Source organism: Schistocerca nitens, chromosome 1 (genome assembly GCF_023898315.1).
Source record: "Schistocerca nitens isolate TAMUIC-IGC-003100 chromosome 1, iqSchNite1.1, whole genome shotgun sequence".
Classification (NCBI taxonomy): Eukaryota; Metazoa; Arthropoda; class Insecta; order Orthoptera; family Acrididae; genus Schistocerca; species Schistocerca nitens.
In genome coordinates, this window is record NC_064614.1 from 1,245,236,521 (window position 1) to 1,245,380,699 (window position 144,179).

At 40.3% G+C, this 144,179-nt stretch overlaps 1 protein-coding gene across 1 annotated transcript; it reads left to right on the forward strand.

Moving 5' to 3' along the window:
- The first annotated feature begins 34,355 nt into the window (after window positions 1–34,355).
- LOC126201874 (probable hydroxyacid-oxoacid transhydrogenase, mitochondrial) lies at window positions 34,356–96,563 on the forward strand. Its single transcript, XM_049936819.1, has 10 exons — window positions 34,356–34,503; window positions 43,812–43,926; window positions 62,292–62,500; window positions 62,575–62,771; window positions 62,909–63,077; window positions 65,589–65,756; window positions 72,391–72,549; window positions 76,090–76,241; window positions 91,632–91,753; window positions 96,060–96,563. The coding sequence occupies exons 1-10, from the start codon at window positions 34,451–34,453 to the stop codon at window positions 96,141–96,143; spliced, it is 1,428 nt and encodes a 475-aa protein (XP_049792776.1). The 5' UTR covers window positions 34,356–34,450; the 3' UTR covers window positions 96,144–96,563.
- Window positions 96,564–144,179: the final 47,616 nt, after the last annotated feature.

Genomic DNA, 144,179 nt, shown 5'->3' on the forward strand with positions numbered 1-144,179 from the left:
TCTTTTGTTCTTTGTTATTTATATTGCGACATCCCCACGAAGAAATGCTCTGTCATATACGGTAGTAACTTAATCACTCTTTAACTATCTAGTAAATGGTTCACTCTAATTGTATGTCTTTTGTATTTCTTTTTCATTCGTAGTACAAGTATGTTGTCAGTATATGAGCGCACCTGCAGCTTGGGGGGTTCACTTATATCTACACAATGTTTGTAAATATTTATTCTGCATCGCAATGCATCTCAAGTCGAAAATCGTGGTGTGACAAAGAATCATGGTCTAGCTACACATGGTCCAGGGAATGTTCCTGTAACACCTCCACCTATGAACCTTCACTGGCTTGGAAACTAGGTAATGGTAAAGAAAATAAATTGTATCAAAAATTCAAAAAAGGCGACTAGTTACATGTTACACCCAAATAAATCGTCAATAGAAACAGATACCCGTAACACTAATTTGCATGTCCGTGAACGTATGCAGGAATTCAGTACTGCGCTTTCATGCTGGTGCTAAGATATCTTGCTCCCGGAGGTTTCAACCAGTTTGTTGCAGTGTGTGACGGTGAGTATTTATCGGCGAGGCGTGCCCACCTGCCTCGGCTAGCGTGACTCGCACTGACCGGGTCAAAAGATGTCGACCATGACACCGATAATGTCTCCGTCTTGCCGTCACAGTCAACGTTGTAATCGTACGATACTGGAGAACGGCTGGTCGATAGGGGACAAAGTAGGATTTGCGGTTTGTGATATCGACAATCCTCCTACTGTGTCCCTACTGCAGGCCTCGCGGGGTGGGATAGAAGTCTACTCTCTAAGTTGTATAATACATATTGCCGTCTGACAAATACCTCTCTCATCTGTCAAAAGACGTATTGGAATAGAAATAGTTCATTTTCATGTAGCTCTTAATACATCACATTTTAGCCTTCTGTGCCATACATGGTTTATGAGAATACGGACCCTCATCTCAGACGATTGATTAACTAGAGTGAACACCCTTTTGGCGTTATGTAAAATGTAGTAAGTTCAAATGGCTCTGAGCACTATGAGACTTAACTTCTGAGGTCATCAGTTCACTAGAACTTAGAACTATTTAAACCTAAATAACCCAAGGACGCGACACACATCCATGCCCGAGGCAGGATTCGAACCTGCGACCGTAGCGGTCGCGCGGTTCCAGACTGTAGCGCCTAGAACCGCTCGCCTAGAACCGCTCGGCCACTCCGGCCGGCCGTAGTAAGTCCTTCCCAGTTTTACTGCGCAGAGTGTTCCAATAGCTGCCATTAATGTTTCGAATTTCTTTTTGACTTTTGGTCCATATAACGTTAGAGTCGCCCTATTCGGTAATTATCGTCCTCGTCTTTAAAAGGACTTACACTAAATTTGTAAGATGAAGTCTTAAGAGCAAACGTATTCAGAGGACGAGCTAGAGTAGGCAACAGGCACTGATATGTGATGAAACATATATCATATGAAACGAATATTAAAACAATACAGGCCATGAAGGCACAAGGTATGTAACTATATATTAAATCACGTTCAAATTTATGTAGTAAAATTGCTATTCGATGTGAATTCAATGATTACAGTAACAACTTGCACATTATTCTCAAAGCAAATTTCTGTAATGTTCTGCAGGAACTGGATATGTAATAAACTCAAATGCTGCATGGCTTTTTTCCCCCACAACTGCACACTAGCTGCGAGAGAACAACGGTTTAAATCTCCGACCGACTCATTGCCACAACCACAAAATGTTGCTGCACTGACATTGATTGTATACAGGTGAAACGCCAGATAACCATGTCCAACAGTCAACCTATAAATCGTGCTTATGGTTCGTATTGACAAATCTCTATCTTGAAACCAGACAGCAGTTGCGATGGTAGGTTGTATCTCTGCGTTGTGCCTTCTCGCAAAACTGTCTGACTGCGGTTTCTACATACTCTAAACCCTCTCTTGTTATAATAATAACGAAATAATTATTCCCTTTCTTGGACCACTGCCTGTCTTCCAGATCTTCACTACAGACATCGAGTCAGTTACCAACACTGCTGTTAGTCGAATTCTTCTAACAAACTTCAGTGTCTCTGTCATCGTAATGTTTTCGACTGTATATATAGAAGATTCTCGAGGAGGCTAGAACAACTTTTCTGATGACATCGCTGAAGACCAAAGACATATCCTACATGACTCTCAGCTTTCATTTTCGATACATCTTTGTAAACTGGAATATAGTTTGGAAACTTAATTTTCAGAATAAGCGAATAATTGGATACAACAAAGATATCTTGAAAACATCCTCTGTTATTATATAAGTCGAGGCTCGAAGCGTTACTGCAGAGTAATCACTTTCTCGCATTGGAGCAAAGTTACACAGGACAGTTGATTCCAACAGGTGATTCCACGCCATGTAACTATGGTAGCTTTCCCGTACTTCTCTTTTTCTAAGTTCGCATGTAAATGTCAGTATTTTGATGTGAAATGGGTGGTCAATAATCGATAATCTGGAAAGGAAATATTTATCATATAGCCGTATTTTTAAACTGTATGGTCGTGCGGTAGCGTTCTCGCTTCCCACGCCCGGGTTCCCGGGTTCGATTCCCGGCGGGGTCAGGGATTTTCTCCGCCTCGTGATGGCTGGGTGTTGTGTGCTGTCCTTAGGTTAGTTAGGTTTAAGTAGTTCTAAGTTCTAGGGGACTTATGACCACAGCAGTTGAGTCCCATAGTGCTCAGAGCCATTTGAACCATTTTTTTTTTTTTTAAACTGTATGATTTCCTTAGCTATTGTACGAGGGTTGGAACTTGAATAATGGCAACTATTTATTTACAGCTCGTACAAAATAGATATATGTTTCAAAGTTTTACTGACCTTCAAAGTAGTCACCAGCGTTGTGTATAGCCTGTTGCCAGCGGTATGGAAATGTCATCATTCCTGTCCCTACTGTTCATTTTTGGGACACAACCTACGACCAGTTTAGAGACAGAAGTGATGACACTTTCTGCAGCACCTGACGATCTTTTTGCAGGACAATGCTCAAGCACATACAGTGCTAGCTGTTACTGATTTGTTTCACTGATGCGGCTGCTAAGTGCTATACCACCTACTGCACTCCGCTGATTTAAGCCCTCGTGAGTTCAAGTCGATTTCTAAACTGAAGGAAACACTTCACGGCATTCGCTTCAGAACTGCTACAAAAATCGTCGGCCAATAGACCGCGCCGTTCGAACTGTCAACACAACTTGCACTGCTATGAGTACCCTACGACTTCCACGTCGCTGGCAACAGATTACACACAACGCTGGTGACTACTTTAAAGGTCAGAAAAGCTTTGAAACATATCTATTTTGTACGAGCCGTAAATAAATAGTTCCCACCATTAAAGTTCCAACCCTCGTATGAGTAGTGCGTTGGTAATTGTGGTCCTTGTTGCACTGAGACATATATATCTACATTAAAATTATGCAAATGCAAAACAGTGCACGTAATTTGTAGCCGAGCACGAGCACAACGAATTAACATCACTGCTTAATCGGCAATTAGCGTAATTGAAGTATAAACTGTGTATGATGACCCAGCTTCAGAGGACTTTAATCTAGAGCCATCCATCATCCAGCCATTCATCGATCATGCACGTCGTTACTTTCACCCCAGCTCGGCCGTCCTGGAGGGAACTGCCAAGTACGGTAAAGACCTGGAGATCCAACATGCGCACACCTTGACTGTCAATTCCGAACACGTTAGCCCTCTCCTTCTAGGAGCTACACATTTCCCGGATGCTTTTCCTAAGAGGCCCGAATGAGGAAATAAAAAGTCTTGATGACATGTACAAGAACTGACAGTAACTATAAGCGACACAAAAAACAGGACATCAAACGTTATCGATGCAATTATTGCAGAGTTAATTAAGTACAAGGGAACGCAATTTCATTTTAGATTCTACGTCTTCGCATAAGAGTTGGAAGGTAAAGAAAAGAGGAAGGAAGTAAAACTAAATTACTGAACAAGAAAGGCCACAAGACTATTTGTAGTAACTATGGAGCAACCCACTTCTCACGTATTACAAACTACGTACATGCCAGAATTATAAACAAGTGTTTCGGATCAGTAGCTGACTTTCTTATTAGTGATAAACAAGTGAGTATTAGAAACGACGTTCAACTACTGTTGACATTTTTACTTGACGACAGTTGATTGAAAGACAAAGACAGTTTAACCAATAAATACATTTACTTTTTGCAGATAGATCGAGATTCTCTGATGAACGCTCGTCAGTCTATATGCGGAGAGCGAAATCAGATCGCGTACAGACACATCAACTGTCAAAATTTTAACAGTAAATTCCCGAAGCGTTCCTAACAAAGTACCTGAATTTACTGCCTTCCAGGAACGCTATCGAGCTTTAAATTCGGAACTGAGAGTTGGATGAAACTCAAAACAGAAAGCTCTGAAATATTCTGAGAGGCACAGAACGTATGTCGAAAAGAAATATTAAACTCTGTAGGAGGGGGGAGTGTTCATTGCAGTCGACAAATATTATGTCTCTAGAAATCGAAACCGAGTCCGATTTTGAAGTTACATAGACACGAGTAACCGGTCTATGTGAACTCGAGTTAATCATCGGATGTTTTTATCGGACACTCGATTTAGCTGTAACAATTGTAGACTCATTCAAAGAAAGTCTGCACTCAGTAGCGTGGAAATACACCCATCATGCAGTATTAGTTGCTGACGACTTTAACCTCTCAAGTACAGACTGGGACGTCTACGGATTCATTGCAAGCGGTACCGACAGTCTTGGGAATTAGTTCTGAACACGTTTTCCGAAAACGGTCTTGAGCAGCTAGTTCGACGATCCACACGCAATGGAAATATTTTAGACCTTTTAGCTACAAACAGGTCTTACGTTATCAGCAGACTCAGTGTAGAGACAGGGACTATTTGTCATGATATAATCATGACAAATACTAGACCAGATAAACAGTTGTTAGCACCCCACTTAGACAATGAGTGGTCATCACTTAGTTCCAATATGATGGACGTACTGGAATTATCGACAGAGTTTAACTGATTGAAAACTGCAGTCCGGAGAAGCATGTGACGAGTAAGCGGATTAAGCACGGAAAAGACCCACCTTGGTTTAATAACGGAAGTCGGAAAATCCTGAAGTAGCGGAGACTGTTGCAATTAACGGTTCAAATAAGAACGTGAAAACGTCGACAGTCAAAAATTAGTGGAAATTAATGCCTCTGTCGAAAGATCTACGTGCGAAGCATGCAGCTTCCAGCGCCATACCTCACTGAAAGAGACTGCCGAGAAGCTGGGAAAATTCTGGTTCTACGTAAAATCACTTAGCATGCCAAGCTTCTATCCAGTTACTCGTTGACCAGCCTGGTGTGGGTAGAATATAAGGAAGATGGATTCTGAAGGCATACTTAAAAATAAAGAAGTACAAATGAAAAGGAAAAGGAGGTCCTGTAACACCGAAAAGAAAAGAAACCTTAACTGGTAGCAAACGCAGTAAAATGTAAAGTGATGAGGAAATTAAAGAAAGAAGAAGATGAAGAAGAAGTCGAAGAAGACGGACTGGAAAAGTACACTATAAGACAAAAAAAAAGTCGCACCGCGCAAGAGTTGTGCAATTTGGTGACAAACTGGTATTCATACAGCTATCGACGGAAAATTCAAAATTGTTAACTTTGGCTGCCGATGGATGCCGATGCAGCGCAAAAATGTTCAAATGTGTGTGAAATTTTATGAGACTTAACTGCTAAGGTCATCAGTCCCTAAGCTTACACACTACTTGACCTAAATTATCATAAGGACAAACACACACACCCATGCCCGAGGGAGGACTCGAACCTCCGCCGGGACCAGCCGGATGCAGCGCAGTTTTACCGCGTAGCTGGCAACGATACAAGGGACACGTCGATACAAGGTCATAAAATCTTTGCGAATCTCATTCCGTGTTCTCAGTGGGATAATAACTATGCCTCGCAGACAGGCGCGTGAACAATATACGCAGGTATCAGCATTTGAGAGAGGACGTGTAGCTGAGCTCTGAGAAGTCGGTTGGAGTAATCGGCGCATCGCTCGACATTTGGAAAGGAGCGATGCCACTATTCAACGGTGTCGGCAGGAATGGGTAAACCAACGCCGAGCACAGCGTCAAGAAGGAACGGTCGACTTAGAGAGATGACAGATTGTGAGGACTGAACAATCGTCAGAGAGGTACTCGGAGTACCGAATTCATCATTATCATCGGTCCGACGCTTCAGTGGCCACAATGACCATTAACAGGAAGCTCACAGAAAGGGGGCTGAGCTCACGGCACCCCTTGCGCCAACTACCATTGACATCTGGACACCAACAAGCACGTCTCCAGTGGTATCGCGCTCATTCCGCCTAGAATCTCATTGACTGGAGTACAGTTGCCTTCAGTGATGAGTCCCGCTTCGAACTGAACCCCGATGACCACCGAAGCCGCTCTGGAGGCGCCGCGAACAGCGGTCACCTGCCATGCAGCCATACAGCCATACACTCCGACAACCAGGAGCGATGGTCTGGGACATTTCACTTCATAGCAGGATCCCTTTGCTCGTCACCCGCGGTACCCTCACAACACAGAAGTGCTTCGAAGATATTCTACACCCGGTTTTGTTGTCCTTCATTGCAAGCCATCCTTGGCTTTTATTTCAGCAAGATAACGCCCGCCCGCAAACGACGAGAGTTTCTGCTTCTTGTGTTTGAGATTCCCAAACCGCACCTTGGCCAACAAAGTCGCCGGATGTCTCCCCGATTGGGAATGTTTGGAGCATTGTAGCCACGGCCCTCTGACCAGCTCGGGATTTTGACCATCTAACACACAAGTTCGTCAGAATTTGGCACGATATCCCTCAAGAGGGAATCCAACAAATCTATCAATCAGTGCCAATCCGAGTAACTGCTTGCGTAATGGCCGTAGGTGGGCCAAAGCGTTATTAACTTGCTCAGTTTCTGAAGCTTTTTTCCTTGAACGAATCATCCAAATTTTATGCAACTGTAATCATTTGTTTGGGTATACACGTACATCACAGCTACCGATTTTCGTTCCATTCGGATAACTCCCTCGTGGTGAGTCGGTTTCTTATTTCTTACACTGATTTGCGACAGTACACGATAGTCTATTACACTAATGGCCATTAAAATTGCTACACCAAGTAGAAATGCAGATGATAAATGGGTATTCATTGGACAAATATATTATACTAGAACTGACATGTGATTACATTTTCACGCAGTTTGGGCGCATAGATCCTGAGAAATCAGTACCCAGAACAGCCACCTCTGGCCGCAATAATGGCCTTGATACGCCTGGGCATTGAGTCAAACAGAGCTTGGACGGCGTGTACAGGTACAGCTGCCCATGCAGCTTCAACAGGATACCACAGTTCATCAAGAGTAGTGACTGGTGTATTGTGACGAGCCAGTTGCTCGGCCACCATTGAACTGATGTTTTCAATTGGTGAGAGATCTGGAGAATGTGCTGGCCAGGGCAGCAGTCGAACATAATCCCAATCCAGAAAGGCCCGTACAGGACCTGCAACATGCGGTCCTGCTGAAATGTAGGGTTTCGCAGGGATCGAATGAAGGGTAGAGCCACGGGTCGTAACACATCTGAAATGTAACGTCCACTGTTCAAAGTGCCATTAATGCGAACAAGAGGTGACCGAGACGTGTAACCAATGGCGCCCCATACCATCACGCCGGGTGATACGCCAGTATGGCGATGACGAATATACGCTTCCACTGTGCGTTCACCGCGAAGTCGCCAAACACGGATGCGACCATCATGATGCTGTAAACAGAACCTAGATTCATCCGAAAAAATGACGTTTTGCCATTCGTGCACCCAGGTTCGTCGTTGAGTACATCATCGCAGGCGCTCCTGTCTGTGATGCAGCGGCAAGGGTAACCGCAGCCGTGGTCTCCGAGCTGATAGTCCATGCTGCTGCAAACGTCGTCGAACTGTTCGTGCAGATGGTTGTTGTCTTGCAAACGTCCCTATCTGTTGACTCGGGGATCGAGACGTGGCTGCACGATCCGTTACAGCCATGCGGATAAGATGGCTGTCATCTCGACTGCTAGTGATACGAGGCCGTTAGGATCCAGCTCGGCGTTCAGTATTACGCTCCTGAACCTACCGATTCGATATTCTGCTAACAGTCATAGGATCTCGACCAACGCAAGCAGCAATGTCGCGATACGGTAAACCGCAATCGAGATAAGCTACAATCCGACCTTTATCAAAGTCGGAAACGTGATGATACGCATTTCTCCTCCTTACACGAGGCATCACAACAACGTTTCACCAGGCAACGCCGGTCAACTGCTGTTTGTGTATGAGAAATCGATTGGAAACTTTCCTCATGTCAGCACGTTGTAGGTGTCGCCACCGGCGCCAACCTTGCGTGAATGCTCTGAAAAGCTACTCATTTGCACATCACATCTTCTTCCTGTCGGTAAAATTTCGCGTCTGTAGCACGTCATCTTCGTGATATAGCAATTCTAATGGCCAGTAGTGTAAATTGGAAATTTGTGGCAAGGTCTTATGGGACCAAACTGCTGAGGTCATCGGTTCCTAAGCCTACACACTACTTAATCTAACAAACTAACCTACGCTATGGACAGCACACACACCGATGCCCAACGGAGGACTCCAAAGTTCGATAGCGGGAGCCGCACGGGACGTAGTAAAACTCAGTCGAAGTTCATTGGTGCAAATCTCAAAAGCAGAAGGAATTCCACCACCAGTGTTTCTGGTGACAGTATCCAGGCACGGAGGCATTAAGTTCCTTTCCCACACAGTACTCCTTTTTAAAAGCGTGCCTAACTGCTATGTCGCCCGCCAAGAGGGCATAATGTAAACTCTCCCATGTCGTGATAATATGAGGCTATGCCGATCTCTTTACGTTTTTCTTGACACTAGCAGATTTCATTCCTTTCGTTTATTTCCACCTCTACGTTCTTCAGTAGCAGCATCAGTATTACACCGAATTAATACACCATCTCTATTTGAACTGTATATTACAGCGCGATTCCAAGTAATTTTATCTGTTTGGTTCCATATATATATATATATATATATATATATATATATATATATATATATATATCTGTGTGCGTGTAGGGCGAGTATATATATATATATATATATATATATATATATATATATATATATATATATATATATATATTACACTCGCCCTACATACACTTCGAACAAGACTTGAAAAGACTTGAACAGAGTTATCTCTCTACACAAAAAGAAGAAGGGTTAAATGTCCAATCGCTGACGATGCTATTAGCGATGGGAAACAACTCGAATTTGATGAAGTAAATCATCAAAGCAGATATTCCAGTATTTGTAAAAGCTGATTGCGGGAAAGACCAGGAAACCTAAATGTCGATGGAAGAACGAGGAACCGAACCGCTGTCGTAGAGGTAGATGAAAGTCGAGAGTGCCAACAAGCGCCGGCCGAAGTGGCCGTGCAGTTAAAGGCGCTGCAGTCTGGAACCGCAAGACCGCTACGGTCGCAGGTTCGAATCCTGCCTCGGGCATGGATGTTTGTGATGTCCTTAGGTTAGTTAGGTTTAACTAGTTCTAAGTTCTAGGGGACTAATGACCTCAGCAGTTGAGTCCCATAGTGCTCAGAGCCATTTTGCCAACAAGCGCGCCATACCTATCCGGTTTAGCTCTTTACAGCCAACGCTGAAACAGAGTAGCTTGTTTCGAATAATTACTCTCATTCTACGGTACATTAAACATTTCATATCAGAACCATAATACCTGCACAATCATGTGTCATTTACTTTCGTTCAGAGACATGGGGCAGTAAGTAAAACGGTGGAATGAAGGAGTGGAGCACAGACCACTGTTAGACCAAAGGGATATTCAGACTAGATTGAGAAAGGAGATTGGATACATATTAGAAGAACGATAGCACCGCTTTCAACAACAACAGCAAAGAGCCCCATGGTCTCATCTTCACTCTTAGAATGGCCAATCACAATTTCTAGAGGAAAACAAGTCTTTTCACGCTTCATTTTTGGACCCAAAGCAGACACTCCACAGATTCCCAGAAGGTGTTCTCTGGGGCTCAATAATAAATGTGGAATTGACCAGGCTCTATTTAGGTCCACCACGAGTCTCTAAGGAAACTCGAAGACCGACTAGCTTAAGTCCCTTGTTTTTTTGTAACATGCCCTGGCATGACGATTAAGGAATGTAATAGCGAATTAAAAATTCTGTCCATTGAATAGAAAAAATACATTCGGTTGAAGGAGATCAGTAATTGGCTTATTATGAACTTCTGTTTACTTGAGAGACCGTCGAATTCTGTGATACAATCATTACTCGTTTCAGCCTGCAATAGCCATCTTCAGATCCCACAGTGAGAAAAAAAGGAGAGAAGTCTATATTAAAATCTTAAAACTTGGAAAAAAATCTTTTGACAACTCTGCTTAAAAATTAAGTAACATACAATTAAAATATGTGGCTCACGCCAGTTGATAAAGGTTGATATTTAGTGAACAAAACATTCATTACATGCATCGTTAAACCAGCCTTAATAACGAAAATGAAAGAATTATATAACCAAGTACTCTTTGCTTACCTTCTCTTTGTGCTAGGTGAGTGTTCCTGTGACTTCATTTCTTTCGATGCCAAACCATAAGGTACACCGCCTGACTGCCTGATAAAAAGTGAAGCACTTACGGTGGAAACTGAGGAGATTTAGTTGTAGGATAGCCCAGTGGATAGCCTCTCAAAAACAAAACGCAATTCAAGCATGAAAACAGGAAGAATGTGTACTGAACTGTGAAAAAAGAAGGAAAATGGAAACAGTGAACGGCCGTAGCTACAGATGTGCAACAGCGAGCGAACTTCAGGAACAGCGGGGTCGTGTTTGTGTGGTAGCCTAACGGTGTTGGACTGTATAGGCCGTGTCCTACGTGAGCGACACAAGCAAGCGACAGCGAGCGACTTCTGGGTACGCGACGCTCCAGCGACAAGCAGCAGTATCGGGTGAAAAGCTTGGGTGTCCTGCGTGCGAGCGACCATGTCGTGCTACAAGATGGTTGTGAGCCAACCAGCCGTTTCTATAAAACGGCGTCCCTAACCTGTAGAACACTGTAGCTGGAGAGTAAGGCTTCAGAATTAGGTACACCTAAGAAAGTAAAGTGAAAAGGAATGCTGTGCATGAAATTTACAAATGGAGGAATCTCTATGGAGAATTTCATAAATATCATCGACTACGAAGATCACCAGACAAATTCTTCAAGTTCACATGAATGAGCAGAGGATATTCGACTATCTCATCAATAAATTAAACACGAATGATTTTTAACATAATTAAGAACTTTTAACAGCCAATAAATGCGGAGGAATGACTACTACATTACTATGCTAAATACAGGCATAAGTACACAGATTAGTATCAGTGAACAAAAGCTGACTGTGGTGTAGGGGTAGTGTATGCGGTTCGTAATTACGCAGGAAAAGGTCCTGGTTTCGACTCCAGGCCATTTTTATGGTTTTTAGTGACTCAGTTACTGTGTACTAACTTTTATGTATACTGTTTACACTGCATCACTAAGTATATTTTAAGGTCTTGCCAATGTACTCAATTTCGTGCAGCACTGTAACTATGAGGAATAACCTATCCCAGTACATCACACACATTTAATTCCTAATAAATTACAATGAACCATGAAATTTTACAGATATTTGATGTTGTGAACGTAATTCATCAGCAGTTAGTATTAAGGCCAAGCGTTTCAATTACTCTAAATAGTCTGTAAAAGTAAAGCTTACAAAATTTTTGAAAAGAAAGTCAAACGTTTTGTGTAATGATTTGTCTAAAAGTATGAAATAAAAAATATTAGGGAAACATTTGGTGCACCTCATTTTATGTTAATGATTTCGAGCATCATACAAAGACATGTAGTACGTTTCTCTGATCTGCTTATTTCTTTCACACAAATCATTTCATAAAATATTTGACTGATTTCTTTCATTTTTTAATTTCAAGTTTTATTCAGAAAGCACGATGTTACTGTCTCCTCATTTGCTTTCCTAACATACTTGATTCGAAGAAAACCTTTTTGGTATTTAAACACCGCACCAATGTATCTTTTTATGTGCAAAATAACTAAGTCTTGAACAGATGAGATTTTTGACATTTCATTTACATGGCTTGGCAGCAGCTTTTCATGAAATATTTCAATTTTTCTTCAGCTTATTAATTAAGTTTTAGTTGATTATCCTGATTACTTTCAAGCAGTTAAATATTTTCATGCCAAATTAGACCTCATGCTGGTCACTTTGATACCCCGTTTTCCTGTTTCTCTCCCTTTGTTTGGCTATGAAGATTTGGACAAAAACTCATGGTGAGGGAGTCTTGTTTTCTCTCTGCTCACCCATTTACAGAAAGGTATCGAGTGTTAATCATATAAAAAAATAGTCCTTTCTGCGTGCTGTCATTTCCAAAATTAGTCTTTTCGCTATCTTGAACCTTTTATGATATACGACGCTTTTTACGACCACTTGATTCCCGAAGCGCAGGAAAGGTTCGGACGCGCTGCGACCGACCCGTCCGCGGATATTTACAACCAGTATCTCAAGAATGAAAAGAGATATCATTCCGGTTTCAACTTTAAATAGAATTTAGATATATTATTTACATTTCATACGCAATAATGAACGGCCTTAAATGAACTACACTGTAAGTCTACACAACATGATTTTACCTCTGCAAATTCTTAAAAATTTCGTGCAGCCATGTGCTCAATTTCGTGCAGCACTGTAACTATGAGGAATAACGAAAATAAATTCAGACCTTTATAGTTTGAAGATATCAAGCTATAGGTTGCGGAAGAATCAAATTTTTTCACTGAATAGTTTTCTTAAAATCGGATGTTAAGTAATTCATAGCTGCCGTCGCGTCCGCTCTACTGCTTTGCTGAGAAGACACATGGCTGTCGCTCTCTGTTGCGCGTGCTGCAGCAACAAGATTCAAACACGTTTGAATTCAAACGTCGCCAGTTGCAGCGAGAGGCAGTCAGCGACACAGATGTCGCGTACGTAGGACACTTCCGTAACTACACCTGCGGTTGTGTTTCGTCGTCTGAAGCTGTCGCGCGCTGTCGCTCGCTTCTGTCGCTCACATAGGACATGGCCGCAGTGTACTGGCGAGGCATTCGTCTACATCGACGACAGTTCGCGGTCCCATCGTGCACATCTTGTGAATGACTTCCTTCAGGATAACGACATCGCTCGACTAGAGTGGCCAGCATGTTCTCCAGACATGAACCCTATCGATCATGCTTGGGATAGATTGCAAAGGGCTGTTTATGGATGACGTGACCCACCAACCCCTCTGAAGGATCCACGCTGAATCGCTGTTGAGGAGTGGGATAATCTGGACCTACAGTGCCTTGATGAACTTGTGGATAGTATGCCACGATGAATACAGGCATGCATCAATGCAAGAGGACATGCTGCTGGATATTATAGGTATCGGTGTGTACAGCAATCGAGACCACAACCTTGAAGGTCTCGCTGTATGACATGCAATGTGTGGTTTTCATGAGCAATAAAAAGGGCGGAAATGATGTTTACATTGATCTCTATTCCAGTTTTCTGTACAGGTTCTGGAACTCTCCAAACCGAGGTGATACAAAATTTTTTTGATGTGTGTACATCTGTATTAGATAAATCCATGTACAGGGTGAACCAGAAACCCACTGTCAGACTTATAGACCAAAAGAAGAAAAACAATGTGTAGTAAACATAGGCTCTAAAATACGTATCTTAAGAGCTATGAAAACGTGTTCACTAGAAGAGATGTTTTTCACAGTAGCGATTATGAACAAGTACTCATAGATCTTTAAGTGTGCACTTTATAGCTCATGTGTACTGGAACTCTTTTCTTGTTTTGGTCCATGATACCACCTCTTAAAACATAGAGGGCAGAGAGCTTGCTGCTCTTAGCTATTAAGATATGCATTTTGTAGTCCATGTTCAGCAGACTTTTTTTTTATTATTTCGGTCCATACCACCACCTCTGAAAGTTTGTCGGTGGATTTTTGTTTCACCCTGTATAACGAGTAGTTAACTGACTCCAGTGCATCAGAACGTGTGTGAAACGTCCCAGGTGAAATTAATGTTCGTTGCTGTTAATTACGTGAATGTAGTAGCAAATGACGAAAATTTGCCAGTTAAAGGAATTTGTGACACAAACATTAATGCATTGGTTAACAGAGAAAACACTAAAATGTAAATAAAACTAATGTATGAAACGGCATCCTTTTCTTACTTTGAGACGATCTTACCAGAAGCCACAATGCAAATGGTTTTAAGGGGCTCCGGAACGCCCTATACTTGCAATGTTAAAATAACGCTTATAAATTACATCTTTCCGCACAAAGTATTTGAGGTAGGAAGTTGAAATTTTTACAGATTATTTATTGGAATATGGGCTACAACTCATCACAGGGATTTTACAAAATTTTAGTTCAGTTATTAAAGATGATTTTTTTTCAATTGTAATGAAAATTCACAACATTTTTTTGCAATTTTTTATTTATATATTTAAAAATATACAGTTTTTTGGAAAAAGGCTGTGTTAAATTATGCAGAAGGTACTGTGTAACATTTACTGAAAGTTTGAAACAAATATGTTTGGAAGATCCTTAGAAAACATGTAATTAGTATGAGAAAATAAAAGTTTTGGGAATCGAGCGACAAAGATTGGATTAACTTTTTAGTGCATTCCAGGTCCATAGGATGGATTATCTTCATCCTCTGCAAACTCCTCCTCCAGCTTCCTCTTGTTCCTCCTCCTGTTTACTCTTGCTTGTATTTCTGGACTCTTTACAGCCCTGTCTGCAGCCCGAAGGCGTTCCTTGTCTAAAGCAAGCATCGCTCGTACCATGTTAGAACCTACCTTCATTCCCATATTTCTAAATACCTTGCACCTTACAATGTTGCCATCATTGAAAGTCGCAACAGCATCATACACACCAAAGTGAAGTGTTTCTATTCCAACAAATACAGTCTTGGGGATTCTCGACCATATAACACTATTTACACTTTCATTGGGGTTTTGAGTTTTTCCGTGAATACACTTTTTCAACAGTTCAGGTGCTGCTAAGTCTCTGAAAATAGGTTTTATCACCTCCATTATTGCATGAGGCAGACTATGCTTATGAGTGTACACTTCACCAGTTAGCAATCCTTTGTTATATTTACACCAACTGTCTTCTTCTTTGGGACACAAGCTATGTTGGGGATTTTCATCGTCTTTATTGTTTACAGTAATAACACATACCTTTGGCTTTCCAACATTTCTCCTTTTCTTAAAAGCCTTCAGAGGATTTCTAATAACTTTACTTTTACTCATTATTATACTTCAACAAAACAGAGACTCAAGAAACAGAATTAATTACGAATATTTTGGAGATAACGACAGAGTAAATAAACATGAAACAATTGACAATCACACCAGCGATATATATTGAACCATCACAGGTTAGCCACAACACATACATTATCTCACATCACTAAAATGTTCCTGATGAACACGGACGTTAATAATAACACCATTTGACAGCTGTTTAACAGCGCCACAGTGGGTCATGCCCATGTAGAACACATTTCAAAAAAAATTTAAAAATAGTTGTAGTCTTCGGAATTGAATAAATTATATATCTATTAAAAGGTAATAGTCTGCAGATTCAGAAAACGCAAAAAAGTAAAAATTGAACTTTTCATGATTTTGAGCCTTTCCGGAGCCCCTTAAGCTACCTATGTAACGACTCTTATTACGGACAATGAGTGCTACATCTCCTAGGGACAACTAGGAGGAACCATAGTGATATGTAGTACGTACTCGAAACAAGCAGTCGCCAGCTCGGGGTCTAGTACGAGTATCCAAGCACCAGCTGTCTGTCTGATGTCTTTTCCATAGTCTCTACTGGCGTTAGTTCGCTCTACGGCTAAAGTTGTGCACACATGTATTGCTGAACGCGGAGATAGCTTGCACTCTGCCGAACGAAACCAAAATAATCGGAATACCGATGGCGAAGAGGAAAATTAGAGAAAGAAAAAAAGGAGGCAAGACGTCAGCCGCGTTTACTGGCTTTGCTTTCCTGAAATAGACCAACATATTTATCTTATTACGAGTGGAGTTACGCGTTCTACCGTATCTAACATTCACCAAGGTTTGGCTATGTAGGGTATTAACTGCCGATATGTCCAGCGCACATTGACTGGTAAATAAAAGACGGCAAGAATGGAAACTGGTAGACTGTCACAAATCGATATTTTCGGCAAATCACAACCGCTGTGGGTGAGACCTGGCGTTGCCAATAACACCTGAGGCAAGAACGCAGATCACGGCTGTTTGCGCCACATCTGTTTGTATGCTCGAATGTTCAAATGTATGTGTGAATTCCTAAGGGACCAAACTGCTGAGGTCATCGGTTCCTAGACTTACACACTACTTAAACTAACTTATGCTAAGAACAGCACACATACCCATGCTCGAGGGAGGACTCGAACCTCCGGCGGGAGGGGCAGCGCCTTCCGTGACGGCGCCTCAAACCGCGCGGCTACTCCGCGCCGCTGTTTGATTGGGAGATCCTATTCCATGGCCTGCGAGGTCACCTGACCTGAATCGCCTTGATTATTTTCTTTGGGGATATCTAAAGTCACTTATGTATGGGACTCCAGAGAATACGGAGATGGAATTAGTTGCCAGACTTGTAGCTGTCTGCGATGTGATTTGAAACACACTAGGGAACTCTTAAGCATGCGGATGCGTCAGAATCTTGTTCGCCGATGTCGTGCTTGCAAAGAGATTGATGGCAGTCAGTTTCAGCACGTTTTGTAAGATACAGTACAAATGTCCGAAAGAACAGAGACCATCTTCATATATTTAAGGCTAACTGGCCATTGACCTTCTTCTTCTGTGCTGGATGCACACCCATTGCCCGTCCGCAGCTCGTGGTCGTGCGGTAGCGTTCTCGCTTCCCGCGCCCGGGTTCCCGGGTTCGATTCCCGGCGGGGTCAGGGATTTTTCTCTGCCTCGTGATGACTGGGTGTTGTGTGATGTCCTTAGGTTAGTTAGGTTTAAGTAGTTCTAAGTTCTAGGGGACTGATGACCATAGATGTTAAGTCCCATAGTGCTCAGAGCCATTTGAACCCATTGCCCGAACTCTTATGGGACTCAGTAAGATTGTCTGCCGCGAGTAACTACGAATGTAGTGTGTGGACATTAAGTTGGGACTGTGGATCTCACGGGGAGCGTGCAAGGGATAAATCCCTGCAGTCGCACTACCGTCTGTGCCCTCGGTGGCTCAGATGGATCGCCAGCACGGTAGCTCAGCGTGTTCGGTCAGAGGGCTGTGTGCTCTCTGTAATTAAAAAAAAAAAAAAAAAACTGAGTTAAGGAATGAACGATCAGCTTGAATGGATGTCTTGTGACGTCCGCCCAGAACAAACGCAGCGAACAATACCGAACAAAATAAAAAAAAAGAAAGAAAAGAAAAAGATGGATAGAGAGTCTGCCATGAAAGCAGGAGATCCCGGGTTCGATTCCAAGTCTGGGCACGTATTTTCAAACTGTCCCCGTTGATGTATATCAACGCCTGTCGACAGCGTAGGGTCTTGATTTAATTATCATTTCACTGTACAAATGGTTCGTTCATTGTGTCAATGATGGTATTTGCAGTTAACTGTAACTAATGTAAGTAAACAAGGACACAGTACTGTAATTTTATTGCAATTATCTCCTTAAACTGGCTTCTCCGACCCCAAGTTGTTAAATTTTTGCACGTTCTTACGGAAACAGGACTCATTATGTAAAAGCATGTAAATTTTGAACAGGTGACCTAGGTCAAGGAGACAGGGGCAGAAACATATCTGTGCACTGCTGGTCGTTTACTGTATTGTTTCCTTTAATTACGTTTCATTTATTTGCGGACAGGTGCATTGGTACAGTATAACCTTTTACAGTGACAGACATATGTAGAAGACCTCTGCTAACAAGGGAACCTCCCCATCGCACCCCCCTCAGATTTAGTTATAAGTTGGCACAGTGGATAGGCCTTGAAAAACTGAACACAGATCAATCGAGAAAACAGGAAGAAGTTGTGTGGAACTATGAAAAAATAAGCAAAATATACAAACCGAGTAGTCTATTTGCAAGATAAGCATCATCAAGGATAAATTGAGCTCAGGAGCGCCGTGGTTCCGTGTTCAGCGTGAGAAGCTGCGGAACAAGAGGTCCTAGGTTCAAGTCCCCTTTCTAGCAAAAAGTTTAATTTTTTATTTTCAGAAAAACCGAGTTCAGGCACTCACACATAATCAACTTCGCTCTCCAAAATTCCAGGACATGTTCAGATTTGCTTGGACATAGGCAGGATTTGACGGTCTACACAAGGAAAAATTTGAAAGATATGTTTTGACAGAGCACAGGGGAAAGTGAGCGACTGCGAAACTGTTGGATTCATTTGTTGCAGTTTATGTGACAAACTCTTTATGTTTTCATCACTTTTTGGGAGTAATTATCACATCCACAAGAAAACCTAAATCGGGCAACGTAGAAGAATGTTTTTACCCATTCGCCAAGTGTACAAGTTAGGTGGGTCGACAACATATTCCTGTCATGTAACGCACATGCCGTCACCAGTGTCGTATAGAATATATCAGACGTGTTTTCCTGTGGAGGAATCGGTTGACCTATGACCTTGCGATCAAATGTTTTCGGTTCCCATTGGAGAGGCACGTCCTTTCGTCTACTAATCGCACGGTTTTGCGGTGCGGTCGCAAAACACAGACACTAAACTTATTACAGTAAACAGAGACGTCAATGAACGAATGGACAGAACATAACTTTGCCAAAATAAAGAAAAACGTTTCGCTGGCGGCGAGACTTGAACCAAGGACCTCTCGTTCAGCAGCTGCTCACGCTAACCACGGGACCACGGCGCTCCTGAGCTGAGATTATCCTTGATGTTGCCTATCTTCGCATGGACTAATCAGTTTGTATATTTTGCTTATTTTTTCATAGTTCCACACAACTTCTTCCTGTTTTTTCGATTGATGTGTGTTCAGTTTTTCAAGGCCTACCCACTGTGCCAACTTATAACTAAATCTGAGGGGGGTGCGATGGGGAGGTTCCCTTGTAAGAATGTGGAGGTAACTACACAACTTAAGCAACACGAAGTGAGCGAGACGACAGGAAAACAAACGTCCCGCGACCTTTGACAAAGCAGTAAACAAGGACTGCGCATTGTTCTCCTGTGTGGGGCCAAGTTCAAGATGTGTGATGCCCGCTTGTGTTTGTCGCCGTTACTGTATCGCGTTAGTACAGTCCCGTTAAGAAGTGGAAACTCGCCTTTGAATCGACTAGATTGCAACTCACCATGACGATGGCCCGACTTTCACTGACTGTTATTATAAATGCGTGCGCCCGTTCAAGATTTCACAGTCGACTCACTTTCTCTGTATGGCTGAATGTGCGAAAATTCTAGCAGTACAGCAAATATCTCCCGCTGTATTTATCATACATCGACAGCACATATTTTAAGGTGGGTCTGAATACGTGTGATGAAATGGGACTTGTTCAAATCTAGATTAGTTTACCTTCTGTAAAGCACTGCTTGACTTACGTTGAAATATCTGAAGTTACACGACATCTAGGTGAGCTACATCTGTTGCAGAGGGAGATAATTTAAGCCTCTCCGTGTCTTCAGATGTTGGGAGAGCTGGGGCTGGTGTGATTCATTTGATATCCCTCGTGCTGCGAAAAGTATTCCAGCCGTAGATAGTGGAGGCAATGAAATCGACATTGTAGAATGCATATTGACACAGTATGTTAGCTTGGGACAGACGCTTAAGTGCGGTAGACAGTTGCACCTCCAGCCGTCGATCTTTTTATACAGTAGCTCACTTAACAACCGCAAAAAATAAAAATAAAAATAAAATGAAAAAAGGTTCAAATGGCTCTAAGCACTATGGGACTTAACATCTCAGGTCAGCAGTCCCCTAGAACTTAGAACTACTTAAACCTAACTAACCTAAGGACATCACACACGTCCATGCCCGAGGCAGGATTCGAACCTGCGACCGTAGCAGTCGCGCGGTTCCGGACTGAAGCGCCTAGAACCGCTCGGCCACCGCGGCCGGCACTAATTTATTACGCACTAACAATTGTGGTTCACAGGAAATTTAAAAGAAGTCTAAGCTCAGGTGGGACTCTGGAAAAATCTGAAGAACCACCACTGGATCAGTGTGGGGAACTGAGAGATTCGAACCATGTCGGAGTATACTACCTGGGATATGAACCCTACACGGTTTTAAGCATCGCAGCGGAAACACCACGAAATGCAAGAGTCGACATTCGATCAATGTAACAACCAGTGGTGTGAATGAACACCAGAACAAATTGTGGAATACGAAGGTACTTAATAGTAGCCGCCAACAAATGAAACTTTGTTGTCAGTTTCCCTGCAACAGCCACCACGAAGAGTTTGTAGAATGTGCACTGTGCAATAGGTAAGTCAGAAACAGCACAGAGTACGAATCGAGTTGATCGAATGAACATAAAACTAAGGAAGAGTGTAAAATGGAGAAAAATGTGTCTTCGTGAAATTCAAGAAAGAAAATTCAAACCAAGATCTCATTGGAACGAAAAGTAGAAGCCCGATCAGTAAACAAGAAGTACAGGAGATGCTGCGATATCAGAACGGACCTAGCGAAGAACATACTAACGCGGAAAGGAAAAAAAAAAAGAAGAAGAAAACATGAGAAAAAAGCTACAGATAGAACAGAAAACGACGAAGGAAAGCCACTGAAAGGAATACGGGTGTAAGTGGTGTACGCGACGGGGACTGTAGTTATGAACATTAATTGCGTATGGGTTCAGCAGAAGATTCCTGTGAATTTGTCTGGCTGTCCTGCACCCATTCTCGGCAACAGGGGCGACCTTCATTCACTCCGAGACAAATGGGACGCTTGCGTCATTCGATAAAAGGCTACTGTAGTGTAGCCTGTTGTGTTGCATAATCCATACAAATGTATCAGATACCTTATCGGTTCGAGTGGCATTGTCGCTGCGATGTAATTGCTTTTAGATTCCACGGTCTGGATATCTCCCACTTCTTCAAGCGGGAGGCTATCAAGAGCTAAGGCTGTGATACGATCATCCGTTAAACTGCTTTCACAGCAATATCTGTATTCCACAAGCTACCTTTCGTTGTGTGGTGGAGGATACTTCGAGTACTACTGTCAGTCACAAATGGTGCATTAAGTTTCCGTGAGAACTCGAAAATCGAACGTTACCCTCACATACATGTCACGTGATTTATGTACTTCAAAACGTTTGTTATCCTTCCGGCAGGCGCACCTATTGTTGCCACACCAGCAGGCGGGTGTTATAAGATTTACGACATTTTCGAATAAAAACAAGCATGCGCTGAACTAACTATTATATTCATTGAAGAAAGCAGTTCACGTTCACTATTTTCAACATTTGTAACAAAGTTTTTGTTCGTTTACTTCTTTTAATAAAATTTCAGCCAGTTGTTCTGACATACGTTCACTTTCATAACACCTTTCACAACAACTTTTTTCTTAGTGTGCTGTTTACAAGGAAAGTTATTACATCCAACACGTTTAATTGATATGGATGAAACTTTTTTATGTCCACGAAGAAAACACGTCCCGCGTTTTCATGTCGGAGTTTCAGGGTGCTGATCTTCGGAAGTCGATGCTTCTGTACGAATCCGCATAAGAAATACAGTGACATCGGCTGGCAACGATATGAATTGAGCTCTAGATGCGTGTTGTTACTTGTTCGAAAAACATTCTGCTCTGCTTATGCTTCTGTGAAGTTATCTCCAGGCTTTCGAAGAAAAACAATATTCGTGAATTAATTCCAGCAAAATTAAAAAAATAAAAAACTTAGCTAATGCCATCTCCTTGTAATTTTTGAGACTAACAGACACGCAGTTTATCTACATCAACTCCACCTTTTGTCGCAGTGTAGTCAGTTATCATTTCAGTTTTTTTTGTTTCTTCATCAATTGTTACCGTGTCATGCATAGTAGACAAAAGTATGACACAACGCTTTTGACGAGGAACGTATGAAACTAAGGAATCCAAACATTGCACTTCCAATTTCTCTTGTTTTGTTTGGGAGAAATTCTGGAGGAATTTCACGTTCGTTCCTCCTCATTGTACCAATGCAAGGTATTTTTCTTCAGCAACAAATATTCAGAAAGAAGGCAGGTTGCGTTCTAATTCTTAGTTGTAAGGTTCCTTTTAGAGTTTTCGTAGGCACATCAAGTCTTTTCACTATATCCTCAGGAGCATTAGACGACAGTTGCATGCCGCAGTAAATCTCCAGGTTATTGCAATAAAATGTTTTTGCATAATATAGTGCAAACATTTTTATCCAATATTTAGCTGGTTTGTTGGGTACGTACTAAATCCATCCACAGCTGCCTCTGAAAGGGCGAAGCATTTCATCCATTGTGGTAAATTCACTCAGGCTGTAAGAACTTCGACGGTCAGCAACAAAAGCGTCGAATACTGTACTAATTGCAACCAACTTATCAGTTTTTTTTTTCCTATCCTTCCTCGTTTCTATGTCATCAATCCGCATGCAGCGTAGAAGAAACAGAATCTTGTTGTAACTCACTGCAGCCCCAAGCAGCTGCATTTCTGTTACATCTGCCACCCATAGTTGCAGTATATTAGCATGATGGCCTTTTCTTCTTCCAATCAAAACAAGAATCCCAAACACAGCCTTCATTTTGTGTCTTGATGTCACTTCATTATGTATTTCGCGTGATAATTGGTGTGTGTCTCGCTGTCTATTTATACAGGCTGATTAACGAAGATATGCAAATATTTTAATATGTTATTCTACAAGTAAAACTAAAGAAAAACATAAACATAGGTCCGCAAATGTTTAGTTACGAAGTTATGGCTAATAAAAGATTTTTCCTGAAATTTAGCAACTTCGCTATTATGAATCCATCGCAAAACTGTACGAGGTTAAAGTAAAGCACGATTTCCATTTATTTTGTTTTTACTGGTCTGGTGAATCTAATAAAACATGTCCCAGACGTCTACCTAAAGTAGTTTTCCAGAACATCCAGAGAAGCAAAGATTATTATGTAAGTAAATTTGTTTAGTTCCCATTTAAGAATGTAGAAACGTTTATGTCATTGTTGGCAACCGTTAGTGAGTTGTTTCAGTCGTTCCCTAACTTCGAAACGAGTTAGTTTTCTGTAATGTTCAGTGAAAGTCAATACACGTGAGGCACTACTTGCTCGCATTATGAATGCAATAGACGAAATTACGAACAACCCTGTGAAACTGAAACGAGCAACAAAATCTGTTCATACGCGTGCAGCTAAATGCATTGAACTCGGTGGAGACATTTTTGAACATTTATTGTGAATGTTTTGTGAAATTGTATGTACACTGTACAACTTCCTTAACACTGAGCTTTGTTTTTTACGGTTTAATATGAATTCATGTTTGCTATGGTATTAATAAAAGCAGATTATCTGACACATTCATACAGTTTCAGTTAATGTTATTACCAACAGTTTTCAAAAATTAAACTCTCTACAACTTCTGCTGAAAACTTTGTGCAGTTGTCTGGAAGTTAAAAAACAAATTGGGCCAAGTAGTTAATAAATTAAAAATTTTACGAAATTACCTCTTCGCTTCTCTGGATGTTCTGGGACATGTTTTATTAGATTCACCAGATCAATAACAACAAAATAAATGGAAATCGTGCTTTACTTTATCCTCGTATAGTTTTGCGATGGCTTCATATTAGCGAAGTTGACAAATTTCAGCCGGCCTGAATGGCCGTGCGGTTCTAGGCGCTACAGTCTGCAACCGAGCGACTGCTACCGTCGCAGGTTCGAATCCTGCCTCGGACATGGATGTGTGTGATGTCCTTAGGTTAGTTAGGTTTGATTAGTTCTAAGTTCTAGGCGACTGATGACCTCAGAAGTTAAGTCGGATAGTGCTCAGAGCCATTTGAACCATTTGATAAATTTCAGGCAAAATCTTTTATTAGCCGTAGCTCCGTCACTAAACATTTGCGGACCTATGTTTGTACGAACTTATTTCTTTAGTTTTACGTGTAGAATAACATACTAAAATATTTGCATATCTTCGTGAATCACCCTGTATAGTATTTGTATAGTTTACGATTTCATCAATAATATCAAGACTGATTACTTTAAGAAAAGCGCTAACTTCATCAGTTATATCCATCGCATTTCTCTTTGGACACGGTAGAATTTTCACAATTTTTTCTCTTGGTTTTCTCGTGGTTTACTTTTTGACAGTTCCTAGATTCTGTCCCGACCGTTGACTGTCTGCTTAGTATTATTTAAGACCTGTACTGTAACTAACCTTGTAAGTATCTGCATTTCAGTTGCCTTCTCTGTATGGGTTACAAATACCAATAACTGAGAAAAAAATCCGTGACCTCGCCCAGTTCGTTTGAGTACTGAACGAACGTTAGATTTACACTTCATCTGTCGATGCTCCAAAGGCTGTATTTTCTCACTTACTGCGTGTTAATGTAGTACATCGGCACATCTGGCTGAGAAGCATGTAGCCTGGCTAAACACACGGCTCCTTCTCGGGTGCTAATCTGATACTGGAAGTCGACAGCTGGTACAGTTTGTCTTTTTGTTGTTTTGCTGCTGTGCTCTTCAGTCCGTTGTCTGCTTTGATGCAGCTCTCTACGCTAATGTGCCCTGCGCGAGCCTCCTCATCTCTCCATAACTACTCCAATCTGCGTCTATTTGAACCTGCTCTATAATTTTTATCTCCTACACTTCCCTTCATCACCAAACTGACAAATCCTTGATGCCTCAGGACGTGACCTATCAACCGATTCCTTCTCTCATAGGCAGGTTGTTCCATTAAGTTATTCCTCATTTCGATTCAGTGCTTCTCATTAGCTATTCTATCCACTGATCTCATTTTCAACATTTTTTGTAGCAGGAAATTTCAGAAGTTTTTATTCACTTTTTGTCTGAACGGTTTATGTTTCACGTTTCACTTCCGAACAAAACCATGCCACAGACTAATGCCTTCAGAAAAGATTTCTTGATCTTTTATTTCTAATGCAAGTTTTCTTTTTATACCCTTTCTATTTCAGCCATTCTCAGTTCTTTTGTACGGTCCGCAAATGCGTAAATCCGCTGGTATAAGCGGTTTTGACAAAGGACGCTTTGTTATGGCACTGCGGCTGGAAACGAGGATCTCTGAAACGGCAAAGCTGGTCGCCTGTCGGCATACTACTGTAGTGAACAGCTATCGGAAGTGGTTGGAGGATGGTCAAAAATGTGTTGGCCATATGGTATTGGACCATCACGTCTTATCAGAAAACGTAGGGGTTGAAGGATCCCCCACTGTGTAATCCAGGATAGGCTGCGATCTGTGGCAGATGTGACGTCAGAGTACAGTGCTGGAGCGGGCACAAGTGTTTCGGAGCACACCGTTCAAAGGCCAGTGTTGAACGTGGAGCTCCACATCACTCGACCCATACGCTTTCCTGTGTTCACTCAACGACATCGTCAATAATGACTGCAGTGGGGATGGCATCACTGAGTTTTCACCGTGTATCAATAAAAAGGTGTCGCCTGTCGGATGATTCGCATTTCTTGTTACGCCAGGCCGATGGTTAAGGCCTTACACGCCGTCATCCAGGTGAATGGCTGCACGAAACAGGCACCACGCCACAAATGCAGGCTAGTGAGGCTAGAAATATGCTATGGTGTGCATTGAGCTGGACTCCTATGGGATCTATGGCGGTAACCGAAGGTATCTTCAGCAGTGAACCACGTGAACATTATTGCGGATCACCTGCATCGTTTCATGCTTGGAGCGTCCCCCTACGGCGATGATATCTTTCAGCAGGTTAACTATTCGTGTTGCAAGATCAGAATCGTCCTACATCTACATCTACATCCATACTCCGCAAGCCACCTGACGGTGTGTGGCGGAGGGTACCCTGAGTACCTCTATCGGCTCTCTCTTCTATTCCAGTCTCGTATTGTTCGTGAAAAGAAGGATTGTCTGTATGCTTCTGTGTGGGCTCTAATCTCTCTGATTTTATCCTCATGGTCTCTTCGCGAGATATACGTCGGAGGGAGCAATATACTGCTGGACTCTTCGGTGAACGTATGTTCTCGAAATTTTAACAAAAGCCCGTACCGAGCTACTGAGCGTCTCTCCTGCAGAGTCTTCCACTGGAGTTTATCTATCATCTCCGTAACGCTTTCGCGATTACTAAATGATCCTGTAGCGAAGCGCGCTGCTCTCCGTTGGATCTTCTCTATCTCTTCTATCAACCCTATCTGGTACGGATCCCACACCGCTGAGCAGTATTCAAGCAGTGGGCGAACAAGCGTACTGTAACCTACTTCCTTTGTTTTCGGATTGCATTTCCTTAGGATTCTTCCAATGAATCTCAGTCTGGCATCTGCTTTACCGACGATCAACTTTATATGATCATTCCATTTTAAATCACTCCTAAATGCGAACTCCCAGATAATTTATGGAATTAACTGCTTCCAATTGCTAACCTGCTATTTTGTAGCTAAATGATAAGGGATCTATCTTTCTATGTATTCGCAGCACATTACACTTGTCTACATTGAGATTCAATTGCCATTCCCTGCACCATGCGTCAATTCGCTGCAGATCCTCCTGCATTTCAGTACAATTTTCCATTGTTACAACCTCTCGATACACCACAGCATCATCTGCAAAAAGCCTCAGTGAACTTCCGATGTCATCCACCAGGTCATTTATGTATATTGTGAACAGCAACGGTCCCATGACACTCCCCTTTGGCACACCTGAAATCACTCTTACTTCGGAAGATTTCTCTCCATTGAGAATGACATGCTGCGTTCTGTTATCAAGGAACTCCTCAATCCAATCACACAATTGGTCTGATAGTCCATATGCTCTTACTTTGTTCATTAAACGAATGTGGGGAACTGTATCGAACGCCTTGTGGAAGTCAAGAAACACGGCATCTACCTGTGAACCCGTGTCTATGGCCCTCTGAGTCTCGTGGACGAATAGCGCGAGCTGGGTTTCACACGACCGTCTTTTTCGAAACCCATGCTGATTCCTACAGAGTAGATTTATAGTCTCCAGGAAAGTCATTATACTCGAACATAATACGTGTTCCAAAATTCTACAAATGATCGACGTTAGAGATATAGGTCTATAGTTCTGCACATCTGTTCGACGTCCCTTCTTGAAAACGGGGATGACCTGTGCCCTTTTCCAATCCTTTGGAAGCTACGCTCTTTTAGAGAGCTAAATTCTTCGAAAACTTTTAGTATCTTATTTAGTAATCTATTCCCTTCAGCATCTCCCGATTTAAATCGACTACATTGATTACCATTATTTTACATTTCTTGATTTTCAACTTATAGTCTCTTTTTAAGACTTATTTTTTTACTGTTAACAACAGTCTTCATCACGATTTATTTAGCAAGGTGACCGGTTTCGACCACTGCTGTGGTCATCTTCAGACCATTGAGTAGGAACCTCTTTCTGTTGGAGAATCACTACTGTGATTCACTACTGTGATTCTCCAACAGAAAGAGGTTCCTACTCAATGGTCTGAAGATGACCACAGCAATGGTCGAAACCGGTCACCTTGATAAATAAATCGTGATCAAGACTGTTTTTAATAGTAAATATTTGTAACACATTGATCACTGCCACTCCCATAATGTATTCAAAAGTAATCTTTTTAAGACACTCTCCATTCCGTTCAGCTGCTCTTCCAAGTTCCTTACCTAATCGGGCAGATTACAGCAAACATCAAAGTTCTTATTTCGGCTCACTGAGCTTTAATTCCCTTCTCTAAATTTCTCCATGGTTTCCTTCACAGCTTGGTCAGTGCACAGACTGAATAACATCAGGGAGAGGCTACAGCTCTGTCTCATTCGCTTCTAGATCACTGCTTCCCTTTCGTGTCACTTGACTCTTACATCGCCGGCCGCTGGTAGCCGATCGGTTCTAGGCGCTTCAGTCTGGAACCGCGCGACCGCTATGGTCGCAGGTTCGAATCCTGCCTCGGGCGGGCATGGATGTGTGTGATGTCCTTTGGTTAGTTAGGTTTAAGTAGTTCTAAGTTCTAGGGGACTGATGACCTGAGATGTTAAGTCCCATAGTGCTCATAGCCATTTGACTCTTACATCTACAGTCAGGTTTCTGTAAAAGTTGTTAGTAGCTACTGGCCCGTTAATACTTGCACCTGACACTTACATTAAAAATGCCACGGCTAGCTTTCTTTTCGTATAATATATTAACCAAGGAGGCAGAATATCGCATCTAATTTCATTACTGGAGGTTTCGGCTTGTTCCTCCAAAATTGCCTTTATTGTACAGTTAGGTTAGACAAGCAAGCACAAACAATAAAAATGGCGTTTAGTAATATGATACATTGGTGTGGTCTCAACTTCACACGAAAGTTAAATGAGATTTATCAGTACACTAAACTGAATAATGATAGGGGGTAGCTGGGGCAACAAAAGGATGAGTCAATTAGGAAACAAATATAGCATTTGTACACTCGTTCGTATCGCAATAAATTGAAATAAACACTACATTACAACCACCAGTACCACCACAAAACCCGCTGCCTACTCAGCACAGAGAATATTTACTAGGAGAAATACAGCATGCCCTGAACAACACGTGCTCGCACATGCCGCTTTACATACAACCATAAAAACCTTGATAAAATCTACAGAAATTTAGTGGCGTGCACAAATGATCCACGAACACTGAAGGCACAGGTACGTCGCAGAATTAATGAAGGGACGGAGTGAATTCTAGAACATCAAAAATAATTTGGTCATGTAACTATTCATTCCACTCTGCAGACTGAGATCTATCCATTGATTAGTAAGCAACTGCTACACGTTCTACCTGGAACACGTGTGGTCGAGAACTCCCACGCTCACACAATGAAAAATCATGAGTACACGAAAGATGAATTTAATATCAGTTCGGAATATACGCTTGTTACGGCTAACACTCGCACACTGAAGGTTCGTATATTAACTGAAACTAACAAGCAATAGATTTAAATCATACCGGTGTGCACTACTTTCAAGTTCCGAAAGCACATGAATAATCTAATTCAGCCTCGTGCCTCTCACAGTTACACTTAATAAATTTATCGTACACATCAATAAAAATTCAGGTGTACTATCTCTTAGGGAAAATAGAGTCTCTTTGTGCTACCCCACACTCGAAATATTCACTACCAAAAATTCAAGAATAATGTTAAATCCTCACACGAAATTACGGCTACGATAACCGCCTGAGGAACAATAAATTGGCCTGAATGATATTAAGGAAGAAGCACCGAAAGAAATCACTTCTGAAGTCGAAAGCGCTCTTAAACAAGCAAAAACCAAAAAGCCCCTGCGAGGGGGGAAATATAACAGATGAAAAGCTGAAACTAGGTGGAAGTTACCTGCAGGAAACTGTGAGAATACCTCATCAACAAATACATCAATTCTAGAAGAATACCAGAAAAATGGAAAAATTCTTAACTGGCTCTTCAAAAAGAGTAACAATAAAAACTGAACTATCGTCCAGTTAGTTTCTTATCACATCTTTACAAACTCCTGACTAAAACTGTAACAAACCGCCTCAGAAGAGACCTGGATTTTCGTCAATCTATTGAGCAGCCGGAATTTCAAAAAGGTTTTTCGACTACAAGTCACATCCAGACCATTCGCATTCTTCTTGAGAGGAACTGTTTATAACATCAGGATTCATCTGACATTATAGATTATCTAAAAGTTTTCGACTCGGTAGAGATTTGGACAATCATGAAGCCGCTTGAAAACGCCAGGCTAAAATGAAGCTACATTAAGCCCCTGAAAAACATGCAACAGGCAACAATAACAGTTAGAGTAAATAAAGACTTTGTAACCAGTAAGATCCCGATCGGAAGAGGCAAAGGTTCTCTGAAACAGTTCATCCTTGCATTGTAAAATTCATTTAAATCACTAGGCTGGAATAACAGAAGAATAAAATCAGTGGCTTACGTCTGAACCATCTGTCCTGTACCGATGATTTGTGGTCGTAAGTGAACATTTGGAACAACTAAAGAGTATGATTCAAGAACAAAAACTTGTATCTGCGAAGATTGGCTTGCAAATAAACATGAATAAAACAAAAATACTAAGCCCAGGGAATCAGCCATTTACTGTTGGAAACCAGTCTATAGAAACTGTTAATGAATACTTCTACCACAAAATACTAGGGAAAAACAATCAAAATGCAGAAATTACTCGCAGAATAAGACAGCTTGCCAACATTCCAGAAACTTAGATTTATCCTGACCAACAAGGAAGTCCCAAATAACCTGAATGCTAAGGCCCGTAATATGTGCATACTACCAGTTACAACACATGGTCTGGAAAGTATGACTCTAAGTGCTCGTAAACTAACAGAGCACCTGACGAGTCATTGAGAAGCAGAAGCTAGGAGTCAGCCTGAGGGCTAGGATTCGATTAGAGGACATTAGATGGCGAACAGAGGTAACAGACGTCCTAGAGAGAATTGCAAGACTGAAGTGGCAATGGTTCAGACGGTAGCTCGACAAGATTACAGCATTTGGACGGCTACAATTGTTCAATGGATACCATGGGCCACAAGAGAGGCACTGGAAGACCCCAAAAGAGATGTCTTGATGACGTGTAGCTGGTGGCTAGAACACGATGATATCAAGTGGCCCAAAATCGAAGACATGTGGAAGAGGCTTATATCTGACAATGCATTGAGATAGAATGAAGAATTATGAATTACCTCGAAAAGAACGGTCTATTGACACGCAGTCAACACGGATTCAGAAAACATCATTCTTGTGAAACACAACTAGCTCTTTACTTACACGAAGTGTGGAGTGCTATCGACAAGGGATTTCAGATTGATCCCGTATTTCCAGATTTTCAGAATGCCTTTAACACCGTACCTCACAAGCAGCTTGTGATCAAACTGGGTCTTTTGGAATATCATCTCAGTTATGCGACTGGATTCGTGATCTCCTGTCAGCGGGGTCACAGTTCTTAGTAACTGACGGAAAGTCATCGAGAAAAACCAAAGTGATTTCTGGCGTTCCCAAAGGCCCTCTGCTGTTCCTTATCTTTACAAACGATTTAGGGACAATCTGAGGAGCCGTCTTTAATTGTTTGCAGATGATGCTGTCGTTTATCTTAGTAGTGGTAGTAGTAGCTTTATTCATCCGTGCCCGCATCTCGTGGTCGTGCGATAGCGTTCTCGCTTCCCACGCCCGGGTTCCCGGGTTCGATTCCCGGCGGGGTCAGGGATTTTCTCTGCCTCGTGATGGCTGGGTGTTGTGTGCTGTCCTTAGGTTAGTTAGGTTTAAGTAGTTCTAAGTTCTAGGGGACTGATGACCATAGATGTTAAGTCCCATAGTGCTCAGAGCCATTTGAACCTTTTTTTTATTCATCCGTAGATCTCTTTTTCCAAGGATATGTATGACATGTCAAAGTAAAGTCATCAGAAGATCAAAACAAATTGCAAAAAGATTTAGAAAAGATATCTGTATGGTGCGAAAATTGGCAATCGACCCTACATACCGAGAAGTGTGAGGTCACCCTCAGGAGTGCTAAAAGGAATCCGTTAAACGTCGGTTACACGATAAATCAGTCGCATCTGAAGGGCGTAAATTCAACTAATTACCTAGGAGTTACAATTACGAACAACTTAAACTGGAAAGAACACAAAGAAAATGTTAAGGGAGGGCAAACCAGAGACTGCGCTGTATTGGCAGAACACTTAGAAAATGCTACAGATAATATACTAAAGAGACTGTCTACACTATTCTTGTCCTTCCTCTTTTGGAGTACTGCTGCGCGGTGAGGGGTCCTTACCATATACGGTTAACGGAGTACAATGAGAAAGTTCAAAAAAAGTGCAGCACGTTTTGTATTATCGAGTAGTAGGGAAGAGACTGTGAAGGACATGACACAGGATTTGAGGTGGACATCATCAAAACAAAGACGTTTCTCGTTGTGGCTGGACCTTCTCACGAAATTTCAATCACTAACTTTCTCCTCCGAATATGAAAATATTTTGTAGACGCCCACCTACACAGGAGAAACTATCGTCATAATAAAATAAGGGAAATCTGAGGTCGCACGGAAAGATATAACTTTTCGTGTTTTTTCCGCGCGCTGTTCGAGTGTGTAATAATAGAGAATTATTGTGAAGGTGGTTCGATGAACCATCTACCAGGCACTTAAGTGTGATTTGCATAGTATCCATGTTTACTTAGGTGTAGATGCAGATGATGATGAAGAAGAAGAAGTATGAAGTGTAAACTTATCGATCAGCTTCTTAAAGGCTCTGTAATTGGGAACGGTTGCCCCACGTAGGCAAACGCTTGTCGTTGATACGGGGTACACGGCAAGAACCTGCGGTGGAGAGGCCTATCAACAAGTACAAGAGCCAGAGCTAGCAGTAGACGAATGAAATTACTCTGTCAAAGTTTTCCACACCGACAGGAACTTAAGCGGCTGGAGACATTCTGCTGGCGGGATAAATCACCGGTGTCACTTTTCCCACCCATTCACATAATTCTCGTCATCTCTCTCTATACAACCGTTTCCTTCGCAACAAATTCCATGTGGCTGCGGGTCATGTTTTCTTCTGGGGCGGACGATGATTGTTTACTGTTCCGCGAATATTCGCTATTTTCCTTCTGCGAAACGGATTCTTTGTTTTCTCCTGGGTTGTTGTGCTGACGGAACTCAAGTGTCCGTCGTATAGCTGTAACCTGTGAGCTACTTCCACTTGTTCAGTGTGAAATTCACTAACTCTCAAGGAGTAACTCAAAGGAGTAATGCCGGTACACACACATTTATGAACACACATAGATGCACGTCGTCACTTATCTATTCCCACTTTACCCGTCCGTCTAAATTTCTCCTTTTTTTCTCTCTTTATTTTTCTCTTTTTTACTCTTAAGCGCCAAGAGGCATCTTGTTCTTTGAGACCCTGGGGCATTGCCACGGTCGCCACAGTTGATGGGCGTCCGCAGAAATTTTCGCGGGAAGAGGTAGGATTCTAAAACTGCCACTTTTGTTATAACTGATTGATTGGGTCCGAAAAACATTATCATCCCACAAGAACTAAACCTGAGAAGGAGTACCGTACGTCAGAAGAAGTACCGCACATAAAACGTACTGTATCTCAAACGGTTGATAGTTATCCCTTAAGTATGTTGCACTAGGAACCTTCCCGTCTTGGTGTTGTAGAGGTCTCTCTGCAACTCGGTAATGGCTGTAAGAGGAAGTGACATAAAAAATTAAGGACACAGTTTCGGTACGGTGCTGTTAACGTTCGCAACCATTTATGCTGTCGGAAAAAAATACTGATTGCTACAGTCACTCTTCTCTCTCCTCGCTCTCGGCAATATTAAATCTGCAGTTTATTAGGGCCGCGGACGTTGCTACAAATTTGCAAGAATTCTGTAATGAATTAAAAATCTGTGCCCAGATTCCTGTAGAGGACCGAACACTGTGGCCTCCAAGCTCAGGTAGTGCTCTGGACAGATTTCAGTATCGTAGAAGCTTTTCGGCTGAAAGCTTTATCTGATGTGTTGTAGAGTCGGCTGCATCCGTAAGTCCTAATATCATCCAGCCACGTTTCTCTCTTAAGTTACTCACACTTATAACAAGTTTTAGAGCTGACAGGTAAAAGAGCGTTAGTTTTTAACAAGAGCCTTATCTTAATTTCCGTGGGCAGGCCTGTTACTGACATTTACTGATTTTTCGTCAACTTGCCTCGTAATAACTTGGTATGTGTGGGAAATACGTCGCCGTCGCAGTGCAGCCAAACATTGTACCATCAGCCACAGCTGAGAGCTTTAACCTCATTACAAATTCTTGCTATTATTAGTCTTGACATGGCAACGCAAGTGATGTGACCCTCACTGATGGCTTGTTGATCCAACGGTGAAAAGCTCGCAACTTCTGCGCAGCGAAACTGCATGTTAACTTACACTGTTCTGACGTTAGTGTGTAAAGTTTATGTCGTTTACTTCATCACTGAACATCAAACGAATAAGCATATGTTTCCTCAATTGTGTGTTATGCACGGTTGGTTACAAGACTAGTCCGTGATAGGGGGGCACTGAACTGAGCAGGTTGGACAGCCTGCCACGCCCGTAGCACTATCGTCAACAAGTCGTCTAGCCTTCAAAACAACCTTGGCACTTGGCAGTGCGTGAGTGAGCGCGTGGCATAGTGGACGCTTGTTGGACGCTACCACCAAAGTTACGAAACTATGGCGCCTAGAAGACAGGTGTTGGACTTAATGCGTGTCATCTCGAGTGCTTCGTGAGTATTATTTGAACTTTATGTTCCCACTAAAGCTCTCAGGTTACGAAAAATAAGCAGCTGAAGGAACAATCTGTGACTGCCAGATTGCGAGTAAAGCAACACTCAACTCTATAGAACAACAGGTTTCGCTATGCTTGCAACATTTTTACTAATAGTGGGGTAATGTTTTTGTATTTCATATCGTCACTTTTTTGCCATTTGGTTAGAAGCAGACCACTGGTGGCCACAAATAAACACGTATGAAAGAGGGTTTTTTTTCGTTTTTTCGTAAATAAAAGCTGCGGTTTCATAACCTCACAGTTTTTTTAAGCGGAATTAAGTGCTATAGGCCTACGCTCATTTTACCGAGCATCACAGTTTCGACTTGCAGCGTTTGCAATTGATCTTATGTCCACACATGAAAGCTGTAAACTGTGTTTATGACGGGAAATCGGTTGACATGAAATTCGCTATATATTGCGCCAGAAAATGTAGTAAGTAATGTAGTTAGCTGTGCAATTCTGTTGATAACTTCTCCTGTGCGCGCTGTCGTTCAGTTATTTGTAACTTTCACCAGAAAATAACTAAGGACAGAATAAAGTATTGGTACGTTTCTTAAGTGTGCGGTGTTTGACTGCAAGAATGATTGGTACTAAAATTACTAGTGGAAGTTTCAACCAGTAGAGGAAGCGTTAGAAACACTGTATTGTGTGCATGGGGTTAGAGACACCTCTAATTTATGAACTCTGCAGTTGCACACTGCTAAAATTCTCCTATTGCATTTGTATTCCCACGCCTTATATTTGCACACAAATACTAAACACAAAGGGTCATTGCTGAAGAAAGCAACAACTAGTTTCAACAGTTTTCTTTTAATTTACCTTTTCATGTTGTGTTTGAGTGTTAAGTGGCATAAACCAACAAAGTATGACTACTACTGACCTAATCACTATGACTGTCTTGGAATAACAATAGGAAACAAGGCAGATGCTTTTAAAGAAGTCATTGTTCTTCCAATATACAGCTACTTTTGATATCAAATACGTACACTAACAGGTTATATAACTTAAAGGCAAGCACTGTCAGGGATTTATATACTGGAAACATTAAAAATGTTTGATATTAGTATTAGTGTTTACCAGAATTTACATGCCAGAGTCTAAATATTCAGATGTATTCGTGTAATATTTAGATTCTGGGTACTTGAGGTTTTCAGTTTCCTATCTGACACCTCTTGGGCATTTGTCAAAGATTTATAAATCAGTAGGTAAAAACTCTCTCTCCTGAGTTCTAGACAGGGCCCACAAGGAATTTATTTTACACTACTCTTATCGTGGTTCTGGAGTTCCAAGATTTTCAGTTGTGGACTTTATATGATTTTTTGCAAGATTCCCCCCTTGATCTCTACTGCTGGAGCCTGTAGGTAGCTATTTTTTTGTTTAGAAGTGCATAGTAGGGTTTTTTAAAAATCAAAAGAAAAACTTACATGAGGAAGTGGCAAAAATTACAAGGAAACAGAATGGCGGGTCAGTGTTTATAGTCAGGAAATTGAGTACTGCTAATATACACTAATAAAATTATAAAAATAGCTACCCTAGCCTTCAGAACTATTAGTTCCTTCCTCACAGAGGAGAAAAGCATTAAACAGAGAAGGTTGGGAGGGACCTACCTGATTTTTGCCCTCACAGTAGGAGTCACACATTCTGGTGTCTTGAGTGATGAGTCTTTCCTTCCAAATCGTCCTTAATCCCTCCCTCTCTCCTCTCTTATGACGGAACTATTTGCACCAAAAGTTTTTCTTGCCTTTGTGTCTGTCAACTGTACTTGGAATTTCACCTCCTTGAAGGTAAATACTAGCCAACTACTCTCTCTCTCTCTCTCTCTCTCTCTCTCTCTCTCTCTCTCTCTCCCTCTCCCCCCTTGTAATTTTACAATATGAATTTTCTATGATTAGGCACTACATGGTTTTCTAAGCACCAGTTTAAGCATGTTCCAGTGTTATCCTGGCGGAGTCTGCTGTGAATGTGTTCAGGTCTTTATTAGCAGGCCACACCTTGTATCATCAGCAAACGGCTGTCTGGATAGTCAGTGCTAAAATATTGAGAACAGAAGTGGACCTGATACATTACATTGATGAACACCTGTGTGTGTGTGTGTGTGTGTGTGTGTGTGTGTGTGTGTGTGTGTGTGTGTGTTTCTTGTGTAACAATTGTTATATTTAAAAAGTTATAATCAGCAGATATTTGAATTATTTCACCCTCTTTTCCAGGTAAGAATGGAACCACTTTTTTGTTTTCCTTTCAGACCTAGTGTTTCTAGCTTGTTTGGAAAAAAATTTACAGCCAACTATGTCAAAAATCATGGACAAGTCTAAGAACATGCTTGTAACACAATCATCCTTGTCAAGAACTTTGGGTGGTATTCTTATGAACTGGCTAATGTCAGATGTTTTACTTCTTCCACTGGGAAAAACACTGTGCTTCTTTAAAAAGGTTGAATTTATCCATGTAACTTATTAGTCTATTTTTCATAATCAATTCAGGTATTCTGATAATGCAGACAGTGGTAAAACTGGACTGTTGTTTTCAGTACTCTCCTTATTACCTTCCTTTAGTAAGGGCATAGCTCGTTTGTGCTTTATGTACTCAGGAAAATACATGGACATAAATGATGAATTCATTATATTTGTTAATGGGACTGTATGCTGTATATGCACAGCTTCAGAAGAGAACCTGGAACTTAATTTACACTTGCTGATGTCTTATTTTTTTTTAATTTCTGTATTATCTTCCCAACTTAAAATTCTTGTGGGAAATTTAGCGAGAGACAGCCTCAGATTGCAATAAAAAAGACTCCCAGGTGGATATAAAGCCACAGACACTTCATTTTAACAAGCATGAAAGAATTCATACTAAAGTTCACCAATGCAGCAGGAGTAAGAATAATTAAATACAAAAATTAGATCTTATTGATCAATACTGCATTCTGAATCATTGTTTCTTAGGGTATGTGACAAAGATACAAAATTTTGAAGTAAATATGTCTGGTGTTTACCAAAATCACTGCCGAGCATAAATAGTACAATTGACAAGTACAGACAGAGCACTATGAGGACAACTGTCGTTAACCACTAAGTACCGGGTGTGAGTCGTGCTTCGGTAGCTCAGTTCGTGGAGCACTTGCCCGCGAAAGGCAAAGGTCCCGAGTTTGAGTCTCGGTCGGGCACACAGTTTTAATCTGCCAGGAAGTTTCATATCAGCGCACACTCCGCTGTAGAGTGAAAATCTCATTCTGAGTACTAAGATTAGTAAACAGCAGTTACGAAGTTCTGATGCCCTGAGTCCATGGGGGCCAGTGGGAGGCTCGTTGCTGTGAAGGTGCGATGTCGAAGTTGCTATGGTAGCTGGAACTACTGGCTGCTTGGACACTGCAATGAATAAATCCTCATTTGGCTCATGCGACCTTAACTGATTGCATAACAGCCAGGCTGCCTCATAAGTACATGCCCGGCAGATAGATATTGGCTTGGCACTCAGTGGGCACGTAATTAGCAGATGTGAAGTAACACTTGTGATAGTAGTGCTGTTGACAGCGATACTTGCACAGGTGTCGGTGAAGCTGGTGTTTCTCGTGGTGAATCTAGCACTATGGAAGATGTCATGAAATGAAATGCATGTGTTGCATATGGGCACAAAGGGTTTGACAAATAGGATGGACTGGCAGTAAGTCCTGTAGTATTGTGGAAGACACCTATGAGTGTTGACCGTGCACATGAGCATGAAAATTATTGTGTGAAACATAATAGGCATTTAGTTGGGCCTTTAATTGGACATACAATAAGATATCATGTTACAACCTGGGTTGCTAAGTTGTAGGGTTTTACAGCCTGTAGGTGTGGAATAGCTCAGTAAATAGGCACATTGTTGAGGCCACAGAGTGGTGCTCCAGCCATGTGATAAAGGCTGGCCATGGTTCCATTCCCTCACTGTATGCTTGAGATGGTGGTGGAAGCATCATCCTTGTGAGGGGTCCAGATGGGACAACTTTTTGAGAAGAATCACCTTCTTTTATTAAGCTGCTGCATGGAAAGTGGTAGCTGCATTAATAATTGCTATTGCTATTTCACTGTGCTAGAATGAGAAAACAAGATTAGTGTCACTGGCAATGGCACTGCCAATTATGATTGTAGCAATGAATAACAATAACAGTGTTATTGAGTGTTGAGTATTGTTATTGTTATTCATAATGTGTCTGAGCTGTGGTTGCCCTCCACTGAAAGTTGTTTATATCAATTCTCCCAGTTATGTAAAGTGTTGGAAAGTGTCTGTAAATGCACTTGCTACATTGGAAATCGTCAAACTCAGTCTTTCATTTTACACCTTGTTGCAGTTACAATTGGTTGAAATTGCATAGCATTTTAGTCTCATTGCCAGAACTGTAGTGACCTTGTATGGACTCATAATGCAAGATAAGATTTCCATATAAATATAAACCCAGACTCACATTATTTTAGCAAGCATGAAAGAATTGTCACATTAAAGTCCACTGATGCAGCAAGAGGAAAAAATAACTGAATACAAAGAATAGACTTCATGATCAGTAATTGATACTGAATAATTGTTTCTTAGTTTGTGATGAAGATACAAACTCTTTAAGTAATTATGTCTGGTTCTGACTAATCACTGCTGAGTGAAATACTACTATTATAAGTCCAGAAGGACCACTTGGAGGGCAGCTGTCCTTGACCACAATCACTATAGTCAACAAACACTGGCAGATAAGAAGTTCTGGTGCCCACAGTCTGTGGAGCCCAATGCCAGAGAGACTGAGGTTCATTCTAGATGGTTGGCAGCCCACTGTGGCCATGGAGGCCTGATGTCAAACTACGTATGGCAGCTGCCACTGCTAGCTGCTTGGATGCTGTGTGGAGGATATCCTTCTTCGGCTCAGCAAATTGAACCGACTGTATAGCAGCCGGGCACTATTGTAAATACATGCCCAGTGAAAGGATATGGACTCGGTGGGCAAGTGACTTGTGGATATGAAGTAGTGAGCATGACTGCAGCACTGGTGACTGTAATAATAACAGTGACGAAACTGGTGCCTGTAGTGGTGAATCTAGTGCCGCATGTTTTCAGAGCGGGTGCAAGTGGTTCTCTTGACAACAAACCAGTGTGTTGAATTTCCTAAGGTGGTATAACCAGTGAGCTAGAGCGACGGCAAACTGCCAGACACAACTGTATTAGTGGTAGCTATTATTTCAGGTGAAAGGCTGGGGATATAGCAGGAAACAACATAACTGTGCTTGCTGCACCTGTCATTGTGGGTGCTGTGTGTGTTTCAGCAAGGTTTTGTTGCAAGTTCTTCTCAATATCAGAGAAACAGTCACTTACAAAGTTTTCCATTCAGCCTAAGACTGATGGTGAAATTTTTGATATCCTAATAGCAGTGTTTACCATTTGTGTTTTGCTAAAAGTACATAAATATTGAGTAAGTCATTACTAATTTCACTCTCATGACTTGTATTACTATTCATGTCTCCACATACTAGTAAGTTAGTTTTGGAGGTGGAGGCTCTTCCCAGGATTCAAAGTAATTTGTCGAAGAAAGTGGACACATTAACACTAGGTGAGTGGTACACATACGGGATGGTTAATTTCTAATGGATGACTAGCTTTGTTAATTCAGTGGCTGGCAATTCAAAATGTTTGTATGTACTAATTCCTATCAGATCTTCTCTACCTTTAAAATGTACACCACATATTAATGCATACTCTCCACCCCCCCCCCCCCCCCTCCCACCATTTAAGGTAGTTCTACCGTAGCAACTTGCACTTACATATAATAGTACTGTATAAGGTATTTAATTTTCTGTCAACCAGTTCTCTGTAATACTTACCACTGTACTGTTTATAGACTGGAATTCAGCTTAAAACTGGTGTACTATCTTTTTAATAGACTGCACACTTTAATGAGGAATAGATAATTCTGAGCAAATTTGTGTGGTGCTCATGCACTCTGTGGTACATTCTACCTTTCATGAACACACTGAAGAAATACTGAAATTTGTTGAGAAACTTTAAAGGGGAGAGAGCGTGTTGTCATGATTATCCTGAAAAGGTGTAGTATTACTACCTACTAAGACTCGTACTTGGCCATATGTGGGCCCACACCCAGCTGCTATATTTTTATAAATGAATTCTGCCAATCTCCCCATTTCAGTCTAGTTGGGGTGCAGACTATACCTAGTGTAGCCTCATCTCCTGATAATTGTTATTGGCACCAGTGCAATGTGTGTCCGGTCAGTAGTCCTCAGCCCAAACTCCAGCTATGTGGTTGATCATGTTGCTGGAACAGCTCAAATGTGCTCACATGGGTGCTACCAGTTAGGGAAGCTATCACTTATGTCACCAACTAGATGTGTGCCCTGTTCCTATTATACAATCAGCTTACCTTTCATGAACTTCTTATGGAAAGGCCCTAAATTTTCAGACACTTGATTCAGACAGCACTCAACTTGAAATTGCTGATGATCTGATACTTCTCCACTAGCTTCTCCTGCAATTGAATGCTGCCTAGCACCAAAACCTTTTTTTTTTCTGATATTAGTCTTATTCCTAGCCTTCCTATTCACAAGCAGAGATTGTTGAACATTCCCTACTTCTACACCATCTTGAGGCTCGTCTCTCCTGAACTGTGGTAGCTGGAACCCTTTACTGGTACACACAAGAAAACTGTCAGGCTGCATCCTCCTCCTGTTAGCCTTACTACCAACTGCCTTTTCCCTAACCACTCCACTCACCACTCCCTTTATTCATCTTAGCTATGTCTCTCCTACCTTGATTGAGCTGTTTCTGAATGGCACAGATCTTCCTTTCCTGCTCCTCTATTAACCTGTTTCTGCTGCATTTTTTGCAGTTCTAAGGCAGGTTCTTAGTGACATCTCCAGAGTTCCCCCAACCGCATTTGCCCCAGTGAAACCATTTGCCACATTTCCCACAATGCATCCTAGGACTTACTTTCCTATGGCAACCCCCATTGTCACATAAAATATCTATAGCATAGGAAAAAAATCATAAATATGTGAAACTAAAAGAATATTCTGAGGTGTATTATGTTTAATTCACTATAAAAGAATGCAACCTCCAATAACATGTTGTTCACTATGAGAGTGAGTTCAGTAATATGAGACGTATTTACAAAAACAAAATGTAAGACAGAAGTCATACTAAACAGAAACTCAAAACATCAGATATTTTGTAAATGCAACACCAGAGTGAAAAATTTTCACTTGTTTGAGAAATTTCTGTGGAAAGAGCAATGTCACTATTACTCCATGCTTCGCTGAAATTATTAAAAATGTAATTAACTTCCTCAGATGTAAATTTCTTATGGAAATCACAGGGGGATATTTTCAGTCTGCTATTGTTAGCATCCCTTCAGGAGGGTGTGGGCAGTGGAGGGAGTTTCAGCAAGACACTGACGGGTGTAGCCAGAATAAACTTTAACAGCTAAAGATGAGCATATTTTTAAAGTTGGTGCTTTATTGCTTTTGCCCACTGTTAAGGTGGAAACACTAATGCAGGGAGATATTTCAGTGCATTTCAATTGTGATATTGCTTTTTTACAGAAAATAATAAGTAAATTATACAGAGTTTTTGTTTGTTATTTACATCTACAGCTACATTTGTACTCTGCAAACCACCATGAGGTGCATGACAGATGGTAAATCCCATTGTACCAGTTATTAGGGTTTCTTCCTTATCCATTCACATATGGAATGTGGGAAGAATGATTTTTGAATGCCTCTGTGTGTGCAGCAATTATTCTGATCTTATCTTCATAATACCTATATGAGTGATATGTGAGGGGTTGTAGTATATTCCTAGAGTAATGAGTTAAAGCCAATTCTTGGAACTTTATTAATACACTTTCTCAGGATAGTTTGCCTCTCTTCAAGAGTCTGCCATTTTAGTTCCTTCAGTACCTCTGTGACATTCTCAAACGGATTAAACAAACCAGTGACCATTCGTGCTGCCCTTCTCTGTATATGTTCAATGTCCCACATTAGTCCTATATGGTGTAAATGAGTTAAGACCACATCAGATGTAAAGTACACCCATGAACCTGCAACCTCAGTGATCTCAAAATAAGCAGCCTACATCCACGGGAGTTGTGGATTTACGGATTCTACATTATTAATGGGGAGGGGGGGGGGGGGCACTTGTGTGAATGAATGGCATTTCAAAGAAACATAGGCAGATCACACAGCAGTAGTTCACAAGCACAGTCTTGTAATTGTTGGTCTATGCAGGCACCACTGAGTTGATCTATGCAGGCGCTACTGATTGCAATAGATTTGGACTTCATTTTTAACTTGACAACTTCTCTTTGCTCCATTCACTACTGATATAGATGAATAATCTTTATTCTTTCCACTTTTTAATGATTTGAAGTGTATACTTACATGACTTCATCCAGTATGTATCTTACATACAAGTTAGTAAATAAAAATAGAAAATCCCACTACAGATTTTTTATTTATATACTGGGATTGTCAGATTGCCACTGAAAATTAAAAATCTGAGGAGAAAGTATGAGCATCTGTTGGATACCAACTAAAAGAATCAGTCAAAATGTGCAATTGAATAATACTTCTGAAAAGTGAAGAAACACAAAGTATCCTGTTTTGCAGGTGCTTATGTTTGCCAATGTCATCATCTATCTACTGCACTGCCCATTTTTTCCTAAGGATCAATGTTACAACAACTTACACTGTAAAATTTCAGCAATGTTTGCTTCCTCAAATGTTTTTTGTTTAGAGCTGGACTTATCGTACCTTGTATTCTGTTCAATCTCTCAGTATCTACATCTTCAATCATAGAAATGTACAAACAGAAAAGGTAAACTTGGCAACAAGTTTAGTGGGTTTGTTATCAACAGCCAATTGTTTGCTGACTTCCAATGGGCCAGAAAAAAATTCTCAGCAAGCATTGAACATTATACTTTTCAGTTACTCTTTTATGGTTAATCAGAGTTTACTGTACTGTACCTTTAATGTCTGAAATAGTTATTACTACTTGATAACCAGTTGACACGTGCACCGAGATAAAATTTTGTAACTGTTCAACTTGTCATCAGAATGTGATTCAAAAAGTTCTACATCTCTCTCTCACGAACTTCTTACTGAATGTTCTACATTCTATATCTGCTAACTTCTAAACATCCTTGAATGTAATATAACTCTTAAGTAGTCTGCCACAATTTTGCCTAAAAGCTGCAAAATAGCTCTCATTTTCTTACAACTTTTAACTTTTTTCTTTCAGGTGTAGGTGTCCTGCTCATTCACACACTGCTGGCCCAGTGAATGTTGTGTCAGCTTCATGTGTACAGCATTCTCACACAAGCACATCACAGAATGAAAAGGAATACGCATTTGAGGTATGGCTACAGATTTCCTGGTCCGATATAAGAGAAGGCCTTACGGCCCTAATCAGGTCAGGCTAAATAACCAATGTTGTTGTTGTTGTTGTCTTCAGTCCTGAGACTGGTTTGACGCAGCTCTCCATGCTACTCTATCCTGTGCAAGCTTCTTCATCTCCCAGTACCTACTGCAACCTACATCCTTCTGAATCTGCTTAGTGTATTGATCTCTTGGTCTCCCTCTACGATTTTTACCCTCCACGCTGCCCTCCAATGTAAAATTTGTGATCCCTTGATGCCTCAAAACATGTCCTACTAACCGATCCCTTCTTCTAGTCAAGTTGTGCCACAAACTTCTCTTCTCCCCAATCCTATTCAATACCTCCTCATTAGTTACGTGATCTACCCACCTTATCTTCAGCATTCTTCTGTAGCACCACATTTCGAAAGCTTCTATTCTCTTCTTGTCCAAACTGGTTATCGTCCATGTTTCACTTCCATACATGGCTACACTCCATACAAATACTTTCAGAAACGACTTCCTGACACTTAAATCTATACTTGATATTAACAAATTTCTCTTCTTCAGAAAAGATTTCCTTGCCATTGCCAGTCTACATTTTATATCCTCTCTACTTCGACCATCATCAGTTATTTTACTCCCTAAATAGCAAAACTCCTTTACTACTTTAAGTGTCTCATTTCCTAATCTAATTCCCTCAGCATCACCCGATTTAATTTGACTACATTCCATTATCCTCGTTTTGCTTTTGTTGATGTTCATCTTATATCCTCCTTTCAAGACACTGTCCATTCCGTTCAACTGCTCTTCCAAGTCCTTTGCTGTCTCTGACAGAATTACAATGTCATCGGCGAACCTCAAAGTTTTTACTTCTTCTCCATGAATTTTAATACCTACTCCGAATTTTTCTTTTGTTTCCTTTACTGCTTGCTCAATATACAGATTGAACAACATCGGGGAGAGGCTACAACCCTGTCTCACTCCTTTCCCAACCACTGCTTCCCTTTCATGCCCCTTGACTCTTATAACTGCCATCTGGTTTCTGTACAAATTGTAAATAGCCTTTCGCTCCCTGTATTTTACCCCTGCCACCTTCAGAATTTGAAAGAGAGTATTCCAGTTAACATTGTCAAAAGCTTTCTCTAAGTCTACAAATGCTAGAAACGTAGGTTTGCCTTTTCTTAATCTTTCTTCTAAGATAAGTCGTAAGGTTAGTATTGCCTCACGTGTTCCAACATTTCTACGGAATCCAAACTGATCTTCCCCGAGGTTCGCTTCTACCAGTTTTTCCATTCGTCTGTAAAGAATTCGCGTTAGTATTTTGCAGCTGTGACTTATTAAACTGATAGTTCGGTAATTTTCACATCTGTCAACACCTGCTTTCTTTGGTATTGGAATTATTATATTCTTCTTGAAATCTGTGGGTATTTCGCCTGTCTCATACATCTTGCTCACCAGATGGTAGAGTTTTGTCATGACTGGCTCTCCCAAGACCATCAGTAGTTCTAATGGAATGTTGTCTACTCCCGGGGCCTTGTTTCGACTCAGGTCTTTCAGTGCCCTGTTAAACTCTTCACGCAGTATCATATCTCCCACTTCATCTTCATCTACATCCTCTTACATTTCCATAATATTGCCCTGAAGTACATCGCCCTTGTATAGACCCTCTATGTACTCCTTCCACCTTTCTGCTTTCCGTTCTTTGCTTAGAACTGGGTTTCCATCTGAGCTCTTGATATTCATACAAGTGGCTCTCCTGTACGCAGTATCTATCTTACCCCTGGTGAGACAAGCCTCTACATCCTTACATTTGTCCTCTAGCCATCCCTGCTTAGCCATTTTGCACTTTCTGTCGATCTCATTTTTGAGACGTTTGTATTCCCTTTTGCCTGATTCATTTACTGCATTTTTATATTTTCTCCTTTCATCAATTAAATTCAATATTTCTTCTGTTACCCAAGGATTTCTATTAGCCCTCGTCTTTTTACCTACTTGATCCTCTGCTGCCTTCACTACTTCATCCCTCAGAGCTACCCATTCTTCTTCTACTGTATTTATTTCCCCTATTCCTGTCAATTGTTCCCTTATGCTCTCCCTGAAACTCTCTACAACCTCTGGTTCTTTCAGTTTATCCAGGTCCCATCTCCTTAAATTCCCACCTTTTTGCAGTTTCTTCAGTTTCAATCTGCAGTTCATAACCAATAGATTGTGGTCAGAATCCACATCTGCCCCTGGAAATGTTTTACAATTTAAAACCTGGTTCCTAAATCTCTGTCTTACCATTATATAATCTATCTGATACCTATTAGTATCTCCAGGATTCTTCCAGGTATACAACCTTCTTTTATGATTCTTGAACCAAGTGTTAGCTATGATTAATTTATGCTCTGTGCAAAATTCTACAAGGCGGCTTCCTCTTTCATTTCTTCCCCCCAGTCCATATTCACCTAATATGTTTCCTTCTCTCCCTTTTCCTACTGACGAATTCCAGTCACCCATGACTATTAAATTTTCGTCTCCCTTCACTACCTGAATAATTTCTTTTATCTCGTCATACATTTCATCAATTTCTTCATCATCTGCAGAGCTAGTTGGCATATAAACTTGTACTACTGTAGTAGGCATGGGCTTTGTGTCTATCTTGGCCACAATAATGCGTTCACTATGCTGTTTGTAGTAGCTAACCCGCTCTCCTATTTTTTTATTCATTATTAATCCTACTCCTGCATTACCCCTATTTGATTTTGTATTTATAACCCTGTAATCACCTGACCAAAAGTCTTGTTCCTCCTGCCACCGAACTTCACTAATTCCCACTATATCTAACTTTAACCTATCCATTTCCCTTTTTAAATTTTCTAACCTACCTGCCCGATTAAGGGATCTGACATTCCACACTCCGATCCATAGAATGCCAGTTTTCTTTCTCCTGATAACGACGTCCTCTTGAGTAGTCCCCGCCCGGAGATCCGAATGGGGGACTATTTTACCTCCGGAATATTTTACCCAAGAGGACGCCATCATCATTTAATCATACAGTAAAGCTGCATGCTCTCGGGAAAAATTACGGCTGTAGTTTCCCCTTGCTTTCAGCCGTTCGCAGTACCAGCACAGCAAGGCCGTTTTGGTTAATGTTACAAGGCCAGATCAGTCAATCATCCAGACTGTTGCCCCTGCAACTACTGAAAAGGCTGCTGCCCCTCTTCAGGAACCATATGTTTGTCTGGCCTCTCAACAGATACCCCTCCGTTGTGGTTGCACCTACGGTACGGCCATCTGTATCGCTGAGGCACGCAAGCCTCCCCACCAACGGCAAGGTCCATGGTTCATGGGGGAAGAAATAACCAATAAATAAAATAAATAAATAAAATAGATAGATAGATAGATAGAAATAGCAAGAAAGCACTTCTGAAAAAGAAAGGAAAAAGTTGTTCACATTGAATATAAATTTAAATTGGAAATATTTTCTGAAGGATTTCATCTGGAGTGTAGTCTATTATCGAAATGAAATATAGATGATACAAATTACAGGCAAGAAGAGAATGCAAGCTTTTGAAATGTGGTGCTACAGAGGAATACAGAAAATTTTATACGAATGTCCAGTTAATACAGTGATTCTGTACTGTTACTTCTTGTTCACATAGCGATTACAATCTATCCTAATGCCTACAAACCATCAGAGGAAGTAGTAACATAGCTTGTAATGAATTAAGTGATTTTATGCTGGATGATTCCCTTTTAGCTAAAAAAATGTACACTAAATTGCATCCGTGAACAGAGGCATTAACAATAAAAAATGTAATAAATGAAACATGTGAATAATTTGAACTGCAGGAAATACAGTCTAGGGTCAGCAGTGTTCGAATCTTGTACATTAACAAATGTTTAAATTAGCTCATGTTGACTGTTTTTGTATACTGTCATGTGGATAGTAAGAAAAGAAATGAAATCTCAATAATTGTAACAATAGATGAGAGAACAATGAACTTAATTTATTACTCTTTTTTGTGATTGATTTTATCTTGTAAAGAAGAGAATTGTGATCCCCAAACATTCTGGATCATCTGCTGAGTGATCTAAAATACCTATTAGATTGGAAAAGTAAATTTCCTATTTTTGTGATTTTTTTTTTATCATTTTAAAAATTCTGGTTATATTATGATATTTTTCGTGATATTGTGTCATTAATCCATTATCCTGTCTTCTATATGTTTTACATCCTTGTTTCCTTGGGAATGGGTTCACTGCTGCCATCAGAAAGTCACCTGTATTGTCGATTTATTCTTTAGTATTATTGTTTCCTCGTATATTGAATTATCACTTACTGCTTTCTTATTTTACATGTTTGCTATCTCACTTGCTACTCCCTGTGCTTCAGTTGTAAGTGTTGAACTCATTATCAAAACATAATTGTAAGTTGTGCATTCCACTTTAAGATACTTGATACTAGATACCTAATGTTCACCATACTGTATGTTCATTGTCATCTGTATTCTCTCTCTCTTTCACTTACAACTTCTTCGATTTTTGGTTTGTGCTCTTTCACATAATCCACCCACTGTTTAAGAAACAAAGAATGTGTGTGTGTGTGTGTGTGTGTGTGTGTGTGTGTGTGTGTGTGTGTGTGTGTGTTGCTACTCACTGTTGATTTAAAGTAGCAATTATTAATGAATGTACTTGACATTATAGAAACCCAGAAAAAGTTGGTTTGACAGTGTAATTACAGAAATTTATCACATGAAAGCACAAACTTTTAAACACAATTGTTACTCTACTGTCAGTACAAGGCAAAGTGTCTCAACTGTATGAGCCACAACAAAATTACTGAACATTTAAAATAATCATCTCCAAAATATGCTTTACTTGATATTTTAAACATTTTTTGGCTGTACACTCAGCAAACGTAATGCAAATATATAAAATGTAACAGTCAGCGAACCAGTTGCACACAACTTTAAAAAAATCACATTAATCAGGTTTCGATAACTCTAAGACCATCTTCAACAGAAGGGTAAAAATTACCTATAAAATTATATAGAAAACTGTACTTATATGAACTCACATGACAACTTTTAAATTTGCATCAATAGTGGTATCATCAAATGACATGATTTTGTTCCATGAGTCAAGAATATAGGTCATAATAACAAAGACAGACAGTTATCAGAGTAATATAATCATAGTTGCAAGTGGTGGCACAAGTTAACTGCTGTAGCTTGCTAAGACCAGCACATACACAGCACAAGAGGCATCAGACTAAATGGCATGTAAGCTGACACTGCCATGAGATGGACAAAAGATTGGTAGCACTATCCAGTAACAAAGCAGCAGACTTATAAACATCTGCGATTAGAGCAAAATTACGTAGCTGTAGGTATACATTAGTGCCATATAGTACCCAGTTAATAGGCAAAATGGAAGTTCAAAAATAGTAAATTAACCTTATGGAAGGTAGTTTTAAAATAAAAGCTTAAAATAAAGGCTTACAATGACAGTCAAATAAGGAAAACCGACAATTGTGATGCTACTGTGAGGAAAAATTCCAAAAATTAACCAGTTCTAAGTTACGGCTCTAAACCTTGAAAGAAGATTTTGTTAAACAACTGCAGTTGTTTATTAAGAATAAAACTGTCTTTATACGACAGGTGTTTGAAAATTTCCAGCTCTTCTAGGATATTGAGTCGGAGATCTTTTTTTCTCAGACTGTAGGATACTGACATCTTACACTTCCATGGATTTATGGCCTGTGATTAACAAGCAATCAGCAATGGATGAATTGCGAATATTAGTAACTTTTTTTCCTAGAAGATGTTGTCTAGATCTTACAGGTATAGCTATCCCTGTCTGTCCTATGAAATAGGCCAGACAAGAGTCACAGGTGATTTTATGAACTCCTGACTTGTGAATGAGACTATGTTGAATCCAGACTGTGAATAAAATTATTTTTTAGAGAATTGTTGGTGGAAAAAGCTACTTTGCAATCTTATTTGTTTTGCAGAAGACATTGTATTATGTAAGAGACAGGTCCAAGAAATGATATAGAAATAAAATTTTTAATTTCAGTTATTAGTGGAAACACCCAGAGTGGTGATACTGTTCTTCATTTTATTATGAAAAATGTTACTTACTATGTTGGGTTCATAGCCATTATTAACTGCAACAGTTTTGATCAGATTTATTTCTGCTTCAAGATGTTAATCGGATAAGGGAATAGAAATAGCTCTAAGACCAGGTGAATGAAAAAAGGCTTCTTTTTAGACTGGGGGTTTATTGAAGTAAAAGGTGCTATTTGATCAGTGGAAGTTTCTTTGTGGAAGATATTAAAGGAAATTTTATCATCTACTATTGTCGGAGTAAGGTCTAAGTAGTGTAATTGCTGGAATTTGTTTTCAAGCTTGCAGGTGGCAGTAATTTTTTCATGAAGTTCATTGAAGATTTTGAATAGGTGATCAGTCCCATTGTTTGGTCCTCTATAAATAATCAGAATATTGTCAACATATCTAGAATATGATATAATGCCTAAGGCAACAGCTGAAAAATAAAAAAAAAAAAATTTTTTTTTTCCTTGTAGGGAATTCATAAAAATGTCTGCTAGGATTCCTGCAAATGGATTTCCCATTGCATGACCATCAAGTTGTTGATATAACACCCAATTGAAATTTAAATAATTATATTTAACTACAATTTGAAGCAAATTCATGAAATCAGTAATTTGTTCATCTGAAATATCTTTTTTGAAGTGCTGTAAATTTTTTACTACTATGTCTAACACTGTTTTGGCTGCCACATTTGCATAGAGATTTTTGATGTCGAAAGAAATTAACATAGCACCTTGATCACAATGTATGTCTCTAATTTTATTGACTTAGTTTTGACTGTTGGAGATAGAATAATTATTCTGGAAAACAAAGATTTTTTTCAAGTTGTCATGCAGATAGCTAGGTCATGGTAGGCACTATTCCTACTATTCGAAATGGAATGTACAGGATGTACTAATGTATGAACTTTAAATTATACACATTACATTGGAGCTTGAGAGGTCATGTTAATCAACTGCCTTTTTTGGTAAGGTTTAAGTAAAAATTTGTGATCGTTAACTGTGGCTGTGATTTACTTTTGCAAAACAGAGGTGGGATCCTCATGAAGCTCAGAAATATCACTTTCCTAAAAAAACTCCAAGGTTTTCGTAACTTATTCTAGCTTGTTAGCAATGACAATGGCATTCCCTTTATCAGACTTCATTATTAAAGCATTATTTACTTTAACTTTATTATTAATGGCTTTAATTATTTTTTATCATTAATAACAGGATTATGGGGAACAGTTACTAATATATACCTACAGCTGTGTAATTTTGCTCTTGTCGTAGATGTTTATAAGTTTGCTGTTTTGTTACTAGATGGCACTACTGATCCTCGTGTGCATCTCATGGCAGTATCAGTGTACATGCCATTTACTCTGATGCCTCTTGGGCTGTGTGTGTGCTGGTCTTAGCTGGCTACAGCAGTTAACTTGTGCCGCCACTTGCAACTATGATTGTATTACTCTTACAAGTGTCCATCTTTTTTATTATTACCTATACTCTTGACTCTTGGAACAAAACCATGTCATTTGACGATAGCACTATTGCTGAAAAATTCAAAAGTTGTCATGCGAGTTCATGTAAGTACAGTTTCCTGTTTTTTATTTGAAAATTTCCACGTATGTAACTATTTCATGTATATTACCTGTACCTTGTATAATTTTCTAGGTAACTTTTACCATTCTGATGAAAATAGTCTTAGAGCTAACAAAACCTGAAACCTGGTTAATGTGTTCTTTTTTTAAAAAAAAAAGAGTTGTGTGCAACCAGTTGGCTGACTGTTAAATTTTGTATATGTGCTTTACTATCATCACCTGCATCTACACACACATTGTGCAAACCACTGTGCAGTGCTTATTGTTTTTCTGTCTTACATGATTTAAATACTGAGTGAGACAATGCGTTTGTAAGTGCCCTAATCTCTTACCATAATCCCTAGTTGTGGGAGTGTAATGGTCACACATACTTCTTTGAGTACAGGTTCTCAGTCAACAGATTTTGCCAATAAATATGTTGTCTTTTGTATGGTTATTTGTGACTGTTGCTATGTACCCAAGGTCTGTTGAATTTAAAATAAATAAGGAAATAAAACAAGAAATGCAAATTATGCTCTAGCCTGACACCAACTTGCTCAAACATGGCTCTCAAAAGAACAAAATGTTTTCTCTTAAATACTACTGTCTACAGAAATTATATAACTTCTTGCAGTTACATCTGTCAATGAGTGTAGTTGTTTTATAATATTAATAGTCAAGACTTCAAGACTCTGTAACTAAAAGTCTAAGAAGCTGACCTTGCCTAGGGCATTGTATGGATCATGACAATATTACCCCAGGTGGTCAATCCACCACCAGTATCACTGGCACAACTGCTCTTTCAGATTCCGGGGCAGCCTTGTTAAAATGCAGTGAGATTCAACAGCAGAACTTGGAGTCCTCTGGACATCTTAAAATCAAACCAAACAAATTTTTTGCAGCACGTAACATACAAACACTTTTCCAACCAAGTAAACTTCATAAATTGGGAGATATATTAAAAGAATGGAAGATTCAAACTTTGGCACTTCAAGAAACAAGAATGTAGGACAATAACACCATGAATCTTGGCAGTTATTGACTTTTAAAAAGTAAAACTGATAAAAGAATACTTAATAATAAACAACATCTGGGAGTTGATTTAGTAGTCTCCAAAAATATTTTAAATTCAGTAATGAAGGTAGAACCCATTAATAATAGACTTAAGTACAGTTTATCTTAAATGCACAAATAAAGCATACACTTTAATTACTGCCCATATGTCAGTCAATGAGGATAACTGTAAAAAACATGAAGAAGTTAATGGAGCTTGGGAAATGTCAGAAAGCATCTCGAAAATTCCCTCAAACTTTTTAATATTATAACAGTGATTTCAATGTTCGATTAGGTAAAGAGAGATAATATAAGAAAACGGTGGGTGGATTTCCTGTGCATAAATAGATAAACCAAAATGGCCAAACTTGTTGAAACATGCAAAAATTTTAACCTTGAAATCTATCAATACATTCAAAAAAGACTCCTTCTAAACAAAAATTTGTGGCCATCCAATACATTCATTGGGGAATTTCAAATTGATCATATAGCAATTTCATATCCTAATGACAAATTTTAAATGTTCACTTTAGGAAAGGGACTAATACTGATTCTGACCATTATTTAACATGAATAAAAGTAAAACCTCAACCTTGACCCCAAAAACTCTTTGAAAGAAAAAAAAAATGTTATCCCAAAATTTGGCACTGCTAAAATAACCCTAACCTAACTTTAACAAGCAAACGTGACAAAAAAAACAATCCAACAGTTGGTAAAGGCTAAAAGAAAAGTTCATCAAAACAGCACAAAATTTTATTCCATTTTGAAAGAAACAAAAACACCCTTGGAGGAACATGGATTGTGAAACAGCCATTCAGAAATTGGATTAGTAACAAACTGAAAATATGTACAACAGCATTCTACCTGTAAGAAAAGAAACATCTAAATTAATCAAACAGACTGAAAGAAACTATGAAAATGCCGAAATGTTAGAAATTGAAAAAGAATTCCAAAAGAGCAATAAAAGAAACTTTTATAAAAACATTCAAAACAAAACTACCCAGTTACCAACCTCAAAGTCTTTGCTTCAAAAATGAAAATTGCAGTTAGGCTCATAATAATCAGGAAAATGGTAAGGTACTTGCTAATATTTTGGAAAAAGTATTAACTGTCCAGAATCTGCGAGTAGATTCCAACTATCACAAACTAACCCCTCCAACCCTAACTCTAAAAAAACTTGAGAAAATCAAAATAACTAAACAAATTAAGAGACTAAAAAACAATAAAACATCTGGAGAAAATGGTATAATTGCAGAACTACTAAAATCAGTTGGCCCTAACACTAAATGAGAGATTACCCAACTGATTGGACATGTCTGGCAAGCTGAGAAAATGCCTAAGGACTGGAAAATTGCCCTAATTCATCAATTGCATAAAATGGGCATTGAACCAATATTAATATTTACCGAAGAATCTCTCTTCTCCTGGTCATATACAAAATTCTCTTGCAGTGTTTGCTTGATTGATCCCAAGTACAGTTAGAACCTAAAGTTGGTGAATACCAAGCAGACTTTAGCCCAAACAGATCCTGACTGGAATAAATTCTTAATTTAAAACCTATCCTTAGGCACCAAAGGATTTCTAGTAACAACATTGTGTGTAAATTTGTGGATTTTAAAAAGGTCTACGACTCAGTTGATCATGAATCTCTCTTCCTCATTTTAAAGGAATGAGGGCTAGATAATAAAACTCTAACACTGATTAAGGAAACGTTAACAGACACTAGCTCTAAAGTTAAATTCATGTACGAATTTCTGAACCATTTGATATAAAGACTGGTGTTGGACAGGCAGATGGACTCTCCCCTTTACTGTTTAACTGTGTTTTGGAAAAGGTAGTTACAGAATGGTGAGAGAAAAAGTAGTCAAAATATAGATAAATCAGTTAAGTTAGGTAGAAGTAATATTAGAGTAGACAGCCTCCTGCCTGTAGATGATCTGGCAATTTTAACTAAGAATATTAACACAGATTGAAATTATTAAAGAAGTTACAGAAAAAGTAGGACTACAAATATCATTCGAAAAATGGAATAAATTACGTACAATGAACAGACACCAAAGTTTTTGAACACAAAATATGGAAAAATAGTGTTTCTCAATTTAAATACCTGCGGGGAAAATCGTACAAGAAAATGGTCTGGAAAAAACTGGCAGCTGCATTCAGATTAACACAAAATATTTATAATAAAAAATAACTTCCTAAATTCAGTAAACTGTAATCAAACCTGACTGTCTTTATGGAGCAGAAACTTTAATTTTAAATTGAAAGAAGAAATTCAAAAGAAAGGAAGAAAGAAAGATTAGGAAAATATTCGGCCCCAAAATTACTGATGGAGGAACTTATATGCTAAGAAGTAATAAGGAAATACAATAATACACATACATACGTGGTGACATGACAAAATGAAGACTTTAATTTTATGATCACATTAAACGAATGGCATTCACTAGGTTGACAAAACAGAGTAGAATTATATTAAACAGAAGTAAGGCCATAACTGAGCCAAGGAAATGGATTGCTGTGATTGAGGAGGATCTTAGTGTTGTTGTTGTTGTTGTTGTTGTTGTTGTTGTTGTTGTCTTCAGTCCTGAGACTGGTTTGATGCAGCTCTCCATGCTACCCTATCCTGTGCAAGCTTCTTCATCTCCCACTACCTACTGCAGCCTACATCCTTCTGAATCTGCTTAGTGTATTCATCTCTTGGCCTCCCTCTACGATTTTTACCCTCCACGCTGCCCTCCAATGCTGAATTTGTGATCCCTTGATGCCTCAGAACATGTCCTACCAACCAGTCCCTTCTTCTTGTCAAGTTGTGCCGCAAACTCCTCTTCTCCCCAATTCTATTCAATACCTCCTCATTAGTTATGTGATCTACCCATCTAATCTTCAGCATTCTTCTGTAGCACCACGTTTTGAAAGCTCCTATTCTCTTCTTGTCCGAACTATTTATCGTCCATGTTTCACTTCCATACATGGCTACACTCCATACAAATACTTTCAGGAACGACTTCCTCACACTTAAATCTATACTTGATGTTAACAAATTTCTCTTCTTCAGAAAAGCTTTCCTTTCCATTGCCAGTCTACATTTTATATCCTCTCTGCTTTGACCATCGTCAGTTATTTTGCTCCCCAAATAGCAAAACTCCTTTACGTGTATCATTTCCTAATCTAATTCCCTCAGCATCACCCGACTTAATTCGACTACATTCCATTATCCTCGTTTTGCTTTTGTTGATGTTCATCTTATATCCTCCTTTCAAGACACTGCCCATTCCACTCAACTGCTCTTCCAAGTCCTTTGCTGCCTCTGACAGAATTACAATGCCATCGGCGAACCTCAGTTTTTATTTCTTCTCCATGGATTTTAATACCTACAACAAATTTTTCTTTTGTTTCCTTTACTGCTTGCTCAATATACAGATTGAATAGCATCGGGAATAGACTACAACCCTGTCTCACTCCCTTCCCAACCACTGCTTCCCTTTCATGTCCCTCGACTCTTGTAACTGCCATCTGCTTTCTGTACAAATTGTAAATAGCGTTCGCTTCCTGTATTTTACCCCTGCCACCTTCAGAATTTGAAAGAGAGTATTCCAGTCAACATTGTCAAAAGCTTTCTCTAAGTCTACAAATGCTAGAAACATAGGTTTGCCTTTTCTCAATCTTTCTTCTTAGATAAGTTGTAGGGTCAGTATTGCCTCACGTGTTCCAACGTTTCTACTGGATCCAAACTGATCTTCCCTGGGGTCAGCTTCTACCAGTTTCTCCATTCGTCTGTGAAGAATTCGCGTTAGTATTTTGCAGCTGTGACTTATTAAACTGATAGTTCGGTAATTTTCACATCTGTCAACACTTGCTTTCTTTGAGATTGGAATTATTGTATTCTTCTTGAAGTCTGAGGGAATTTAGTCTCATAACCGTGCTCACCAGATGGTAGAGTTTTGTCAGGACTGGCTCTCCCAAGGCTGTCAGTAGTTCTAATGGAATGTTGTCTACTCCCGGGGACTTAATTCGACTCAGGTCTTTCAGTGCTCTGTCAAACTCTTCACGCAGTATCGTATCTCCCATTTCATCTTCATCTACATCCTCTTACATTTCCATAATGTTGTCCTCTAGTACATCGCCCTTGTATAGACCCTCTATATACTCCTTCCACCTTTCTGCTTTCCCTTCTTTGCTTAGAACTGGGTTTCCATCTGAGCTTTTGATATTCATGCAAGTGGTTCTCTTTTCTCCAAAGGTCTCTTTAATTTTCCTGTAGGCAGTATCTGTCTTACCCGTCGTGAGATAAGTCTCTACATCCTTACATTTGTCCTCTAGCCATCCCTGCTTAGCCATTTTGCATTTCCTGTCAATCTCATTTTTGAGACGTATGTATTCCTTTTTGCCTGCTTCATTTACTGCATTTTTGTATTTTCTCCTTTCATCAATTCAGTATCTCTTCTGTTACCCAAGGATTTCTACTAGCCCTTGTCTTTTTACCTACTTGATCCTCTGCTGCCTTCACTATTTCATCCTCAAAGCTACCCATTCTTCTTCTACTGTATTTCTTTCCCCCATTCCTGTCAGTTGTTCCCTAATGCTCTCCCTGAAACTCTGTACAACCTCTGGTTCTTTCAGTTTATCCAGGTCCCATCTCCTTAAATTCCCACTGTTTTGCAGTTTCTTCAGTTTTAATCTACAGTTCATAACCAATAGATTTTGGTCAGAGTCCACATCTGCCCCTGGAAATGTCTTACAATTTAAAACCTGGTTCCTAAATATGTCTTACCATTATATAATCTATCTGATACCTTCTAGTATCTCCAGGATTCTTCCACATATACAACCTTCTTTTATGATTCTTGGACAAAGTGTTAGCTATCATTAAGGTATGCTCTATGCAAAATTCTACCAGGCAGCTTCCTCTTTCATTTCTTAGCCCGAATCCATATTCACCTACTACGTTTCCTTCTCTCCCTTTTCCTACTGTCGAATTCCAGTCACCCATGACTATTAAATTTTTGTCTCCCTTCACTACCTGAATAATTTCTTTTATCTCATCATACATTTCATCAACTTCTTCATCATCTGCAGAGCTAGTTGGCATATAAACTTGTACTACTGTAGTAGGCGTGGGCTTCGTGTCTATCTTGGCCACAATAATGCGTTCACTATGCTGTTTGTAGTAGCTTACCGGCACTCCTATTTTTTTATTCATTTTTAAACCTACACCTGCACTACCCGTATTTGATTTTGTATTTATAACCCTGTATTCACCTGACCAAAAGTCTTGTTCCTCCTGCCACCGAACATCACTAATACCCACTATATGTAACTTTAACCTATCCATTTCCCTTTTTAAATTTTCTAACCTACCTGTCCGATTAAGGGATCTGACATTCCACACTCCGATCCGTAGAATGCCAGTTTTCTTTCTCCTGATAATGACGTCATCTTAAAGTAGCCAGTATAATTCAGGCAGGCATTACAGATAGAAAAACATTCAGACAAAGAAAGTTGGTCAGAGAGGAAACTAGAAAACAGACTGGAACACCGTGGTCTGGTCTGATCGAAACTCTCCTTCAAATTCTCTGTAGTTCTTATCAGTGTACTGCTATGCATTAAATAGTGATAGCTGTTGAACTGCCTTGTATGTAGATGAGCATACTGGTGTGTGAAACAGCTGCTTTTGTTGCTTCATAATAGATCACAGCCGAGAGAAAAATTACAACTGGAAGGATGTGGTGGTGGTGGTTGTTAATTCTGTTCAATAAAATATATTTCAGGAAATCAGTGCACAATCTATTTATGCCATAACGCTTTTCGCTAGCCAAATTGTGAAGACACAGTTGTTTGCAGCACACATCCAGTTCAGATTTTCGCCATGCCGTGGAAGTGGGTTAGTGCAAGTCTTCAGTTCACCTGTAAAGGAGAAGTCCTGCTGCAGGTTTTCATGGTCAAGGTTTCAGTTGCAGTCAGGACTGTCATTATATTCCAGTGAGCATAATATGCTTTACAGGAGCAGCAAATAGGTCAATACAGTAGGGAAGTAGCCACGATGTTTTAATTTTATTATCAATTTTATTGTGCCTGGTGCATGTTCCATTTTAGCAAGTTTTAACAGGTTCTTCTACTTCTTATTATTTCTGATGATGGAAGCTTGACTTCCAAAACGCGTCAATATCAGTGTTTTACACTATAAACAAGTGGTTGAGCCGATATATTTTTTAACATGTTGCATGGATTCGGTGGGTGGAGGAATACCACCGAGGGAAGGGTCGAAGCCCTGTCAGAGAATGTGATTCAGTTGCTCCAGTCCTTTGTGGTACTGAGTGAAAAAGAGGAATGTTCTTTTGTAGTGGGACAGTGCTTCTGTTAGAGGAGGTAGGTTGTGGCAGAGACAAGGCAAGGTAGCTCTGTTTCTGAAGAAGGTTGGAAGGGTAATTTTGGTCTGTTAAGGCACCAGTAAGACACTGGGCATACTTGGAGAGGGATTGCTTGTCAGTACAGATACTATGGGAACTAGGCTGTATGGAAGAGATGTCTGGTTATGGAATGGGTGACAGTTGCCAAACTGGGGGTATTATTGGTGATTGGTAGGCTTGATGTGAACAGATGCAGCCATCCTCCGAGGACCAGTTGAAGTGAATGGGTGAGAAGGTGAGGCTGCTGTGGAGGAATGTGGATAGCGTGTTTTGCCCTTGGTCCAGATCATGATGATGTCCTCACTGAACCTGCTCCAAGTGAGGGGTTTGGGATTCTTGGTGGTAAGGAAGGATTCATCTAGATGGTCCATGAGTAGGTAGGCATAGGGTGGTGTCATGCATGCCCATTGCTGTACCACTGATTTGTTTGTAGGTGATGCCTTCAAAGGAGAAGTAATTGTGGGTAAGGATATAGTTCATCATAGTTACCAGGAAGGACGGTATGGGTCTGGAGCCATTTGGGTATTGAGAAAATCAGTGTTAATAGCAGCAAGGCCATGGACATTAGGGATGTTAGTGTAGAGATTGGTGGCATCAATAGTGACAAGCAGGGCTCCTTGCGGTAAAGAACTGGAACTGTGGAGAGTCAGTGGAGGAAATAGTTGGTGTCTATTATATAGTAGAGTAAGTTACAGCTAATAGCCTGAAGGTTTTGACCAACAAGAGTGGAAATTCTCTTTGTGAGGGCACGGTAACAGCTACAATGGTGCTTCCTGGGTGGTAGGTCTATGAACTTTTGGAAGGATGTAGAAGGTAGGGGAGCAGGGAATGTTGGGGAGGATGAGGGAAGAGATAGACAAAGGGGAGATGTTCTGGGCTGGAGTGGAAGATTTGAGGAGGGGCTGGAAATCTGCTAGGTTTATGGAATGGGGTCACTGGTAGGGTTTGTAGGGTACTTACAGGATAGCTAATGGAGCCCCTCCATCATGTAATCGTGATGGTTCATAGCCACAATGACGGAGCCTTTGTCGGCAGGTAGCACTGTAAATGTGGCATTTGTTTTTAGGTGATGAATTGCAGTTCTTTAGACAGATGCAAGGTTGGTGTCGATATTGAGTGATTTGGGGAGTGAAGGTAAGGCAAGGTTTGAGGTTAGGAAATTGTGGAAAGCTAACGGGAGAGGAGGAAACTGAATTAGGCAGGGTTCAGTATTGGTTTTAGATCATCTGATTAATAGGGTTAGTGACAAAATTGGTTTCACTGTGTTTCTCCCAGTTGCCACTGTGGTGTTCTGCCACCCGTTAAACCGACATATATCCTTGGCTGTCCATATTCTACCCCTGCTCCCAACCCCTTGCCTCGTGGCTCATATCCCTGCAATAGACCGGGATGCAAGATCTGTCCCATTCATCCTTCCATTGCCACCTGCGCCAGTCCTGTCACAGCCATCTACTACCCCATCAATGGATAGTAGATGCTTTCACCTGTGAAAGCAGCCATTTGAGCTACTAGCTAAACTGCAAACACAGTGTAGCTTTCTACATGTGTGTGGCAACTAACAAATTGTCTGCCCATATGAATGAACATCACTAAACTCTAACCAACAAACAGTTGGGCCACCCTGTTGCTGACCATGCTGCCCAGCACAATGTGCTTCACTTTAATGATAGCTCCACAGCCATTGTCACCAGGATTCTTCCTATTAACACCATCATTTCTGAACTGAGCATGAGGGAACTCTCCCTGCAATATGTCCTTCTTTACTGTAACCCTCTGGACTCAACCATTGCTAGTTCCTGCCCTCCACCCATCTCTCTCTTTACCTGCTCCCACTCCAATACCACACCCCTTCTATTCTGCCAATACACCTACAAGCCCTTTCCCCCTTCTTTCTTCACTCCTCGTCTTTTCCTCCTCCCTTCCCCCTCCCCCCTCCTCCCTCCCTCCCCCCCCCCCCCCCCCCAGCAGAGCATCCTGATGCTTCACCTAACAGACCTATCCTGTCCCCACCATTTCTGTGCATGCTCCCACAGGCAGCACAAGCACCTTCTCCCACCCTTACTCTGCTATCCCCCATCCTTGCCCCATGTCACTTCTTTATACCCACCACCTGCCAATCAGATTGCTGCTCGTGACAGATGTAGTCAAAGTCAGGTGTCAGTGCGCAGCTACAGTGACCATATGTCATGACCAAAGTAGCATTTTTTATATACGCAAAGCGTTGCCCAAGGTAGCAGTAATCATATACACCAGAAGAAGTACAAGGAATAACTGGATTATTAAATTATAAAGAAGATGAGCTGCTTAATTTCACTAAAACTCTCTATGGTCTATGCTATGTACTCGCTGTTAGATAAGCTTAGATTCTTAAAAGAACTGTTTGGACTACACTGACAATGGTTTAGGTGATGTAGATAGACAGAATATTTACTTTGACAATTGTCGCCCATTCTGTGCTAAACATTCCCTCTACAGCAACAGATTTTTCAGGTAGGATTAGTTTTCACACAGCTCCCCTTGCTATGTTTGGGGCTTATCTGCTGAATGCTTTCCTTGAAAGTAGCTGAGTTAGTTTTTATGTAAATAGTTTCATTTTCCATTAGGATAACATCACTGTAAGACTTGCGCAATGCATCCCCCTATCACATGATCTATTGTCTGTTCTTTATATTCTGCTGCTCTTTTTTCCTTTCTACTTTTTTCATTTTTATGGGTTTTTTTCCTTGTACATTTTCACCTTCTCATTTCTGTGCATCTGTGTTCTTTGATTTCTCTCCATTTTTCTGTTTTCTTTGACTTCTTTCCAGTTTATATCATTTGCTTTTAAGTGAGTTTAGTTTACCATTATTTCCCTTTGGCACTACTTTAAGGGGAATGTATTTTTATTCGTTAATGTGTGCTGTGTGTTTTGCTTACAAGGAAATAATTGAAAAGTTCAGGAAGTTAAACATTCAATGTCTTTTCTATCCTTCTATAGTTTCTACTGTTTCGGTGATTATAAGTAAAGATTGTCTTTCATTTAATGTAGTTCCCCATATTTAGCTTTCCTAATGGGAAAAATTATAATTGCTGTTATATTTCGCCTACTGTTCAGACAGCTGTGATTTAAATTACATTGGTATCATACTGCAGACTTTTCAGATTAATGAAGTAAACTATTGAAATTCTTTTCTAAGTAATTGATTTGGCAGTTATTGTGTGAAGTTTTGAAGTACAGTTCATAATAGATTCCTGCATTTCAGATGGCTTGTTCCACAATCCGTTATGGGCCAGGAGTCACACAGGAAATTGGAATGGATATGGCCAATATGAGTGCAAAGAAAGTTTGTTTGATGACTGATCCAAACATAGCAAAACTCCCTTCCATCCGAACAGCAATGGATTCATTAACTAAGCATGGTATCAATTTTGAAGTATTTGATAGAGTCAGAGTGGAACCAACAGACAAAAGGTGAGTTAGATATTTGTAGTGTTACTCCTTAGCATTAGGCTGAAGTACCTCATTATTAAATTGTTGCTTGACAGTTTGCAGGATGCAATAAACTTCGCGAAAGCAGGGCAGTTTGATGCTTTTGTTGCAGTTGGTGGTGGTTCTGTTATGGACACTTGCAAAGCTGCAAATCTGTATTCTTCCAACCCTGAAGCAGACTTCTTGGATTATGTTAATGAGCCCATAGGGAAAGGAAAACCTGTCAACTTTCCGCTGAAACCTTTTGTAGCAGGTGAGGTGCAGTAAATAAATTTTTTGTTACTTTAGAGCACTTTTTAATAACTGATATTTTTATGCAACAGTGGTATATACTAAAGCCTTCATATAGCTTTCCATCTGACCTGTTTTTCTTTTTTGCCACAACTGTAGTGCCAACAACTGCTGGTACTGGAAGTGAAACTACGGGTGTGAGTATTTTTGATTATGAGCCTCTGAAAGCCAAGACTGGGATAGCTCACAGGGCTATTCGCCCAACAATGGGACTTGTAGATCCGCTGCATACCTTGACAATGCCAGAGAGAGTATGCGTTTACAGCGGGTATGTTACTGTGGTACAAGGCAGCACTAGAAGTAGCACCTTACTGTGTTTGATTTTCGTGTTGTCAGTTGTCGTACTGAATCTTTTTCTTTCAATTCTGTTCATTTAAGGTGTTCTTGGCCTTACCTTCTCATCATTGTGTGTTTTGTGCTTTCTTTTTACTACTTGGAGTTCTGTGCCATTCATGTTTTTATGTTGACCCCACCTGGAATTCCTCACTGTCTATTATAAATACTATAAATCAGTACTGGAATAAAAATTATTTCCTGAATTCTAAACTGAAGCTACTCAGAAGGAATGCCAGAGAGATAAGGAAACTTGAGCTTCCCAATGATGTCAGCCTCTTGCTGATAGGACAGAAGGCATGGTAGCTATTGACACAAACTGCCATTTTACATCAGCAAACTCACTAAAAGTGTTACCCTGGAACAAGCTGTTAAGGTGTAGATGACAGCCAGTTAGTTAGTTTTCAATACCTCATACAAAAAATTAACTGTAGAAGATGATAAATGAACCTGCAAAAAAATAAAATAAAATAAAAAAAATAAAAAAATAGTGCATGATGCATAACTTAGTACATACAATAGAGAAACCTACCCCAGTCAGAAAATACGTGCAATGAATACAAAGAATATGCTGACAATACAATGTAAATGTAATATGAAACCTTACTGATGCTAAACTAAAGCAAAAATATGTGCTTCCAGGGAGGAGATGAAAAAGTCTTTAAAGTGTAATGCTTTATTCTATCACCATTACTGCTGTTATCTCATATATTATAGCCTTACATGTAAGCTTGTGAAGGGCTGAGCAGCCTATTACACCTTCTCAAATGTTAGCCTTTGCCTAAACAGTGGTAAGCACTGTGAGAGCAGCTCTTTATCACACAGCCTACAGGGATAACATTTTTCCTGGATCTTCTTATCCATCACAGCTTTTTGACCCAAGTGGTCTCTTGATATGTAATCTTTTGCAGCTCTCAGGAGTGCATCCAGTTCTGGTTTTATTTCTTCTCCTTTGAACCACACCTGTCAGCTCATACCCTTCGTCTAACTTGGGGAAAATGTTTTGGGGATTGGCACCAAAAATGATTCACTTTTCTAAATTACAATTTTTTTTCTTAACTTTCTTATTTTTTAAATTACTGTGTAACAGTGCTTTATTGTATTTCATGTCTGTATTCTGCAGTCATTCCTGACTATTCTTAGTTAATTGTGTAGTTGTTTGGCTACATTCATGTTTGGTTCATTGTGAATGGATTCTTCTAGAGGAGAACAATTTGTGTATCACACATCATTATGGAAATAATACTTGCACCTGGACTCGATTAATAAAGGAATGAGCACCTTTCAGTCTGGCACAGTGCTGCAGATCAGCACATAAAGGGTGCATATAAATTGCTAAATGCTTTAGAAAGAATTTTTTTCATTTGCCAAACAGTGAAAGAGTGCAGAAGGGTGGTGGCAGACCTGTACTCAGTTACCTATTCTAAAGCTAGAATTGGTACCAGTTGTATTTTACTGGTGCATTTTCCACAGTGATTAGATGTTTTTAAGGTTGCCTCTCTGTAGATAAAGTTCGGTTGGTATAGTGTGCAGGCACAGTCCACTCCAGAAACAGTGCTTCAGATGCTGACTGAGTTTGAGATACTTTGTATTTCATTAACTATGTAGATATTTAGGACCATTAACTTAAATGCTTAGTGATATCATTTGGTAAATATTGGTTTCCATTCACGGTTCCTATCAGTGATGTCTTGCCACAAATAATACATATTACTATACCCTGAAAATTGGATTGTTGTCTTCCATCTTGCTTCAAATCAGTCTGTCCAGCTACAGAGGTTAATGTGCAATACAATATCTAACATACCGTGAACCACATTTCTTCACTCTAATAACAAATAACAACATGCCATGTAAATTTCAATTATTATCACAGAATGAAACAGTTCTCTGGAATTTTGATTGCCAAGTCCAACAATCCATTCGACATTCAGTAGGTATAGCTGTTTGAGATGCTCACAAAAAAAACCTTACAAAACTGTTGATCACTTATGATGAGTTGACTTTTCCCTCTTTCAGTGCAACCAATTTACTGTTAAATCTAAACAAATTGAAATTCACATACAAAACTTTGTTTCAGGCTCGCCATCATCTCCCTAAATCGGCTTGCTCAAGTAGCTCCTTCAGTAAGGCCACAGCAGAATCTTCCCATCTCCTTCTCTGACAATGTGACTGTTGCTCCCCTTTTGACTGTAACTAACCTACCTTCCAAGTGTAATGTGTGTTTTTATTGTTGACTTACAAGTGTGTGTGTGTGTGTGTGTGTGTGTGTGTGTGTGTGTGTGTGTGTGTTGTGAGAGAGAGATATTTTGGTTTCATTGTTTGCTGTTGAGTTCCTTATCAGTTTCTTCTGCCACATTTACATTACTTTTTTTTAATATAAAAACTGTGATTTTCAGCATAATGTAGTTTGAAATCTTTTAATTCACACAGGTTTCTTTTACAGGTTTGATGTCTTGTGCCATGCACTTGAATCATTCACAGCTGTCCCTTACACAGAACGAAAACCACGCCCTCCAAATCCTATACAGCGTCCTGCTTATCAAGGCCAGAATCCAATATCAGATGTTTGGGCTAAATATGCATTGCAGGTCATGCAGAAATATTTTAAAAGGTAAGGAATATTAGGTTAATGTAAATGGCAGGTCAGATAAAACCCAAAAACTATAATATTATAATTCATAAAAAAGGTGAAATTGAAGCCAGGAGGAGACCTACATAGAGAGAAATCATCGTCATAATAAAACAAGGGAAATTAGAGCTCGCCTGGAAAGATATAAGTGTTCATTTTTTCTGCACCCTGTTAGAGATTGGAGTAATAGAGAATTATTGTGAAGTGGTGCGATGAATCCTCTGCTGGGCACTTAAATGTAATTTGCAGAGTATCCATGTAAGTGTAGATAATACTATTACTGTTTACTAGCAGAATATAATCTAGTAAATTGGAAGGAAAGTGTTGTATCAGAATAACACAGTAACATCCAAAATCCTTAAATGATTTATTCACAACAATACTGTTTCACAGTAGCATTTCACAATCCATAGCAATTACACAAGTCCAGGGCACTGCAGTTCACATCAGAGATAGCTGAGACACTATCCTAAGTTCCACAGGGTTCCTAGTATGTGCGGTCACTAGTATGAGTGAAGGCAGGCGTAGGACTGGCTGTACAATGCTGTTGCAGTGGCCTATATACCACTCTGGTAGTCCGGGAATACTACGTGTGGTGGCGCCAGGGGCAGAGTGGAGGCAAGCTTCCATCTCATGACACCAGCCCTCTAGTGGTCATCTCGAAATGGACTACGTGGCCGGTCAGCAAATCTATGTGACCAGTCCGCATGTGCTACCTATGCAGCTGTGTGACTGGCCACTCTTTGCATGTGTTGACGTCCGCTGCTGTTGGCGGTGGCTGAGTGATGGCGGATACCACAGAAAGCTGTTACTATTTTAAATACCTTTTGTTTATAATCTGTTGGTAGCTTGATTTTTAATTGATTTAGCAGAAAATTTACTTGATGAAATTGGTACTGTGAAACGTGATTAATCTGGAATATTTGGGGACTCCCATTCCAAATTTTTGAAAGGTTGAATTATAGAAATGTTTTCTAAATGAGTTATCTGAAGCTGCAGTTAGGAGCGTACCATACAATGTGTCTAGAACTTGGATAAAAACTGGATGTACTGCAATATTATGTGAAATACTGAAGAGTACATTTAATTTAAAAGCAACTAATGTAATGATAATCAATAATATTTTAAACAAATTAAAGTTACAATACATTTTCAAATATTACATAATTTTTTGGAGAAAGATATGGATTTCTCCAGTTATTTACTGCTGACACCTTGATGTACAATGATATGATGCACAGCATCTAAAGAGGCACTACTACCGGAAGTTGATGCCAAGAAAACATTTTCATTTGCCATACATTTTGATAATTTTATCATGTCAGTTATTAAAGTTCCAGTTTAAAAATCCTCTAGAAAGAGAACCACTGCACATAATGATGCTAGATTTGAACAGCATATTATTGATGCAGGGGAAATGACATGGATAAAAAAATGAATGAAAATTTGACCAACAAATGGTGCAGTAAGTGCCAGAATATGTACACAAACAGCCACTCAGCACATGGTTGTTCCTCAGTTTGTATCTGAGGCTCCCAACATGACTGTCTCTATGTAGCATCACAAGCTGCTGGTAAAGCTCTTTTACAGGAATGGTGACTGTGCGTCAGCAGCAGTGCAGAAGTTCTAGACACTTGAGGTATGAAAAAAGGCATTGGATTGAAGTCTGCTCAGAGTGTGGAGAAAATTATTAAAAAAATGCGAAACGGCAGGTTTTGTTTAAACTGCAGTGTGGCAGAGGGAGGAAAGCAGTCGATCTGATATCTGTCAAGAATGTGGACAGCCACAGCATTGCAGGAGGGGTCAAGTGGTGGCATGTAAACCCACAGTGCATGGGGAATTGTCAGAACAATGGACATGCCTGTGTGCATGGTGCATAAAATCCTACATAATATCCTCCATTGCCAGCTGAATAGTTTCCTGAAAATTAGTATTTCATAGTAACCAGAACGCCATCTCTCAGCATAGGTGCCATCTCTCAGCCTAGACAGCAGCGTTAGGTGAGCAGTACAGTGACAACAGAGCCGCACTCAGTATGGAATGCAGAGAGCTCACACTCTTTTTCTGTTAAAGATATTGTGTCAATTATGGAAGCTAAAAATTACTAGCTGTGAAACAGTTGGCCTTATTCCTGTGCAAATTTTTCTATTGCAGCCTGCAGTTCATCTCCTCTTGCAGGAAATGTGATGAAGTGTTCTTTGTACAGTGTGTGCACACCATCATAAATGGTCAATTTTGGTACAGTTGTCAGCTTTAGTTTTTTCAGCTAGTTCACTCTGTTTTAGCACAAAGTCAAAAGTTTTATTTTGATTTTTCCTAATGCCATAAAAAGCCTATTTACCAGTGCCAGACTCAATCATAATATTCTGGGCAGAAGCACTGGCCTGAATTTTATCACACACCATCATCCTCTAATCTAAAAGTAACTGTTTGTATTTACTCCTGACATTTGTCTCAGTTACTACTTTGTATTGTATGATTAAATTTAACTCATCATATTGACATCAGCAAGCAAACTGAGCAAGGTTTGACTTAGTGGTGCTCTTGTGATGAACACTGACATACATTACTTTGGTGAGAGTAGGCATTGCCTGCAGGGGAAACAGTGACTGTTGAAATTAAGCCTTTTCAGGACAGTCACCAATTGCACTCAGCAGCTTTTACTGACAATTTCAGTCTATAACATTACAAGAGCATCACCAGTATCTCTGGAATTTCCATTGTGAATTGTACAATAAAATGTGAAAATATGGAATCTCAAATTGATATTAATGAACATATTCCATCCATAATAAGATATCTTAAGTTTAAAGTACAGTGGGTGACTGATTACATTGCTGGCACCAGAGGTTAAGTTGGATGTACAACAAAAGTAATGATACTGATAATGTCAATGTACATTGATGAGCCAAAATATTATGACCACTGCTCACTACAAAGCTGGATGCCATGTGACATTGTAACAAAAGTATGTAAGTGGAGCAGACACCGATGGGGATCACTGTAGCAAAGATATGGGGTACAAATTGGGAAATTCATTGAGATAAGTGACTTTGACAAAGGGAAGGTTATTATTATGCAGAGCCAGTGAACAAGTATCTCGAAAATGGCGAATGTGGCTAAATATTCATATGCTACTGTCATGAGCATCTACAAAAAGAGGTAGGACAACAGTACCACTAGGTGCTAAATGGTTGGATGTCCATGACTCTTCACAGAACATGGGGTTTGGAGGATTATCTGCCCTATAATGTAGGATAGATGGTGATCTGTGGCACCTCTGATGAAAGAGCGCAATGCTGATGCATGCACAAGTGTTTTGGGTCATACCATTTATTGTACATTGTCGAAAATGCAGTGCCTCAGCAGACCATCCTTACATGGTCACATGTTAACCCAATGACATTGTCAGTTGTTATAACAGTGGGCATGGGACCATCGGGATTCGACCATTGATCAATGGAAACATATCAGCTCTTTGGGTGAATCTCATTTTTTGCTATGGTATGTAGATAGTCATCTTCACAAATGCCATCATCTAGGTGAAAGTGGCTCGAAATGTGTATGCGCCACACATGCAGGCTGGTGGGAGCAGTCTTATGCTATGGCAGACATTTTCCCACACTTGCATGGGACCTGATGTCTTCCCCAAGGCAATGTCATCTTTCAGTAGTATAATTGTCCATGTCCTGAAGCCAGAACCATGCTACAGTGGGTTGAGGAACATACTAGTGAACCTACGTTGATGTTTGGCAACCAAATCCACCTGATGATAACCATATGGAACCCATCTGGGTCACTATCGGGCACCATCACCTACATACACAAGTCAGCAGCCCATAGTATATGCGAATTACATGACCTGTGCATAGAAATCTAATGCCACATGCCTCCACAAACCTACCAACAAACTTTTGGATCACTGAAATGCAGAATCAATGATGTAAGTTGTTACAAAGATGGACAAACAAGTTATTAAGCAGGTGGTTATAATGTTTTGGCTTGTCAATATAAGATTGCATATGTAACACTTTGTTATAAATTTCACTTTCTTAATTCCTGAGACTGTCTTGATGCTTTTGTACGAGGTTACAACTTTGTTTCCACTGTTTTTTTCCCCAACATTTGAGATTTTAATGAAACAAATTGGTTACACATGTATCATTCAAAGTATTTTCCATTGCTGGCCACTACTTCCTCCCATCTGACGGGCAGTGTACGAATTCCGCGTCAAAACAATTGTTCATCTTTTGAAATGATCGACGAATCGATCCAATTTGTGACTTCTTCATGAGACTGGAAGTGTTGGTCAGCCAGGCCATGTGCCATTGATGTAAACAGGTGATAGTCAGAGGGAGCAGTGCCTGGAGAATACAGTGGGTGGGGTAGGACTTCCCATTTTAACATTTTCAAGTATGTTTTAACCTGTTTTGCAACGTGGGGTCGAGCGTTGTCATGGTACAAAATCACTTTATTGTCTCTCTCACTGTATTGTGGCCGTTTGTCTTTTAATGCTCTGCTCAAACACATTAATTGCATTCGATAATGAGCACCTGTGATTGTTTCACTTGGTTTTAACACCTCATAGTACATGATGCTGAGCTGGTGCCCCCCCCCTCCCCCCCTCCCCCCCGCCCCAAATGCAGAGCATGATCTTGGAGGCATGAATACTCGGTTTGGCCATTGACATGGAAGCATGGCTGGGATATCCCCATGATTTTTTGTGTTCATGGTTATCTTAATGAACCCATTGTTCATCCCCGGTCACAAAGTGAAGCAGAAATTCCTTCTGTTTTTGCCTCTGAAACAACTCCAGCTTCTCGGGCCAGAATGCAACATCGTGTGGGATGCAAGCAGCAGTGTAGAGGAAGGGGAAGGGATAGTAGTGTATGGGAGGCAAGAGAGATGAACACTATTTGGTGGAATATGCAGGGACTAGACTGCCAACATGTGCAGAATCACGAGGTTGGCGGGGCAGGTAGGTGTCGAAAAAATGAGCAAAAGAGAGAGGAGCAGGGAAAGATGGGCAGATGGATTGACAGAGGGCTGCAGATAAACAGGATAGGACAGGGGGGATGGAAACTGTTGGGTGGAGAGTGTAGAGATGGTATGTTACCAAAGGTTGAGGCTGGGAGCGGAGAATGTGTTGTAAGGATAACTTCCATCTGCACAGCTCAGAAAAATTGATGGTGGAGGAAAGGTTCCAGATAGCTTGGGTAGTGAAGCAGCCATTTAAATAAAGTGTGTTATGTTCAGCTGCATGCTGTGCCACAGGGTCGTCTACTTTGCTCTTGGCCACAGTTTCGCGGTGGCCGTTCAGCCTGATGGACAGCTGGTTGGTAGTCATATCAACACAAAATACTGTGCAATGATTGCAGCAGAGCTGGAGAATGATATGGCTGCCTTTCCCGGTGGACTGGCCTCTGATGGGGTAGGATAAACTTGGGTCAGGACTGGAATAGGAAATACTGTTTGGCACCTGGGGCTTCCATAGGGATTAGGAGTGACATAGGGATGGACTAGGATGTAGTTGAGGTTGGGTGCATGATGGAACACCAGGAGGGCTGGGAAATATTTTGGTTAGGATGTCCTAGTAATGCCTCAGGCTGGAACAACTGAACCACAGCCATCGCCAGGGCTTTGACTAGCTGTCATCAGGACCTAAATGAAGGACATCCTACTGACATACTTCTCACCCCTACTAAAGTGTTGTTCACTCACCCTCCCAACCTCCACAATGTCCTAGCCCATCCCTATGTCATCCCCAATGTCGACCCCATGCTACAAGGATCGTATACCTGAGGAAGACCCAGGTGCGAAACCTGCCCAATACACCCACCCAGCACTTCCTGTTACTGTCCTGTCACAGGTTTATCCCACCCCATCAGGGGCTGGGCTACCTGTGAAAGCAACTGTGTCATTTACCAGCTTTGCTGCAATCATTTCACAGATTTTTATGTTGGTATGACTACCATCCAGCTGTCAAACAGGATGAACAGCCATGTGTGTGGGTGTGTGTGTGCACATGCGGGAGGATGTGTGTAAAAGTGTCATATGAAGAAAGTGCAAGTTAGGTTTCACGTTATTAACATTTTTGTTTTCCAGGCAGATAAACATGGAGGAAATAATTGTTAGAGCTACCTCATTATGTTTGAGATCAGAATATGTTCGAGGATTCCACAAGAGATGAGTATCAGTGAGAGTCAGTGGCATTTCTTTTACTTTTACTGTGTTAAATATCACTTGCATAAGCACAAATAGTTAATTGTACTTAAACAGTGGTTGTTAGGCAGTTTGTCATTTACTTCACAATCTTAATGTATACCCTGTGGCTTGGTGACCCTGTGCATAAGTATCTTATTAAAAATACAAAAGTATCTTAACTTTATTTGTAGCTTATTGCCTCTTTCACCTCTGCTAGCAATTTATTAATGAAAAAAGCCATGCTGGGCCATGAAACATGATGAATGAATAATAGAAGAGAAATAATAATTTATAAATTTCTCTCTCTCTCTCTCTCTCTCTCTCTCTCTCTCTCTCTCTCTCCTGTACCTTAATTTTACTTTTACTTAGAAAATATCAGAGAAATTTAAGTCTAACAATATGTCTTGTTCAGGTCGGTTTACCAGCCAGATGACGTCGAGGCCCGATCTGCCATGCACTTGGCATCAGTAATGGCAGGCGTTGGCTTCGGTAATGCCGGGGTGCACCTTTGCCATGGTCTGTCATATGCAATATCTGGGAATGTGAAAGATTACAAACCTGACGGTTACAGGTATGTGATGTACTTACCGCTGTAAGAGATAATTACAGGGCAATTTGTAAGCCATTGTGGGATTTGTTGATCTACAAACGATTACTGAAGTAATCTAGCAGTACTGCCGCATTGAAAATGCAAAATATGGTGCGTGAGATGTTTATGTATTGTATCTTCCTCATAAGCCGGAGACAAATATCAAACTACATAACACACAGAGTACTGCAGCAGCATATGAGCAATCATAGTACTATTATTTTAAGTTGGCTTGGACAATGCCCTATTTGTACTTGGTATTTTGCACTAGTTTTTCCTGGAACCATATTAAATTCCTTTCTCTCCTCAATGGCATATATGGCTGTTGTGACTCGCCGATCTTTCAAAGTGCTGCCGCGCAGTTACGCGCGTCCTCTACATACGGCGCTGTCTGCCAGCCATGCAGCAGCAGCGCCACCTAAGCGGCCAGCCAGCCAGTGGCCATTAGACTCAAACTCAGTTATGATTTGACTTTTAAAAGTGCCACACATCTTGCTTTGTTTACTTGATCTGTGACTTTCATGTATTGCGTCGTCCTTGAAATATATTTGTTCAGCTTGAAGTTATAACAATGGCAAAATCATCTTTATGAACAAATGAAAGAAAATGAATTCCTACCATCCCTGGACATTATCATGTAGAGGATGATTAGTGTTTGCAGTGATCAAGTACTGATATGTTTAAAGGAATCTTTAAAAATACAGAAGAATAAAATGTTATGTGAAAGAAAGATAGTGAGTTCTCAAAATAAACAGGCTTTCACTTTCCTGCCCCTATTGCCCTATAGCTCCTCCCCTCAAATGTTGCTTTTCTTATTTTTATATGCAGCATTTCTATCAGCTGAGAGTAAGGACTAGGTAATTATTGATCATCCCATATTTTTTGTTGTGAATGTCTTTGTGACAGTACTAGTTATAATGAAATATGCTGCAAATAACCAGATCTGTGGTGCAAGTATAATATCGCATCATAATATCCTAAATATAATGTGCAGGCAACCTAGCATCAAAATTAATTACCATAAATTGCATTTGTAGAACTAGTTTCCATTTAAGGTTGAGCTACTTCAGAATGTTACACAATAGAGACTACTGGATAAAAAGAATTCACATTGATTACTTTACCGACTTGTTTCCAGAACTGAAAGTTACCTTACTTATGACATATATCTGAAACACTGCAATTTTACTACATACAGATTATTTTTATAGACTGGATTTTCTTCATTATTCCCAACCAAAAATTAAACTTTTGTGTCATTTCAGTTTTCCTTATTATCTAAGATATCAGGGGAACAAACTAAAGTGTTAAACAGCTGAATTTAGTGTCATATTATCTAGAAATTCAGTTTTTTGGATGTTAGGGTTATGTTATCAACTCCCTGCAATATTTCTGTCAGTTATCTGAAAACATAGTAAACAAAACTGCAGGCAACACACAAATTAGGTATAACTAATGATTAAATATTCATAAATATATTGTAGAGTTTGACTAAAATCCATATACAAAAACAGCATAGCTACTTTAAAAAATAGTATTCTATCATTTCTGTTTTCATTGGGTAGGCCATAATAATATCACTCCTAAAAACAGCTAGTACTTTTCTCTTGTTCTACATTCAGAGGATCTGTAACAGAGAACCATGAGCTCTACTCACTTAAGAATGTTGTTTCCGTATCAATATTCTGCGAACAGTTTAAAGTAGTCTTCTTTTTATTACTCATTTGTATTTTATACACTTTGTCACCAGTCCCAATGAAGTGTACTTTTCCATAAAGAGTATTGTCATTCACAGTGAACAGTTTGCAAATAAGGCTAAGTGCAGTTTTGTACAGGAAAATACACTACTGACCATTAAAGTTGCAACACCATGAAGCATAGCATGTAACGAACTTTTACTTCCTGAGCAACAATACACGAATAAATTTGTAAGTGATGTGAGGGTATTCAGAGTGTGAAAATTAGTACATACAGTTGCCACCTATTGCAGCTACAATGGCTCTAACAAGGCAGGGCATAGACATACGGAGTTTGGATAACAGATACTCATATGCCATTTCATACCGCTTCATCTCTGTACTTGAGTTCATAAATCATAGTGACTGACAAATGGCAGAATGCCAGTTTCTCAGCAATATATGAGCAGATGTTTTCAATGGGTGAGGAATCTGAAGAATGTGCTGGGCTGGGCAACAATTGAAAACCGTCTGCACCAGCACTGCAAAGGCAACATGCTCCCTTCTGTTATTTAGTTGAAAGAAAATGTCACAGAGTCCTTGGAGATAGGGTACAGTCACTGGCCTCGTCACATTGGAAATGTAATGCCTAGTGTCCAAATTACTAGTTACATGTACTACAGGAGATAGCGTAGTGCACTCAACGGTGCTCCATACCATCTGACCACACCTCCGTATGAATGTGACAAATGCCTTCAGGCAACATCCATTTTCTTTAGAACCTTCACACATGAACATGCCTATTATGATGATGATCACAAAAGCAGGACTCATCTGAAAACGTGATGTGGTGGCGCTCCTGTGACCAGTGTGGATGTTGGGTGCACCACTGTTGACACACCTCCCTCTGTTGCCACTTCAGACACCCACAACAGTGGTTATCATGTTCACAGCACATGACGCTCTAGATATAGACACAGTTTGTTTGGACACTTCTATTGCTGCAAACGAGCTCATTTTCTGACTCAAGCTGCATGACAGGGCTATTCCATCTTCCATGGCTTAGCAAACAATAAGTCAATCCTCTCGGGCACGTCATGTGGCATCATTAAAATCCTGCATGGTGTTGAATATGGCGTTTCTTAATCCATTGGTTCAATATTCACATGACAGTTGTGGGATACGGACCACGCGAGCAGCAAAATCGCAGAACGATTAATAGCAGTCCCTGTAGATCACAATCTTGCTGCTATAGAATTAAGACATGTACTGGAAGACAATCATCATTTTTGCATGAGGGATAACACAATCTTCTCGCAAACGAACAACATTCAAACACAATTTGTGAATGAGAAACCTGCTGAGTGATCTTTCTTTATCTACAAAATATAGATGATATAACTCCTTCCTATTTTGTGCAGATGTGTTAAAATGCTAATCATATGCATATGCAAAAATGTCAAACACCACATGCCAGTTTGACCTTGTTGCATGTTGCCACCACAGTTTTGCATTTTCAGTAGGCATGGCACTAGTGTACTATATTTTGATGGTCTTTATTGTTAGAAAGATTATTTTGTCATGTCAAAAAAAATCTACTTTACCATCCGTACTATTGATCCACTACTTATAACTACATGAGTGAGTGGATAATTATTTCCTCTTTTTCTCATTTTTACTATTCTTGAGTCGCAGAATTTTCAACTGTATTTCTTAAGTAATAATCTGTATTTTAATTTGGCTGGCTATCCTGATCTGAAATTATTCAATAGTAGTGTAAGAATTGTTTCTTAAATTTTTGTTGATAATAAAATTTATTTATACTTCTGTCTGTCACTGATTTTAGCAAGGATCATCCCATCATTCCACATGGCTTGTCTGTTGTAATGAGTGCACCGGCAGTCTTCAACTTTACGGGACCAGCATGCCCTGACAGACATATTGAAGCAGCGGGTATCCTAGGAACTGATGTAAGAAATGCTAAGAGGGCAGATGGAGGTATGTGTGTTTTTTCTTTACTGGTTGGATTTAATTTCTCATTGGCTGTGAGGATATCTGTAGTGGAGGTCCAACTTAATGTTTGGAGGAGATTTTATTGGGTTATTTGGGAAAGGAATTATTGTGGTATTTTGTAAGTGGTTGATGAAAACCACAAGAAGCATGAATTAGTATCTCCAAATTAGAATTTCAGATCCACAACGTCAAAAGAACAATACAGCATTTTATCAATGTGATCTGTTGCTAAGTTGTTCGCCTGCTAGGGGAATTTATTTTTGTATTGACATAATCACATTGTTACTAAATGATGGAATAAGTAGATGTGTCAGATATCACGTGTTCTTTTGGTCATCAACCCTAAGGTCAGTTTGACACACACAACAGCTGTCACTTGTCAGCTGTTGTTTTCATTTCTGCATAGCTCAACATCCCACATGCTGTCCTTTCCAGAGCAACAGAACTGTCAATAATAATTACCTTCCGTGAGGTGTAAACTGATTAGAATTTGTGCTTTATTAGATGTGGTGGTTTGCACAAAGGGTGATCTACAAAACAGTGATAAGCACTCCCTGGCAACCATTCCGTATTATTGGCATGTTTGTACCTCTATTACAAGTAGACTAAAAGCAATGGCGGGGTTAACAATTGTGAGCAAAAGCGTGTTGTGGGATCTGTTGTAGTGTTTTGATGTCGTGAAATAATTCTGAATATTTTCTATGCAATTTTCATCTTTGTGTTGCCAACTATGGATCAACTGGAATGCAAGTAAATCTAATCTAATATAATCTAACTATGCGATATTATTAAAGATATCGTTTTCGAAGAGCAACCTTTCCATTTCTAAATACAAATAAACAAGTCCCTTTGCTGTTTCAAAAGATGAACCAGTAGTAAACAAAAACAAAATGGAACAGAAATTGTGCCATTTGATTGCCACTTGATACATGAAATGTGCTCGTGAATGGAGTGCTAGAACTTAGATCATGTTATCTTGACTGATAAGTACCCTCTGGTAGAGGGAACCTTAACACTTTCGCAGAAAGGAAAGCATGCCATGTAAAGCTGTAGCAAGATTGGAGAGAAAAATTGCTAGGACCTAAGGATTGAAGAAATGTGTACTGTCTTGCCTGTCTCTTATCATAACTGGTTTTAGGTATCCTATATTTAATTTTATTTAATTTTATGTTGCACAGAAGAGCAAGTTATTAGCTAATAGGCAATAAAGAGTCCAGATTTTCTGAAGAGTTCTTGTTCTCCTGGTTACAAATAATCCCATCCAATATTAATTGCGTGGTGTTTTTTTTTTTTTTTTAAAAGTCGGGGTGTCAAACAGGCCAACTCAAAGCAGGAGAGGCACTACAGGACATTTTAATTTCCACTGTCCTGAAATAGTTTAATGGCATCCATTACAAAATATACACTTTTGAGTTCCACAGAGCAAAATACAGTGGCGTGAGGTATAAGAATGTTGCACTTCAGGACACTTACGACCAATAACATCTCTCACATTTCCTCGAAGATATATATTTTATGTATTGGACTCTCCAGAAAGATGTGCGCTACAAAATGAACTTATTTTTGAAAAGTCGTTCTTTTTTAATTTTTTTTACGTTCTGATGTGCAGAGCCGTCTGAGTTATAGTGGGAGGTGGTGGGGGAGTCACAACATGACCTGTGTTTACATTTAGTGATTTTTCTGTTTCCTCTTCGTTTACTGCTCTCACGTCAAATGAAACTGAGACGGATTTCCGTGGCTGGGAGATATCAAGTGAATTAAAGTACATTCACATAATTACGGAAGGCCAAAATATGTTACTAGTTTCAGATTTTATTTTATTTCCACCTGTCTGACAGTCGAGCATTAATAACCTTGCAGAACAAAAGTTATTTTTGTTGGTTTACTAAAGAAATTTGGCTTTTATTAAGCTTTCCTACTGAGGCAGTAAACTTATTTGAAACGAAGTGTTTAATTCCACACTATTGGCTAGTTTCAACTGTTAGTTGCATTTCAAGTGCATATTCTCATTGTCTAGCACATATGGCATTATGCCATAATAAAGAACCAAACATGAGATGATAAAGTATTGGTACTCCAAGAAAATTTACGTCCCGAAAACCATACCGAAAAGCTTAGTATCAGGTTGAGGCCTACGTCATTGGGGATCTTGACATAGAAATGTGCGTTTTAAGGTGAACTATGCATTTTAGTATCGTTCACGAAATTCTGACGCTCTTGGAGTACCCTCTGATGGCTTGTTTCTTGTATGACATAGTGTAAGAAAGATCTTTTAATGTTTTACATGTATGAACATACAGGCTTCCTACATCACAGTAGCTGCACAAATGTGGTGACGTCTCTTATCTGGCGCTCTCTGGCAACTGCTGAAATGAATCTATTTCTAACAGGTCGAGGGAAAATATTGCGAACTGTGGTTCGAAAAGTGTTATTTTCAAGGTAAATTTCCTTTTACGCAAGATGAACTATGTACGATGAATTTCTTAAATCACAGAGCGTTTGCTCTCATTTAAAAATCAACTCTTTGATGACGAGCCATTTATAAGAATTTCGAGCCAAGATGATCAGAGATTTATGTCGGTAGTAAAAATTTTACTGACATATTTGTGTGATGTATCTTAAAAGTGAAACATGTGCTAAACATATAAACATTATATGTGAAAGATTAGCTTCTCTTGTAGCTTATTAATCTTAGAGACAAGTATTATATGTGAAAGCTTTGCATTTCTTGTAGCAACACTATGTATATTAACTTAAACTATTAACTTTTCGTGTTGGTGGAATTCGTATTTATACTTTCATAATGCAAAAATATGCAGCGTACCATCAAAAGATCTTTCCAAAATGTGTTCTCTCCCCCCCCCCCTCCGGCCCCACCCCATTCACCCCATGCCTTCAGCCTCTCCCCCTCCCTGTCAGTACCCATACCCACCCCTTCGGGTGCTGCTCCCCCTCCCCCGCTGGAGAAATGCTCCCCTCCTTTGGCAGCCGCCAGTACTGGAGCTCCCTCCCGGGACTCCTCTTCCCGGCATCCCTCTGAAAGGCGATCTGCTGCTCCACATCAGCAGTGCGATCTGCAGCCGGTGGGTGCCAAGATTGCCCGGTGTAATTCCGTGCCCGCCCTCGCTGAAGCCTGCCTTTCTCTTCCTTCTCGAGAGAAGGAGCAGAAATGCAAGAACAAGGCCCCTCTGGTACCCCCTGAGGTGCAGCCTTCCCCTCCTCCAGGCAATGAACCAACAGTCTGACCTATCCTTATCGGTGACGGATGGCGACTCAGCAGTGTGACCAACTCCGGCTCATTTGCTTCCCATTTGGACTCTGGCTTGAGAATCCTTCAGTGGGGATGTAATGGCTATTTGCATCACCTTCTAGAGTTGCAGCTCCCTCTTTCCTTCTACTCTGCCGCTTGTATTGCATTCCAGGAGACTCATTTTGTCAATTCTTACTCACCCACCCTTCGTGGGTTCCACGCTTTGTCGGAACCGCATTGCTCCCTTGCGGGCTTCTGGTTGTGTTTGCACCTTGGTCTGCAAGGGTAGTAAGTGGGTTCCCCTCCATACCACTCTGGAAGCCATTGCTGTCAGTGTCCATTTGATGACTCCAATCTCAATTTGCTACCTCTACCTCCCACCTGACAGCTGCCCACATCCCTTGCCCTCATCACCCTTCAACAACTCCATTCTCCCTTCCTGCTACTCACAACCCTCTTTGGGATAGTCATACGACTACTGCCCTGGGCAGGACAGTTGAAGCTGTTCTGGCAGGGCTTGACCTCTGTTTACTAAACACAGGCACTCCCACACACTTTAGTGTGGTGCACAGCACTTTCTCTACCATCTGCAGTCCCGGCCTTCTTCCCTCCATTCAGTGGAGTGTCCACGATAACTTACGTGACAGCGACCATTACCTGATTGAAATGATAATTAAATCAACACCCCCATCTGCAAACAAAAGTTGATATACATAATTGGGGGCATGTTTAAAATGTGTGCCCCGACCGTTACTCAAACCCAGGATCTCCTGCTTACATGGCAGATGCTCTGTCCATCTGAGACACCGAGGGCACAGAGGATAGTGCACCTTTCACATTCCCTGTAAGCCCCCATATTCCCAACATGTCCACACCACTACATACGTAGTGTGCCTAATGTATATTAACGCCTGTTTGCAGCTGGGGTGTTGATTTAATTATCATTTCATTCTAGAGAAGCTGCATGGTCATCGATGGTATTTGTTCTTTCAGGTACAAATACTACCTTCATATATCATTACCCGATTGTTCTGATCTTCCTTCAGTGTCTCTCGCTCTGTCACCCTCCCAGGTGGGCCATATCTAAGGCTGATTGGGGTGCCTTCTCCTCTGCTCCCATTCCCCCCCCTCCCCCCCCCCCCCCCCCCCCCCGTACCCTGAATTGCCGTATGACAGTGTTGATGAATCTACACAGCCATAAAAGACCGCCGCCATGCTCTTCAACACTTCAAGCAGCACTCTTCCACTGCTCTTCTTCTGGTCTTTAAATGATTCCATGCCTGGGCCCGCTACGCAATCAGACTTTAGAAACAGATTTGCTGGGGACTGATGACCATAGATGTTAAGTCCCATAGTGCTCAGAGCCATTTGAACGGATTTGCTGGGAATGATATGTAGCTCACCAATCTGGACTTCGGAGCAGAAAATTTCACTCAACACTTTGCTCAAGCTTCGGCATCAGCTCAGTATCCACCCATGTTGCTTCTCCTCAAAGAGCGCTCAGAATGACTGCCTTTGTCTTTTGTTTCTCTCTGCTTGGAGCCAAATAATGCCCCATTCAGCAAGTGGGGATGTGCCAGTCCCTTCGCCCTTTGTCCCGACATTGCTCCTGGACTGGATCGGATACATAACCAAATGCTCCAACACTTATTGGTGGCTGGCCACCATCGTATACTTGACCCTCTTCAGCGGTCTTTGGAGTGAGGAAGTCTTTCCTACCCAGTGGCAGGAAAGTATTGTTGTTCCGATGTTGTAGCCAGGGAAGCCACCTCTTCAGTTGGGTAGCTACCATCCAATTAACTTTACCAACACCATCTGCAAGCTCCTTGAATGCATGGTGAGTTGGCAGCTCTTTTGGATCCTTGAATCCCGCGGCCTTTTGTCATCGACTCAAAGTGGTTTTCGCTGTGGCCACTCTGTGGTGGATAACTTGGTCCACTTGGAGTCTATCTGGTTGGCTTTTGCCCATCGGCAACACCTCCTTGCAGTCTTCTTTGATCTGCATAAAGCCTGTGACACCACGTGGCGTCACCGTATCCTCACCACCATTCACGAATGGGGCCTTAGGGCGCTCTGCCTGTTTTTATCTGTGACTTCCTTTCTTGTCGCGATTTTCGGGTCCAAGTTGACGCCTCCTATAGCACTCCCCATCAGCAAGAAAAAGGAGTTCTACAGGGTTCCGTGCTGAGCGTCCCTCTCTTTCTCATAGCCATTAATGGTCTGGTGACAGCTGTTGGGCCAACAGTATCTCTCTCTTTGTGTGCTGACGACTTTTGTATCTACGTCACTTCCTCTGTAATGAGCACTGCAGAATGCCGTCTACAGGGGGCAATCTGCCGGGTGCACTCATGGGCTCTCTCCCATGGCTTTCAATTTTCAGTGGCCAAGGCGTGTGTCGTGCATTTCTGCCATTACCATACAGTCCATCCCCTTCTGGAACTGTTCCTTGATGGCCAGCCCCTGGAGGTGGTGGACACCCATCACTTCTTGGGTCTGATCTTCAATGCCCAGTTGACATGGCTCCCTCGTCTTCACCAGCTGAAGAGGATGTGCTGGTCCCATCTCAATGTTCTTTGGTGTCTGTGCAATACCATCTGGGGTGCAGACTGCTCTGTTCTCCTGCGATTGTATCAAGCATTGGTCCAGTCTCTTTTAGACCATGGAAGTCTTGTCCATGGTTCTGCGTTGCCTTCGACATCGCAGATACTAGACCCCCATCCACCACTGTGGGGTCCTACTTCTGACTGGTGCCTTCTGGACTATCCCTGTAATTAACCTTCTTGCAGAGGTGGGGATTCCACCACTGCGAGTTTTGCGCCAACAACAGCTGATATCTTATGTGCTCCGCATTTGCTGCACCCCAAATCAAAGCACCCTAATTATAGTCTCCTTTATCCAGACACGGAGATCACCCTGCCACAGCAGCGGCCACGGTGAGGGCTTACCATGGCTATCCGCATTCAGTCGCGCTTTTCTGAGCTCCAGCAATTCCCTTTACCACCTCTTTTCTCCACCCACACAAGTATCCTTCCATGGTGCGTCTCTCGGCCGCAGCTCTGTCTTGATCTTTCACTCGCTTCAAAGGAGTCTGTCCCTCCAATGGCACTTTACCACCAGTTCTACTGTCTCCTCAGTTCTTTTCCAGGTTCAGAAGTGATCTATACTGATGGCTCCATGGTTGCTGGCCGTACTGGTTTTGCTTACACCTATGCGTGACACACACAACTTTGTTCCTTGCCGGATGGCTGTAGTGTTTTAACTGCAGAATTAGTAGCCATCTTGCGTGCACTGGACCATACCCGCTCCTGCCTTGCTCAACGTGGGTGCTCGGTGGTTTTCATTTGGACCCCAGGCCATGTTGGGTTTCCTGGTAATGAAATTGCCAATCAACTGGCTAAATTAGTTACTAACAGTCCATCTCTTCCTATTGGCATTCCAGAAATAGACCTTCGCTCGGCATAACGTTGTCAGGTTTTGGGCCTTTTGGATGCAGAATGCAGATGCACACACTTTCTTCGCCGAACAAGCTCGGGGCGATTAAGGATTCTACAACTCTGTGGCAGTCCTCCTTACGAGCCTCTTGTAAGGCCTCTGTCATCCTATGCTGGCCCCGCATCAGCCATACTTCGCTGACTCACGGTTATCTCCTTCGTCATGAGAACCCCCCTCTCTGTCGTGGATTGATGTTGACTGTGGCTCACATCTTATTTGACTGCCCCAACTTAGCTACCCTGCGACGGACTTCTAGCTTTCCAGACTTGCTACCCCTGGTGTTGGCTGACAATGCCTTAGCGGCGGATCTCGTTTTACGTTTTATTCATGATGGGGGTTTTTATCACTTTGTTTAAGGGAAGGACCTTTCACCTTATCAGTGAGTGGAGGGGATGGCAGGCCCTTTCACTGCCCCCCCCCCCCCCCCCCCCTGCGCACCCCCCTCCCCTTTGCCCCAACTGGATTGGTTTTAACTGGGGTTGGTGGTTCACCCTGGCCCTCTACCTTCCCACTCCCTTCCTTATGGGGTCTGTTATGTCTTGAGCGTACCTCTTGTCTCCTGTGCTTCTTCCTTCACGCCCCTGTCAGCCACTTTCTTTCCCTCACTTCTTCCGCCCTTTACCTTCCTTTCCTTTCCTCTCCATAGTTTATCATTTTATGGACATTGTAGTTCCCTCTTCTAATGTGGGATTTTATCGGTTTTAATTAATCCAAGGTTGGAGGGACTGATAACCGTGTAGTTTGGTCCCTTCTCCACCCAACCAACCAACTTTTGGAGATGCTGTGATTATCACTGCTGCTACAATGTATTAGAAATAGAGCACCTTTTCTAGAAACTTAGAGCTGATTTGTCAGTGGTGCAAGATAAGTTATCAGTTCTGTGTGTTGCAGTAGTGATGTTAGGTTTAGAGAAGAGGGAAAGACTTCGGAAATGGGAATGACCCAAAATACACTTAACTGAAGAGAAGCAATTACTAGAACCAAATGTTGTGCACTACATTAAGAATTAACTTTAGTTTATCTCCTGAATACTGCACTGATGAGTCAAAAAAATTATACCACCTACTTAATGTTATAGTGGCCCCTCTTTTGGAGCCCAATCCATCAGTTCTTCCTGACATTTATTCAAAAAGTTCTTGGTAGGTTTCCCAAGGTATATGGGACCAAATGCCTTTGCACAGATTTCACTATTCCTACAAATTATGGGCTGATGGTTTGTGTTTCTGGACTTGACACTCAGTGTCTTCCCAGATGTGTTAGGTTAGGTTCAGATCAGGCAGATTTGGTGGCAATGACATCAGCGCAAGTTTGCTGTCCTGTTAATCAAACAATGGTAGCATGATATGGACCTAGTGACATGAACAGTTATCCTGCTGGAAGATGCTATCACTGTCAGGGAAGACTTTAAGCTTGAAGGGACACAGGTGGTCCACAGTTACATCACTAGTTCAGAGCTGTCACATTGCCTTAGATCACTACCACATGTCCCATGGAAGTCTAGGTGAATATCCCCCCATAGCAGCCTGCACCTGTAGCACGGTGCCTGTTTTGAGCAGTTACTTGTCTGGATGACAGCATATCAGTACATGATCATTGATATGGTGTAACGAGAAATGTGATTCGTCCAACCAGGTGACTCGTTTCCTTTGATCTGCGGTCCAATCTCAATGATTCTGTGCTGACTGCAATCGTAAACATCAATATTGTTGGGTCAACATAGGGACACATAGGGGTCTTCTGCTGTGTAGCTCAGTATTAAACTGTGTGCTGCATGTACTTCAAACCACTTGTGCCTGCAGCAGAGCTATACCCTATCAGATCTGCCACATATTGCCACCTATCTTGCCTTACAGAGCAGGCAAGCCTCCAACCTCCACATTTTGCAATAAGGTGTGGACATCCAACACCTTCTCACCTTCTCACCTACTCATGATTTTACCGTCCTTCAACTACATGGTTATGACAATAGCATGTGAACAGCTGGCAAGCTTCGCCATTTCTGAGATGCTTGTTCTCATGTGCCAGGCCATAATAAGTACCGTATTTACTCGAATATAAGCCGCACTCGAATCTAAGCCGCACCTGAAAAATGAGACTCGAAATAAAGGAAAAAAAATTTCCCGAATCTAAGCCGCACCTGAAATTTGAGACTCAAAATTCAAGGGGAGAGAGGAGGTTTAGGCCGCACCTCCAAATCGAAACAAAGTTGGTCCATTGTAATATGAGAGACAATTGAGGTCGAATGAATGACGATACGGCTACAGTAGTTTGGTTCGAGTCGTAAGCTTAGCAGTTAAGCTTTACCAGGTAGCCATTGCTATGCGTCAGGTGCTCCGCCCGTATTTATACAGGTACTCTTCCTTTTTCACGTGCTTCGTCTGGTTTGAATCTACTGCTTATTTTGCTTCGATCTGATAAGTGCCGTTTTCTTTGTTATAGGTGTTTACGTCACTCTAAGCTGAAAATGCATTACTGTATTGTGTCATGCATTGTTTGTCGCATTCTGATAGTGCGTGTTTACGGACTGTCGCCGCTCGCGGCATGGCTTGCTTTTGTGCGCGCTACTGCCGCTAACAATAAAAAAAAAAAAAAAAAGAGAGAGAGAGAGAGAGGAATCGTCTCATTAGCGAAACAATGGCAAGAGACTGCTATTTGTTGTTACTTACACTGCTGTTTCTTTGATAATGATCAACAAGAACTAAATAATAGACTGCGTATGATAGGACATGTTCTGAACGAGAGTTTAGCGAAAATTTTTCTCCGTTTGAAAATCTTTGTGGCCGCTTCTTTAGCACATCAAATTCTGCACAGAAATTAGTGTCATCTTAGATTTGAAAATCTAGTCAGTTGACGTGCTTCGTTTCTGACTGTATCACTTAATACGAATATAAACAGGACACGATACATATATTCTTCCGCGTTTGCTGTTGTCTCACTCTAGTTTCGTAGTTTATTAGGCAGACAAGATTTAAATGAGATAGCAGCAAACACAAAAGAAAACATGGGAAAATGTTTATATTCGTATTATTCTTATGGTGAAGAGAATACTGCATGTGATTCACAATTCATAAAAGTTCCTATTAGCAACCATCTCTTGTCACAGGTAGGAAAAATTTCAGAACGTAGAGTTGGCCATATTGACAAACATCCCAAACAGTCATGCCAGTCAGATTTTCGTAGTACATTGAAATTCTGCTACATTCGAAGATGAACAATACGGAGTTTGTATTTACTTCATTGGATAATGTATGAAAATGCAGTGGTCGAAACTCGGGGCGGAGAAAAAAAGCCCGTCTTCCACCTTTTTTTTAAAAAAAAAAAAAAAAAAAAAAAACAAATTTATTTACTGACGCAGAGGTTTTGGTGCCAGTATTTATCTTTGTGCCTACAAACCATGCCTGTGTAGCGCTACATATATTCGACAGCAGAAGTTCGTTGTGGCGGCACCTACCAACATTTTTCAGAACTCCCGCTTGCTTTGCACTCGATTCTAAGCCGCAGGCGGTTTTTTGGATTACAAAAACCGGAAAAAAAGTGCGGCTTAGATTTGAGTAAATACGGTAGTTTATCAAAGTTGCTTATTTCAATGAATTTCCCAGTTCATAGCCTGTATCATTGGTGGAGTGAGTCCCATTTATCTCTCCTCTGCTTATATAATTTATGTGCTGTTACATGCCTGCAGTGTCACCAGGCAGTATTTAGCCTCGCAATTTACAATAGTTAGGACATATTGGCTCATCAGTGTTTTATCTCTTACATGTGCAGAAATGAATGTAATAAAAATAGCAGGAAAGAGAAGTTACCTCCTCTGTGTTACTTAACAGCCGCTGTGTCATTACTGTTACTTTAACATGAATAACAGATAATATGCACACACTCGGTCATTGTAAAACTTATGTTTTTGTTGAACATTAAAGACCAGTGTTAACTGCATGACAAGTAGTAATCCATAAAAATGAATACTTGTACACAGAGGGACTGTTAAGGTGTGTGATTAATTTTCTTTTAATTTGCATAGTGTCAGTTCTTTGCATTATGTGACCAGCTTGTTAAAAACATTTGTACTTGAATGGATGATCCCCTTGAGGAGAAGGCAAATTCTACTTGAATGTTATTTTCCTGTGAACACCTATTACATAGTTGTCTGGGCAACATTGATTTACAATCCTTACAGCACATCTCTGATTTACTTGTATGTTTGCTGCTGGTCTACTTGTTAATGACGGCTATTGAAAAAGTGTTGTGTGCATGATCCCCCTAACACGTCATTTTCCGTGAATCCCATGGATTAATAAGTTGTATGTATTAAAATTAATCTCTTGTTCTTAAGCCTTAAGTTTTTTCTCTCTGCCACTTCCTTTTACGTCCTTACTCCTTCTTTGCATTTCACTCCTCTTTTTCCTTTGAGTCTTATTTGCATCATTTGACTCGTAATCAGTATGTCCGTGGTCTTGGGTTTGAATCCAGCCACTGCTTAAATTATAAATAAAAATCAGCAATGATGTCCAAAGACTTTTGATAAAAGGAATCACCGTAGTTCTGCCAAGAGCCTTGTCAAACAGGGTGGAGGAGCAGGCAAAGGAATACCTTCTTGCTATTTGGGTGGGAAACTGATCCTAACAGGTGGAAGAATCAGCCAAGATCAATGGCTCAATGATGCGGAAGGGAACTGAAACCACTACATTAAAGTCACGTTATGTATGTTCATAATACACGATGATCTCTCCATTGACAAGAGATTCCAGAATAGTTCTCCATTTGGATTTCTGGTAGAGGAATGTCAAGTGGGAGTTGACTATGAGAAAAAGAGCCAAAGACCAATGTAAGAGTAACCTTGTATGAGTCGGAGCATGGAGATTGTCAGAACTTCGAATGTGATAGGAAAGCTAGAAAATCTGAAAAGGGAAATCCAAAGGTGCAATCTAGACACAATAGGAGCCCGTGATGTGAAATCGAAGGAAGATGGTAATTTCTGGTCAGACAAATGTAGGGTAATACAAACAGCAGAGGTAAATGTGATAATCAGAGTAGGATTCACCATGAATAGGAAAGTTAGGCAGAGAGCGGGCTACTATGAACAGTTCAGTGATAGTATTATTCTCATCAGAATTAACAGCAAACCAGTCGGAACAATAGTAGTTCAGGTGCACATGCCATCATACGAAGCAGAAGGAGTTTGAAGGTTAATACATTATGTAAAAGAAGAAGAAAATCTAATAATCATGGTGGGTTGAAATGCTGTAGCGAGAAGGGAGGGGAGGGGAGGGGAGGGGGGGGGAGAGGAGAGGAGAGGAGAGGACAGAAGCAAGTTACATACAGGAGAATATGCAAGTAGCAATGTGAAAGGAGGAAGACTGAGTTCTACCATAAATTTCAGCTCGTAATAGCAAATACTGTTAAAAAATCACAAGAGGAAGTAACATATTTGGAGACAAAGGAAGAGTCCAACAGGATTAAGATGTGGTAAGACAGAGATCCTGAAATCAGATATTGGGTACAAGGCTTTTCCAGCAGCAGATATGAATTCAGATCACAGTTTAGTAATAATGAAGAGTAGGCTGAACTTAAAGAGAACTGCTCAAAAGAATCAGTGTGGAAGAACTCGGACGCTGAGAAATGGTGATGTACACTTTAAAATTTCTAGGGCTATAGAGCTGTAAATACCACAGTAGGCAATTTAGTTGAAGAGGAGCAGACATCTTTAAAAAGAGCAGTCACTGAAGTTAGACAGACAAATGTAGGTACAAAGAAGGTGTATATATGAAGACAGTAACTGTTCTTGAAAGAACAGAATACTGTTGATGACCATGCAGCTTTTCCCTGGAATAAATGATGACTAACTGAAACCCTAAGCTGCCAACAGGTGTTGTTGATATACCTCGATGTGGACAGCTGAAAATGTGTGCCCCGACCGGGACTTGAACCCGGGATCTCCTGCTTACATGGCAGAGACACTATCCATCTGAGCCACCGAGGACACAGATGAATAGCGCGACTGCAGGGACTTATCCCTTGCACTCTTCCCGTGAGACTCACACTCCCAACTGTCCACAATTCTACATATGTAATGTACCTTATACACATTTGCCCATTCACTCATTACTCGCGCACGCTTTGGCGATTTCCGTAAGAGTTTGGGCAACCTGTGCGCATTTGCACAGACGAAGGTCAATGGCTGGGTAACCATGTAAGCAAGAGATCCCAGGTTCGAATCCTGGTCGGGGCACACATTTTCAGCTGTCCACATCGAGGTATATCAACAACACCTGTTGGCAGCTTAGGGTTTCAGTTAGTCATCATTTATTACAAAGAAGGTGACTGTGAAGAAATCTTGGGCAACAGAAGAAATATTTAAATTGATCAATGAAAGAAGGAAGTATAAAAAAATTTTAAAGACAGGGCAGAAATACAGCATTAAAAGAGACTTAGGAATGAAATAAATAGCAAATGCAGGGAAGCCTAGCAAAATGGTTGCAGAAAAAATGCAAAGAAATAAAAAAAAGGAAATGGTCATCATGCAACACATTCATTGTATAGAATAGTCAGAACAATCTATAGTGAGATCAAAGGTAAAAATGTCAATATTAAGAGTGCAAGAAAAATTCCACTCTACAATGGGTAGGGACTGTCTGGTAGTGTGATAGAAGAAGAAATGGGAATCGGTAAAGAAAGAATAGGGGATCTAGTATTAGAGCCAGAGTTTAACAGAGCTTTCTAAGACTTGCAGTCAAATAAGGCTAAAGGAATAAATAACATTCCATCAGTCTTTATGAAATCATTTTGGGGAGTGGCACCCAAATGGTTATTGAAGTTGGTCTGTGGCATATGAGTTTGAAGACACACCATCAGACTTTCAGAAAAATAACATCTACACAATCCCAAAGATAGCATCGATATATAAATGTGAGAACTGTTGAATAATCATTGTAACAGCTGCTGTACTTAAGTTGCTGACAAGAATAATAAACAGAAGAATTGAACGAAAAGTGAGGATTTGTGAAATAATAATTAGTTTGGATTTGGGAAAGATAAAGCAGTTTATAATGGAAGCAAGAGTTAATTTGTTGACCTATAAAAGAATTCAGCAATATAAAATAGTTAAAGTTGTTACAAATTCTCAGGAAAGTAGGTGTAAACTCTATGGGAAGATGGGTAATGCACAACTTATACAAGAAACAACAGGGAACAATAGAATGAAAGGCAAAGAATGAAGTGCGAGACGGGGATGCAGTCTTTCACCCCTACTGTTCAGTCTATACCTTGAAGAAGCAATGATGGAAATAAAAGAAAGTTTCAAGAGTGGAATTAAAATTCAGGATGAAAGCATATTTGATGGTAGGATTTGCTGATGACACGGTTATCCTCAGTGAAAGTGAGGAAGAACTGAAGGAATTTTTGAATGGAATGAACAGTCTAATGTGTAGAGAACACAAATTGAAGGTAAACTGTGGAAAGATGAGAGTAATGAGGAGTAGCAGAAATGAAATAAGTGATACTGTCAACATCAGATTTGGGGACTGTGAAGTAGTTGAAGTGAAAAATACTGTGGAAACAAAATAACACATGACATATAAAGCAAGGAGGATGTTAAAAGTGGATTAGAGTAGGCAAAGAGGGCATTCCTGGCCAAAAGAAGTGTACTGGTTACAAACAATGGGCTACATTTGAGGAAGGAATTTCTGAGAAAGTAAATTTGGAGCATATCATTGTATGGAAGTGAATAATGAATTATGGGAAAACTGGAAAATAACAGATTTGAAACATTTGAGAAGTGGCACTACAGAAGGGTCCTGAGACTTATGGGCTGGTAAGATGAGAATTGAGGTTTTTTGCAGTATCAGTGACAGAATGAATATATGGGAAACAGCTGCTAGATGATGGAGTATCAGGGAATAACTCCATTGCACAATAGGGAGCTATAGAGGAGAAAGCTGTAAGGGAAGTTAGAGTTTGGAATATATCCAGCAAATAGAGTATGTTGAGTTAATGTGCTACTCAGAAATGAAGAGGTTTACCCAGGAGAGGAATTCGTTCAAAGCCACATTTTACCAGCCAGAAGACTGATGGAAAAATACATTGTACTTAAGAGTAGCAGGTCTTTTTGTAATATTTTTTTTTATGATTGATTTCTCATTTTTCATTGTACATCTGAAAGTACTTTAAGTGGTACCTGACAGACCAGAAAGCACAGTATTACTTGATTTTGCAAAAAGTCCTTACATACGTTCCTTAAACCATAGTCTCTTATTTACCGTTGTTTGGTTTTTGGTAAATGCTGTGTTGCTTCACATTGTGATACTTCTTCTTCTTCGGTAATGTATAATCTACTCTTTTAGTCTGTATACAGCTTGAGAGCACCTGGCTTTGTATCATTATCCTGTGAGTTTGGTTGAAATAGTATGCCAAATAATTATTGATATTGATGTATTGCATTAATCTTAGCTTTAAATACTATCGTGAATTATTTCACTGATCAATGCAGGTTTTAATGTTCTTAATCTTTTTTCAGTCATTTTTTCATACAGTAGTTTAACTGACATTTTTGTCATTAGTCTGGATACACTGAACAAATTGCTTTGTTTTTAAGAGGATAAACAGCATTTTTCACAAGTCATGTATCTGATTGTTTGCAGGAAAAATCTTGGCAGATACTGTAAGAGAATATATGCAGATCATGAAAGTAGATAATGGCTTGTCTGCCCTTGGCTTCACTAAAGATGACGTTCCTAACTTAGTTAAAGGCACTGTTCCACAGGTAAGTCTTCCAACAGGGAGATACATAATGGTGAATAAAGACACTATGCTCAGAAAATAGGAACATAAATGGCTCATAAAAAAAATGAGCAATATGAATTTTACATTGAACGGTTTCTTATTTTGTGAATGATAGCAGTCTTTCATGAGCACAATTGACTATCTTTTCCCTGCTTATTCTTCTAGTGTTTTACATACCCTATCTTTAGCAACTGAAGTTCAATATTAAAGCAAAATATTTCAATACATGTATCTCATATCATCCAGAACTATGTCTGTATAATTTTAGTGAAGTGGCAATATAAGTGATGGCTCCTCCCTCCCCTCTGTCCTATTTTTTAAGACCACCTGTCCCACACCGGCCGCGGTGGTCTAGCGGTTCTAAGCGCGCAGTCCGGAACCGCGCGGCTGCTACGGTCGCAGGTTTGAATCCTGTCTCGGGCATGGATGTGTGTGATGTCCTTAGGTTAGTTAGGTTTAAGTAGTTCTAAGTTCTAGGGGACTGATGACCACAGATGTTAAGTCCCATAGTGCTCAGAGCCAACCCACCTGTCCCACAATGTCAGCAACAGCCCTTATAGAAAGTTTGGGAAATAACTGCTGGCAGGTAGAAGCTGTAAGATGCACCTTAAGCATGCCTTATTTGGTGGTTCCATGGCCATGAACAAAGGACACCAGAGTCTCGCACACTGTTTTAATGTGTGAGCAAGATCTGTAGTGTTAGAAGCCAATTCAAAGATATGTCGTAAAACTCTGTTAGCATTTCACTACTTTTGTGTGACAGGTGCAGTGTTGTTACATTGTTGTCAACTGGTACATTTTACCTATGCAAGTGCAGGTTTGTATGTATTCTGCACTAGCTGGCACCAAAGGATAGGTTAGTAATGTTTCCACTCTTGTTTGTATGGATATTGACCACTCAACACAACTCTATAGTGAGTTACTACCTTTTCTCCTTGAATTTTTATGTTTCACCAAGGACTGTTCATTAGAACGGGTATACAGTCTGATTGTGCATATAATATGAAGACTGACTTTGTAGGTTAAAGTTTCTACTGTTTACATGATGGGCTTTTCAAGTTTTTGGTACATATAGAGACAGATTTGTTAGTGCAGTTTTTGTGGCCTATGCCCATAGTGAGTAAAAAGTGTCTCATACCTTACAAAACTTGAGTGTCTACTGCTAGGTACAATTTACTTATTTTCCAAATCCAAGCCATTGTCCTCATTTTTGTTCTTACTCTCCCTCTCCCTCTCCTTACCCATCTATTCACCTCTCCTCCTATCTGCCCATCTTCCTCTGTGTTCCTACCAACTCATCCCTTCCCTTCCCTTCCCTTCCCTTCCCTTCCCTTCCCTTCCCTTCCCTTCCCTTCCCTTCCCTTCCCTTCCCTTCCCTTCCCTTCCCTTCCCTTCCCTTCCCTTCCCTTCCCTTCCCTTCCCCCCTCTCCCTCCTGTGGTTCTAGATCTCTCTCCACAAAGTGTGAATAGTGCTAGCTCATAAAAGTTGTTGCCATCACTTCCATATAACACTTGCTACACTGGAGTTCAGGCCTCCAGCTCTGTTTCTGTACAAAACACCTCATTAAAAACTTAGTTGTGACTATGAAATCAGTGAAACAAGCTCATGGACTTCTTGCTGACTTAGATTTTGTGGACCATCTGCATCTCTGGCACACTCTTAGGTGACACTCCAAAAATATCAGCAGTATTCTGCTCTAGACTTCTGTTTGAGCTTCTTTCACATGATACCCTTTACCAGCATAAACAGGATTCCACATATGTATCATTGTAAATACTATGATCAGTTAAAATTAACACATTGTAACATATCAAGTTTCCCATATGTCACGATCCCGTATTAAGCACATTTGCTGATTTCAATTGTAGCCAAACTATCTGAAATATACATTGATATTACAGTTTAACTTCTCACCTGCCTTTTGCAGATTATTTGTTAGTGGTTTTACAAATGTTGCTACACTGTCCATTTTACTTGAATTCATCCATTGTATGCAACAGTCATACATCACATGACAGGGCTCAGTGATTTATATCATTTGAAAGTTAGCACCAAGGTAGGAACATTTTCCTGACTTCCTTAATGTATGGTATAGTTCTGAGGTGGTCTAGTGATACACAAATAATTTTCAACACACAGCCTTTTCTTGAGGATGTAGTGCACTCTGTCTGTTATATCCCCTACCTGTTTTAGTCCATACACTGTTTAAATTGTGACATTTCTGTTGTTCAAACCTATATAAAATATGTTGCACTGGCTAGAAGTGATCTTATAGATGCTAGAAGTGATCTTATAGATGCCAGATATGTCCTGATTTGTACACGTGAGTTTTCTGCTTACCCCTACACACAATTCGTATCCATGAAAAAATGTATCGTATGATGACCAATGCCTATTATGAGTCACTGGTAGGGTTAACTCGTACAAATACTTGGGTGTAACAATTTGTAGGAATATGAAATGGAATGATCACATAGGATTGATCATAGGTAAAGCAGAGGCCAGACTTTAATCTGATTCTCTTAGTACCTGGCAGTGAACCAGTCTCCATGGGAGATCAGTTAAAAGATATTTATGATAAATCCCAGAATATTACACAGTTATGTGGGAACCATACCAAATTGGATTAACAGAGCATTAATGCATACAAAAAACAGCTTGAATGATCACAGGTTTGTTTGACCTGTGAAACATGTGTTAAATATGCAGAAAGGACTAAACTCAGACACTTGAAGATACATATGAGTAAAACTATCTCGTGGAGAACCTACTTAAAAATATTTCAAGAATGAGATTTAAGTGAGGAAATACTACACCCTCCTATGTATCAATTCTGTAGGTATTGCAAAGACAAGATTAGTCCAATTACAGTGTACACAAAGGCATTCAAGCAGTTATCCAAATAGATCTGGAAGAAGCTCTACTACCTTGTACAACAGGAAGTACCCTCCATTTCTGTGGTTTCCAGAGTACAGGTATAGATGTAAAAATGTCTGCTCTGAGAAACCTTTCACTTTTTAGCCTAGTTCCCTGGCTGAAGAGACATTTGGGGGGGGGGGGGGGGAGAGAGAGAGAGAGAGAGAGAGAGAGAGAGAGAGAGAGAGAGAGAGACTGTTCAAGACACAACAAATTCTATCTCAGTTCTCTTGTGTGAAACTGTAGCCTATGTGCTTAATTAGGCAACACTGGTCAGTTGTGTCTTGACAGCATATTAAAGCATCAAAGTTATCAGTCGTAACAAACTAACTACAATGAAAAAACTAAAAATATATGTTGAACATGTTAAATTACGCAAACATTTAGCAAAGGCACACAGAATAAACTGAGTTGGTCACTACAGATTAACATGCATCACACCATAATATACACACATGTAATGAGTAACTCTTTTTCTCTAGTCTATCTATTTGTTTTTTTCTCAGAACTAAAATTTCAGAAGTTGTGGTATCTGTTATTTATATCAAACCATCCACTATGGGAGAGTAAAAGTTTTTCAGCTCGTATTCCAATGTTGTAGGCTTGTGTGTTAAGTTTTTTCTTGTTTATTTTGTAAATGTTTTGGTTGACTAGTGAAGGTACACCCCTCTGCAATATGAGTGTGTTGGAAATGTATGGTAATAGCTCATGATGTAATGTGTTAAAGGGATCACATGAAAAGGAAATATGATTTAAATAATGAAACAGTGGACCAGTTGTGTATTTCTTCATGTCGACCCTGATTTGTTTAAAGAATTTGTCCTCATTATTAAGCTACCTCTCTTGGTCTATAGGCATTATCTGTGGTTTTAAGATACTGTTGATGCCTCCATTTTGCAGAAATTCACACATACACAAACTATCACTGACACAATTCATTTGTGTGAAATTAAAATATTGTGCAAAAAATACCACATTTTTATTTTTGATCTCACATGGTGTGTGTGTGTGTGTGTGTGTGTGTGTGTGTGTGTGTGTGTGTGTGTGTAGGGGGAGGAGGTGTCTATATGGAATAGAGGTGACACATTACCTTAAAACCAAAAATGATGGCTGCAGGGCAGAGAGAGGCAGAACAGCACACATACAAACATCATATAAAGTACCTATGTAAATATTGGAGTTTGTAATGAGAATAAATTCCTGAAATGTCATGGGTATTTTGTAAAAAAATTATACTTAGAAACTGTCAGCTAGTTTGACATTTGCTACATCAAATTTTTCCATAATCTGTCAGTTAAGGCATTGCTTATGTTTTTTTTTTCTGGATTTTGACAGGCTCTGGTTTCTAAATTAATAATTTATTTTCCAGCACCGTGTCAGGAAGTTGGCTCCATTGGAACAAACTGAAGAGGATCTGACAACAATGTTTGAGAATTCATTTACGGTGTATTAGTCACAACACGTGTCCAGAAATATGGAATATATGAAGCTATGCAAGAAGATGTTTCTTATTTGTGAGAGATTGTTTTTGTGCAATAACTGGAGAGCGGCAGCTGGACAGCAAAACTGCCAATCAGAAAATGCATAACATGCTCAAGGAGATTTTCTCCCCATATAATGTAATGTGGACAAAATTAACCCACATAAATTTACTGGAACATCTTTGATATTTGTAAGAAGACAAGTCATCTGAAGGGAAAAGAAATCCACAAATATTTTTTGTTATTAATGTATTAAAAAGTGTTTTGATGTGTACATACATATGTTTCAGTGGCTTATTACTGTTAAAGCACCGATTTGTTAAGTATTTTTATGTGTGTATCTTTTGTACCTGGATGTTAAAAATTGATAAATAAATTTAATTTGATGTTAATTTTGAAGGTTATTCATAGAGATCTCTCTGTGGTTCCATCTTACGGCTACTAGATGAGCATGCAAATCATGTATGCCTACAGAAAATACAGCAGAGCAGTAGTTTCCATTCAATCTTTGCAGCTCATAAAGACATCAACCATTTGATTCAATCAAAGATTGATGAATCTCCCCAGTGAGTATCGGATCATGTTAAAATAAGCATGCAAGATGAAGGTTATCGTAGAGCAAAAACTATGCAAATTACAGAAACACTCAGATTTTCACCTCCTCCTCCTCTGTTGCTTCTTTAGCCTGATTTCATGCAGCTGTCCACACTAGTCTATCCTATACAAGCCTCTTCGTTTCTGCATAACTATTGCAACCAACATTCATTTCAAACAGGTTACTGTATTGTAATTTACATCTCCCTTTAAAATTGGAACCCACACACTTATTTCCATAACCAAACTGATGCCTCAGGATGAATCTTATCAAGAGTAAGGTTGTACCATTAATTTCCATTCTTCGCAGAGTGATTCAGTGCCTCTTTATTAGCTATCTGATCTACCCATAATCCTTTCAGCATTCTTCTGTAGCACCCAACGAGTTAAAATTTCATAGAGTGGCTATAGGTCCGCCATGTTTGAAGCAAATTGAAGTTCTATCCGCCATGTTTTCTTTAGTCAAGGCATTTGTCTGCTGTGTCCCGCCCCCTTGTAACTGCGTTTGACTTACTTGAAATAGCCCATACTAGCTTTATTTTTTCTAAAAAAAAAAGCAATAGAGAGCAGTGATTTCAGTGTACACTGACAGCAAAAAGGGATGTTTTTGTCGAAATATGGCTAAACTTTTCGATGTAGATAACACTACAAGACAACTCAAATAAGTCTGTCCATCCACTATAACGTTACTTGTTGCCCATAAATTAATGCAATTAGAGCAGGTACCACCAGAATATTACAGTGAAACTTTTAAACATGCTGTGGTTAACTATTAGAAACAGTAACGGGCGCAGAAATGCGATATTTTTGTCGCTATGCCTTGGCAGAATAAAAGTGTAGGGTCAGGGCAAATTTCCTTATTTGCTGAGAATAATGGCATACTTTAGCACTGCACTGAAGTTCCAATAGCTCCTTCAACAAACCAACTACATGTTCACTGTTTAACATATCAGAAACTGAACTACATAGCCTTCTTCTCAAACCAGCAACTAAAGTCTGTAACTGCACTATTCTTCTTTTGTGTCGTACACTAAGTTGCTTCATTTGCTTTATCCGCTTCTTTAGTCGCACATTCTCTGCTTGTACTCTGTTATATTGTGTTTTCAACTTCTTAGGGCTTGGTAGACAGTAATTGTGGTCATCAGAAACAGATGTGGGTCCGACAGGCACTATAAGAATGCAGTTACATCGTAAGTTTATAACAGAGTTACACCATAAGATTATAATATAAAGTATGTAATTCAAAGTAATAAGAACACGGAGTAAAATTAAATTATTGACTTACTTTGTGCTAATGATGTCACTGTAACAGCACTATCTTGCAAATTGTCGAAAGATCGCTTTCTGGGTTGTGGTCGTAATACTTTATCTTGCTTTTGTAAATGTGGTGGAAAGTTAAAGGTAGTAGGTCCTGCTTTTGACAAAAGGCGCCTCTGGACATTTGTGTGGTATATATATTTCTCTTCAAAATGAGCTGAACAGAGGTAACTGGCTGTAGTAGGAAACCAGTTTTCTCGCTTCATATTTATAACCCATCTTTTTGTAATTTCCTTATCTTTTAAAGGAAATCTGTAATCAACAATAAATAAATTACTTTCCTGCATTTGTCTTAAGCATAATTACAGTTCCAATGCAAATGACTCTTTAATAAACATTAAAAAACGTGTGTCGTATTTCGGTACTAATATACTTACTTATAATATGAAATATTTGTTGTTTTATCGCTACGATTTGTGCAGTTGAACGCTGAACACACTGCAGGCATGTTGACTTTATATTTTGTAACAAAAAAGTCAACTAGAAAAGTTAAATATTGCAGTAATATCACAACAGCTGATACACTTCCAACACAAACAACAGTAACGCTTTCCTAATGTTTCGACTAAGGAGAACATGGCGGCCGAGTTAGCGTTGGTTGCCACTAGGAGCGCTGTAACTAGTATCTCAGCCACTCTATGAAATTTTAACTCGTTGGTAGCACCACATTTCAAAAGCTTTTATTCTCTTCTCTCTTCTGAAGTGCTTAAAGTTAAAGTTTCACTTCCATAGAAGGCTACACTCAAGACAAATACCTTCACAAAACACTTTCCAACACCTAAATTTATTTTCACCAGTAACAAATTTCTCTTTTTCATAAATGCTTTTCTTACTATTACTAGTTTGCTTTGGCTATCATCAGTTTTTTTTAACTCATCTACTACTTTCAGTGTGTCACTTCCTAATCCTTAAACATTGCTTGATTTTATTGGACCAGTGTGGGATACCAATCGACTGTTGCCCGTCATATGGCCCGATCCCAGTAGTGATGGTCTGGTGTAAGATTATATTTTGTAGCTTTGTAGCAGGACTCCTGTGGTTGTCATCCACAGCACCCTTACACCACAATGGTATGTCAATGATGTGCTATGCCGTTTTGCTGTCCTTCACTATGTGCCATCCTGGGATTACATTTCAGCAAGATAATTACCACTCACACATGCTGATAGGCTCTACTGTTTGTCTTTGTGCTTGCCAAACCCTACCTTGGCCAGCAAGGTTGCCAGATATTTGCCCAGCTGAGTGTTACAAGGAAGGCCTCCAACTAGCTCAAAATCTTGATGGTATAATGCACCAATTGGACAGAATTTGGTACAATATCCCTCTGGAGGACATCTAACAACTCTGTCAATCAATGTCAAGGTGAATAACTCCTTGTATAAGGGACAGAGGTGGCTCAACTTGTGAAGCCTTTCCTCTTGAATAAATTGTCTCATTTTTTGCCTGTACATGTACATCACATTTACCAATTTCCATCCCACTCAGGTAATTCATTCTTGGTGCATCATTTCTGATTTCCCTCCCCCTCCTTAAAGTGTGTGGCATCATTTAGAAATTTAAAATCATCTCTTACCTTATACATTATAATGGCATCCGTCCATCCTTGAGGGATGATGGTGTAGCATGCTTGGTTCAGAGTCTGCAGCGTCTGCTATGGCTAAAAAGTCCCACTCGAGAGTGGCAGTCTCTACTGCAGTTTGGACATGTGAAATCTGAGGGACTTCGAACACAAGCCGCTCTGTCTCTTCGCTTTGTCCTCTTCCTGATTTGTTCCTGTGTGCGTTCGTCCTCTGAGAGCTTGACGCCGTTGCGCATAGTTACTCGCCACTTGACATGGTCATCTGCAATGCTTTCCCAGCGACTTGGATTGATTCTGGTCTTGGTCAGGTCTCTCTTGCAGACATCCTTGAAACGAAGATGCGGTCGTCCCACTGGCCTCACACCTTCCTGAAGTTCGCCGTACAGCAACTGTTTCGGTATCCACTCAGGATCCATGCGCCTGACGTGTCCCAACCATCTTAGACATCGATGACTCAGGAGTGCAAAGATGCTGGTTGTGCTTGCACGATGAAAGACTTCGGTGTTGGGTACTCTATCTCTCCAAGAGATCTGAAGGATCTTCCGGAGACAGTGGAGATGGAAGCTGTTGAGTCGAGATTCATGCCTAGAAAGAGTTGTCTATGTCTCACAGCTATAGAGAAGGGTGCTTATAACACAAGCGTTGTAGACTTTTAATTTAGTTTTTGTGGTAAGCAGTCCGTTGTTCCATACTGTTTTTCAATCTAGCCATGACAGATGATGCCTTTGTGATTCTGTTAGTAAGTTTAGTGTCCATGGACAAGTTGCTACATATTGTGGATCCCAAGTAGGTAAAGGCATCAACTATCTGGAGAGATTGCCATCAATGCTAATGGATGGAAGGTTGGTAGTGCTCTGTGCCATGATCTTAGTCTTTTGAAGGCTGATGAGTAGACCAAACTTTTCACAGGCATTTGATAATTTGTTGATTATATACTGCAGCTCGTCTTCTGTGTTCGCTACTAGAGCTGCATCGTCCGCATATAACAACTCACGGATAACGACTGTATTTACTTTGGTCTTGGCCTTGAGGCGAGCAATGTTGAAAAGATTTCCATCAGACCTCGTATGTAGATACACTCCCTCCTCACAGTCTTCAGAGGCAAATCTGAGCAGAAGGGAAAAGAAAATCCCAAACAATGTAGGAGCTAACACACACCCCTGTTTCACACCGCTATTAACAGGGAATGCTTCTGATGTTTTACCGTTGAAGCAAATTGTTGCTTGTGTTTTCTCATGGAAAGAGACAATTATCTGCAGTAGTTTAGATGGGCATCCAATCTTCTGCAACAGTTTGAAAAGCCCATTTCTGCTCACTAAATCAAACGCTTTAACAAGGTCAATGAAAGCAATATAAAGTGGCCTCTGCTGCTCACGACATTTCTCTTGTAGCTGTCTTAAGGAGAAGATCATATCTACGGTTGATCGGCCGGGCCTGAAGCCACACTGAGATTCTGGGTAGATTCTGGAAGCTAAGATCTGTAATCGCATTAGGATGACTCTTGCATAAGCTTTCCCGGCTACACTTAGTAATGAAATGCCTCGGTAATTGTTACAGTCACTTCTGTTCCCTTTCTGTTTATATAGAGTAACTATCCTCGAATTCTGCATACTCGTCGGGACATAACCTTCTTCCCAGCTGGTTGTGATACGTGAATATAAATGTTTGAGAAGAACAGACTTGTTATACTTAATAACCTCTGCAGGGATCCCATCTTCACCTGGGGCCTTTCCGTTAGCAAGAGAATCTATTTCTCTACTAAGTTCTTCCATAGTAGGCATTGCATCTACTTCTTCCATAACTGGCATTTGTTTGATGGCGTCACATGCATCCTTGCTAACTTCATTCTCGACTGCATACAACTCTAGGTAGTGTTCAACCCAGCGTTCCATTTGTTTGCCTTCATCAGTAATGACTTCACCCGTCTTGGACTTCAGTGGAGCTGTTTTTCTGACAGTTGGTCCAATTGCTTTCTTAATACCATCGTACATTGCCTTAGCATTCCCAGAGTCAGCCGCTTTCTGTATACCTACACATAAATTCAGCCAGTGTGCATTTGTGCATCTCCTGGATGTTTGCTGTGCCCTGTTCTTTGCTTTTCATAGGTCATCTCTAGTTCTTTCATTTGGGTTTCTTTTGAAAGCAAGCAGGGCTTTCCGTTTAGCCTCAGTGACTGGTTCCATTTCTTCCAAATTTTGCTCGTACCAGTCTTTATTTCTTTTTCCTTTTATTCCATAGGCCAATACTGCTGAGTTGTAGATTGCACTCGAGAGTTTTGCCCATTTCTTATCAACATTCCTTTCTGCTTGCACGTTCCCTGGGAAAGCACTTTCAAAATTACTGGCAAAATCCTGCTTTCTTTGTGTGTCATGAACATGATCTGTGTTGATACGGGGATGACCTCTCGGTTTAGCGTGGTGACATTTCTTAGGAGTGAGCCTCAATGTGCACGCCACTAGGGCGTGGTCTATGTTGCAATCAGCACTATGATAACTTCGTGTCAGTAGCACATTTTTGAGACCAGTACGCCTAGCTATGACTAAGTCAAGTTGATGCCAGTGATAAGAGTGCGGGTGTCTCCAAGACACCTTGTGCTGATCCTTAAGCTGGAAATATGTGTTTGTGATACAGAGTCCATAAAAGCAGCAAAATTCAAGCAGTCTCTGGCCATTTTAATTCATTTTTCCCACCCCATGATGTCCCAGGCAATTCGGCCATATGTCGTTATCCAACTCTAGCATTAAAGTCCCCTAGAATATGTCTCGGTGCTAGGTACCTTGGCTATTCTGTCACTGAGTAAGTCATAAAACAGATCCTTCTCTTCCATGCTGGATGATAAGGTAGGAGTGTACACATTTAGGATGTTGACAGTGCCACTTGAGGAGCATATTTTCAAATCAATAATTCGCTCTGTTCCACCGGATGGTGGCACAGTACAGTCCAGGAGGGCGTTTTTAACAGCAAATCCTATGCTATGAAGTCTTGGCTCGTCTTGAGACTTCCCCTGCCAGAAGAATGTGTAATTATCCTCCCTGACAGAGCCCGCATCTGGAAGCCGCGTCTCATGCAGTCCCGCAATGTCTACATTCAAACGATGGAGCTATCTGTCAATTACGGCAGTCTTACAGATGAAATCAACCTCTTGGGCATCGTCAATGTACCTTGGACACATTGTCCTAACATTCCAGGTGGCAATACGAAATAGTGATTTCTTTATTATTTCATTTTTGTTGTTGGTAGGTGTACTATATCAACCGCTTGTCGAAGATTACTTCTAAGCTTCACACACCCCGTGAAGCAGGCGGATAGTGGCGGGACAGCACCTTATTGGCTGGGGGCTGCCCAGCTTGAGGCGGGCGGTAGCTGTCCAATGAGATGCAATGATCTCTCCCACCGTCGGAAGTAGCCCCTGGCACTCGAGTCTTACGCCAATCTGACAGAGCTTTTAACCGGTAACTGCCTCTTCCCGTGTTGTGCGTCCTTGGACGCCGCTGAAGTGTCCTCTCCAGAATGCTACAAGCCTGAGCGATAAATATGAAGACATGTGAGTTGCCGAATCATCACTGTCTCCCTCTCGACCTAAATGATAATATCCAGAGGAAAGGCAAGTCAATACGTCTGGTATCACTTCGGTTGCAGGAGCTGCCGAAAGGGGACGTAGTACGCCTTCCAACCGCCTTTGGGGCCCCACTCCAGATTTTCTTTCAGGGTTTTCTCCCTTAGCCTTCATCCCTCCCGAGACCAACCACAAGGCAGTGGTGTGTTAAGGTAATTAGAGAAAGAGAAGGAATGGTAACTGAGGAGAGGGTAGGGAATAGTATATATAGGATATAAGACGGGTCGTTGTGAGGCACACTTTGTGTGGCTCCTCTGCTGAGTCCTGCCCGGCTAGGTTGGACCCGCCAGTAGCTACGCTACCGCCGATATAGCTCTCAGCTTCCTTGGGGCACACAAACTCTCCCGCCCACACGGACAGTGCTACGAGAAGGCGGTGCCTCATGGGAGTTTAATAACTTCGAAGGCACTTCCATGAATTGTTACTTCTATGAAAGCTACTGGTTTAAACATAGTTCTCCAAGATTAAGAATTTTGATGCAATATTTTATTAGTCAATGTTTATTTAGGCAAAAGACTAATACTTCTCCCTTCTGAGAGAAAAATTGTAGACTGTCAATTCCTGCCCCGCTGCCTTCTTTTTTGTTTTGTATGTAAGCCATTTATATCCAACTGCATCAGAAATGTGCCTCCACTTTAACCCAGTGGTTGTCAACTGCGGCATGAATAAAACATTTGTGCAGCCTGCTGTTCTCAGCTGTATTTCATAATATGCGTCTATCAGCCAACAGCTGAATCCAGAAGCCAACTTATGTTGGTTCTTAAGAGTGTAGTTTTCCTGCTCAGTAACAAAAATACTTACAAGGGAACCTCCCCATCGCACCCCCCTCAGATTTAGTTATAAGTTGGCACAGTGGATAGGCCTTGAAAAACTGAACACAGATCAATCGAGAAAACAGGAAGAAGTTGTGTGGAACTATGAAAAAATAAGCAAAATATACAAAGAGTAGTCCATGCGAAGATAGGCAACATCAAGGAGTTGCCGAATCATCACTGTCTCCCTCTCGACCTAAATGATAATATCCAGAGGAAAGGCAAGTCAATACGTCTGGTATCACTTCGGTTGCAGGAGCTGCCGAAAGGGGACGTAGTACGCCTTCCAACCGCCTTTGGGGCCCCACTCCAGATTTTCTTTCAGGGTTTTCTCCCTTAGCCTTCATCCCTCCTGAGACCAACCACAAGGCAGTGGTGTGTTAAGGTAATTAGAGAAAGAGAAGGAATGGTAACTGAGGAGAGGGTAGGGAATAGTATATATAGGATATAAGACGGGTCGTGGTCCCGTGGTTAGCGTGAGCAACTGCGGAACGAGAGGTCCTCGGTTCAAGTCTCCCCTCCAGCGAAACGTTTTTCTTTATTTTGGCAAAGTTATGATCTGTCCATTCGTTCATTGACGTCTCTGTTGACTGTAATAAGTTTAGTGTCTGTGCTTTCTACTGCACCGCAAAACCGTGCGATTAGTAGACGAAAGGACGTGCCTCTCCAATGGGAACCGAAAACATTTGATCACAAGGTCATAGGTCAACCGATTCCTCCACACGTAAACACGTCTGATATATTCAATACGACACTGGTGACGGCATGTGCGTTACATGACAGGAATATGTTGTCGACCCACCTAACTTGTACACTTGGCGAATGGGTAAAAACATTCTTCTACGTTGCCCGATTTAGGTTTTCTTGTGGATGTGATAATTACTCCCAAAAAAGTGATGAAAACATAAAGAGTTTGTCACATAAACTGCAACAAATGAATCCAACAGTTTCGCAGTCGCTCACTTTCCCCTGAGATCTGTCAAAACATGTTTCAAATTTTTCCGTGTGTAGACCGTCAAATCCTGCCTATGTCCAAGCAAATCTGAACATGTCCTGGAATTTTGGAGAGCGAAGTTGATTATGTGTGAGTGCCTGAACTTTGATAATTGTCTGAAAATAAAAAGAAAAACTTTTCGCTCGAAGGTGGACTTGAACCTATGACCTCTCGTTCCGCAGCTGCTCACGCTAACCACGGGACCACGGCACTCTTGAGTTCAACCTATGTTACTTATCTTGCACATGGACTACTCGGTTTGTATATTTTGCTTATTTTTTCATAGTTCCACACAACTTCTTCCTGTTTCCTCGATTGATCTGTGTTCAGTTTTTCAAGGCCTATCCACTGTGCCAACTTATAACTAAATCTGAGGGGGGTGCGATGGGGAGGTTCCCTTGTTAGAGCTAGTAATATGAGGTGCTTATTTTGAATTGACTTTGGTGAATTTGCCTGTGAGCTAAGTAATATTTGCCTTACTGCAGGGGCAGAGATGTAAGTAGTGCAGCCACTGTGGAGTTAGAGGGGGAATGTGTCACCGTTTTCCAGTACTGACAACTCACAGGTGTGTGTAAAGTGTACCGATCAGCTAGTGAGCTGTAAAGCTTTACAAAAGTGGCACAGATTCAAGAATGCTCATTATAGACATGGTCATTTTCAAATGTTGTAAAGATTTGTAGCAAGGAATATGAAATTAAGACTGACTGTAATACATCACAATGAGCAGAAGGAAAATGAAATTCAAAACATTTAGTAAACATTCATGATCATGTTTCATATTGAATAATCCATTTAAATATTTGTACAGTTACTGTTGTTAACCAGTTAATCATCTGCCCTCACAGACCTCACACTTTGTCAGGCAATTACACCTTTGCATCTTTAGTGCCACTGAGGGTGACAGCAAACCAAAACAGAGAAGATTTGACATAGTGTTCTGAACGGTGCCGACTTTTAACAATCAGTAGTTTGGATCCAGAGTCAATCTTATCACGTCCCTACTAAAGCTAGTCTGTTGGGTTGCTCATAACATACTAATTTATGTAGATTGTCAATTAATAATAAGTTTAGTATATATGTGGCCCTAGGTGCTGCCCCACAATGTTGGTATTGGAGCAAACGTTTGCTGACTGCTGCTTTAACCTGTAGTTTGAAGAATAGCTTTTCTTAGTTTTTTCACCTTTTATTTCTTTAGGCAGTTTATTCCCAATCACTCACATTTAGGTAACGTTATTGTTTATAAATCTGCACCCATCATTGAACAGCATGTACAAGACACTGTCCATCCCATATCCATGCATACCAAGTGGAATAGTTTTGTCATGGCTGGCTCTCCCACTATCATTAAGGTGGATTATTGCAGTGATTAATATATTAGCAAGATGTTAAAAGTGCTTTGCCCTGAGTCTAAGAAAATATCCATTTTAAGGCACTTAAGTTTGTATTAAAAAATTTAATGAGCACAACTCAACAAGCTGCTGTACTTGTGTATATATCAGCCTTCATGCAGTATAAACATAAGCTAAGATATCCTAAAGCAATATTTTATTGTAGACCAGTATCATCCCTCTGCTCAATTGACAGCAATATTTATGAGAAATTAGAACACGTCTCGCAACACTGGAAAACTGCTCAATTAATTTCTTCTAAAGCATACATTGTGAGCTCTTGAGAACACATGCACATGTATCTGGCATTCATTGAGTTGGAGTAAAATCACTCCACATGACTTGTCAAATGGGCCAGTAGGCTGAGTCATTGATCAGCCTGCAACACACATCAGGAAAATTCAGTTATTCTTAAAGTGTGTGTAGGGAGGTAGGGATAAATCCAATACTTAGTCAGATTTGAGTTACATTTATTTGATGTATCTGAAATGCAAACACAAAATTCCTATTTCTATTTTGCATTTAAACTGCTCTTTTTTTTCCAAAAAGGATTTTCTATTTTACATGAAATACTTAAAATACACTAATTTTGTATTTGCAAATGCAAAATGCTTTTCCGTATCTTTTTATTTTTCATTCATTGTTTAAACAAAAATAGTTTCATGATAGATATAGATGGTGCAGTAAGTGCCAAAGGTATACCTGTCAACTGAATATAACCATGACAGTAATCATTAGTAAAAGGCAGTAAGACTTGAGTGCACAAGATGATGCAGTAATCTACAATGAAGTACTATGTGAGAAGCTGCATAAATATTCAGTCAGATCTTGATAAGATTTCAGCATGATGCAGAGATTGCTATCTTGCTCTAAATTTTCAAAAAGTAAAATTTTGCACTTCACAAAACGGAAACACATAGTATCCTATGACTACAATATCAATGAGTCACTGCTGGAATTGGCCAACTCGTATAAATACCTGGGTGTAACAATTTGTAGGGATATGAAATGAAATGATTAAATAGCTTCAGTCATGGGTAAAGCATGTGCTAGACTTCAGTTTATTGGTAGAATACTGGGGAAGTGCAATCTGTCTTCAAGAGAGATTGCTTACAAATCACTTCTGTCACTGGCTCTAGAATATCGCTCAAATGGGTGGGACCCATGCCAGGGGATATTGAACATATACAGAGAAGGGCAGCACAAATGGTCACAGTTCTATTTAAACCATGAGAGAGTGTCACAGAGAGACCGAAGGAACAGAACTGCAGACTATTGAAGACAGACATAAGCTATCCTGAGAAAGTCTCTTAACAAAATTTCAAAAACCAGCTTTAAATGATTACTCTAGGGATATACGAGGTGCATTCAAGTTCTAAGGCCTCAGATTTTTTTTCTAATTAACTACTCACCCGAAATTGATGAAACTGGCGTTACTTCTCGACGTATTCGCCCTGCAGACGTACACATTTTTCACAACACTGACGCCATGATTCCATGGCAGCGGCGAAGGCTTCTTTAGGAGCCTGTTTTGACCACTGAAAAATCGCTGAGGCAATAGCAGCACGGCTGGTGAATGTGCGGCCACGAAGAGTGTCTTTCATTGTTGGAAAAAGCCAAAAGTCACTAGGAGCCAGGTCAGGTGAGTAGGGAGCATGAGGAATCACTTCAAAGTTGTTATCACGAAGAAACTGCTGCGTAATGTTAGCTCGATGTGCGGGTGCGTTGTCTTGGTGAAACAGCACATGCGCAGCCCTTCCCGGACGTTTTTGTTGCAGTGCAGGAAGGAATTTGTTCTTCAAAACATTTTCGTAGGATGCACCTGTTACCGTAGTGCCCTTTGGAACGCAATGGGTAAGGATTACGCCCTCGCTGTCCCAGAACATGGACACCATCATTTTAGCAGCACTGGCGGTTAGCCGAAATGTTTTTGGTGGCGGTGAATCTGTGTGCTTCCATTGAGCTGACTGGCGCTTTGTTTCTGGATTGAAAAGTGGCATCCATGTCTCAACCATTGTCACAACCGACGAAAAGAAAGTCCCATTCATGCTGTCGTTGCGCGTCAACATTGCTTGGCAACATGCCACACAGGCAGCCATGTGGTCGTCTGTCAGCATTCATGGCACCCACCTGGATGACACTTTTCGCATTTTCAGGTCGGCATGCAGGATTGCGTACACAGAACCCACAGAAATGCCAACTCTGGAGGCGATCTGTTCAACAGTCATTCGGCGATCCTCCAAAACAATTCTCTCCACTTTCTCGATCATGTCGTCAGACCGGCTTGTGCGAGCCCGAGGTTGTTTCTGTTTGTTGTCACACAATGTTCTGCCTTCATTAAACTGTCGCACTTTCAACACATCCATAACTCCATCACCACATGTCTCCTTCAACTGTCGATGAAATCATTGTTCCCACGCTTCATACATGAATGGATAAGGAAGAAACCACAATAACTGGTACAATAGGCTCTGCCATATACCTCATGGTGGTTTGCAGAGCATAATGTATATGTATATGTAAATGTACAAGCGTGAGCAAACCCCCCCCCCCCACCCCCACCCCCACCCCCACCCCCACCCCCAACGTGCAGACCTCTGTCCTGGACTACAAATTCTGATAAGAAACCTCAATTACGAGGCAACAGCATTGGCAGAGTTTTGTAAAAGAATTGAATAAATAACATCATCACATTTAGAAGTGCATCAAGCTTATCCCAAATAAACAGCAGCAGCTGAGCTAAGCCGAGGGTGTGGCTATAGACACCAGATGCCGACAGACCTTCTCTAGCCCACAAATTGCAGCATCAGTCCTTGAAATAGAAACCATGTCCCTCTCCAAAGTAGTCCCAACAGTTCAGTACCACACCTACAAATGCTCCCTTGGCTGGACAGTCCGTACCATTGTGGGGCATTGAGGTCCAAAGTTACTCATGATTGAGGTCATACATGGTTACCTCACATGCTACTAAAAACAGCTGCCACCATGCTGGCCTGTAGGGCCCATGCCACCATTACAGAAGTCAAGTTCCAGACATCACCAACCTTACACACAATACACTAAAACTACTCTCACATACAATCTTCATCGACATGGTGAGAGAGAGAGAATAAGAATTGGAACTGTGCCCTTGGAAGGTCTGGGAACCCAAGGAGGCAGAATCACTACTCTCATGCCTAGAGGTTTCCAAATCACAGGCTGTTGTCTGATCACCACTAACCCAATCCACAGTGGAAGAGAGTCTGACAAAATTTTTCGTTTCTCATGATATATTCATTGAATAGCAGCTACATCATTTTGTGTCACACCATTCTACTGATATCCTGTGAACTGAGTTAATTGACTTCAGTTGATCTAAGTACATGTTGCAGGGTAAGTTATGGTTCTCCGCCAAATCCATTACACTAGTAGTGTTACTTTTATATCCCAAAGGGCTCTACTGATGGAAAAACATGTTTCCCTGGAATTTTCATTTCTGTTCAAAGAATATATTACACACAAACACTTGTCTGTTATTAGAAGAACATTTCTCAGAATTTGTGTGAAGTTTCTCAACTGTCTTATTTAGTTGTTATTCATCTCTATTCTTGCAAATCTTGACCATTAGCTTACAGAGCAGCGTTAGTAACTATACTGTACCAGTGATACATAGAGTTGAGTTGAGTTTTATTAGTCCTGGTAATCATATAGTACACAAATAGTACATTCTGATGTAGGACAAGTCAATGTATAACAAAATATAACATTAAATTTGCATTAATGTCATTATTGCTACATTAAATGATCGTTGAGTTAAAATATACAGAGCAAATATTATACAAAAATAAAAAGTAGCTATTTTATAGGAGAAAGAGCATGTACTGTACTGGCATGTTAATATTTGTAATACAGTAACATTTACATGGTAAATCATTAAAGTTCTAGTAACATTTATACGATACATCACTAAGGCAAAGACACAAATCATTAGTGAACTTTCTGAAGGAACTCACGGAGGCTATAGAAGTAGTGATGAGTCAAATATGCCTTAGCAGTTGACTTGAAATTTGCCAGGTCATTTATTGTTTGTTTGTTTGTTTGTTTGGACAAAGATATTGTTGGCCGAAAGATCACTTCCTGACGTGCCAATCTGTGGGTTAGCATGTCTGCTATATGGTGAGCAGTGACTATCCTTTTTCTAATATTGTTAATTCCATTCTGGATTTTCCAATGTTTAATATTGAAAATTCATTTAATAGTCACATATAACATAGAATTAAACTAGAAGCACATTGAAAATAATAATGACACAGACATAGACAAAAAAGGCAATAATGAATGTAGATGTGTACAACAATAAAAGTCTGATAATATGATTGTTAGAGGGGAATATGTGTCATTAAAAGAAATAGAAATCAAAATTGGAGAAGTAAGTAGAAGCATGTCATAAAAACAAATTGTGGTTAGATAGATTTGTGCCAGCTGGTTTCTCATGTGGTAAGATGGCTATTACATGTATCATATATACATATATAAAATGAGTGTTTATGTGTCTGTGTGTTCCACATCTCCTCCTAAATCACTCTATCAATTACAACCAAATCTGATGCACATAAAACTTACTGTCTGGAACTTTGATAGTAGTGATCAGAAGTTGTAAGTGGAAATACCATGGACAATGAAAATTCTAGTCAGGCCTGAGGGCATGCTTAGATGGCTTAATGGTTAGGTGACTGCTTGCAAAAGGCAGGAAATCGAGTTTCAAGTTTAAGTGAGACAAACATTTTGAACTCTCACTACAGTTTCTCTGTATTACGTATGCAGCAAATCTGAATGATTAACAGTGATATCATTCCATGTCATTACATCTTCATTAACTTCATTTCCCTCCTACCAAGGGGCTCACAGCTCTTTTGTGAGTTTATGTGTGGCGCACATGGGGCCCTAAGCTATAACAGCCTATTCTTCCTTCCCGAGCTGCATTTCATTCACCGTGCCCCTCCATCCCTGTCCTCACTCCTTCCCTGCTGCCCCCTCCCTCCCCTCAGAGTAGGGCTGTTACGTGCCCATATGGCTGAGCTCCCTGACAACACAGGGACCACACTACTGACACTTGAGCTGTTCCCTCACCATGTATGCCAAGGAGTGGTTGCTTCTCATCCTGGAGCATCAGAACTCATCGTAATGGCTGCCATGCCAGACTGCAGTTGCTGTGGTTGAGTGCACCCTTGGGGAGAGCCCCTGATCAGAGAGATTGGTATCAGTGCAGAATCTTAGCACATGAAACATATCAAGCTGCCAAAAATCTGGCTGTTATCAAATGTCCATCTCTTCAAGTGGTAGCGGATCACTGAATGCCACTTTGTATGATCGTGCAGCTTTCTCTTCTCTGGTTACACCCTGAGAGTAGGACCAGGCTCACCATCTCAGAATGAAACACTTTCCCCACTACCTGGTCTGTACTGGGTTGCCCCCATTACCTGATCTGTACTCGCATGGACACATTAACCACCACATGAACATTTGTTTTTTGTGGACAATACTGGGGTCAAGTTTGGTGAGTGGAGGCTTTCGGTAAGATGCAGTCGGGGTCCCTGTTGATCAAAGCTTCTTCTGCCTCCCAGTCTGCAGCCCTTCATGCTTGTGATCACCTTGGTGATGTCCCAGTGTCTATTACCCCTCACCAGTCTCTGAATATGTTCCAGAGAGTGATTTTTCATAGGAACCTCATCCTACAAGCTGATGAACTCCGAGATAATCTGCAGTGGTGCAGCATTCATTTTGTTTGATGTGTGCAGAAGGGTCATAAAGACAACTGCACTGATACCAGCACATTCATTCTAGCTATCAACGGGGATACCGTCTTGGTTAAATTTGTGTGTTACTGATGTGACATGAAGCTGTACATCCCACCACCAATGAGGTGCTTTTGGTGCTTGTGTTTTGGGCACATGTCTTCCTGTACGGCAGAGTGTGTGTTGGGTGTGGTGGCTGTGGCCACCCACTCCATGAGGGAAGCCACTGTGTGTGTGAGGGGGGGGGGGGGGGGTCAGTCGGTCAACTGTCATGAACACCACTCTCCACACTCACCAGATTGCCCAGTTTATAAGAAAGGAAAGAAGATCCAAGAGTACAAGTCTCTGGATCGTCTATCTTATGCTGAGATTCAACAAAAATATGGCAGCTCCCATCCAGTGTTGATTTCTTCCACTTTTGCCTCTGTTACATCGTTTCCCCAGCCCCAGCCCCAGCCCCCTCTCATCTCCCCCATCCCTGCAGTTGCCACACCCTCCCCTTTGGGTGCTCCTCTCCCTCCCTGGCTGAAGAAGTGCCGCCCCCCCCCCCTCCCCTTCTTCAGTGACTGCCAGTGATGGGGCTGCACCCCCGGGGCCCCTCCCATCCGGCGTCTCTCACATTCAAGGCCTGCTCCCACAACTCACAGGATGCACCATCTGTGCACCCCAAGGTCACCTGCTCTCTTTTAGTTCTGGATCTTGTGGAAGCCTGCTATCCCTCTGTGCCCTGCCCTCCTCAAGCTCCGAAAGAGAACAAGAAGAAACATAAGCCCTAGGACCAGGCCCCCTGGGGGCCCCAGAGCTGCCATTTCCCCTTCACAACCTGAGTCCAACATCCTCTTTATGTATGTCACCCCATCCTTGTCAGTGATGACCTGCTAACATGACCTCCCCTCAGTTTCTTTATGTCTAACCTGGACTCTCACCACACGATAATCCAGTGAAACTGCAAGGGAAATTACCATCACCTACCACAATTACAACAACTTGTTTCCTCTTATTCTGCATTCTGTCTTGCTCTTCAAGACACATGCTTCCATGATGACCACTCTCCAATGTTTCGTGGTTATTAGGCATTCTGTCAGAGCAGGGCTGGTGCCGGGATAGCACCTGGAAGGTTCTGCACTCTGGTTCACACCGATGTCATCAGTGACTGGATCCCCCTTCATACCAACCTGGAACAAGTGCGAACAAGCCCAGCAATCACCATATGCAATGTCTACCTGCCTTGGTGCAGGCCACTTCCTTATGTTGGACTGCCTACCTTAAGACAGCAACTCTTGCCCCTGAACCATCTTCTGCGGGACTCCAGTGCACACCACCCCCGGAAGGGGACACTTTGACGGGTTTGGGGTCTTCTGATTGAGCAACTTATTACTGACTTTGATTTTTGTCTCCCCAATGACAGTTCCCCTACCTATTTCTTCGGTGCTGTTCTCATGATTTCCTCCCCTGCTGTCATGGCTTTCCTACATTGTTCACCCCATGAAGATCTTTGTGACAATGACCACTTTCTGGTGATTCTATCATTCCCTGCCCCCTCCAGGCAGTCAGGTTCCCCACACTGGACATTCAACAGAGTCAACTGGCTTTTATATGTCTCTGCTGTGCACTTCAATACCTCTCTCTCTGACTGCATTGATGCTGTCATGCAAGATGTCTCTGCCACTCATCTTCATGCCTATGGCATTCTCCTACCCACAGGTCGCCCTCATCGTTGACCAGTCCCGTGGTTGACTGCCAACTGCCGACAGGTGCTACAACAATTTAAATGACACCCTCCACAGACAACCTTACTGCTACTAAGCATCTCCATGCTAAGGCTCGCTACCTAATTATGCAGAGTAAAATGTAATAGTGGGATAGCTACGTTTCATCCCTGTGGATGTATGCCTCCTCATTTCAGGTTTGGTCCAAGCTCCATAGCCTTCTGGGCTGCCAGCAACAATTAACTGTTCAGGATCTTATACTACAGGGTGCTCTGTGCACTGATCCATTGGTCCTTACAGAACACCTCATGACATACTTTGCAACAGCATCAACATCCTCTTCCTATCCTGCTACCTTTCTCTGGCAGAATTGGTGAGCTGAAGAAACCCCCCCCCCCCCACCCTCTGTTTCAGCCCTCACCAAGCTGAATCCTGTAATGAACCCTTCAATGAATGGGAATTCTTGCAGGCTCTTACCTCTTCACATGACATCACCCCAAGGCTGGATTCCATCCACAACCAGATGATCCAACACTTGGATGTTACCCAGAGGCAACATCTACTCAGGGTCTTCAGTCGCATTTGGCTCACAGGTGTCTTCCCTTGCAATGGTGAAACATTATAGTTATCCCCATCCTTAACCCTGAGGAGAATCCAACGTCTCTCGACAGCTACTGCTCAATTAGCCTGACCAATGTACTTCATAAACTGTTCGAGAGAATGGTTAGCTTCTGATTATGTTGAGTACTTGCCATTTTGTCCCCATATCAGTGAGGCTTCCAGGAAGGATGATCACCAACTGAACATTTACTCAGATTGGAAACAGCAGTCCAACAGGCTTTTACTACCTGCCGGCACCTTGTCACAGCCTTCTTTGACCTACATAAGGCATATGATACAACTTGGTGCCGTCACATTTTAGTTAACCTCCATGACTGAGGCTTTCATGGGGCTCTTCCTATTTTTATCTGCAAGTTTTCATCCCACCACTCTTCCAGATTTGAGTTGACACTTCACTTAGTACCCCTTGTATCGAGAAAAACGTTATTCCACTGAGTTCTGTGTCAAGTATCACACTCTTCCTCATGATCACCAATGAACTTGTAACCTCTGTTGGGCTTCTGATTATCCCGGCATTGTATGTCAATAGTTTGTGGATTTGGTGCAGCTCCCACTCAGTGGCATCTGCTAAATGCCAGCTCCAACCACCATTCAATGAGCCTCTATATGTGCCCTCTCCCATGGTTTCCAGTTTTCTGCCTCCAAAACACAGGTTATGCATTTTTGCCATCAAACCACACTACACTCTGATCCAGAACTTTATTTAGGTGACCAGCACCTAGATATTCCAGCACAGACCCATTTCTTGGGCCCTGTCTTTGATAAAAAGCTGACATGGCTGCCCACATTCACCACCTGTAGGCTATCTGCATGCAGAAGCTTAATGTTATCCACATCCTGGCCCACTCATCTTGCAATGCAGACCATGCTGATTTTCTCCATCTTTACCGTACTCTGGTTTTTTCAATATTTTCAAGATTGACACTATTCATCATGATGGAGTGTGTCTAGCTACAGTGCCTTTTGCACTAGTCCTGTCGACAGTCTTCTTGCAGAAGTGGGGGATTCCAGACAGAGCCAACTCTTAGTTTCTTACGCAATCATCATTTGATGATTCCCTGACCATCCCATGTACCCCATTCTTTTTTCAAATGAGGGATGTCTCCCTACTGATATCTGCCATTGTGTAGGATTGCCAGTTGGAATTCATCTCACTTCACTTTGTCGGGATCTCCTTCTCCACTTACTGGAATGCGGACCGTATATTTCCTCTCCCAACTCCCCCAACCCTTCCACCTTCGGAAGGTGCCTCAAATACAGATTAGGACCAACCTATTATAGGTCTCTGTCATTCCTGTGATATTTCAGCATTTTGTACTTCCCATCCTTGAAGAGTTCCAGGGTACTACCATGTTCTGCTTTGATGGTTCTAAAATGATAGATAAGAGATAAGGTGGGATATGCTTGTACGCCTCCTACTGGTATGGAACACATTTACTGCTGGGATCATGTAGTGTGCTCACAGCAGAGCTGCTAGCCATTAAAACAGTCCTCCATTTTGTTCTTCAGGCCTCCCTCCAAAGTGTTTTAATACATACCGACTCAATGAGTAGCCTGCAGGCTACAGACCGATTCTACTCTCGTCACCACCTGAGGCAAATACTTACAACCCCCCTCCCTGTTACCATTCATGATTCCAGGTGAAGAAATGGAGATCCACATCAAGGAGTTCATTGCAGGCTGGGGGAGTGGTGATGTACGAAAAAGACAGTATTCCATTTGAGTCCATAGACGTATCATGACATTGCACTGAACAGATATTCAACTCTGACTTCAGAGCTTTTCTGCTTAAGCTAGAGAGGGTTCTTGATTCACTTTGTAGGAAGTACCAGAAACTAGTTATATGTGGTGACTTCAATATTAATTTTGTATATGATGGTGCAAGAAAAAGGATGTTGGTAGATCTCCTAAATTCATATGATCTGGTGCAGACTGTGTTTTTTACAACTAGAGTGCAGGGGAACAGTAGCACAGCCATAGATAATATTTTTATTCATTCTTCATTACTAGATGGGCATTCTGTTAGTAAAAGCGTGAATGGCCTTTGAGACCATGATGCACAAATTTTAACACTAAATGGCTTTTATACTCAAACAAATGTCATATTTAATTACAAACTATGTAGGAAAGGTAATCCAACAGCAATAGAGATTTTTTTGTACCTTGTCAGGTAACAAGAGTGGCAGGATGTTTATAGTGCCGATAACATAGATGATAATTACAATGCTTTCCTTAAAACATTTTCATGCTCTTTGAGAGTTGTTTTCCATTAGAATATTCTAAACAGGGTACTAGCAGTAATAGGCAGCCTGGGTGGCTGACTAGTGGGATAAGTATATCTTGTAGAACAAAGGGGGAATTATATCAAAATGTTACGATCAAGCTACAGTAGCCCATTAAAAACAGTATTGTAAGGTACTTAAAAATGTTATTAGGAAGGCAACAAGTATGTGGTATGCAAATAGAATAGCTAATTCCCAGGATAAAATTAAAACCATATGGTCAGTTGTGAAGGAAGTGTCTGGTCAGCAGCACAAGGTCGATGATATAAAGTCAGATCACAGTAAAAAAATTTCTGTTATTGATAAATCAGATATATGTACAGTATTTAACAATCATTTTCTTAGCATTTCTGGTGAATTAAATAAAAATTTAGTTTCTACAAGGAATCATATAACTTTCTTGGCAAATGCCTTCCTGAGATTGATGTCTGAAATACTCATCTGTGATACAGACAAGAGGGAGTTTGAGTCAATAATTAAATCACTGAAGACTAAGGACTCTCACGGTTATGGTGGAGTGTCTAACAGAATATTGAAATACTGTGCTGTACATGTAAGCCTTGTATTTAGCCATATTTATAATTATTCCTTTAGGAATGGTCAGTTTCCTGGGCGATTAAAGTACTCAGTAGTAAAGTCGCTTTATAAAAAGGGAGAAAAGAGTAATGTAGATAATTTTAGACCTATTTCTATGCTGTCAGTGTTTGCAAAAGCTATTGAAAAGGCTGTGTATGTAAGGATAATTGATCATTTTATATCACACGATTTGCTATCAAATGTACAGTTCAGCTTTAGAAGTCATTTAACAACTGAAAATGCTATATTCTCTTTTCTCTGTGAGGTACTGGGTGGGTTAAAGAAAAGGTTTCGAATGCTTGCCATATTTTTTGATTTAACTAAGGCATTTGATTGTGTTGGTTACAAAATATTGCTCCAGAAGTTGGACTATAAGGAATATGGGGAGTAGCTCGCAATTGGTTCACCTCTTACTTTAGCAACAGGCAGCAAAAGGTCATTATTCAGTGTTGATAATGGCTGTGATGTGGGGTCTGAGTGGGGTACCATCATCAAGGGGGGGGGGGGGGGGTGCGAGCCCCATGGATCAGTGGATCAGTGTTGGGGCCACCCCTGTCCCTTATTTATATGAATGATGTGCTCTCTAGTATTACGGGTAACTCTAAAATATTTCTGTTTGTTGATGACACTAGCTTGGTAGTAAAGGATGTTGCGTGCAACATGGGCTCAGTTTCAAATAGTGCAGTACATGACCTAAATTCATGGTTTTTAGAAAATAAACTAACGCTAAATCACAGTAAGACTCAGTTTTTACAGTTTCTAACACACAATACAACTAAACCCGACATTTTAATTTCAGAGAATGGGCATATGATTAGTGAAACTGACAGTTTAAATTTCTAGGTATTCAGATAGATAGTAAACTGTCGTGGAAAGCCCACATTCAGGATCTTGTTCAAAGACTTAATACTACCATTTTTACTATTCAAAAGGTGTCTGAAGTGAGTGATCGTTCAACACAAAAATTAGTCTACTTTGCTTATTTTCATTCACTTATGTCATATGGTATTATATTTTGGGGTAACACTTCCCATTCTAAAAGGATATTTTTGGCTCACAAATGGGCGGTTCGGGTAATAAGTGGTGTAAGTTCATAAACCTCTTGTTGACCCCTGTTCATGAGTCTGGGTATTTTGACATTGGCCTCTCAATATATGTATTCCTTACTGTTATTTCTTGTTAACAATATTAACTTATTCCCAAGAATAAGCAGCTTTCGCTTGGTTAATACTTCTTGGTTAATACTCGGCAGAAATCAAACCTGCATTTGGATTGGACTTTCTTAACTCTTGTGCAGAAAGGTGTGCACTGTACTGCTGCATCCCTTTTCAATAAGCTACCACTCAAATTCAAAAATCTTAGCAGTAATCCACATGCTTTCAAATCAAAACTGAAGAGTTTCCTCATGGGTCATTCCTTCTATTGCTCGTGGAGTTCTTCGAAAAATTAAGCTGATTCTTATTGTATTGTTGATTATGTTTATTTAAACTTTTGGACTGGCTGACATAAACATTTATTTTTATCTGCTATTACTTTTATGTTGTAATTTCATGTACTGACACGTTCCACAACCTTGGAGATTTGCTCCTTAATTTGGTCCCACAGAACCCAATGTGTAAATAAAATAAAATAAATCAAATCTCTCTTTGCCCAAAAGTAGAATGACATCTGGTAAGCCACTGCTATCAGTAATAAACTCTGCACAATCAAGGAGACTACTGAAATTTAGCACTCTTCCTTTTCCTCCTCTTGGAAGGAGTCCACTTCCTTATGTTGTCTACGCATTGGTTGTACCAGGCTCACTCATTACTTTCTTTTGCGTAATGAGCCACCCCCACAATGTGGCTGTGGAGCCAGACTTCATGGTGTCCCATATATCGGTAGAATGTCCTCTTCTTTTAGCCCTTTACAATAAGTATAGCCTTCCAGATTAATGGTTATTAATATTAGCAGATGATTCATGGTTGGTTGAATTGGTCCTCAGTTTCCCATGTGAAAGTGATTTTTATTTTCAGATATAAGGTTTTGCTTTACTCCTGGAGCAGGGGCAAGGTAGTTGTGGTTGGGGTCTCTCTTCATGTTTTCTAGATCTGGGACTCATGACCAGCAGCATCACCATCACCATCACCATCCCCCCCTCCCCCCCCCCCCTCCCCATGCAAAGACTACCCTTTTATCCCTCTGTTTTTCCAGTTTTTGGATTTGGCCTACACTTTTATGCCTTCTGCTGTGTGTGATTCAACTTCCTTGCTTTACAGTCTGACACCTCTGACTGGATCCATCCACTTTTTATGGACCTTCTCTCTTACAAAAGTAACTGTGGAATCACAGGAAGGATGAGCTCGCCATTTAGTCCCATAACTATCCTTCAATCAATCAACTTCATTCCCTTTAATCCATTCATTTAATTTCAGTGCATTTAATACATTTCTTGTACTGTAGCTGTGAACTGCACAGTTAATTATAAATTCACTCTGCCTATCAATCACACATATAATTAGGAAATAAGTGTATCGGCACATACATTGAGATGATGAAACTCGTGGGATACCTCCTAATATCATATTGGACATTCTTTGCCTGGTATGGCACAGCAACTCTATGTGGTGTGGACTCAACAAGTTGTTGAAAGTTCCCTGCAAAAATACGGAGCCATGCTGCCTGTATACCCATCCATAATTACAAAAGTGTTGTCAGTGCAGGATTTTGTGCAAAAACTGACCTCTCAATTATGTCCCATAAATGTTTCAAGGGGGTTATGCTGGGGGATCAGTGTGGTCAAACTATTCACTCTAACTGTTCAGAATGTTCTTCAAACCAATCATGTAAAATTGTGGCCTGGTGACATGGTGCATTGTCATTCTCAGAAATTCCATCCTTGTTTGTGAATATGATGTCCATAAAAGGCTGCAAAGTGTCTCCAAGTAGACAAACATTCAGAGGACCCAGACCATCCCACGTAAACACAGCCCACATCACTATGGAGACATCACCGGCCTGCACTGTGCCTTGTTGACAATTTTGGTTCATGGCTTCATAGAGTCTGCACCACACTTGACCGCTGTCATCAGCTCTTACCAACCAAAATTGGGACTCATATGACCAGGTCTCTGTTTTCCAATCCTCTACGGTCCAACAGATATGGTCATAAGCATACGACAGACTCTGCAGGTGATGTGCTGTTAGCAAAGGCACTCACATTGGTTATCTGCTACCATAGCCCATGAACATCAAATTTCACTGCACTATCCTATCTGATACACTCATCGTACATCCCACATTAATTTCTTGCAGTATTACGTGTCTGTTAGCACTGATACCTCTACGCGAACACCACTACTCTCAGTCATTAAGTGAAGCTCTTTGGCCACTGTGTTGCCCATGGTGGGAGGTAATGCATGAAATGTGGTATTCTCAGCACACTCTCCACACTGTAGATGATGGAATATTGAATTCCCTAATGATTTCTGAAACAGTACGTCCCAAGCATCAAGCTTCAGCTACCATTCCATGTTCAGAGTCTGTTAATGCCAATAGTGCACCATAATCACGCCAGGGAAACCTTTTCATGTGAATCACCTGAGTACAAATAATAGCTCCACCAATGCATTGCCCTTTTATTTTCTTGTATACATGATAGTCATGCCATCTCCATGTTTGCATCTCACTATCCCATGACTTTTGTCACCTCAGACATTTGCAAGATGATCAATTATCAGCTATATGTAATATTCTTCCTGCACACTTATGTAGACTAAATATTTTTCTTGGCCTTAGCTACACTCCTTACAAGTTTATGCCATAGGACAACATCAACAAAGAATGGTAAAAATCTGGTTGCAAATCAATACACAGAATGGGAATTTCAGGTGCAAAGCAGACAAAACTGAGTGCTTTTGGTCAACTTATTAATACACCTGTACCACCTCATTTTATCAGCCACCCATATGTCTAGGATCTTGACATTCAGAGCCTCATCCACTGTGCCCCAGTGATCTCTAGTCCTCATCCCTTAAGTCACTTTCATGTGTTTGGAAATTCGTAATATATCCTTTTGTGAGATTAAGAATTGAGCTGTTGGCTGTTCCATTAATCTCCTCACTGTGTCTGGTATGATTTTGTTTGGGTACTTTATTGTTGTACTTCTATTATAAGTGAATACAACAATTTTTTCTAGTGTCCCAACAAATCATTTATGTGGGCCAAGAGCAGGAGCAGAGCTATAATCAAAACTTGTGTGGAACACCAACCATACTTACACGTCCCCCACTCCAAATTGAATCCTATTCCTAAGGTATCATTTATTAAAGAGATCCCTCTGCTTTTTGTTGCAAAGTTATGACTTCACACTTGCTAGGGCAATGCATTCATTACCATACCACTTTGGCTTTCCTAGCATAATTTTATAATCTACACAAATGAAAGTCTTGGTAGAATCACAGAAAGCGCCAACAAACTAAATTTTTTTGTTTAGTTATACTAGATCTGAGTTTATGAGATCATTCACAGCTTTTTCTGGAGAGAAATGCTTATTGAAGCCAAAATAATCTCTTGCTAAAAGGTTGCTGTCCAATATGCAGTTCAATTTTCTGTTAAAAGCTACTTCCTCAAAGAAAAGTCACTTGCCTATCTCCACTTTTTCCCCTACTCCAGTCTCTTAGGAAATACACCTTGACTCCTTCACTGATTATGTAGGTAGATCAAAGGATATGCTATCAAGTCAGTACAATACTTTAGTAGTTTGGTTGAAAGACGATTATGACCAGAAGAGTTACAATTTGGACAGTGAACTTGTGATTTGTTGTAATGCCTTTACAGTTTGCTGAGGAAAACTGGTGTCCAGTTGTGGAATGTGCAATGTATGTCTATGTTTAATGGATACAGTTTTACAGTTTATTTTTATGCCTAATTTTCAGATACAGTTAAGAAGAATTCTTTGCATTCAGAAGCCAATAATTAGAATTTAACATAATCTGTCTCACCACTACTGTTATCAGGTAGCTGGATATCATTTTTATCCTAAAAGTAATTTTGTTTTATGCCTAATAAAGTAAGAAATTGCCTTTGCTTTGTTCTTGGAATTTTGTGTGTAAAGTGCAGTTTTAGCCTTTTTGATGACACAGTGAAAAATTCACCAACAGTGCTTTTTTCCCCCATCAATCTCCTGAGTGGTTTTATGTGGCCCACCATGACTCCTTTTCCTATTCCAACATCTTCACCACAAACACTTTCACAGAAGTCCATGATTATTTGTTGTATATATTCCAATCTTACCCTAAAGTTTGTTTCCCTCTATGGCTCTCTCTAGTACCATATAAATCATTCCCTGACATCCTAACATTTGATATGTTCTATCATACCATCCATTCTTCTAGCCAACATTTTCTACATATTCATTTCCCCACCAGTTCTGAGGACCAGCTTTTTTTTCCACATCCTTATACAACACTTCACAGATGCTTCAATTCTCTTATTTTCCAATTTTGCCACGGTCCATGGTTGAGTTCCATACAACACTATATTCTTAAAAATTTCTTCCCCTAATTAAGAAATATGTTTGATACTATCAGGCATCTTTTATTACAGAATGCCCTCTTTGCCTGTGCTAGCCTGCTTACTATATTCTCCTTGCTATGTCTGTTGTGTATTATTCACTTTCTCTACCTGTCGTTCCCAAATTTGACAAATTTTATTAGTATCATCCATTTTTATTTGGTTTACCCTTGGTCCATATTCTGTGCTAATTAGACTTTTTCGTCAACAGGATCTGTAACTATTCCTTACTTTTACTGGGATAGCAATGTTATCAATGAATCTTATCACTGATATCCTTTCATGCTCAATTTATTCTACTCTTTCTTGAGCTTCTATTTTATTTAAATAATTTCTAATTCAATATATCTTTTGCCTTTTACATACTATATTTTACTCTTTCTATGCTATAGCTTATACCTACTTTCCACAGTCCACTGGAAGATACCATGGAAATCCCAGTACCAGTCCCAAGCCCGGATAAAGGAGGAGGATTCGGCATGGGGCTAACAACCCTACTCCAGAAAAAAGAGCTCATTATGGAACCAAAGGCCAAAGGAAGCTGAATGGATGTAACAGATAAATGGCCTTGGCAACAGAAATAACATATGAATTGATATTTGGTGAGACTGAATGTGAGAACACAACACAAGACTGGAGGACTATAGAATCTGAAAAAGGAAATGAAGAAATATAATATGATGGTGCAGCAGTACACATGGTGAAATGGAAAGGAAGTTGAATATTAGTATTTGGGACACACACATTGTTCTACAGCTGCAGAGGCAGAGGATATGGAGGCACAGGTTTTCTAGTTGATAATGCTCATAAGGCTGCCATATTGAAATTTAAGCCTGTTGGTGAAAGAATCTGCATATTATATCTTCATATGTATGTCTGTCTCAACAGAAGATGTAGAGCCAGTGAAAAAAAGACATATTCTGTTAGGAACTGGAACAGGAAATAGCAAGGGTGGCAAAGCAGGATGTTAAGGTGGTTGTGGGGGACTTCAGTGCCCAAGTAGGATGAGAAATTACATATAGAAACAGCTGGTAAGGGCAGTCTGCATGAAGCTTCTAATGACAATGGTATCAGACAAACTGATTTTGCCACGGGCAATAACAAGATTATTAAAAGAACATGGATGCAAAGGAAGGATATAATGAAAATTACATGGTGCTCCCCAGATGGGATCACAAAAAATCAGATTGATCAAGTACTCATAAATAGATGACATGCTTCAGATATATTAGAAGTGGATTGTTGTCACGGTGCAGATGGAGATAGTGATCACTGTTTGGTAAGAATCAAATACGACCGAGAGTAGCCAATTACAGACAGACCAAGTAAACTACTGTGCCAAGGTTTGATGAGGCCAAATTAAGAAATGATGAAAATACAGTACAACAGTATAAAACTATTTTGAAAAATAGACTTAATGAAGCCGAAGCTCAGGCAGGGGAGGTTTATTAAAGAAAGATGGGAAACGGTCAAAGATATAATACAGGAGACAGCTGAAACTGTACTGGGTAGAAAGAAGCAATTAAAAACTCAAATCTGGTTTGATGAAGATTGTAGGAGAAAGGCAGAAGAAAGGAATGAGGCAAGAAAAAGAATGCTGCAGAGGAGAACAGAAATATTGTAGAAGAATAATGGGAGAAGAGAAAGGAAGCAGATAAGGAATGTGAGAAAGAAAAGGAGAGAATTTGAAAAACATTAGTCTGATGAATTAGAAGACAGTAAGACTGCTCAGGAAACATGGAAATTCTGTCCAAGAATGAAAGATATAAAGAAAGGATTTCAACCCGGAACAGTTTTCTGTAAAGATAAGGGGAGAAATCTGATTGGAGGAAAAGATCAGATTTTGGACAGATGGGTAGAGTACTTTAGTGAATTATTGAATACAGAATTGGAAAACAAAGCTGAAGTAGATGCTGCTATTTTAGAAGAGGTGGAGAAGGAAGTAAACAGAGAAGCAGAGTACCAGGAATCAGTCAAGGAATTCACATTGGAAGAAGTTAAAGCTAATATCAAGACACTTAAAAACAATAAATCTCTGGAAGAAGACAATAATACAGCAGAAATGATAAAATTTGGTGGAGAGAAGCTAATAAGGGTTTTGCATGAGATTATTTATAGTGGAAAGAAAATGTGCCAGAACAACGGAATACAGCAACACTCTGCCCTATACATCAGAAACATGACAAACCTGGCTGTGCCAATTATAGCGGAATTGCACTGCTCTGTCTAGTATATAAAGTACTAGGAAAACACATGATATGTAGAAGAATGACTAGGAGACTACCAGTGTGGTTTCAGAACTAATATATCCACTACAGATCAGATTTTAACTATCAGACAGATCATTAAAAAATATTATGGGTATAATGTCGATGCCCACCAGCTGTTGATTGATTTCAAACAAGCTTATGTTAATGTCAAAAGGGATCAATTCTGAAAGGCACTGCAAGAGGCAGGAGTGCCCAACAAACTAATAAGACTGGTGAAAATGACTTTGAGAAGAACAATATGTAAAATAAAGTTTTAGGGCACTTTATCAAAGGTATTTGAAGTTAAACGAGGATTGCGACAGGATGATGTGCTCTCCACTATTCTTTTTAATGTTGCCTTGGAGAAGGTAATGCAAGACACAAAGTGGCAACCCTGGGGGAACACTTTAATAGAGTGAAGCAGGATCTAGCATATGCAGATGATATCGATTTGTTATCCACGAGGAAACATGACCTAGAAGCTTGAAAAATTAGAAAGATATGGAATGGACATAGGGCTGACAGCTAATCAGTCAAATACCAAGTATATATTAATGTGTAGAAAAAGGTATAGTGAAGAAGAAAGAAGGATGACTTTGAATCAGAAAAAACATGAACACTGTGAGAGCGTTAAATATCTTGGGTCACTGGTAACTGAGAATAATGATACAAGAGAAGAAATACATGCAAGGATTACAGCTGGTAACAGGAGCTACTTTGCACTGATTGAAGTATTTAAGGCAAGAACCCTTAGTAGGAATCTGAAGCTGACAGTGTACCATGCATTAGTGAGACCTATCATGATGATGTGATGCGTGGTTCAGCGACTTGGACAATGACACAAAGTGATGAGTTGTTGCATGGATAGGTAAGGAAGATACTTAGAAACATCTTCAGGCCAGTGAATGAAAGGGTTTACTGGCGAATCAGAAATAACAACAACAGAGATCTACGACAGAAATAAAGAGTAATAGACTACGCTGGTTGAGACATGTAGAAAGAATGGTAGAGAGCAGCACAATCGAGAAAGTTTACAAAGGAAATCCACATGGACGCCATATAAGGGGCAAATCAAGGACCAGATGGTCAGACAATGTGGAGGAGGACTTAAGAAAAATTGGAGTTAGAAGATGGAGAGCCAAGGCAATTGAATTGTATGAAATTTTATTGACATTTAGCTATTACAGTAATTGACAAAGTAAGTTACGTATATACAAGTTATACAGCATATATACATGGGTTGAAGATCAATATGTCACTACTGGTTTTCCATAAAATTCAATATTTAAAATGAAATAATATGAAAACATTGCATCATAAATTACTCAGTTAAAGAAATTATGCTGTATTCTCCAAACCAGTACCATTATAATATTTTACAGTCATAAAATTCCTGAAGTGGGTAGCAAGGATTTGCAGCTAACCAACTGAATAATTTGTCTTTAAATTAATCAAATGGAGCTTCTACCCATTCTAGTGACAGTTTGTTAAACATCTTCATACCCACCACTTCATAGCTGTTCAGTTACTTGGATAATCTGTAGCAAGGTATGTCAAGATGGCTACTATTTCTGGTTCCATGAGAGTGTACATCTTTTCTACGCTGGTATTCTGATAAGTTGCTCTTTACATGCAGTAGGGCAGTGTAAATATACATGTTTATAACAGTTAATATTTTTAAGTTGATAAACAGTGGTTTGCAGAGGGCCAGTTTATCACTGTTTGTGATAATTCGAATTACTTTCTTCTGAAGTACCAAAATGTCCTGAAGGTGTGAGCTATTGCCCCATATTAAAAGCCCATAAGATATAATGCTTTGAAAAAAAGCAAAGTAGGCTGATTTTACATAGGCTGCAGGTACATGGTTTTTAAATTCCTTAACAAATACACCACTCTAGACAGCCTTGCACTGATGTATTTAATATGTGGTCCCAAGTCAATTTACTATCTATAACAATACCTAAGAACTTAACACTATCCAGATCTGTTAAACTATATACAATCTTTTGAGTTTTGCTCTCATTAAGCGGGAACCCATTAGCTCAAAACCAGATTGATGCCTGTGATATTGTGCCATTTGCCACAGTTTGGAGCATATCCATGTCTGAGCTGATATTGAAAAAAGTGGTATCATCTGCATAGAGAATGGAGTGAGTATTTATGTAAGATGGTAGATCGTTTGTCATTAAGATAAATAGCAGAGGTTCTAATACTGAGCCTTGTGGCACACCGCACTTAACTTCAGCTAGTTGTGATGTCTGTTTACCAATACAAACAATTTGTTTATGGTTGCTGAGGAAAGATTCGAAAATGTTGTCAACTTCACTGTTTGTGATTCCGTAATAAACTAGTTTATTGAGGAGTGACATGCTCCACACAATCGAAGGCTTTGCTAAGATCACAAAATGTAGCCTGAGCAAAATTTTTTCCCTCATAAGCATAAGCACCTTTTTAATCAGGGAGTCAATGGCATGGACTCTGGATTTGCCCTACCTAAAGCCAAATTGTACCACAGTAATAATGTTATTACATGCCAGATAATCACACAACTGGGAATTGATGATGGATTCCAAAACTTTACATAAAATAGGTGTCAGAGATATTGGGCGATAGCTAGATGGGCAATTTTTGTCTCCTTCCTTGTAAATGGGTACTACCCTGGATAATTTTAACACATCTGGGAATACTCCTTCAATTAGACATCTGTATATACATTTAGTAAGAGGATATACTATGTGCCTAATTATCTTTTTTAACATATTACAAGAAATACAGGGTGGCACATGGGAGACGGACAGTTTTGAACAGCGTAGTACTGACAGTGCGGTGGTGGGAGGTGGTCATGGTGAGGATAGTTTTGATCCACACAAGTCACCATTTCATTTACTCAGTCACTATGGAGCAGTGGGACTTGCAACATCGAGTGTTTGTCTATGACAGTTCCGTGTAAAGTGGTGAGTCTATTATTGCTACACAGTGATTGTTTCATGTGCGGTTTAATGTCAGTTGACATAGAGCTGTTCCGATCTGTAACACAATCCTCCGATGGGTGGAAAACTTCACATCAACAGGAAACATACTGGATAAGAAGCATCCTGGCCCAAGACACAGAGTAACGACACCAGAAAATGTTGAAAGGGTAAGGCAAGCGGCAGTCAGAAGCCCATGACGGTCAGCTAGACATCATGCTAGTGAGTTACGAATCAATCGTGAATCGGTTAGATGAATTTTGCATACAGAATTAAAATTACATTTCTACGAAATGCTCATTGTCCAACAACTTAGGGAAACTGATTTTGTTGTACGAGAAGACTTTGCTTACAGAATGCAAGTGATTTTGGGATCAAATGAAAATAAAATTTTATTGATGAGTGATGAAGCTCATTTTCATTTAAACGGGACCGTGAATAAGCAAAACCTACATTATTGAGCTCCAGAGCATCCACACCTTATCCACCAGCGTCCTCTACACTCAGAAAAAGTAACAGTCTGGTGTGCTCTTGGCTCAGTTGGCATTATTGGACCTTATTTTTTTTTTAAGAGAATGGGGCCACAGTTACTGTTAATTCAGTTCGTTACATTTGTATGCTTGAAACATTCTTGAAACCAGAACTAAGAAGACGACAAATCCCTTTAAAATGTGTTTGTTTCCAGCAGGATGGGGCAGCATAGCACACCGCAAACACTTCAATGACAGTTCTTAGATGCATGTTTCCTGGCCAGATTATCTAACGTTTTGGCAATGTTCCTTGGCCTCCCAGGTCTCCTGACTTGTCAGTATGTGACTTTTTTCTGTGAGGGTACCTTAAGAACTGTATCTATAACCACAAACCACGAAATTTGGATGACTTGAAGAATGCAATCATTCAAGAAATTGCTGCCATCTCTGCAGAGATTTTAGTCCGTGTGATGGAAGATTTTGAGAAGAGACTTGAGTCCTGCATTTGAAATGATGGACATCACCTTGACGCCGTTATTTTTCACAAAAAAACTTTGTTAACTAAAATGGCAAATAATGAGCTTTGATTTTGTGTAAATAAACACGCATTAATTTTAAAGTTGGCTGAGTATTATTTCATTAAAAACCATCCATATCCCATGTGTCACCCTGTACCATATATATTTTCACTATCAGAGGGCCTAAAATTATTTACAATAGTTAAAACAACATCTGGTGTGACCTCTGTTAAAAGGAATTTATCTTTCAGGGTGTTTATTATATTTAATGAAATCAGCTACAGTTTCTTGCAGCCTCCCAATGCTTTCCCTAATTTTATACAGTAATTATTAAATTCATCTGCTGAAATTTCTACCTCATCTTTCTGCTTACTTTTGGCCACTGAATTTATTATAGTCCATGCTTTTTTGCATTTATTTTTTGATGACTCAATGCTGACTAGGTTATTTTGCTTTTTGGCCTCATTTAAAGCACACTTATATTTCTTTTGTGCTCTTGAGTACCTTTGTTTAGCCATATCAGTTTTCTGATGTCTGTAAGAATCTCTATACAACAACAACCTCCTTTTCATATTGGCTAGTTGAGCGGTATACCATGGATTCTTATCCCTATGTCTATTACTGTTACTTTTTGGGTTAACTTTACATTTGTATTGAGGACAGTTGGTCTCGAATATATTTAAGAAAGAATGAAAAAATGTATCGAACAATGTATTGGCAGAGCCCTGAGAAATTATTGTTAAGCATATCTGACCAGTCATGATTACTGATTAAGACCATGAAATTAGACAATTTTTCTTACATTATTGGTCTTGTGATGACTATTTTAGGCTCTTTAAACTCCTTTAGCCCATAGTAGGCCTATCTGTACCTATTTTTACCCAAACTGAGTCATTGTCCAAGAAATCGAAGACAGCTACATCTGAAGACAGTAACTCTCTATTGACATTTGCAATTATGTTGTTGAGCCAGGCAGATTGTCTTGTGGGTTTGCAGTTCGTAAAAACGAAGTTGAATTTTTGTAACAGGTTTTTAAATTCATTTACAGTGTGCACGCCTTTGTTTACATCAAATGTGGCATTGATGTCACGACCAATCACTATACTATATTTCTTCCACTGAGGACTAAGAAAGAAATTTAGTAAAGTCTCAAGTTTTTCTAAAAACATTAGTGGACTTCCATCTGGTGATCTATAAAGAGATACAATAGCAATTTTTAAATGATCCAGATATACACCTGTGGCTTCAAAATGTATCTCACTGCACAGAAATCCTAGACTAGTTCATTACTACAATTTATTAATCCTATCTTAATGTAAATTGATACACACCCATGAATATGCTGCTCTCTGCTAAAGCTGTTTGCTAAGTGGAAATCATCTAGTATATGAAAAGATATTTCATTTCCTTTGCACCAGTGCTCACTTAAGCATAATGGATCAAATAAGTTCTCATTTGCAAATTTGTTTAAAATTACGTGTTCCACTTATACTTTCAATATTGAGATAACCTATCTTGAAAGACAAAGTTGGTGAGTAATTTTTTTTATGGGGGCAATCATCGTTACTGCTATATTTCTCTCTAGTGTTACCGACATTTATTATATTATCATTATTATCTTTAATCTGGACATCCAGTGTGAATCTGGGCAAACCTGTTAGCCTCGGCCCTTCTTTGCTACTTCTAAAAAAGAGTTTTCCCTATATCTAAGTGGTATTGACTCAGAGCTATTGATTTTTGCTATGTCTAACTTATTGGCTAGTTTTATGATTTCATTACCCACATACTTCTTTCCGAGTAGATTCAGATGGAGACCATGAGCAGTGTGGAATCTTGCACCTAAGTTAGTTATGTTTACAAAACAGACATTTTTAAAATATTTACAAATTTTCTTCGTTTCCTCATTTACTCTTCTCACTTCAACATTCACACAAGGCCAGAATGGCAGATCATGCCGAAATGGCATTGAAAAGATGAGGATTTTTGTATTTTGTAGTTCCTGAAGTTTCTTCTTTAATGATAACAGGAAGTCTTTTCCTTCATTTCTCACTACGTCATTTAATCCAGCCAAAAAAACTGCCAGTTCCATAGCTTCTGCTGGTGAAGAACCTGCTACAGCATCTTTAAATTTTGCATTAGGTTTTATTGTGGCTGAGATATGGTGGCTTGAATTGTTCTCAACTATATCCCTTAATTTTCTTCCTTGACTGTCTGCATATAAATGTATTTTCACAGACCTAGGTCTGCAATTGCGGCTTGCTTTCTTGGGGTTTTCAGTTTCATTACTTCTATTGACAGTTGATGTAATATTTTTACTGCACCCATTATTCACTTCACTTCTATTGACAGTTGATGTAATATTGTTGCTACACCTATTACTGACTTCACTTTCATTAACCTTAAAGTTGTGTGTGTTCGATGCACTTTTTACGGTACACCACATTTCATCTTTCAGTGCCGAGTCCATTATGAGTTTGTGCTCACCATGTGGCACCAAACCACAGTTCTTCATTTTTGATCATGTAAACATACCTTTACAGTTATTTACTTTTACAGCACATGAGTAACACAGATTGTCTTTATAGCCACAATTTTTTACACATTTTGCACATAATAGTCTCGTATTTATATCAGTTTTCGTGAGCTTTGAATATGTTACAATTTTACTCTGCACCATTTTCACTTGAACTTTTACAGTCAGTAGAGAAGAGTGAATGGATACTGTCCAGGAGGCCAAGGCCTATATGGGCTGTAGTGCCAAGGAGTAAGTAAGTAAGTAAGTAAATAAGTAACCTACTTTCCCAAAAATTTTAAATGTGTTGCGCTATTTTCTGCTGTTGAATACTTTTTCTAGATCAAAAAATTATGTACAGTTGTCTTGATTCCTCACAAGTTGAGCTGTTATTATCAAGTGTAACATCAGAACTGTCTCTCTAGCACCTTTATCTTTAGTAAAACTAAATGATCATCTTCTGTACATTATTCATATCAATAATGCAATGCATAAGCTGGCAATCTCGTTGTACAATAGTTCCCACATTTATCTGCCTTTGATATCTTCAACACTGTGTGGATCCTATTCTTCTGAAAATTCATTGACATGTTTAAAATATCACGGATTCTACACACTATCCTGAGCAATCATTTGGCACCCCTTCCACACTAATTTTGGAAAAGTCAGAGGGGATGTTATCTACCCCTTCTGCTTTGTTTATTGGCAAGTTTTCCAAAGCTCTGTCAAACTTTGATTCTAGTACTTGATCCCCTACTTCTTAGAAATTGATATGTATTTCTTCTTCTATCATGTCAGTAAACTATTCCTCCTCCTTGTAGTGGACCTTGATGTAGTCTTTCCACTTGTCTACTCTGTCCTCTGCATTTAACAGAGGAAATCCTTTTGCACTCATAATGTTGATACTCTTGCTTTTAATTTTACTGAGTTACTTTGACTTTTCTATATGCTGGGTTTGTCCTTCTGAAAAAATTCTTTTCAGAGTTCCTTGAATTTATATTTCTTTCTTTTATCGATCAATTGTAATATTTCTTCTGTCACTACATCTTTGCATTTACCTTCCTTATACCTGTATTTGTCTCTCCAACTAATGTGATTGCTGTTCCTCTTCAACTGCCTCCTGAGATCTATATTTACACCTATATCAGTATTCTGCAAACCACTGAAGTGCATGGCAGTGGTCACTTCCCACTGTAAAACTTCTTAGATTTTATTACCTTTCCATTTGTGTAATGAACTTGGAGAGAATGATTACTAATATGGTTCTGTAATTAGTTTAATCTTATCTTCATGGTCTCTACAGGATGATGCAGAGGTGACTGTAGTACTTTTCTAGATTGCCAATTTAAAGCAATTCTTGAAACTTTGCACACAGGTTTTCATGGATAGTTGGTATTTATCTTCAAGCAGCTGTCAGTTCAGGTTTTTTATTATCTCTGAGATCCTCTTGCATGGGAGAAACAAACATGTGACCATGAATTATGCCCTTCTTTGCACAGGTTAAATATCCCTTGTTAGTGCCATCTGGTGTAGATCCCACAAAGTGGAGGAATATCCTATAATGGGTCACACAAGTGTCTTTTAAGTACTCTCCACTGTAGACTGACTGCATTTCCATGTAGCCTATCAATGCATTGAAAGTCTGCCATGTATTTTACCTATGACTGAGCCTATCTGATAATTCTGTTTCATATCGCTACAAATTGATACACCTATATGTGTGTGCAAGTTGAATAATTTCAGCTGTGACTCATTCATACTGATGTTTCAAGTTGCTGATCTATGCACTGCTTTAAAATCTTAGTAAGGTCTGCTTGAATATTTGCGTAGCTTTTCTCAGATAGTTCTTCAATATAATTGATTAAATCATCTCCAAAAAGTGTGTGGTTACTATTAATAATGTCTGTAAGCTCTTTAATATACAACTTGAAAAGGAAGGATCTCAACACACTTCCCTGGTGTGCTTGTATGTATTCACGCACTAGGACACTACCCACATTTGACTGCTGCGTAGACTCACAAATGAGTAATGTTAGAACTCCTGATGATGAAAAGGAATAAAAATTACTTAAAGCGGACAAGGAATCAGGCCATGATGGAATTCCATTAAGATTTTACGTTGAAAACCCAATAGAATTTGCTCCTTTCCCAGCTCATATTTATGGAGAATTGGTGGTGCAATGAACAGCCCCAAATGACTGGAAGAAAGCCCAGATACCTCCTGTCCTCAAAAAGGGATACAAAAGATTATAGACCAATACTGCTAACATCAGGCTGTTGAAGGATCCTAGAGTATTTTCTAAGCTAACAAATTATGACATTCATGGAGGATAGCTAGCTTCTCTCAAAGAATCAAAATGGAGTCAGCAAAAAAATGCTTCTGTGAAACACAACTTGCTTTATTCATACACAACATCTACTAGTCAACATACGGTAATATGGAGCATCTTTGTAAATATGTGGCGACGGCCTTGCTGCAGTGGATACACTGGTTCCTGTCAGATCACCGAAGTTAAGTGCCGTTGGGCATGACCAGCAGTTGGATGGGTGACCATCCGGGCTGCCATGCACTGTTGCCATTTTTTGGGGTGCACTCAGCCTCGTGATGCCAATTGAGGAGTTACTCAACCGAACAGTAGCGGCTCCGGTCAAAGAAAACCATTCTAACGACCAGTAGAGCAGTGTGCTGACCACACACCCCTCCTATCCGCATCCTTAGCTGAGGATGACACAGTGGTCGGATGGTCCCGAGTGCCACTTGTGGCCTGAAGATGGAGTGCTTGTAAACATGTGATCAGCTTGAGTGATATTTGACTTACAGAACACACTACATTATACTGCAAGGAGAATGTTCCACAGAAATAAAAGTAATATGAGGTATGATAACATTAGATGTGACCCCAGAAAGCATAATAGGGCCATTAATATTTCAATATACACTGACAGAAAATAAAATTGCAACACCACAGAATAATTAATGTAGAGTAACAAAATGTCAGGAATACATTTTTTAGGTAACATATTTAAGTGATTAACACTGTAAGATCGCAGATTAAAGAATGCTGGTACATTAGTAACTGGTGTAACCACCAGAAAGTTGAATGCAAGCATGCAAATGTGCATGCATTGTGCTGTACAGGTGCTGGAAGTAAGTTTGTGGGATGGAGTTCCATGCCTGTGTCACTTGGTCATTCAATACAAGGATGGTTAATGCTGGTTGTGGATGATGCTGGAGTTGTTGTCCAATGATGTCTGATATGTGCTCGGTTGCAGATGGATCTGGTCATTGAGCAGGCCAAGGCAACTGTCAACACTCTCTAGGGCTTGTTGGTATGTGGGCAAGCAGTGTCCTGTTGGAAAATACCACTTGAATGCTGTACATGAATGGCAGGACAACAGGTCAAATCAGCATCTGACATACAAATCTGCACCCAGGGTGCATGGGATAACAACAAGAGTGCTCCTGTTCTCATATGAAATCCCACCCCAGAATACACACTATGTGGTCAAAAGTATTCAGACATCCCCCAAAACATACGTTTTTCATATTAGGTGCATTGTGCTGCCACTTACTGCCAGGTACTCCATATCAGTGACCTCAGTAGTCATTAGACATCATGGGAGAGCAGAATTGGGTGCTCTGCAGAACTCACAGACTTTGAATGTAGTCAAGTGACTGGGTGTCACTTGTGTCATAAGTTTGTATGCAAGATTTCCATACTCCTAAACTTCTCTAGATCCCTTGTTTCCATTGTGATAGTGAAGTGGAAATGTGAAGGGACATATACAGCACAAAAGCGTATGGGCTGACCTCGTCTGTTGACACAGAGACGACCGATAGTTGAAGAGAGTCGTAGTGTGTAATAGGCAGACATCTCTACAGGCCATCACACAGGAATTCCAAACTGCATCAAGATTCACTGCAAGTACTATGATGTTAGGTAGTATATGAGAAAATTTGGATTTCATGGTCGAGCGGCTGCTCATAAGCCACATATCGCCCCACTAAAAGCCAAACGATGCCTCTCTTAGTGTAAGGAGTGTAAACATTGTACGATTGAACAGTGGAGAAATGTTGTGTGGAGTGATCAATCATGGTACACAATGTGGTGATCCGATGGCAGGATTGGGTATGGTGAATGTCTGGTGAACGTCATCTACCAGTGTGTGTAGTTACAACAGTAAAATTCGGAGGCAGTGGTGTTATGGTGCGGTTGTGTTTTTCATGGTGGGGACTTGCACCCCTTGTTGCTTTGCATGGCACTATCACAGCACAGGCCTTCATTGATATATTAAGCACCTTCTTGCTTCCCATTGTTGAAGAACAATTAGGATACGGTGATTGCATCTTTCAACAGGATCGAGCATCTGATCATAATGCATGGCCCGTGGCGGAGTGGTTACACGACAGAAACATCCCTGTGATGGACTGTCCTGCACAGAGTCCTGACCTGAATCCTATAGAACACCTTTGGGATGTTTTGGAATGTTGGAATGCTGACTTTGTGCCAGGCCTCACCGATTGACATCAATACCTCTCCTCAGTGCAGCACTCCTTGAAGAATGGGCTGCCATTCCCCAAGAAACCTTCTGGCACCTGATTGAACGTATGCCTGTGAGAGTGGAAGCTGTCATCAAGGCTAAGGGTGGGCCAACATCATATTGAATTCCAGCATCGCCAATGGAGGTCGCCACAAACTTGTAAGTAATTTTCGGCTAAGTGTCCAGATACTTTTGATCACATAGTGTAACTCCACATGTGGGTTCAGTGCATCTAGCACTCAGACAGGTTGGGCACAAGTGCTCAACTTGTCTCCTTCTAACCAACACATGGCCAACACTGACACTGAAGCAGAGCCAGTTTTCACTGGTAAACACAACAAACATCCACCCTGCCCTCCAATGAGCTGTTGCTTGACTCCACTGAAGCTGTAAATGGGTTAATGGAATGCACTTTACAGAATGTCTAGCTCAGAGATGTCCTTGAAGTAACCAATCAGTAACAGTTTGCTGTGTTACTGTGGTGCCAACAGCTGCTCAGATTGCTGTGGCAGATACAGTTTGATGTGCCAAAGTCTTATGCCAAATCTTCCCACTTGGTAGTGCCATGTAGCCATCTGGAGCCCAATCTTTTTGTGACTGTATGTTCTCATGACTACTGCTGCCAGCAATCATGTACAGTGGCTAAATTCCTGTCAAGCCTTTCTGCAATTTCTCAGAAGGAACATCCAGCTTCTTGTAGCCCTATTACATGACCCTGTTAAAACACAGTGAGGCATTCTTGATGCATCCTCATAGTGGCACTTTTAGTGCCACTCTCAGTCAACAGTTGCAAAATTTGAGTAGACATCACCTATCAGATGTAGAAACATGTCTGCCAACCGTCATTTATGTTGCACAGCTACTCCTTGGTGTTGCAATTTTTTTCTGTCAGTGTATATAAACAATGCAAACAATCTTACAGTGCTGCTGCTGATATCTGATACAGTTATGTACTGGGAAGTATCGTCACTGGACCATCATAAGGATTTCCAGAAAGATTTTTACTATATTTCCCCTTGGTGTAATGAACGGCAACTTGCTTCAAATGTATAACAAAGAGAAAGAACAGTATCCTATCTGATTACAAGACTAGTGGTGAATGTCTCAAACACTTCACGTAGCATAGGCAGTTAGGAGTAGTACTAGAAAGCAATGTGAAATGGGACAATCACATAAAGTCAGTATCAGGGAAGGTGACAGGAAGATTAAGATTTGTTGGAGAGTTCCTGGGAATATATGGTGTATCTGTGAAGTAAATCACATACAAGACACTAATTCAACCAATTCTAGAGTACTTTCCCTGTGTTTAGACTCCTTATGAAGCAGATATGACAACAGATGTTGAATGAAATCAGAGACATGGTGCTAGGACCACAACAGTTCAGTATAGCCCACAAAAAAGTGTAACAGAAGTACTTGGGGAACTCAAAATGTGAAACCTTCAAAGAAAGATCATGCAGTTCTCATGATGCCCTATTGGATAAGTTTAGAGAACGCATATTCTGAGATGACTGTGCAACCATTATGCTGCTACTGATGTATAACTCACACATGAATCATGAGAAAAATAAAAGAGAGATTAATGCAAGTAAAAATACATCTAAACAGTCATTCCTCCCTCACCCAGTATAAAAATGGAATAGGAAAGAAAAACTGGAAATACTGGTACAATATACTGGCCATCATGCACTGTATAGTGGCTTGTTATGAAGTTGCACATGTAGGTTAAAGAATCCTTAATCCAGTAACAAATTTTGTTTGATACCCCATGTGCTAATACTTTTGTAGCACTGGTGTGCTATTGAATCAAATCATTTTCCATATTCAAGAAATACTGCATCCACCTGCCTGTCTTGATCTGTGACTTTCAGGATGTCATGTGAAAAAAGCAAAAGTTTTCTTTTGCACAAGAAATGTTTTCAGACTCTATTCAGGTTGATATGCAGAGAGGTCATTCTGTTCGAGATACCTCATACAGCTGAGAATATAAGATTCTACAACAGATAGATGTCTGTGATATTGGATGGAAGTTTTGTGGTTCACTTCTGCTACCTTCTTGGGCATGGGTGTGACCTATGCTTTCTTCCAACTACTTGGCACAGGTTTGTGTTCAGCAGATCTATGGCGAACCATGGTTAAGAAGAGAGATTTTGCAAATTCTGTACACAATGTTATAGAGGTTCTATCAGGCTCTGCCTGAGATTGTGCTTTTGGCAATATGACAGGTTATGTGGTTTCTGCATGATGAAGCACCATCTCACTTCTGGTTTACAGTTCGCCAACACCTCAACATCATCTCCTCCCAACATTGGATAAGACATGGAGGTCCTGTAGCATGACCTGCTACATCAGTGGACTTAAACCCACTGGATTTTTACCTCTTGGGGCATCTGAAAATTGTTGTGCATGCTGAACAGTTCATGATGTGCAGATCCTTCAACAGTGTGTTCATGACACGTGTGACACTATTTGCTGAGGGGCTGGAACATGCAAAAGATTGCAGCAATCCATGATGTGATGTGTGAATGCATGCATTGTATCCCGTAGAAGCCACTTCGAACATCTGTTGTGATGTGGATACAGTGCAGCTTCATACTGTGTTCCAGGACAATGTTGTCGCATATACACTGTCAATTTCTGAACAAATGTTCATGGCACCTTTTTTTTTCTCTATTTCCAGTGAGGAGTCTGTCCCTGCAATTTGTTGATTTTATTAATATTCACCCTGTAAACATGTTTATATTATATGTATATTAAAATATATAACCTATGTTCATCCAAATGTTTATTAGAATACTGCGAAAAAATTTGAAGTACGAGGGCGGTTCAGAAAGTAACCTCCGATTGGTCACAGTGCGGGTTGTGGGGGGAGTAGCGACACCATCTGTGCGTTCACGCACTCAACAGGTCAGTCGGCATCAAGCCGTGGTCGAGTGAACGTCGTACCTGCGCTAGTTTAGTTTTTGTGGCAGTTTGAAATGTGTGCTGCAATAGAAAACCCCGCCAAAATGTGAAGTGCGTGCTGTCATAAGGTTTTTTACAGCCAAAGGATATTCTGCAGCAGCTATTCATCATGAGCTTTGTGCAATGTACGGACCAAGAGTTATGAGTGAAGGAGTTGTCCGTGAATGGGTACGTTTATTTAAAAGTGGACGAGAAAACGTTCATGATGAAGAGAGGAGTGGTAGACCATCATTGGTGACTGACGAACTCGTTCAGACAGTTGATGCAAAAGTTCATGAAAATCGACGTTTCTCAATGTCGGAGTTGTCTACTGGTTTTCCACAGATTTCTAAGACTCTCTTGTACGAGATAGTGACAGCAAGATTGGGTTACCGTAAGTTCTGTGCACGATGGGTGCCCAAAATTCTTACCGACCACCACAAAACTCAAAGAATGGCCTCTGCATTAGACTTTCTGTCACGTTATGAGGACGAAGGAGAACCATTGTTAAACAGAATCATGACTGGTGACGAAACCTGGATTAAGTACGTGAACCCTGAGACAAAAGAACAATCAAAGATGTGGGCACATTCAAATTCGCCTACCAAACCAAGAAAAGCCTCGCAAGATTTTTCTGCCAGAAAACTGATGGCAACGGTGTTTTGGGATGCCAAAGGGGTGTTGTTGGTTGAATTCATGGAACGTGGTACGACCATTAATCAAGACGTGTACTGTGAAACAATAAAAAAGTTACGACGGGCTATACAGAACAAACGCCGTGGTATGCTGACTTCCGGTATCGCTTTTTTGCACGATAACGCCCGTCCTCACTCTGCTCGCAGAACAACAGCCCTTCTTGAGTCCTTCAAGTGGGACGTTATCAACCATCCACCTTACAGCCCAGATCTAGGCCAAGTGATTATCACCTCTTCATGTATTTGAAGAAATGGCTCGGGTCACAGCGGTTTGATGACGACGAAGAGCTCAAAGATGCAGTCACAGGCTGGCTCCTGGCACAAGCGGGTGATTTTTATGCAGAAGGAATTTCAAAGCTTGTGAAGAGATACGATAAGTGCCTCAATCGCTATGGAGACTATGTAGAAAAATAGTGCAAAGATGTAGTTGTAAGATGTATATATTAAAATATTTTTATTTAACTTGGTGTATTTTTTTAAATCAACCGGAGGTTACTTTCTGAATGGCCCTCATATATCAGTCAAGTGCTTTCCGAGATTTTTGCTAATAACAATTCCACATTATACAGAATGTCTGGGCTAGAGTTGCATGAAAATGATTTGATTATTTTTCAGTACCTAGTCAAGATTATAACTTTATTTGTCCAACCTTGTACACAGGAGCTCAAACATTTTTGTGCATGTTGGTACAGAACAATGTGGGCACAGTTTGTATCTCTACAGATTTCAAAACAATGCTTCACTTCTTGCCATATTTTCATAAGCATCTCAGATGTTATGGCCTCTCCTGAATCATAGATCTGTTGTCTCAGATCTACCAGATCTCAAACCTTTGTTCAGTAAACAATGCCCTTGATATTTCCCATGCACTGAAATTTCATGGACTCAGCTTGGGAGTCTGAGGGAGCCAGTCAATGGGACCTACCTTCTGATCTCATGCTCAAAAACCATCTCATGTAACCACTTGATATTAGGGGGTGGGATGGTGGGCACCATCCACATAGAAAATGACATCAGGAGCATCTGTGGAACTGCATTGTTTGTCAACATGAGATAGGTGTGGCCATTCACTGCAGACTAAAAAAAAAAGGATGAGTCACACCATGTGTAAGTAATCCCAGCTGCACATGTACTTTAGATGCATCCCTTTCATACTTCAGCACTTATCCTGTAGTCTCACTTCCTCATATTTGACAGTTATTTTGGTTAACTTTGCTGCAGATGTGGAAAGACAGAGTCATCACTGAACAGCACAACAGTGCGGTAGTCATCTATATTATGCAACATTTCAACAACAAAATCGAATATCTGTGGTGATCCTCAGGCTTAATGTGATGCAAAAGTTGGAGTTTCTAAGCATGCAACCAGAGACATCCATGTACAATGTTGTGCACCATTGAACAGCGGCCCACTAGTTCCCTACTGCCTTGTATAATGGATTTATCCAGGCTTTTAGTGAAAACATTGTGCACATGTTCCACAATCTCTTCATTCACAAGTGTTTTAGGATATTTTCCAGTATTTGGAATCAAACTTCCCATTTATTGAAGAGTTCTGTCCCATTGATAAATGGATTTATGTGTGGGACGTTCCACATTCCATTCCCTTCTCACATGCCACTGAATACATGTTATAGATTTTAACTCTTCTACCCCCCTCCCCTACCACACACACCCTATCTCCAAACTTCATTAGAGTATTGTGCAAAAAATTTGAAGTAAATTGAACAAGTACTTTTCGAGATTTTTTGGTAACAATGTTAAACAATGACTTGTCTTTATATAGTAGTACAGATATATATTTTTTTAGTTTGGTGTTCCAACTGTGTCTTGTACAGAGCTAAATACCTAAAAAGTCTACAGTCACTAAATGTTGACTGTTGCTGGATCATAAGAGAAAAAAAAAAACATATGTTAATACCTGATAGATAAATTAAGAGAAGGAGAATAAATTTAAGCAATGACTCACAGTATGAAGACAAGCACATCCGTTTAAGAGTCAGCTTTAAAATAAGTCTTTCATAGGAAATACAGGGAAGTAACACACACTTTTGAAATGTTTTTAAATGAGTTAAATTATCAGAAATGTGAAGGCTCAACTTCAAGTTAAAATCAAAAAAGAAAGATTACAACTTAACTGACAGCAGAATGAGTAATATCTTCCTCCTTTCACCTGCCATCTAAGACACAAATCAAGATACAATTATAGTAGAATAATCTCAATAATAAAGACCATCATAAGCAACAAACACAAACCAGGCTCAATGGTAAGAGCTTATATTTTTTTTTCCTTTTGACCCCCAATCAATGTATATTTACAATAAAATGATGTTACTGTCATTTTTAATAATGACAAAGTTAAGGGCATGATACTATTTTTAGCACCTAATCATGTGAAGACCATCCTGCAGTGAAAAATGAGAACTATTTAGAAAATCAGTGACAGGCAATGTTGAGTGCAACCTGTGGGTGAGTGACATAAACTTTGAACCGAGTCTCAGACATCTGTGAAAACACACACACACACACACACACACACACACACACACACACACACACACACACACACACACACACACACACACGTGTGCACAGAACACCTTGAATGACTAGAGAAGAGATACGACATTCATATTGAATGACTAGAGATACGACATTCATATTCACAGGACATGTACATTAGTATGTTGTGCAGAAATGATTAGCATTTGAACCATGTCGACCTGGGGATTCAAGGTCAACACTGATAATGTGGCACAACACCACCTATGAGTAAAATTATTCCTGCAGCTCTCGTTGTCACTATAAACCAAAGGTAATGGAGGATGAGTGTGACTTGTGTAGACATGCAGGATTCCTTGCAGATGACCCACCAAATTAGTGAGTTTGAAAGAGGCTACATTATTGGCATGAGAGAATGTGATATCCACCCAGGAAATTGCTGCTCATGTGGGATGAAGAGTTACAGCAGTGCAATGGGTGTGTGCAGAATGGTTCACTAAAGGGCACAGAACACGACGAGACGTGTTGGGTCGCACAACACAGACCATACCCCGAGAAAAATCTACATCTCATACAAATGGCGTTGCGGGACAGATCTGCATCCTCCTTGGCTCTGGTGCAACAGTGGAACATTGGAACACATTGTACACTATCAGGGGTGAAAGGCCATTCCCATTTATTATGGCATGGGCTACGTGTTCATTGTCCACTTCTTTGCCTACCTTTGGTGAATGAGCAGAAATATGTTAGATGGTAATGGCGTATGGAATGATGTCACTGGGACAGGAATAGCATCAGATAGTGTTTTCGGATGAACCCAGGCTCTGTTTGTTTGAAAATGATGGCTGTGTTATGGTTCGCCACATACAGGGGTAGGGCCATTACAGTGACTGCATTCGTACAAGACATACAGTGCCAGCTCTGGACCTTATGGTGTGGAGTGCTATTGGATACAACCACAAATCACAGTTGGTGTGTGTCCAGGGAACTGTGACCAGTGTGACCTTTGTGAATGATATCTTATGACCCATAGCCATACTCTTTCTCAACATACCAGACACCATTTTTGCACATGCCAATGCATGCATGAACATGTGCCTTCTTGGTGTCACAGGATGTCAGCCTTTTGCCCTGGCCTGCCAGATCACCTGACTTGTGTGGGGGTTATGGTGAAATGATGGGTGCAGCGCTGTGACTGAATGCCGACCACCATAGATGAATTTTGGAAACAGGTGAAAGCACCATTTATGGCTGTACCAAAGGGTGCCATTTGCGCCTTATACACATTGATGACATCATGCTTGGAACAAGTTATCAGGGCCCTACTAGGCAACAGGACACATGCTGAACTAAGGTGACTGGAATGCTAATTATTTCTGCAGAACATACTAATGTACATGTCCTGTGAATGTGAATGTTCTATTTCTAGTTGTTCAAGGTTCATCTGTTTTTTTTTCTAAATTAAAGGAAGAGCTATTATTTGTTATCCAAATTTTTTTAAAGAAAGCTTCATTTAGAGCTTTTAAGGGAGAAATATTTCCTGGAGTTTACTATTGCTGTGATAGAGCAAGTAATTAGATTTGAATTGGACCAACTTTTTGTACTTGTGCAGGACCAGCTGTGACCTCATTTACAGGGAGCAGCATAATTTTTCAACACATCAAGTAAGAAAAAATGAAAACTCCAATTCATGAAATTTGACAGAAAATGTGACATATATGGTGGCCATGATGGAATGGAATTATTATGAGATCATGGGGATTGAGATGTTACGTATGGTAATATCGAACCCAA

What these genes read in the sequence shown, in the direction of transcription:
- LOC126201874 (XM_049936819.1), top strand. Translation starts at nt 34,451, where the DNA reads ATGGCGCCTAGAAGACAGGTGTTGGACTTAATGCGTGTCATCTCGAGT. An exon ending in GTGGAACCAACAGACAAAAG is followed by an intron (nt 62,501 to 62,574) that starts GTGAGTTAGATA and finishes GTTGCTTGACAG; the next exon opens with TTTGCAGGATGCAATAAACT. An exon ending in TGCTAAGAGGGCAGATGGAG is followed by an intron (nt 76,242 to 91,631) that starts GTATGTGTGTTT and finishes GATTGTTTGCAG; the next exon opens with GAAAAATCTTGGCAGATACT.